The sequence below is a fragment of the Manis javanica genome, chromosome X, assembly GCF_040802235.1.
Source record: "Manis javanica isolate MJ-LG chromosome X, MJ_LKY, whole genome shotgun sequence".
NCBI classification, from domain to species: domain Eukaryota; kingdom Metazoa; phylum Chordata; class Mammalia; order Pholidota; family Manidae; genus Manis; species Manis javanica.
Window position 1 is genome coordinate 56,634,252 of NC_133174.1, and position 144,179 is coordinate 56,778,430.

The following is a 144,179-nucleotide window of genomic DNA, read 5'->3' on the forward strand; positions in this document are numbered from 1 at the left end:
GCTTTCTTTACAGGCAGCAAGGGAGTGTTCCATGGGGATTTACATTTTACTAATATCCCCTGCTCTATGAGCCTCTGGATATGGGGCCTAATTCCATCTCTGGCTTCTTTACTCATTGGATATTGTCTCACAGTTACTGGTGAGGCTGAGGCTTTCAATTCTATGACCACCGGGGGCTGGTTTACAGCAAGTCCCATACCTGCCGTCTCTGCCCAGGCCCCTGGAAACTGGTTGAGCCACCTCTGATTGACTCGGGAGGGTTCTGGTTCCTTAAAAAGGTGGTACTCGTCTTCTAACTTTATGGACAGAATGCTTAGGCCCAAGGGTTTCTTCTCTCTATCAGTCACTTGGGTATCTTCAGCCTGAAAGGATATTTGGGCCCCAACTTTAGTTAAAATGTCTCTTCCTAACAAGGGTGTAGGGCATTCCAGTATAACAAGGAATGAGTGGTTTACTTGTCCCATTCCTAAGTCCACTGTTCTTTGGGTAGTCCATGCATATTGGTTCTGACCCGTGGCCCCGAACACCCAAGACTTTTTACTAGAAAGGGGGCCTCTAGCTTGGGTCAGTACTGAATGTTGAGTACCAGTATCTACCAGAAACTCAACAGGTTGTCCCTCCACCTTCAGAGTTACCCTAGGCTCGGGGAGGGGCTCCGAGCCCCGTCTTCCCTAGTCCTCGTCTTCTAGCAGAGACAACACTTTCTTTGGAGGTCCCCGCGTGGTTTCTTTGGGCATTCTTTCACCCAATGCCCCTTTTCCTTGCAGTACGCACACTGATCTTTATCCAAAGGAGGTCGGTTGCCCAGGGACCCTGCCTTACTAGTTTTACCACTAGAGGGCGGTCGTCCCTTACTTTCTACTACTGCGGCCAAGATCTTTGTTAAATTTCTCTCATGCTTCCTATCTCTCTTTTCTTCTTTACTTTCCCTCTCCTTCTCTTTCCTTAACTCTTTCTCTTCTTCAGTCTCTCTCTTATGATAAACTTTCTCTGCTTCTTTCACTAAATCTCTCAGCGACAAATCCTGTAAGCCCTCCAATCTCTGAAGTTTTTTCTTAATGTCGGTGCCGATTGCCCGATAAAAGCAAGGGCCACTGAAGCACTATGCCCCTCAGAATTGGGATCAAAGGGGGTATACCGCATGAAGGCTTCTATCAGGCGCTCTAAGAATACTGCAGGTGCTTCAGTGGCTCCCTGGCTAACCTCTCTTACCTTGGCCAAATTGGTGGGGCGTCTTGCGGCCCCACGGAGACCTGCCACCAGAGCCCGACGATAGATGGTTAGTCGCTCCCTACCTTCTGGAGAATTAAAGTCCCAGTTGGGTCTAGTCAACGGGAACCCTCTCTCTATGTCATGAGGGAGTTGCGAAGGCCGTCCGTTGGTTCCAGGCACATTCTTCCGTACCTCCAGGAGAATCCTCTCTCTCTCTTCCGTGGTAAAGAGCACCTGCAAAAGCTGCTGACAGTCATCCCAGGTGGGCTGGTGGGAAAACATCAGAGACTCTACTAAACCAGTTAGTTTCTGTGGCTCCTCTGAAAAGGGCGGGTGGTTAGCTTTCCAATTATACAAATCAGCAGAGGAGAAGGGCCAATATTGCAGAGGTTGGAAAGGCGGTTCCCCTTCTTCTCCAAGGATGGGAACTCCATAAGACCGGAGAGGAAAGATACCCGGTGGGTCCAAGATGGCCCCTCGGCGGCGCCGGGTGCCCTGGGCAGGTCCCGGAGCCTGCCCTACTGCCTTGGCATCAGGGACTGAGGGTGCCGGAGCTGGGGGTGCTGGGGGTGCTGAGGGTGCTGGAGGTGCTGGGGGTGGGGGCACCGGGGGTGCCGTGGGGGCAGGAGGGTAAGGAGGGGGAGAGGGATCATCAATTATAAGCGAATCTTGAGTATCAGGGTAAACTTTGGTAGTTTCCTTTTCCTTTTTCTGAGGTTGAGTCTGGGCAGCTAAAACTCGAGGGCCCATTTTCTTTAGCACCCAGGGCTTTACCCAGGGTGGTGGGTTCTCCACCAACTCTTGCCAGACTACAATGTAGGGTTACTGATCCGGGTGTCCTTGAGACGAATCCTGGAAGACAACAGCTTTTACTGTTAATAAGGTGGGGAGATCAAAAGTCCCCTCCGAGGGCCACCCAACATTGTAGGTGGGCCATTCGGAGGCACAGAAAGTCTGCCATGGTCCCTTTTTCACTTCTACTGACAAATTATGTGCCCTCTCTCTAACTTCCGTCCAATGATCTAGCGTCAGGCTAAGGGGGGTCGTCACTGTCTGTCCCATTGTCAGTATAACAATAATTAGACACGTAAAAGACACAAAAAACAAAGACACACACAGATTAGACACACAGCGGCCGCTTTTGGTTCTTTTCAGAGCCTCGAACAGAAACCGAAAGGAATCAGAGGGTTGATATTCTCGGCGCCTAAAAATCAACCCTATCTCATCAGGTTCAGTTTGCCGGAAAAACAGACGGGAGGCTACCAGGCGTCCCTGGCCTCCCAACCTCCCTGAGGCATCCCCCAGGGTTGCAGCCTGCGGTGCTCTAGTACGTCTACCGACCGCAGTCACAGCCCCTTTACGGGATTGAGACGGCTGCCAGACAGCGGGTACCCTTCAGAACTCCGACCGGTCTCACTGAAACAGAAAACAGAACACACACAACTCAAGGCGCCACCAATCTTACCTCTTCCTCCAAGAGCGACTTCGGCAGTGAAGCGGGGTGGACGCCCGATCCCGGACGAGCCCCCAAATGTTGGATTCCCCTGAGGAAGGCGCCGCCCCAAATCACTCACCAAAGACGTTTCTTGATGCAACAAGCAAGAAGAATTTATTCAGAAGCCAACTAGTTGGGGTCCAAGTCAGCCCGTCGCAGCGGGTCTCAACGAGGACCCTGAGTACTTACAACTAAGTGGTTATATAGGATTTTCTGAGGCATTCAGCCCTATAGGATTGCCATGGTTACAGATTATTTTGTAATAACAAGATAACAATACTACAAAGCAAGATAACAATACTACAAAGGCAGTAATTTTTCAAACCTACGATTTCTGGGTTAGTGCCACGTCCTGGGGGTGTAGCAAGGTAGGGTCGGCTTTTATGCTTAACTGACCGAAAGGTTAGCGCTGCCAGCAGTCATGATTAATTAGCTTGTTTTTCCAGAGGAGTTACCTGGTTTCAGTTGTTCCCTCTGAGTCATATATCAGAATGGCTTTTTGGGCTTCAAGATGGCCACTCTTAGGCTAACTTATTTCTCAGGGAGGTTGGGGTCCTACAATGTCTCCCACCCAATCTTTGTTTGGGTTGGAGTTGGGTCACAGGTTACTTCAGGGTCAGTAGGCAGAACCAAGGTTGGTGGACCTGTTACCCAGGACACAAACAGGCATCACTCATTCTGAGTCCCTTGGCAGGTTGGTGGCAGGAGAAAGGCCAAATGGGGCTGAAGCCAACTCTGTAAAGGTATGGGGCTGTTTCTGGATCTGCAGCTGGACCATGATTGGAAAGTCTGCCACCTGGGCACAGGCCTGCCTTCTCAAAACAGGCCTCCTTGGTCTTGGGCTCCAATGGGGTTTGCAGTCTCCTACCTGGATCCTAAAGCTACCACAAAGGCATTTTTATTTTTGTCCATGTGTGGTTTTCAAATTATCGTTGCTGAACGAGGACCTTCTACTCTGACGTCTTGCTGACATCACTCTGCCTTTTGTGGTTATACTTGAACATTTCATATGATTCCATTTTCTCTCCTTTCTTAGCATATCAATTATACTTCTCTTTTTTACTTTTTTTAGTGGTTGCACTTGAGTTTGCAATGTATATTTAAAATTAATGCAAATTTATTTTCAAATCACACTATATCACTGCGTGAATAGTGCAAGTATCTTGTAATAACAAAATATTCCTAATTACTCTTTCATCCTTTATATAACTGCTGTCATTTATTTCACTTATATGCATATGTATGTAAGACATATATATGCACATATATATGTAAACATAATCAAATGCATTGCTGTTATTTTTATTTTGAATAAATTGTTATCTGCTAGATCAAATAATAGAAAAAATAGTTTTTATTTTACCTTTACTTATTCCTTCATTGATACTCTTCCTTTCTTTATGTATATCTGAGTTTCTGACTTTTATCATTTTATTTCTCTCTGAAGAACTTCTTTTAACATTTCTTGCAAGTGTACTGGCAACAAATTTGTCTGAGAAAGTCTTTATTTCCCCTTAACTTTTGAATTTCATGGGGTACAGAATACTAGGTTAGTGCTATTTTTGCCTCAGCACTTTCACTATTTCACTCCACTCTCTTCTTGCTTGCTTGGTACTATCTGAGGAGTAGTCAAATGTAATTCTTATCTTTGTTCTTCCATAGGTAGAGCTTTTTTGTCTCCAGCTTCTTTCAAGATTATTTTCATCTTTGATTTTCTGAAGTTTGAATCTGATATGTTTATGTGTAACTTTTTTTGTGTGCCTTTGTTGTACTTGGTGTTGTCTGAGCTTCCTAAATTTGTGGTTTGGTGTCTGACATTACTTTGAGGAAATTCTCAGCCATTATTGCTTCAAATATTGCTTCTATTCCTTTCTATCTTTCTTCTCCAGGTATACCCATTGTGAATATTACATCTTTTGTAGTTGTCCCACAGATCGTGGATATACTAGGGTTTTTTTTTTTAAATCGGTTTTCTCTTTGCTTTCAGTTTTGGAAGATTGCATTGTTACATACTCAAGCTCAGAGATTCTTTCCTCAGCCATGTCCAGTCTATTAGTGAGCCCATCAAGAGTAATGAAGATTTCTGTTACAATGTTTTTGATCTTTAGGATTCATTCTTATTTTTTTCATAGAATTTCCATCTCTCTGCTTACATTATCCATCTTCTCTAGAATACCATTCATGTACTTTTTCCATTAAAACCCTTAGCATATAAATCATAGTTAAAAAAATTCTTAGTCTGGTAATTCCAATGTTTGTAACATATTGTAATTTACCTCTGATGCTTGCTCAGTCTTTTCGAACTGTGTCTTTTGTCTTTTGGTGTATCTTGTAATTTTTTTGTTGAATGGTGAGCATGATGTACTGGGTAAAAGGAACTGTGGTAAATGGCCTTTAGTAAAGGCCTGATATTTAACTACTGCAGGCACTTTGTTCATTATCAACTCACCAGTGGTTCCCAAAAGTCAGTGGCATCAGGAGAGAGATTAAAGATGGCGGCATGAGAGGAGAGACAGAGGCTTCCTCCTAAAACTCGATACAATTAGAAAATTAAATTGGTGCACCTAATCCTGAGAGAGCAACAGGAAAGAGGATGGCATCAGACTGCACACACCTGGAGAAAAGAGCAGACCTCAGCAAACCGGGTAACATACCAGAGCTGTGGCTCCACGGGCCCCGAACCTCGCCCCCACTCCAGCTCACTGGCAGGAGGAAGACAAATGGAGAAGGGAGGGAGTGGAAGGCTTGGGACTGCTGAATACCTAGCTCCAGAGATCTGCTCTGGGAGCACAAACCTTCATTTCACGGTGCTTTCATGAGACACGCATGACTACTGGGTTGGAAAGTTAATACAGGCAGAGTTCCTGGGGAGACTGGGATTCCGGCTGCTTGTAGAAAGCAGGGATCCATATCTGGCTGCTCTGGGACAAAAACTTATACCTGTGTGCCCGGCCCACTGGCTCAGGCAGTGGAGACAGGCACAGGAGCCAGGAGGCGGGGAACTGCTCTTTCCTACCCCCAGTACCACTCCCCTGCGACCCCTGACATTGCTTCAGGGGCTCAGCAGCTCCACATTAGAGCTTCTGGACACTAGAGAGCACCATATACAAACATGAAATGCCAAAGGAACCTTGTCCAGAGTAAAATTGTTAATAGAACTCCTGAGAAAGATTTAAATGATATTGACCTCATGAGTCTTCCTGAAAGCGAGTTCAAAATAAAAATAATCGACATCCTAATGGAGTTATGGAAAGACATCCAAGAACTCAGGAATGAATTCAGGTCAGAGATCCAATCATTAAAGAACACAATGGAGGATATTAAAAGCAGATTGGATACAGTGGAGGAGACAGTAAATGAAATAGAAACTAGAGAAGAGGAATACAAAGAAGATGAGGCACAGAGAGAAAAAAGGATCTCTAAAAATGAAAGAATATTGAGAGAACTGTGTGACCAATGCAAGCGGAACAATATTCACATTATAGGGATAACAGAAGAAGAGAGAGCAAAAGGGATAGAAAGTGTCTTTGAGGAGGTAGTTGCTGAAAACTTCCCCAATCTGGGGAGGGAGATAGTCTCTCAGGCCATGGAGATTCACAACTCCCCCTATACAAAGGAACCAAGAAGACAACAGCAAGACACATAGTAATTAAAATGGGAAAGATCAAGGATAAGGACAGACTGTTAAAAGCAGCCAGAGGCAGAAATAAGATCACATACAAAGGAAAGCCCATCAGACTAACATCAGACTTCTCAGCAGAAACCTTACAGGCCAGAAGAGAGTGGCATGATGTATTTAACACCATGAAGCAGAAGGCCCTGGAACCAAGATTACTTTATCCGGTGCGATTATCATTTAAATTTGAAGGGGGGATTAAACAATTTCCAGATAAGCAAAAGCTCAGAGAGTTTACCTCCCACAAATGATCTCTGCAGTGTATTTTGGAGGGACTGCTATATATGGAAGTGGTCCTAGGGTTGGAAAGCTGTCACCAGAGGTAGTAAAATCACGGTAGGGAAGGTAGAGCAGCTGATTGCGAGGCAAATGCAAAATTGAATTGACTATCCCCAAAGTCAATCAAGGGATAGAGAAAAAGTACAGAATTTGATACCTAATATATAAAGAATGAAGGAGGAAGAAAAAGGAGGAGAAATAGAAAAGAACCTTTAGATTGTGTCTGTAACAGCATACTGAGTGAGTTTAGTTAGAATTTTAGATAGTAAGGAAAGTAACCTGAAAGCTTTGGTAACCATGAATCTAAAGCCTGAAATGGCAGTAAGTACATACCTATCGATAATCACCCTAAATGTAAATGGACTGAATGCACCAATCAAAAGACATAGAGTCACTGAATGGATAAAAAAACAAGACCCATCTAAATGATGCTTACAAGAGACTCACCTCAAACCCAAAGACAAGCACAGACTAAAAGTCAAGAGATGGAAAAAGATATTTCATGCAAACAATAAGGAAAAAAAAGCAGGTGTTGCAGTACTAGTATCAGACAAAATAGACTTCAAAACAAACAAAGTAACAAGAGATAAAGAAGGACATTACATAATGACAAAGGGCTCAGTCCAAAAGAAGATATAACCATTATAAATATATATGCACCCAATCAAGGAGCACCAGCACATGTGAAACAAATACTAACAGAACTAAAGGAGGAAATAGACTGCAATACCTTCATTTTAGGAGATTTCAACACACCATTCACTCCAAAGGACAGATCCACCAGAGAAAATAAGTAAGGACACAGAGGCACTGAACAACACACTAGAACAGATGGTCCTAATAAAATCTACAGAATTCTACACCCACAAGCAACAGGATACATATTCTTCTCAAGTGCACATGGAACATTCTCCAGAATAGACCACATACTAGACCACAAAAAGGGCCTCAGTAAATTCCAAAATATTGAAATCCTACCAACCAACTTTTCAGACCACAAAGGTATAAAACTAGAAATAAATTGTACCAAGAAAGCAAAAACGCACACAAACACATAGAGGCTTAACAACACGCTTCTAAATAGTTAATGGATAAACGACCAAATTAAAATGGGGATCCAGCAATATATGGAAATAAATGACAACAACAACACAAAGCCCCAACTTCTGTGGGACACAGCGAAAGCAGTCTTAAGAGGAAAGTATATAGCAATCCAGGCATATGTAAAGAAGGAAGAACAAACCTAAATGAATAGTCTAACGTCACAGATATCAAAATTGGAAAAAGAAGAACAAATGAGGCCTAAAGTCAGCAGAAGGAGGGACATAGTAAAGATCAGAGAAGAAATAAACAAAATTGAGAAGAATAAAACAATAGGAAAAATCAATGTAACCAAGAGCTGGTTCTTTGAGAAAATAAACAAAATACATAAGCCTCTAGCCAGACTTATTAAGAGGAAAAGAGAATCAACACACATCAACAGAATCAGAAATGAGAAAGGAAATATCACGATGGACCCAACAGAAATACAAAGAATTATTAGAGACTACTATGAAAACCTATATGCTAAGAAGCTGGAAAACCGAGAAGAAATGGACAACTTCCTTGAAAAATACAACCTTCCAAGACTGACCAAGGAAGAAACACAAAATCTAAACAAACCAATTACCAGCAAAGGAATTGAAGCGGTAATCAAAAAACTACCCAAGAAAAAACCCCTGGGCCAGATGGATTTACCTCGGAATTTTATCAGACATACAGAGAAGATATAATACCCATTCTCCTTAAAGTTTTCCAAAAAATAGAAGAGGAGGGAATACTCCCAAACTCATTCTATGAAATGAACATCACCCTAATACCAAAACCAGGCAAAGACCCCACCAAAAAAGAAAAGTACAGACCAATATCCCTGATGAACGTAGATGCAAAAATACTCAACAAAATATTAACAAACCTAATTCAAAAATATATCAAGAGGATCATACACCACAACCAAGTGGGATTGATCCCAGGGATACAAGGATGGTACAACATTTGTAAATCCATCAACATCATCCACCACATGAACAAAAAGAAAGACAAAAACCACATGATCATCTCCATAGATGCTGAAAAAGCATTCGACAAAATTCAACATCCATTCATGATAAAAACTCTCAGCAAAATGGGTTTAGGGGGCAAGTACCTCAACATAATAAAGGACATACATGATAAACCCACAGCCAACATCAGACTGAACAGCAAGAAGCTGAAAGCTTTTCCTTTAAGATTGGGAACAAGACAAGGATGCCCACTCTCCCCACTGTTATTTAACATAGTACTGGAGGTCCTAGTCATGGCAATTAGACAAAACAAATACAAGAAATCCAGATTAGTAAAGAAGAAGTTAAACTGTCACTATTTGCAGATGACATGATATTGTACATAAAAAACCCCAAAGACTCCACTCCAAAACTACTAGAACTGATATCGCAATACAGCAAAGTTGCAGGATACAAAGTTCACACACAGAAATCTATGACTTTCCTGTACACTAACAATGAGACAATAGAAAGAGAAATCAGGAAAACAATTCCACTCACAATTGCATCAAGAAGAATAAAATACCTAGGAATAAACCTAACCAAAGAAGCAAAAGACCTATACCCTGAAAACTACAAGACACTCTTAAGAGAAGTTAAAGAGGATACTAACAAATGGAAACTCATCCCTTGCTCTTGGCTAGGAAGAATTAATATCGTGAGAATGGCCATCCTGCCCAAAGCAATATAGAGATTTGATGCAATCCCTATCAAATTACCAACAACATTCTTCAACGAACTGGAACAAATAGCTCAAAAATTCATATGGAAACACCAAAGACCCCGAATAGCCAAAGCAATCCTGAGAAAGAAGAATAAAGTGGCAGGGATCTCACTCCCCAACTTCAAGCTCTATTACAAAGCCATAGTAATCAAAACAATTTGGTACTGGCACAAGAACAGAGCCACAGACCAGTGGAACAGAATAGAGACTCCAGACATTAACCCAAACATATATGGCCAATTAATATTTGATAAAGGAGCCATGGGCATACAATGGGAAAATGACAGTCTCTTCACCAGATGGTGCTGACAGAACTGGACAGCTACATGTAAGAGAATGAAACTGGATCACTGTCTAACCCCATACACAAAAGTAAATTCAAAATGGATCAAGGACCTGAATGTAAGTCATGAAACCATAAAACTCTTAGAAAAAAACATAGGCAAAAATTTCTTGGATATGAACATTAGTGACTTCTTCATGAATATATCTCCCTGGGCAAGGAAAACAAAAGCAAAAATGAACAAGTGGGACTATATCAAGCTGAAAATCTTCTGTAAAGCAAAGGACACCATCAATAGAACAAAAGGGTCCCCTACAGTATGGGAGAATATTTTCATAAATGACATATCCGATAAAGGCTTGACATACAAAGTATATAAAGAGCTCACACACCTCAACAAACAAAAAGCAAATAATCCAATTAAAAAATGGGCAGAGGCACTGAACAGACAGTTCTCCAAAGAAGAAATTCAGATGGCCAACAGACACATGAAAAGATGCTCCACATCGCTAGTTATCAGAGAAATGCAAATTAAAACCACAATGATATATCACCTCACACCAGTAAGGATGGTCACCATCCAGAAGACAAACAACAACAAATGTTGGTGAGGTTGTGGAGAAAGGGGAACCCTCCTACACTGCTGGTGGAAATGTAAATTAGTTCAACCATTGTGGAAAGCAATATGTAGGTTCCCTAAAAATTCTCAAAATAGACTTACCATTTGACCCAGGAATTCCACTTCTAGAAATTTACCCTAAGGATGCAGCACTCCAGTTTGAAAAAGACAGATGCACCCCTATGTTTATTGCAGCACTATTTACAATAGCCAAGAAATGGAAGCAACCTAAGTGTCCATCAGTAGATGAATGGATAAAGAAGATGTGGTACATATATGCAATGGAATATTATTCAGCCATAAGAAGAGAACAAATCCTACCATTCACAACAACATGGATGGAGCTAGAGGGTATTATGCTCAGTGAAATAAGCCAAGTGGAGAAAGACAAATACCAAATGATTTCACTCATCTATGGAGTATAAGAACAAAAGAAAAACTGAAGGAACAAAACAACAGCAGAATCACAGAACCCAAGAATGGAATAACAGTTACCAATGGGAAAGAGACTGGGGAGAATGGGAGGGTAGGGAGGGATAAGGGCGGGGAAGAAGAAAGGGGGTATTATGATTAGCATGTATAATGTGGGGGGTGGGGAAAGGGGAGGGCTTTGCTAAACAGAGAAGGCAAGTAGTGGTTCTATAACATCTTACTGTGCTGATGGGCAGTGACTCTAATGGGGTTCGTGGGGGGGACTTTGGGTAGGGGAGAGCCTAAAAAAAAGTCAGTGGCATCAGAACTATTTTGAAATAATTAATCTCAGACCCCAACCCCAGAATTTCTGATTTAGGAGATCTGAGTGAGATCTGAGGATTTGCTTGTCTGCTTTTGCATTTCTTTGTCTGGCTATTTTGTTTTTTGCATCTCAGCATTTCTGATGCACAGCAAGACTTAGAGACTGCTAGTCTAGATCTCTCAGAAAGAATTCCAAGATTCAGATTTCAAGTCTTCAATATGCATTTCTTAGGTGTGACCTGCAAGTGGTGCTGCTGTAGTATTTGAATATAACTCAGACCAGGAACTAAAACAAATACCAGTTTAGTGATGAAATCAATATAAATTTAGGGCCCTAGATCCAACAAGAATAAAAGACCTCATTGTTGTGCACTCTTGAGAGATTCAAGATGGCGGTGTGAGAGGTGAGACAGAGAACTCCTCCCAAAACCACAGATAGTGTGAAAATATAGTTAATACAACTAACCCTAAAACAGCAACAGGAAAGAATGCTGCACCAGACTGCACACAGACCTCACAAACAGAGCAGACCTCACGAAACATGGTAATGTCCCAAAGCCTTGATCCGGCAGGACCCGAGCCCTTCCCCCACCTCAGCTCACTGATGGGAGAAAGAGAAACAGAGCAGGAAGGGGGTGGAAGCTTGGGACAGCTGAACACCTGGCCCTGGAGGTCTACTTTGTGAGCAGAAACCTACATTGAGTCGTGCTCTGGAGGATGGGGAGCTGGTACAGGCAGAGTGCTTGAGAGACAGATTCTGGCTGTTTGTGGAGGACGGGATCCACACCCAGCCACTCTGGGACAAGGGAAAGTCAGGTGGTCTGACAGACTCCCTAGCAGCAACAGGGCTGCTGAAGGGGCAGGGTTTACACAGACCTTGCTGTGCCAGAGAAGGGACAGGGGGATAAGGTTGTCTGGGTGTGCTCTGCCCCCAAGATTGGGAACATTGGGGAACTTCAGGCTCCATCCCCCTGGCTGGCTACTCAGCTCTGAGACCCCCCCCCCCCACTGTGATACGCAGCCTGCCGAGCCTTCCTCCAGGCCTGACGGCACTGGCTCACAAACTGGCAGTCACTGCTCTGGCATCAGGCCAGCCAGAGGGAGGCCCCACCTACAAAAGCTAGAGACGCCAAGCACAGAGGCTTACACCTGTGTATTCAGCCCACTAGCTCTGACACAGGAGACAGGCAGGGCAGATGGGAATCAGGAAACAGATCTTTCCTTCCCCCAGGCACCAGCTCTGCTCCCCTATGATCCCCAACCTCACTCTAGGGGCTGAGCAGCTCCAGAGACTGGAGCTTCTGGGCAATAGAGGGCACCACACAGAAATATAAAATGTCAAAAGAACATGGTTTAGACCAAAATCTCACAAACCCCAGAAAATGGGCTGAATGAAATGGAACTCACCAATCTTCCTGAAACAGAGTTCAAAATAAAAATCATAAACATGGTTATGGAGATACAGAAAAATATTCAAAAACTCAGGAACAAATTAAAGATGGAGATTCAATCATTAAGAAATTCCATAACTGAAATGGAACATACAATGGAGGGATTTACAAGCAGATTAGATGTAGTAGAAGAGACTTTAAATGGAATAGAAATTAGAGAAGAAGAATACAAAGAAGCTGATGCACAGAGAGAAAAAAGAATCTCTAAGAATGAAATAATATCGAGAGAGCTGTGTAACCAATTCAAACGGAACAATATTCACATATAGGGGTATCAGAAGAAGAGCGAGAAAAAGGGATAGAAAGTGTCTTTGAGGAGGTAATTGCTGAAAACTTCTCCAATCTGGGGAAGGAGATAGTCTCTCAAGCCACCGAGATGCAGATCTCCCAACACAAGGGACCCAAGGAAGACAACATCAAGACATATAATAATTAAAATGGCAAAGATCACAGATAAAGACAGACTTTTAAAAGCAGCAAGAGAGAGAAAAAGATCACATACAAAAGAAAACCCATCAGGCTATCATCAGATTTCTCAACAGAAACCTTATAGGCCAGAAGGGAGTAGAATGATATATTTAATGCAATGATGCAGAAGGGCCTCAAAGCAAGAATACTCTACCCAACAAGGTTATCATTTAAATTTGAAGGAGAGATTAAACAATTTTAAGGTAATCAAAAGCTGAGAGAATTTACCACCCACAAACCACCTCCACACTGCATTTTGGAGGGACTCCTATAGATGGAAGTATTCCTAAGACTAAATAGATGTCACCCAAGGGATAGACAAAGAGTACAGAATATGATACATAACATACAAAGAATGGAAGAGGAACAAAAAGGAGGAAAAGGAAAAAAATAAGACTCTTTAGGTTGTGTTTCTTATAGCATATAAATTGAGTTAAATTAGACTGTTAGATAGCAAGTGAATTACCCTTGAACCTTTGGTAGCCACAAATCTAAAGCCTGCAATGGCAATAAATACATACCTATCGATAATCACCCTAAATGTAAATGATCTGAATGCATCAATCAAAAGTCGTGGAGTCATTAAATGGTTAAAAAAACAAGACCCATCTATGTGCTACATACAAGAGACTCACTTCAAAACCAAAGATGTACACAGACTGAAAGTAAAGGGATGGAAAAAGATATTTCACACAACTAACATGGAGAAAAAAGCAGGAGTTGCAGTAGTTGTATTAGACAAAATAGACTTCAAGACAAACAGTCACAAGAGACAAAGAAGGACATTACATAATGATAAAAGTGTCAATCCAACAATAGGAAATAACTATTATAAATATCTATGCACCCAACATAGGGTCACCTACAAATGTGAAAGAACTACTAACAGAAATAAGGGGAAAATAAAATGCAATGCATTCATTTTAGGGGACTTCAACAGACCCCTCACTCCAAAGGACAGACAGATCAACCAGACAGAAAATAAATAAAGAGACATAAGCACTGAACAATGCATTAGAACAGATGGACCTAACGGACATCTACAGAACACTCCATCCAAAAGCAACAGGATACACATTCTTCTCAAGTGCACATGGAACATTTTCAAGAATAGATCATATACTAAGCCACAGAAAGAGCTTCAGTAAATTCAAAAAGATTGAAATTGTACCAACCAGCCTCTCAGATCACAAAGGTACGAAACTAGAAATAAATTACAAAAAGAAAATGAAAAAGTCCACAAACAAATGGAGGCTTAATAACATGCTCCTAAATATTCAATGGATCAATGACCAAATAAAAACAGAGATCAAGCAATATATGGAGACAAATGACAACAATAATTCAACACTGCAAAAATCTGTGGGATGCATAGAAGGCCATGCTAAGAGGGAAATACATTGCAGTACAGGCCTACCTCAGGAAAGAAGAATAATCCCAAATATATAGTCTAAACTCACAATTAATGAAACTAGAAAAGGAAGAACAAATGAAGGCCAAAGTCAGTAGAAGGATGGACATAATATAGATTAAAGCAGAAATAAATAAAATTGAGAAGAATAAAACAATAGAAAGAATCAATGAAAGCAAGAGCTGGTTCTTTGAGAAAATAAACAACAGATAACCCCCTAACCAGACTTATCAAGAAAAAAAGAGAATCTATACACATAAACAGAATCAGAAATGAGAAATAAAAAATCATTACGGACACCACAGAAATACAAAGAATTATGAGAGAATACTATGAAAAATTATATGCTAACAAACTGGATAACCTGGAAGAAATGGACAACATTCTAGAAAAATATAACCTACCAAGGCTGACCCAGGAAGAAACAGAAAATCTGAATAGGCCAATTACCAGCAAAGAAATTGAAGTGGTAATCAAAAAACTACCTAAGAACAAAACTCCTGTACCAGGTGGTTTCACTGCTGAATTTTATCAAACATTTAGTGAAGATCTAATACCCATCCTCCTTAAAGATTTCCAAAAAGTAGAAGAGGAGGGCATACTCCCAAACTCATTTTATGAGGCCAGCATCACTCTAATACCAAAACCAGGCAAAGACACCACAGAACAAGAAAATTAGAGACCAATATCCCTGATGAACATGGATGCAAAAATACTCAACAAAATATTAGCAAACCGAATTCAAAAGTACATCAAAAAGATCATCCATCATGATCAAGTACAATTCATCCCAGGGATTCAAGGATGATACAACATTTGAAAATCCATCAACATCATCCACTACATCAAGAAAGAGAAGGACAAAAACCACATGATCATCTCCATAGATGCTGAAAAAGCATTTGACAAAATTCAACATACACTCATGATAAAGACTCTCAACAAAATGGGTATAGAGGGCAAGTACTTCAACATAATAAAGGCCATATATGACAAGCCCACAGCTAACATCATACTGAACAGCGAGAGGCTGAAAGCTTTTCCCCTAAGATCGGAAACAAGACAAGGATGCCCACCACTTTTATTCAACATAGTTCTAGAGGTCCTGGCCACAGCAATCAGACAACACAATGAAACAAAAGTCATCCATATTGGTAAGGAAGAAGTCAAACTGTCAGTGTTTGCAGATGACATGATATTCTATATAAAAAACCCTAAAGAATCCACTCCAAAACTACTAGAGCTAATATCTGAATTCAGCAAAGTTGCAGGATATAAAATTAATACACAGAAATCTGCTGCTTTCCTATACACTAACGATGAGCAGAAAGAGAAATCAGGAAAACAATTCCATTCACAATTGCATCAAAAAGAATAAAATACCTAGGAATAAACCTAACCAAGGAAGTGAAAGACTTGTACTCTAAAAACTACAAGACAGTCATGAGAGAAATTAAAGAAGATACCAATAAATGGAAACACATCCCATGCTCATGGATAGGAAGAATTAATACTGTCAAAATGGCCATCCTGCCTAAAGCAATATACAGATTCAATGCAACCCCATCAAAATACTGACAGCATTCTTCAAAGAACTAGAAGAAAGAGTTCTAAAATTCATATGGAATGACAAAAGACACTGAATAGCCAAAAATCCTGAGAAGGAAGAATAAAGCTGGGAGGATTATGCTCCCTGACTTCAAGCTCTACTACAAAGCCACAGTAATCAAGATGATTTGGTACTGGCATAAGAACAGACCCATAGACCAATAGAACAGCCTAGAGAGCCCAGATACAAACCCAAGCATATATGGTGAATTAATATACAATAAAGGAGCCATGGATATACAATCAGGAAATGACAGCCCCTTCAACAGCTGGTGTTGGCAAAACTGGACAGCTACATGTAAGAGAATGAAACTGGATTATTGTCTAAAGTCATACACAAAAGTAAACTCAAAATGGATCAAAGACCTGAATGTAAGTCATGAAACCATAAAACTCTTGGGAAAAAAATGTAGGCAAAAATCTGTAGGACATAAACATGAGCAACGTCTTCATGAACATATTTCCCTGGGAAAGGGAAACAAAAGCAAAAATGAACAAGTGCGACTATACCAAGCTGAAAAGCTTCTGTACAGCAAAGGACACCATCAAAAGAACAAAAAGACATACTACAGTATGGGAGAATATATTCATAAATGACATATCCAATAAGGGGTAGACATCCAAATTATATAAAGAGCTCATGTGCCTCAACAAACAAAAAGCAAATAATCCAATTAGAAAATGGGCAGACGAGCTAAACAGAAACTTCTCCAATGAAGAAATTCAGATGGCCAACATGCACATGAAAAGATGCTCCACATCGCTAGTCATCAGAGAAATGCAAATTAAAACCACAAGGAGATATCACCTCAAACCAGTAAGGATTGCCACCATCCAAAGACAAACAACAACAAATTTGGCAAGGTTGTGGAGAAAGGGGAACCCTCCTACACTGCTGGTGGGAATGTAAATTAGCTCAACCATTGTGGAAAGCAGTATGGAGGTTCCTCAAAAAGCTCAAAATAGAAATACCATTTGACCCAGAAATTCCACTCCTAGGAATTTACCCTAAGAATGCAGCAACCCAGTTTGTTTGCAGCTCTACTTACAATAGCTATGTTTATTGCAGCTCTACTTACAATAGCCAAGAAATGGAAGCAACCTAAGTGTCCATCAGTAGAGGAATGGATGAAGAAGATGTGGTACATATACACAATGGAATATTATTCATCCATAAGAAGAAAACAAATCCTACCATTTGCAACAACATGGATGGAGCTAGAAGGTATTATGTTCAGTGTAATAAGGCAGCTGGAGAAAGACAAGTATCAAATGATTTCACTCATCTGTGGAGTATAAGAACAAAGAAAAAACTGAAGGAACAAAACAGCAGCAGACTCAGAGAACCCAAGAATGGACTAACAGTTACCAAAGGGAAAGGAACTGGGGAAGATGGGTGGGAAGGGAGGGATAAGGGGGAAAAGGGGGGATTATAATTAGCACACATAATGTAGCAGGGGGTGGCACGGGGAAAGCAGTATAACACAGAGAAGACAATTAGTGACTCTATAGCATCTTACTACACTGATGGACAGTGACTGTAATAGGGTATGTGGTGGGAACTTGATAATAAGGGGAGTCTAGTAACCATAATATTGCTTATGTAATTGTACATTAATAATAGCAAAAAAAGACCTCATAGTTTAGATGACAGAACAATAAAATTAATCCATACCAATTATATTAATAATTCAGAACCCCAAGTGGTTCTAAAATGACATATTCAAATTAGGCTATATGTAGGTACCCAGCAGGTCCAGCCTTATAAATACCTGGGCTCTTCTCATAACGCCATTGTCTTTAACCACTAGTGACCTGCCATCAGCTGAAATCTTCTCTTTTAAACTTTTACAGAAAGAGCCATTTCCCAAGTGGAGGAATTTGAAGATTTAATAAACCTCTGCCATAAATTTTATATGTGGAGTCCTTGAGCGCTGGGCTTTTGAATCAGTGTGAATATGTTCACTTTTCAAGAATGGGTATCCTTACTATAAGGCCCCAAAATCAGTTGAAGATCTGAGACAGGACTAGAATTTCCACCACTCGTTCTGAAAATACTTTCCAAATAGACGACAATTTACCTGGCAAAGTGGGCTGTATGGCTACAAGCCTGGCCCAAAGATAATGCTGGCAGCACTTACAGGTGAACTTCAGAGGCTCAATTTCTCCAGGAAATAAGTTTGTAGGTCTCAAGATAGGTACATCTTAGGTCAAGCAGACACATAGCCAGGAAGTGATGGTTTATATTACTTATCTCTGAGCTTGAAGGATATATGTGAAATCGTAAGAAAATGCCTTTCAAGAAAGCAGAGATTCCCATGTGCGTGCTGCAATATTAATCCCCTCAGTCTTAAGTGGCTGGGCAGAATCTGAGGCAGCTGCAGCCTGGACCAGTCACCTTTGACTATGAGTAGTGTCCATTTACTCCACTGCACTATAAAAATGTTACCATTTTCTATGTGCACTTTTGCTTGAGGAAGATTGGGAAGTTCCCACAATAAATTCTGCCAGGACCTGGGCAGTCCTAAGCCAGGTCAATAGCTGGGCCTACTAGACCTAATTCCCCAAATACACCCAAAGACTACTAATGCATTGATTTTAACTGGGTACCACCCACTGTATTCACAGTTTCTCTGACAGCCAGTACATCTCCTGACTCAGTGTGAGGCTCAGATAAAATGAACTTTATTCCCAAGCCTACCTCATTTTCCTGTCACTAGCAGCTTCAATGTTTGCAGTTCTGGGTTGAGGCCATGCAACCCAGCTCTCTCTTGTGACCTGCTAACTAAGCTACTATCAACAAGGAATCTATCTCTCTCCAGCTTATACCCTCATGCCCTGGCTCCTCCTCATCTGCCTCAGATATGGTCTGCACTAGTCCCTGTAATCAGGTGACCAAGAGATAAAGTCAAGTGACCAGCAGTATTTTAAGTCTAGGATGTCTCAGATAAAAATCCCTCTTAGAAGCATGGCCTCAGAGTGAGATTGTTCATCTATGGAGACAGGTCAGTAGATTGAATGGTGGCTTACTCACCCTTACCCATAGTAGAGGCAGAAAAGAGTGTTGTTGGCCTTTTCTATGAGGACACAGATATAATGTGGCTAGAAATATCATGGAATATTTCCTGAGGGGGCTACCAGGCTATATGTAAAGAACAAACTATGTTTCCATTACAGCAGTTCCCCCTTATCCAGGGCAGATACATTTCAAGACCTCAGTGAATACCTGAAACCATAGCTAGTACTCAACCATATATATACACTATGTTTTTTCCTATACATACATACCTATGATAAAGTTTACTTTATCATCTGCTTCCAGACCACAGTTGACCTTGAGTAACTGAAATTGTGGAAAGTGAAACCACAGATAATGGGGGATTCCTGTACCTATCTTCCTCCCAACCCCACCCACTTAGGAGGTTAGGAGATATGTGAGAAATGTCACTAATACAGAATTTCCATGAAAGTTTAAAGCAACTCAGACAAAACCTGCTGTTGGAAGCACAAGGACATTAGCCTGAGCCCTGGGATCATTAGGACTATGAGCACAAGGTGAGTAGCTCTTCCCTGGCCTCTGTCATTTGGCTCTTGGGGAAAATGTATCTTCTTTCCATCATTCCAAATCTTCAGTAGAGTGTGGTATGTCCATTCTGCCTTTTGTGGTGAACTGGGTTGAATAAAGAGACAGGACTTCAAGGGAATATTCTGTGACTTATTCTCCCATTCTGAGGTCTGTACAGAGGTATCAACATCAAAACAAGCAGAACTGTAGTTCAGGACTATAGATGGTGACTCAAAAGGGGTTAGTAGCAGGGATAAGCATTTGGAACAGAAAGCAGTATTCAGGGTACAATTCAGTGGTGGACATGAGACCAACCTTTCCTCCCCTAAAATATACCAGAGGACATGACTCTTGAGAAGAAAACTTTTTAAAAAGTTAATTACCTAATTAATTAATTTTGATTTTTAAAAATTGAAGTGTACTTGATATACAATTTGGTTTCAAGAATACAACATAGTGATTCAACAGTTATATACATTGTTAAATCCTCACCCTAACTAGTTACTCTCTGTCAATATAGAAAGATATTACAGAACTATTAACTATATTCTCTATGCTGTGATTTCATCTCCATGAATAATTTATAATTGGGAATTTGTGCCTCTTGCTTCCCTTCCCCTATTTCACTATGGAAGGGGTGGTTCCCCCCATGGTAACCCCAGTCACTTGTCAGTGTCTATGAGTATTGCTGTTTTGTTTGTTTTTAGATTCCACATATATGTGAAATCATATGGTATTTGTCTTTCTCCACTTGGCTTATTTCATTTAGCATATCTTCTAGGTCGGTCCATGTTGTTGTAAATGGCAAGATTTCTTTGTTTTTTTATGGCTGAATAATATTCCATTGTATATAGGTACCCCATCTTTATCCATTAATATATTGATGGGCATTTTGCCTCCATATCTTGGCTATTATAAATAATGTGGCAATAAACATAGGGGTGCATGTATTTTTTCAAATCAGAGATTTTTTTCTTTGGGGAAATTTCTAAAAGTGGAATTACTGGGTTGTATGGTACTTCTATAGTTAGTTGTTTGAGGAACCTCCATACTGCTTTCCCTAGTGGCTGCACCAATTTACATTCCCACCAATAGTGTAGGAGGGTTCCCTTTTTTTCACATCCTCATCAACACTTGTTATGTCTTGTCTTTTGGATAATGGCCACTCTGACTGGTGTGAGGTGCTAGCTCACTTTTTATTTGAATTTTCCTGATGATTAGTGATGTGGAGCACCTTTCTATGTGCCTGTTGGCCATCTATGTCTTCTCTGGAAAAATGTCTATTAAGATCCTTTGCCCATTTTTTAATTGGGTTATTTGGCTTTATTGGTGTTGAGTTGTATATAATATTCTTTATATATTTTGGATATTAGCCCCTTATTAGATATATGATTTATGAATATATTATCCCATGCTGTAAGTTGCCTTTTTATTTTGTTGATGATTTCTTTGCTGTACAGAAGCTTACTAATTCGATGTAGTCCCACTTGTTTGTTTTTATTTTGTTTTGATTGCCTGCAGAGCCATATCCAGATAAAATTGTTGATGCTCATATTCAAGAGATTTTTGCCTATGTTTTCTTCTAAAAATTTTATGATTTCATGTCTTACATTTGTATCAGGTCTTTAATCCATTTTGAGTTTACTTTTCTGTGTGGTGTTAGGGAGTAATCCAGTTTCATTCTCTTGCATGTATCTGTCCAGTTTTCCCAACACCATTTATTGAGAAACGAGAACTTTGATACTCGAGAAACAAGCAACCATTATAATCGTACTTTTGGAAAATACTTAATGGTATGTGAGCTGCTCACAATGTAATAACATAAAAGGAGACAAACTTGTCTATACACTATGTATACCATTTTGAAGTTATATATCTATATCTACAGTATACTTACTAATAGATAGATGAGGAAACACAAACTACACTAAAAGCTAACAGTTGTTATCTTGAGGTAGTAGTGCATTAAATGATTTTCATTTAAATATCTACATGGTTCTTATTTTGTAATAATAGCTTTATTGATTTATTGTAATAATAGGAATTCATATACCATACAATTCACCCATTTAAAGCATACAATTAAGTGGCTCTTAGTATAGTCACAAGGTTGTGCAACTATCACCACAATCAATTTTAGAACATGTTTATCACCTCCAAAAGAAACCCCATGCCCATTAGCACTCACTCCCCATGCTACCATTAATAAGCTTTCTGTCTCATTTCTATGGATTTTCCTTTTCTGGACAGTTCCTATAAATGGGTCATAAAATATACGGCCTTTTGTGACTTGCTTCTTTCACTTAGCATAAAGTTTCAAGGTTTATGCACATTGTGGCATATGTCAGTACTTCATTTCTGTTTATGGCCAAATAATATTCCGTTTTATGTATGTACAACTTTTTAAAAATCCATTCATCTGTTGATGGACATTGGACTATTTCTACTCTTTGGCTGCTATGAATAATGCTGTTATAGATATTGGTACACAAGTCTCTTTTTGGACATATATTTTCATTTCTCTTCAGGAGATACCTAGGAGTGGAATTGTTGGGTTATGTGATAACTTTCTTTAACTTATTGAGAAACTGCCAGACTATTACATTTCTTTTTTCCAAACTTTCTATTATGAATATCTACTGCTTGTAGGAACACAAAAATAAGAACTTCACAATAAAAAACCACAAAAGCTTCTGTAAACATCATATACACTTAGCTTGCTACCTTCTTCTTCACATCTTTCCTTTTATCTGTCCCTAGTTTCTGTCCCACTGGTATTGTATCTAAGTGAAAGCCACTATGCCTGGAGCAAAGGAGATAGTGGCTAAAGGCCTTCAGGTGAGAGTATACTTGCTGAGCTCAAAGGAGAACAGCAAGTAGGCCAGTGTGGCTGTGAGACAGGGACCATGGGTGTAGTCAGTAGGGTGAAGGCCTCTGGAAAAAGCAAGGCAGGATATTTTCAGTCAGAGCAATGTAACTACAATCAAGGGAACCCCCTACCAAAACTCTATGTTAAACATTAAGCTCTAGAGTCATTCTTCAGTGAGATCAGTTGATATTCCCCAGAAAAAGGAAAGTAGCCCATGTCTTTATTATGCTAATCATTTGTAATCATGTGTAAGATTCACTTTAGCATGCTAAAAGGGACTTAATGCTGCATCAAGGAGAAATATCCTAAGACCACTTTTAACAAGTCCACACCCTAAGCCCTTTATCGTTTCTCAAAAATCCTCAACTGCTATAAATCCCCTAGATAATGCACCACCCCGGGCTTTCTTGCCTCTCCTGACATGAGCCAGGAGCTCTGTCCTCTCACTGTATCTCTAAATAAAAGCCTCTCCCTTGCTTTCCTACCTTGAGTGTTTGCTAAGTTCATTCTTTGATTCCACAAACAAGAACCCCAGCATCAGCTGGAGTAAAGAGCAGATGTGTGAGAATGGTAGATGTGTTCAGGGAGGAAACAGTGTCAGTCAGTGAAGGGACTCTGTGGGTAAAATTGTAATATTTCCAGAATATCTCACCTAGCTTTAGTGCATCTGCATATGAACAGGCGCTCAAGGATGGAGAGAAGTATGGCTTTAGTGCATGTGCATCATTCCTCAGGGGTGGAGAGAAACTCATCTCCATTATCAATGGGTAATTACCTAGGAAAGGAGGGCTTATCTGTACCCAGGAGGTGAGGGGAGGGCCAGTTTTGCTGCTGCTGGTGCAGGAAAGAGAGAAGGCCCCGGACTGCAGTTTGTAAGCAATAGATGGATTTTAAACTTTATTTCTCCCTTTGACTGATTTTGGTTTTTAGAGGTATTTTGCCCCAGAATTTCCTTTCCCCAGACTTAAAGACTCTCTAACAAGGCAGTATTTGGGAAGACATCTGGAAGTAAGCATTCCAGAAAAAGGGAACAGCCAGTACAAAGGTCCTGAGGTGCAAACATGCTTGTCTTGAGGTACAGACATCCTTGTCTTGTTTGAAGAACAGCCACAGAAGTTGGTATGGCTAGAGGAGAGTAAGTGAAAGTGAGAGTGATAAATGCAGAAGACAGAGAGCCATTGGAGAAACAGACATTATAGAGTCTTGAAGGCCATTGAGAGGGTACTTCCTTCTAGAGAAATACAGAGCAACAGGAGAGTTTTAAGGAGAGGAGGGACATGATCTAACTCATGTTTTAAGAGAATCTCTCTGGCTGCTGGATGATGGGAAGCTGCAGAGGTTAACAAGGGATCTCTAACTGTTAGGCAGGAAAATAGATATGATCAGGGTGGAAAGAGAATAAAGGTCAGTAAATCCCATTAGAAAGGACTCAAGAGTTAAAACTAGAAAGCCAGAAAAGACTCAGTTAGAGTTAATCAGTTAAAGCTCAAAAGGTCAGGAGCAACTTGGCCTTGATTGTTTGAATTTCCCCAGATAAAGTATCTGAGCACAGCCCACATCTTCACTGTGTCAATTGTATCATGCCATTGTAAGATTTACTTTAGCCTGCTAAAAGGCCCAGCTATGAACAGCATAATAAAGACAGAAAGATTCCATCTTAAAGCTAAAATTGCATTTTAAAATCCAAGAAGTTAAGAAGTAAAATTCTTAACATACTCTTCAGCAAACAGATAACTCAGCCCACCTTAGAGGCAGGGCAGGCAGTTTTGATTGATATGCTCCCAGACCAGGTATCTGCTATCCTGGGAGGGAACCAGAGCAGTAAATTTCTTGTGTTAAGCTAATTTTGCAGAATTACCTAGAGGACTGATAAGAAACTTAATGTCTCATCAAAGATAAACATCTCGAGACCACTTAACAAGTCCACACCCCTAGCCCTTTGTCACACTCCTGAAAAATCCTTAAAAGGGGGAACCCCCAACCTTTCAGTGCACTCCTCTCTCTGAGGTCTCCCACACTTTGTATGTGTGTAACTTGGACTTTTTCCCAATCTTTCGGCATGTCTCTCTCTCTGAAGGAGCCCACACTCCCGTCTGAGTGTGCACCTTCTCTCTTTAAATAAAACTTAAACCTTTCAAGGCACCTGTACTCCCTGAGGTAGCCTGCACTTTTTCTCTCTTTAACTAACTTTAAGTAAAATTTTTAATTTGCTTCATTACTGTGTCTCTGCCCTTGAATTCTTTGTTGCGGTGGTGACAAGAACCGAGGAAAAATACACAATGCCCCCTGCCCAACATATTTAGTGCCATGCCTTGGATGGATTTCCATCCCTGTTAGGCCGAACCAACCTCTCCCCCTAACATAACCACTTGTTAGGGTCCTGGACTCCCAGGCCTCTCCAGAGAACAAACCGCATGGGCATGGAAATGTAAATCCAAGCAAAGTCTTTATTCAGCCAGCTAGCTGGGGCCGACAGCACCTCCCCTGACACGCAGGTAGAGTCCGAGCTGCCGACCCCCAAGCAGCTTTAGGTATAGATTATATAGGATTTTCACAGCCGTTGCACCGAAGCCCATACATTACCACAACCAATGAATTTAAGACACATCCCATACTTTAGCCAATAAAATTGAAACGGGGACACCCCGCTTGCCTGACCTTTGCACAAGCGTTCCTTAATGACTTATCATGAGTTTCATCCCCAGGGGGTCGCCCACTCCTAGCTATCTAGCTTAGGGCAAGGTTTAGGAATGTTAGCCTCCAGTATTTTCTATGGAAACTGGGTGGCTCTGGCTCTAGGGTGTTTCCTGCATTCCTTTACACACTCTGACCTTCTGATTTTATGAACCGACTCCAAGAAATCCTAGGCTTCACAAAGGCTCATATCCAGGGTATATACAGATACATCAGCCAGAGGGATTTTTTTACTAACTTTAACCAGATTACAGTATCCCCTGCTTAACAGCCACTAGTGAATTCCTAACAGTCAGTAAACACCAGTGTCCTTGCCTGGTGACTTCTTTATCCTCATCACCTCCCACTCTCCCCCTTCCTCCCTTTGCTCCAGCCACATTGGGCTGCTTTCCTAGTTGCCCTTCTCCCCAACTTACTAGGCTTATTCCTGCCTCAAGGCCTTTACTTGTTCCTTCTATTGGTATACTCTTCAAGCTCTTCTGATGACTTGCTCCTTCTGTTGGATTCCCCTGAGGAAGGCGCCGCCCCAAATCACTCACCAAAGACGTTTCTTGATGCAACAAGCAAGAGGAATTTATTCAGAAGCCAACTAGCTGGGGTCCAAGTCAGCCCGACGCAGCGGGTCTCAACGAGGACCCTGAGCACTTACAACTAAGTGGTTATATAGGATTTTCTGAGGCATTCAGCCCTAGAGGATTACCATGGTTACAGATTAGAACACAATTCTACAAAGGCAATAATTTTTCAAACCTATGATTTCTGGGTTGGCGCCACGTCCTGGGGGTGTAGCAAGATAAGATCATTCTTTTTCTGCTAGGGTGATTTAGCAAAGTAGGGTCGGTATTTATGATTAACTAACCGAGAGGTTAGTGGTGCCAACAGTCATGATTGATTAACTTGTTTTTCCAGAGGAGTTACCTGGTTTCAGTTGTTCCCTCTGAGTCATATATCAGAATGGCTTTTTAGGCTTCAAGATGGCCACTCTTAGGCTAACTTATTTCTCAGGGAGGTTGGGGTCCTACATTTCCCCACTTCTTTTTCTGAACATTCTAATCATGGAATGTTGGTTTCTTCTTGTTGTGTGAGGGTATGATACTGTTGTCTCAGCATTAGCACCTGCACAGCACTTACTCTCTCTCTAATGAAGGTTATTACTCGATTTAAAATGCAGGGACTTAAGGTGAGGAGCAATATCAAAATAAGCAGGGGTCCTGCCAAAGTGGATATTAGAGTTGTAAGCCATGGGGATCTAGAAAACCAGGATTCAAACAGGCTCTGGTTAGCTTCTCGTTCTCGCTTTCGCTGATCTAATCTTTCTCTTAATTTAGACATTGAGTTTCTTACTACTCCAGTGTGGTCTGCATAGAAGCAGCACTCTTCTTTTAGAGCTGCACACAATCCACCTTCTTTTAGAAATAGTAAATCTAACCCTCGTCTATTTTGCAGCACTACTTCAGAGAGAGAGGTTAGGGACTCTTCAAGTTTAGAAATAGACTGTTTTATAGTTCTCAAATCTTCATCGATAGCTATTCTTAGTCCTTCGTAATGTTGGTTCCCTTGTATAATTGCAGCTGCCCTTGTTCCTACTCCAGCTGCGACTCCTACTCCTAGTAATACAGCTAGAGTGAGTGAGACTGGCTCTCTTTTATACCTTAGTTTAGGTTCTAATGCTGCCACGAATGATAAGTCATCATGATACATTAATCTGGGTACTAACTGGACCATTATACAAAATTCGTGAGAGAAATTGAAGACAGAGGTGGAAACACATGGAGTTAGTCCAGTATTACAGGCCCACCATCCTTCGGGTGGTGGGACTAAATACCTGTTTTCTCTTGTGGGGATCATAGGGATGGTCTCATAACATAAATTCTTATGTGTGGCAGGAACTGTACCTAGACATTTTCCTTTTCCAGATACTTCAGTCAGTGTTAGCTTTTTATGACTGCCCCAACTACAAATTTCGTGGCTGGTTGTATTCTTAAAATCAGCTGACAATCCCAGCCCTTCATAATAAGGTGGTCCAGAAGAAAAACATAACCAACAGGATTCAGTAGTTTTAGGGTCGGTGGCATTTAGGACTCTGAAAGCTCCCTCAACGAGATTGAGGAGGCGCTGTCCGTTGCTAGGAAAGGAGGTCAGTGGGCTAGGAGCAAAGACGGGGACAGCTGAAGTAATGGCAGGGTTTGTTGGTGGAGCTAGGGTTCTCTTCGGGGCTGGGGTTGGGAGGCGAGGTTGATCTGGTAAGACAACATTTGGTCCTACTGGAATGGCCGGGAGGGTCTCTACTTTGAGTCTAAGAGTGAATATAACTCCATTATCATGTCTCTCCTGATAGAGTCTTAATCCCCACGTGAGCACCCTTTCCCAATTCGCCCTTTTTCCGGCTTCAGTAAAGGAAATTTCAATAGGATTACAGGCAGGGCTGGTCATACATTGAATCTGAGTACTATTTCTTTTAACTCTTATGAGGCTTGGAGGGGAGCTCCCGGCATTTCTGTCTATCCAATGACATGTCCCTGTTTGCTCACAGCCCCAATTTTTGCAAAAGAAATCCTCTTCCCCACCACATTGGGAAGCTTGCGCACTACTAGTTGGGGCGGGGCATACGTAAAAACAGGTGTTCTGAAGTTCTTTGACAGTTCCAGACCCCCCATGTCCAGTATTGAGGGGGTTAGACATACAGGAAAGCAGAACATGTTTAAAGAGAGTGCACAAATCTACCGTCAAAGTGGGCCACCAAGTTCTTACAGGATGCTGGCCTTGCCACTGAACTATCATCTGGCTATCAGGGGCCGGAGTAACAATTTGCCACGTTAATAACCTGGGTTCATGAGGGTCAGGGTTCTGGTGGGTTGGGGGTGGCAGAAACATCAGAATTACTAACAGCATAATTCTTTTTATACAAGCGAAGCTAAAGGGGGTTATCAGTCCGAGTTACTCGCCAGTTCGGGTCCGACGGGGGTGCCTTCTTTAGATGTGAAGCGTGTATCTAGGAAGAGACACCGTCTACTTTTACAGCTGTGGGAGTTGTCAGGAGGACGATGAAAGGTCCCTTCCACCGCGGCTCGAGGTTTCTTGTCCGGTGCCTTCTCACGTAGACAGGATCTCCTACCTGGAACTGGTGAGGCACTGAGAGGTCCTCTGGCTGATAGGCTTCCTTGATGGAGGCCCACACCTCTTTCTGCACAGCCTCCAAGGCTCGTAACCTTTCAAGCAAAAACTTATTAGTTGCACACTCAGGGAATGTATGAAGATGTGCTGACTGAAGCGGGGCCGGGGCCCCAAACATTATTTCAAAAGGCGTTAGTCCAAAGCGGCCGGGAGTGTTCCTGACTCTAAACAGGGCGAAGGGAAGGAGGACCAACCAATCACATAAGCCAGTCTCTATGGACAATTTAGTCAAGGTCTCTTTTAGAGTTCTGTTCATCCTTTCTACCTGTCCTGAGCTCTGGGGCCTGTATGCACAATGCAATTTCCACTCCGTCCCCAGGATCTTGGCCAATCCCTGACTTACCTGGGCAACAAAGGCAGGGCCGTTGTCGGAGCCGATTACCTTTAGGATTCCAAATCTGGGAAATATCTCTTCAAGGATCTTTTTGGACACCGTCTGAGCTGTCTCAGTTTTTGTGGGGAACGCTTCTGTCCATCCTAAAAATGTGTCTAGGAAAACTAGAAGGTACTTATATCTATATTTAGCAGGCTTAATTTCAGTGAAGTCAACTTCCCAATAAGCTCCTGAGCGATCTACTCGAAGTCTTTTTCCAGATATTGCTTGATTTTTGCTTACGTTTACTAATTGACAGGGAACACAATTTTTTACAACCTTGTCAGCCAATTTTCCTAATCTAATAACATGATAAGGGGAGTCTCGAACTAAGGTTTTTAGATTTTTTGCTCCCAGATGTGTCAATTGATGTAATTGTCTTAAGTATTCCTCTGCCTCTCTCTGGGGCAGGACAACTTTCCCTTCTTCAGACTCGTATACCTCTTTGGGCGAGAAATTTTTGAACCCTAATTTGTTTATACAAACGAGATCTTCAGGTGTATACTGGAAGCTCTTAATGTGGGTGGCTTCCAGACACACTTGGAGGGGCAAAATGTTCATTCCCTGAGCCACTTGCTTTGCGGCTTGGTCTGCCCTCCGGTTTCCTTGAGCTATTGGAGAGTCATCTTTCTGATGTCCAGGGCAATGTATTATTGCTACTTCTTTAGGCCTATGGATGGCTTCTAGCAAATCTAAAATCTCTTGTTTGTTTTTAACATCTTTCCCGGCAGAAGTTAACAGCTCTCTCTGTCTATAAATAGCCCCGTGTATATGAGCAGTGGCAAAGGCGTATCTGCTGTCAGTGTAGACGTTAAGTCTCTTACCTTCTGCCATCCTTAGGGCCTGAGTCAGGGCAATGAGTTCTGCTCGCTGTGCAGAGGTGCCCGTTGGGAGTCCACTGGCCCATACAATCCGGACATCATTTACTACTGCAGCTCCAGCCATTCTCTTACCATCCATGATGTAACTGCTCCCGTCCATATACCAAGTCAAAAGTCCTGGTCCTCCTAAGGGCTGATCTTGCAAGTCCTGGCGGGTGCCTGTCTCCTCAGCCAGGATTTCCTGGCAGGTATGAAGCACTTCCTTCCCCAAATCGGGGAGCAGAGTGGCCGGGTTTAGAATGGCTGGGGGGGCAAACTCTACTCGATCACGATTCAGGAATAAGGTTTGGTAGTGAGTCATTCTGGCATTCGACATCCATCTCTCGGGTGGTTGCCGAATTACACTCTCCAACGCATGTGGAGCAACTACAGTAAGTTTCTGTCCCAGTGTCAGTTTGTCAGAATCTTTAACTAGGAGGGCCACTGCCGCCACTACTCTCAAACAGGCAGGCCATCCACTACTTACTGGGTCTAATTTTTTTGACAAATAGGTGACAGGTCTCTTCCAAGGTCCCCATTGCTGGGTCAACACTCCCCGAGCCACTCCACTCCGCTCATCCACAAAAAGGACGAACGGCTTAGTCACGTCTGGCAGGGCCAGAGCGGGTGCCGACAGGAGGGCCTTCTTGATCTCATCAAAGGCCTGTTGCTGTTCAGGTCTCCAAACAAACGGGGCTGCCCCTTTGGTTAGGGGGTACAGGGGGGCGGCTAAGGTGGCATATCTGGGTATCCGTAATGTGCAGAACCCTGCTGTTCCCAGAAATTCACAGACTTGGCGCGGAGTAGTAGGGACCGGGATCTGCGTCACAGTCTGCTTCCGGGCTTCAGTAAGCCACCTTTTCCCTTCTCTCAGGGAATACCCTAAATAAGTCACTTGTTGTTGGCAGATCTGTGCCTTTTTGGCAGATGCTCTATACCCCAGCCTAGCAAGTTCAGTCAAAAGGGCTTCAGTGGCCGCTTGGCAGACTTCCTGTGTAGGGGCGGCTATCAGTAAGTCATCAACATATTGTAACAAGGTTACCTGTGGGTTGGAGGCTCGGTAAAAGGCCAACTCCTGGTGTAAAGCCTCATCGAAGAGGGTAGGTGAATTCTTGAATCCTTGTGGCAAGCGAGTCCAGGTCAATTGTCCAGTAGTTCCTGTGGAGGGGTCTTTCCACTCAAAAGCAAACAGCGGTTGGCTACTCTGGTGCAGGCGCAAACAAAAGAAGGCATCTTTTAAATCTAAGATTGTATACCAAGTGTTTTCTGGGGCCAGAGAGCTTAGCAGGTTGTAAGGATTCGGCACAGTGGGATGAATGTCCTGTGTTCTCTTATTAACTTTTCTTAAATCTTGCACTGGTTGATAATCTCCTGTTCCCGCTTTCTTTACAGGCAGCAAGGGAGTGTTCCATGGGGATTTACATTTTACTAATATCCCCTGCTCTATGAGCCTCTGGATATGGGGCCTAATTCCATCTCTGGCTTCTTTACTCATTGGATATTGTCTCACAGTTACTGGTGAGGCTGAGGCTTTCAATTCTATGACCACCGGGGGCTGATTTACAGCAAGTCCCATACCTGCCGTCTCTGCCCAGGCCCCTGGAAACTGGTTGAGCCACCTCTGATTAACTCGGGAGGGTTCTGGTTCCTTAAAAAGGCGGTACTCGTCTTCTAACTTTATGGACAGAATGCTTAGGCCCAAGGGTTTCTTCTCTCTATCAGTCACTTGGGTATCTTCAGCCTGAAAGGATATTTGGGCCCCAACTTTGGTCAAGATGTCTCTTCCTAACAAGGGTGTAGGGCATTCCGGTATAACAAGGAATGAGTGGTTTACTTGTCCCACTCCTAAGTCCACTGTTCTTTGGGTAGTCCATGCATATTGTTTCTGACCCGTGGCCCCGAACACCCAAGACTTTTTACTAGAAAGGGGGCCTCTAGCTTGGGTCAGTACTGAATGTTGAGCACCAGTATCTACCAGAAACTCAACGGGCTGCCCCTCCACCTTCAGAGTTACCCTAGGCTCGGGAAGGGGCTCCGAGCCCCATCTTCCCTAGTCCTCATCTTCTAGCAGAGACAACACCTTCTTTGGAGGTACCCTCGGTGGTTTCTTAGGGCATTCTTTCACCCAATGCCCCTTTTCCTTGCAGTACACACACTGATCTTTATCCAAAGGAGGTCGGTTGCCCAGGGACCCTGCCTTACTAGTTCTACCACTAGAGGGCGGTCGTCCCTTACTTTCTACTACTGCGGCTAAGATCTTTGTTAAATTTCTCTCATGCTTCCTATCTCTTTTTTCTTCTTTACTTTCCCTCTCCTTCTCTTTCCTTAACTCCTTCTCTTCCTCAGTCTCTCTCTTATGATAAACTTTCTCTGCTTCTTTCACTAAATCCCTCAGTGACAAATCTTGTAAGCCCTCCAATCTCTGAAGTTTTTTCCTAATGTCGGGTGCCAATTGCCCGATAAAAGCAAGGGCCACTGAAGCACTATGCCCCTCAGAATTGGGATCAAAGGGAGTATACCGCCTGAAGGCTTCTATCAGGCGCTCTAAGAATACTGCGGGTGCTTCAGTGGCTCCCTGGCTGACCTCTCTTACCTTGGCCAAATTGGTGGGGCGTCTTGTGGCCCCACGGAGACCTGCCACCAGAGCCTGATGATAGATGGTTAGTCGCTCCCTACCTTCTGGAGAATTAAAGTCCCAGTTGGGTCTAGTCAACGTGAACCCCCTCTCTATGTCATGAGGGAGTTGCGAAGGCCGTCCGTCGGTTCCAGGCACATTCCTCCGTGCCTCCAGGAGAATCCTCTCTCTCTCTTCCGTGGTGAAGAGCACCTGCAAAAGCTGCTGACAGTCATCCCAGGTGGGCTGGTGGGAAAACATCAGAGACTCTACCAGACCAGTTAGTTTCTGCGGCTCCTCTGAAAAGGGCGGGTGGTTAGCTTTCCAATTATACAAATCAGCAGAGGAGAAGGGCCAATATTGCAGAGGTTGGAAAGGCGGTTCCCCTTCTTCCCCAAGGATGGGAACTCCATAAGACCGGAGAGGAAAGATACCCGGTGGGTCCAAGATGGCCCCTCGGCGGCGCCGGGTGCCCTGGGCAGGTCCCAGAGCTGGCCCCGCTGCCTCAGCATCAGGGACTGAGGGTGCCGGGGCCGGCGGTGCTGGGAGTGCCGGGGCCGGGGGCACCAGGGGTGCCGTAGGGGCAGGAGGGTAAGGAGGGGGAGAGGGATCATCAACTATAAGCAAATCTTGAGTATCAGGGTAAACTTTGGTAGTTTCCTTTTCCTTTTTCTGAGGTTGAGTCTGGGCAGCTAAAACTCGAGGGCCCATTTTCTTTTGCACCCAGGGCTTTACCCAGGGTGGTGGGTTCTCCACCAACTCTTGCCAGACTACAATGTAGGGTTGCTGATCCGGGTGTCCTTGAGACGAATCCTGGAAGACAACAGCTTTTACTGATAATAAGGTGGGGAGATCAAAAGTCCCCTCCGAGGGCCACCCAACATTGTAGGTGGGCCATTCGGAGGTACAGAAAGTCTGCCATGGTCCCTTTTTCACTTCTACTGACAAGTTATGTGCCCTCGCTCTGACTTCCGTCCAATGATCTAACGTCAGGCTAAGGGGGGTCGTCACTGTCTGTCCCATTGTCAGTATAACAACAATTAGACACGTAAAAGACACAAAAAACAAAGGCACACACAAATTAGACACACAGCGGCCGCTTTTAGTTCTCCTCAGAGTCTCAAACAGAAACCGAAAGGAATCGGAGGGTTGATATTCTCGGCGCCCAAAAATCAACCCTATCGCATCAGGTTCAGTTTACCAGAAAAACAGATGGGAGGCTACCAGGCGTCCCTGGCCCCCCAACCTCCCTGAGGTGTCCCTCAGGGTTGCAGCCTGCGGTGCTCTAGTACGTCTACCGACCGCAGTCTCGGCCCCTTTACGGGATCGAGACGGCTGCCAGACAACGGGTACCCTTCAGAATTCTGACCGGTCTCACTGAAACAGAAAACAGAACACAAACAACAACTCAAGGCGCCACCAATCTTACCTCTTCCTCCAAGAGCGACTTCAGGAGTGAAGCGGGGTGGACGTAAGATCCCGGACGAGCCCCCGAATGTTGGATTCCCCTGAGGAAGGCGCCGCCCCAAATCACTCACCAAAGACGTTTCTTGATGCAACAAGCAAGAGGAATTTATTCAGAAGCCAACTAGCTGGGGTCCAAGTCAGCCCGACGCAGCGGGTCTCAACGAGGACCCTGAGCACTTACAACTAAGTGGTTATATAGGATTTTCTGAGGCATTCAGCCCTAGAGGATTACCATGGTTACAGATTAGAACACAATTCTACAAAGGCAATAATTTTTCAAACCTATGATTTCTGGGTTGGCGCCACGTCCTGGGGGTGTAGCAAGATAAGATCATTCTTTTTCTGCTAGGGTGATTTAGCAAAGTAGGGTCGGTATTTATGATTAACTAACCGAGAGGTTAGTGGTGCCAACAGTCATGATTGATTAACTTGTTTTTCCAGAGGAGTTACCTGGTTTCAGTTGTTCCCTCTGAGTCATATATCAGAATGGCTTTTTAGGCTTCAAGATGGCCACTCTTAGGCTAACTTATTTCTCAGGGAGGTTGGGGTCCTACACTTCTTATCATTCAGATCTCAGCGAAAATGTCACCTTCCCAGAGCAGCCTTTACTGACTTCTCACTACAAAGTAGCCCTGGGGGCCCTCCTTCCCACAGCATCCAAACTTCTTCTTTCTCAGAACTTATCTATTGTTGTGATTATCTTGACTATTTACTTATTGTCTAAGTTCATCACTAGAATGTGAGCTTCATGAGGACAAGGACTTTATTCAATGTTGTACTCCAAGAATCTAGGGCAATGTTGGTACATTGTAAGCACTTAATAAATGCTTGTTGAACAGTTGAATGAAAGAAAATCAAGCCTGTCCCCTCTTGATGTCTTTACCACTGTAGAGACAAGTTAGATATTTTTTTAAATTAGAAATTACAAAGAGCACAGGAAGCTAAAAATAAAACAAAGAAAGAAAATGGAAAAAGTACAGCAGAGCTTTGCAATAAAGTGCAGGTCACTGAGTTAGTGAGACTGCATCTACATGAAACCCACAGCTGACATTATATTTAATGGTGAAAGACTACAATTTTCCTGCTAAGACGAAGAACAAGACACAGATGTTCAATCTTGCCACTTCTATTTAACATTGTATTGGAAGTTCTAGGGCAATGAGGCAAGAAAATGGAATAAAAGACATACAGACTGGAAAGAAAGAAGTAAATTTACCTCTATTTGCAAAAGGCATGATCTTGTCACATAGAAAATCCTAAAGAATCCACTAAAAAGATATCAGAACCAATAAACAAGTTCAGCAAGGTTTCAGGCAACTTCCAGGACAACACGGGCTGGTAGATGGGGTTTTCTGCCCCTCCCATAGCTGATGGAGCAGCTCACACACTTCTTCAGGTACCATTTTCATGGAATGAATCAGTCCAGACACACACAGACTCGTTCTGCTTTCCTGCAAGCCCTTTCCCTACCATCCCCATTGCCTCTTTGTAAAAATGGTGAAGGATTATATTCTCCTTTGTGAAGTTTTAGCTGTACCAGTCAAGCAGTCAGAGTATAGTTACCTCAGGATATGGAACTGGGACTCTGTAATGCATCTTTTCCTAAGCTTTTGTATTCTTTCTTCCTCTCTCCCTCCCTCTCTCTGGTTTTGTTTATAATTTGGTTTCTTAGAAAATTTCCTTTTGAGAAATTTCTACGTTGTCTCATTTGAACCAAGGGAAATAGGATTTATCTACATCTCAGTGACTGTAGGGCAAGCTTGGGAGCTCAGAGGTCCTTTAAGACTAGGTGTGGGGTTGGATGTAGCCAGAGCAGCTGGAGATTAAAGGAAGGGTTGGAGCTGTACAAATTTGCTTTCTTGGATGATGGCTTAAGACACTGGAATGATAGGCTTTTGGCTAAGAACCCAATGCATCTCACTAGAGAACAATGTGGTTGTTTGGAGACTTTCCAATCTGATCAAGATGACTTTAACTAGAAATGGGGTGTATGTGACAAATGCCCATATCAGACTCTATAGTATAGTCAGACACTATAAACAACAGCAGACATATCAGCAACACAAGAATAATAGTGAGAGAGAGAGACCCAAAAATTTGAAGGAGAAAGTGACTGGGAATGACACTTCCAGTCTCAACTGTTAGTATGCAAGTGTGAAAGGTGAGAGCAGGAAACAAAGTGAATTTGGATTTTTTAGCACAAATAAGTGAAAGGAAAATCAAAGACATTACTAAGACTTAGAGGAAAGGATTGACAACTGAAATATACTCATGGCACTTCTAAAAACACAAATCTTATTGAAGAATTTGAGTTACCCACCAGTAGGAAGGTGGCCCTACGCCCACCTGCAGTAACTTAGTGGCATCCTGAGTATCAGATTAAAAACAGAGAATCAGGAGACAGAGAGCTACGGGAAATGAACATCAATGCCAAAAATTGTGGAAATTCATAATCTGCTCATTGAATGCCCTGCACTCGTGATAGGCAGTGAACAAGTCAGAAAAGATGCCTGCTGTTATAGAGCTAATATTGAGGGTAAACAAACAAACATCTGAACAAGTAAATTAATAAGGTAACAAGATAGTGAAAAGGTCACAGAGAAAGTAAAACTGTTAGACAATGAAAGGGAGGGTGGAACTATGATAGCTTGAGTTGTCTTGGAGAGCTTATCTGTTGAGGTGATTTTTGAACTGAGGTAAGAACAAAGAGGGGAATGAACCATGCAAACATCTGAAGGAAGAGCATGTAAGCAGAAGAAATAGCAAAGGCAAAAGACTTGTAGCAGGAACAAGCCTGACCTGTTGGAGAAAATGGAGGAGGGCCATTATCTCAGTTATAGTTCTCCTAGACACAGACCCTGTGTAAGTCCAGTGATAGGAAATCCTGGGGCAAAATACCTCTAAAAACCAAAATCAGTCAAAGGGAGAAATTGAAAGGGTATCTCGCTGCGACCCTCCTTACCCCAGAACAACTCAGGAGACACGGGCCCATGCAAGAGATTTTATCATCTGAAAGAGAAAATGGCTGCCCCCAGAGAGAGGGAGCAGCAGCTTGTGGGTGAGGAAGTGCATTTTTAAGGAGTAGGGGTAGGATGTGTTCTGCATTGGTGATTGGATCTTAAGGGGTGGGGGTCTTAGCCCACCATGTCAGGATTTGCCTTCATTCTTATATTTTTCTTTTCTTAATTGGTCCTCTGGGGAACTGGGTGTAGAATCTCATTCTCTAGCTACTTCCTGCTGGATGGGGGCACAGATTCTGGGATTAGCGAGGCCATTGTTGTAGAGTTGGGGAAGGGTGGGCATCCTGAGATGATTCATTATGTCATCTAGCTGGTTTCGTTATTCTTTGTGAGAAGGCCTTGATAGCCCTGGAGGAATAAACTGGTTGACAGTATGGTTAGAAATTTTATTTTCAAAATCTGATTTTGAATGAATTTTTGGAATAGGTTAATGAAGCAGGGAAGAAAAATGAGAGGAAGAATAATAAAGGTAATAGGGGTTAGGAGGGGCAGGAGCCACTTGAAGGGGTAAGGCAACGGATTGTTAGAGTTTTCTAGGAGTTTGAAGGCTTGCTCACAGAGGTGTTTTGTGCCATCCCGGATGAGACCAGATTTGTTGTTGTAGAAGCAGCATTGCTCTTGGAGTAGCACACATATGCCACCTTATGCAGCTGTAAGGAGGTCCTGTTTGGGTTGTAGAGTAATTTACTGGAGGATTTGTAGCCTGTGGAATTGAAGGTGTAAGTGGTCCCATTGGGATGGAGGAGAATCGTGAAGAATGCATTTTTGAGGTTAAGGATGGAGAAGTAAGTAGAAGAGGTGGGGATAGTGGATAATAAAGTATAGGGGTTAGGGACTACTGAATGGATTGGAATAACAGCTGCACTGATAATTCTTAAATGTTGAACTAGCCTATAAGAGCCATTAGGTTTTTTGATAGCCAGTATCAGGGTGTTATAAGGGGAATTGGCTGGCCGTAGTAGCAGTTTGTATAAAAGTTCCTGGATTAATTGGCTGCAGGCCCAGTAAACTCTTGAGGGGCAGTGGGTACTGAGGTTGAGAGGGAAAAGAGGTGGGGTGTTTAAGTCTGATAATTACTAGGGGCCAGGTGGTGATAGAGGGGGTGAGGATATCCCAGACTACAGGGTTGACCAGATGGGGTGGCAGAGGAAAAGGAGAGGGAGGTGGGTTTGCAGCAGGTTGGAGGATGAGTAAAAGTGGGATTGAAGGTGAGTCAGGATTGAGGTGTGGTCCAGGAGCAAAAGTAATGGAAGCTCCAACCTTGTGTAATAGGTCTCTTCCCATAAGGGGGATGGGACCATGGGGAATCACCAAAAAGGAGTGAGAGAGAGCAATGCCTCTAAAGATGCAGTGAAGCATGGGAGTTTGTAAAGGTTGATAAGGTGTGCCCTCTACCCCTACTATAGAGGACTGTGAGAGGGAGGTCGGTCCCCAAAACTCCTTCAGAACTGAGTAGGTGGTCCTGGTGTCCAAAAGGAAAGAGATGGGCCTGCCCGCTACCACAAAGGTCACGCTGGGCTCCTGTACAGTGATGGTAGTGGTCGGGTGGAGGAGTCCCAGGCCCCCTCAATCATCAGTTGCCAGACCCAGAAGGTCTATGTGTGGAGTATTAGAGCTGGATGACCTGGCACCTCTCAGTGTGCGAGGATAGTCAACAGCCCAGTGTCCCTCCTGATGGCACTTAGGTCATGGACTGGGGGGCTTCTGGGGATTTGGGCAGGCTCTAGCCCAATGACACATTTGACCACATTTGAGGCATGGACCAGGAGGTCCTCCTGGCTGCTTCTTAGGAAGTGAGGATACCTGAGCACCAGTGGCTGGGGTAGGTTGAAAGGTCTTAGCCAGCATTTGATATTTTTGTATACAGGCCTTTTCATCTCTTCCATTATATACTTTGAAGGCCACTGCCAGGACTTCTGCCTGAGGAGTTAAGGGTCCCTTCTCTAGACGTCTAAGTTTAGCTTTAATGTCAGGGAAATTGGGTGAAGAAGTAGATCATTAATAATTGTCTCCCATCTGGGGTCTCAGGGTCTAGGTTTGTATATTGTAAAAGAGCTTTGGTGAGGTGGTCTAGGAACATAGAGGGATTCTCATTTTTATCCTGAATAACCTCTTGAAGTTTTTCATAGTTAATGGCTTTATTAGCTGACTTCCTGAGACCCGCCATGAGGTAGGCGATGAATTGATCTCGACTGATGACTCTCCCTGCCGTATTATAGTCCCAGTTAGGGTCTCGGTCGGGAACCGCTTCAGCACCAATTGGATGAGTTGGAGTAGTTTTTGAACCTCATCGGCATGAGTTCTAGCCTGTTCCCAGACTTGCCTACACTCCTCGGGCAAAAGTGTGTTGGATAGGATCACATGAATATCATGAAAGGTAAAATCATATGCCTGAATTAGGTACTGGAACTCTTTTATGCAAGTAGCTGGGTTGGAGGTGAAAGAGGCTGATCTTTTCTCAATTTGAGATAGGTCAGAGAGAGAGAAAGGGACCCGGACCCGGATGATGCCCTCTGTACTGGCTACTTTCCCTAGTGGGGCTAGGATCTAGGTTTGAGAGCGAGTGACTGGAGGGCTTGGCATGGGGCTGGGTGAGAGAAGGGGAACTGGTTGTGGAGGAGGAGGAGCTGCTGTGGCTCCTACAGTGGCACTAGGGGAGCTGGGAGGGTTGGGATTTTGATCTTGCAGAGAAGGAGGTTGGGGTGGGAGAGGAACTGGTGGTTGAGGGGGAGCTGTAGGGGTTTGAGATGGGTATGGAGGAGATTCATCAGTAGGGTCAAAGAGGACGTGGTGGGAATTGGTGGGTGGTGGGATGAAGTTTTTTAGAGTGAGGAGATGTTTAGGATTGCAAGGGAGACAGAGAGCAGGCTTGGTTCAGAGGTAGGAGAAAGCCTGGATATATGGGATCTCTTTCCATTTGCCTGTGCACTCGCAGAAGTTGTAAAAGTCATGGAGAATTTCAGGATCTAAAAAGTCATTGGGAGGCCATTTAGACTGATTGTCCAAGGAATATTGTGGCCAGATCTCATTACAGTAGCGAATAAGTTTAAAAGTTTTGAGGTCTGGAGTGAGGTGGAAGGGTTTTAGATTATTGAGTAAGCACCCTAGTGGTGAATCTGCAGGAATGGAGGGGCCAGATCCCAGGGTGAGAATGAGACTGTTCAGAAGTCACTGAGGCATCCCAGAGCGATTGAGAAAGTTGAGGAGAAGACCAGACACAGTTAGGGGGTCATCACTACCTCTAATGGAGCAGTCGAGGCAAAAACACCGAGGAGGCTCAGTACCTGGTACCAGGAGTTTATGAGTAGATAAAGGGAGACCAGGCCTTAGTGAATGAGGAGTTTCACCATGGGGAGGCAGAGAAGGGTAGACTATGGTGATCAACCATGACTCTGAAAGTTGTGGTTGGGGGTACCCCTGTCCTGGAGGAGCCCTTGGGGTGCTGGACACTCAACGGTCACTTCCCAGGTTCCAAAGGGACATTTAAGTTGACCATGAAGGGGAGACTCACCAAATTGAAGGCCAGTGTTGGGCAAGAAGACAAGCAATCGGGGAAATGGACAGTGAGCCCGTGGAGGAGGATCGGGCAGTGAGGGTTCCCAAAGCAGCTCAGATTCCTGGAGGAAGAGCAAAGTCAATGGGAGAACCTCATCTGAAGTCATGGGGCCAATGAAAGGGCATCTTGCCACAACCCTCCTTACCCCAGAATGACTCAGGAGACATGGGCCCACACAAGATATTTTATTAACTGAAAGAGAAAATGACTGTCCCCAGAGAGAGGGAGCAGCAGCAGGTGGGTGAGGAAGCACGTTTTTAATGAGTAGGGGTAGAATGTGTTCTGCATTGGTGATTGGATCTTAAGGGGTGGGAGTCTTAGTGTGCCAGAATTTGCCTTCAGAAATAAAGTTTAAAACCCGTTTATTGGTTACAAACTGCAGTCCAGGGCCATCTCACTCCTCTGCTCTGGAGGAAGCCAGCAAGCAAGCCAGCCAGCCCCCTCCCCTTAACCTCTGAGGTTCAGACACAACCTCGGTTGCCCAGGTAATTACCCATTGATATGGAGATGAACTTCTCTCCACCCATGAGGATATGCAAATGCACTAAAGCCAGGCGAGATATTCTGGAAATGTTACAATTTTACCCACACCCTGAAACAAGGATTTGAATGCAGGCAATTTACTGGGAGATGTGGGGAATACCAGTGGGAAAATGACACAGGGAGAAAAAGGCAGCCAGTTAAAGGATATGCTAGTAAGTCAGCTACAGTGAGTAACAGTCCTAATACTTCAGCTACACTCTTGGAGATTGGTGAAACAGTTGCCTCAAAATTACCCCACTCAAGGTGTGAGAGAGTTGAAGTATTTATACTCCAACTTCTGAAGCCATTGATTGATGCCTGTTCTCCATGGAGCAGAGTGATCTTCCAAGCCTCTAGAAAAACTAGCTGGGCACAAAGATGTAGAAATTGTCCATAGGAAAATGAGAGTGCACTGAAATACAGATCTGAGGGATATGAGAAGGCACTGACAGCTTCTGCTATAGCTAGTAAGCCTGAGGCAGACTCAGGAAAAGGACCAACTATAAGACCAGATCACCTAGGGCTTTAAGGTTCATTGCAGACTAGTAGCTGGGAAAAGTGTTCAATTTGGCCTGCACAATGTCTTGTCTTTTTTATGTTTGTTTTATTTTGTATTTGTTTTTAATTCCCAATAATTAAAAAATTAGAAGATCTCACATCTAGACCTAGATTTCTCATTCTCTTGAAAAAATATCAAAAGATATAATCATAGTGGGTCCTCATTTGGCAAGGTGACAATCAGTTGGAACTGCATAGCAGATGCCCCATTTATGAAAGGCTTATGTGCTGTCCAGTTAACCAGTCCTCTTTGAGTTTTGGATCAATGGCTTAGGACACTGTAGGCCACATGGAGCTAGGGTTTCATTCTAGGAGCATGGGCAGGTTTTAAGCAGGAGATCGATAAAATCAGTTTACTCTGTGTGCAGAAAGAATAAAGGCTGGAGCAGGTAGACAAGTAAGGAGGCTATGGGAGTAGTCTGGGAAAGAGATGATGGGATCTTGGATATGGGTTGCAGTAAAAATGGAAAACAGTGAAGGAATTAAATATATAATTTGGAGTGAATTTGACAGGATGTGCCAATGTAAGGGGTGAGGGAAAAGGAGACATGTAGGGTTACACCCTGAAAGGAAAGGAGCGACACACAGCAGCAATTCACCGGAGAATTCCCCTTTATTAGGGAAACGTGCTGGGTTATATAGGAAGGGGCATGGGGTGATTGTGGTGTTACTTCTACGGGGCTGGTGGCTATTGGCAAGGTGCTGGGATTGGGAGGGGGGCGAGAGGTGATTGGGCTTCAGGTGGCGCCGGCGGGAACTGAGGACCCCGAAGAGAAGCCGGAAGTTTGCCATCTTACTGGTGGGGGCCCTTCATTCCCCCCTTTCTCCTCTATGGGGTTGTGGACATTGCTTTCTTTCTGACTGCTTCCTGCTGAACGGGGGTGGAGAAGGGAGTGAGGGCTTGAGGATTGGGAGGAAAGGGTTGATGGGACTCCCCACAGTAAGGATGAGTAGATGTGGACTTCTTCAGGTTGGAAATCAATGAAGGTTCCCTGTAACCATAGGTCAAGGACCTGTTGATTCCAATGGTGCCAAGAGGATATGGGTGTCAGGAGCCAGGCGTCTGCGGCCATTGTTTCCAGGAACAGTTTCCAGTGGAGAGAGGGGTCCATCTCAGCGTGGTGAGGAGGTCACGTGAGGGTGAGGGATCTTCTGTAGCCAGAAGCTGGTAGTTCCTGAGTAAAAGCTGATTGAAAGCTTGATTAGAGATTTTTCTGACTTGGGATTTGATGAACTTTATTATACAGGGTAAGAACAGACAGGCAAGAAGAATGATTATTATGGGGCCTGCAATGGGCCAGACCCAGGTAAAGAGGGGGTTTGTTAGTATTGAAGAGAATGGGTTGGAATTGGAAGCAGAGTGGAGGCTGGAGGCAAGGTCGGTGAGTTTGGTAATATCAGTTTCTACAATGCCGGATTCGTTGATGTAATAGCAGCACTCTTCCCAGAGGAAGACGCAGGTGCCGCCCTTCTTGGCTGTAAACAGATCTAAGGCCCACCGGTTTTGAAGGATGACCTTAGCTAGCGAAGTGACCTGTCTTTGGAGAGAGGCTAGGGAATCAGCAGTGGATGTCAGGGCTCCCTCAAGTTTGGAGTTGTGATCTCTAACTGCCCATAGAAAGTGACCCAAGGCTCCTCCCGAAAACCCTGCCCCAATGGCTGAGGTGGTCAAAGAGATACCAACCATGATGGGAAGGAAAGCAGCCCTTTTTGTGTGCGAGGGCAAGGGAGGTTGGAGCTCAAGAAATTCTGCCATGCTGTAAAGTGTAAGCTGTGGGATTAGGGTGACGAGAATGCAGGGTGTATCAGAGTTGGGAGGCAGTGAGTTGAAAAGACTGCCATTACACCAAAAGAAGTGTCCCAGTTGCGTAAAAGTCTTAGAGCCGGAGGTAGGGGTGTAGATAGAGAGGCAGTGAAGTATGCTGGAGGGGGGTGGAGTTGGGCCTACACAGTGGTGGATGGTGAGATTATCTGCATATTCTGGTTCCCATAAGGGTATGTCTGCCAGGGGGCGGAGGGGTTGTCCTGCTGCATGGAAGGAGTAGTTGGAAATATTAAGGGGCACGGCGGCTGCAGTGGGCACTGAAATGATGTGCACAAGAAACAATTGGCGGTGTTGAGGGTGTGGTTGAGAAAGATGGTGGTGTCTTGAATGAGCTGTAACCAAGAGTAGGAGGAATAAGAAGATGAAGAGGTGCCGTCAAGAGTTTGGATAATGACTTTTTCGGAATGTCTGATATCTGATGCAACTTGAGAGATCTGGGAGTGAGAGGGAACATACTCTCGAGAGATATGAAGGGTACCGTGGGGGGTCGAAGACCCCCCATAGTACACTGAGGCTGTGACTCTGGTGGCCCATCGAGAGTCCCAGGGATCTGGGATTGATAAGGAGAATGAGCCATTGGGATATTTCATGAAACGGTTGGAGGAGTAATACTGTGGGTACTGGAAGTTACCCATGTAGTGAATGGTGCAAGACCAGTAGGGACATCCCCCGTAGGTGTCTGGCCATCACCTGCAATAGGCTTGTCTTTGGTCATAGAGGAAGCAGAGGTAGGGAGAATAAAGGTAGCTGTTAGTGAACACTTCAGTGGAGGGAGGAAAGTGGAGGTATAAAGGCTCAGAGCAGCCTTTCAGAGGGTAGTCTGATGTGGCAATGAGGGCAGTAACTTTTGTTTGATGCTGTGTGTAAGTCTGTCTGACTTTGAATTGCCATACAAAGGAGGCTGGGGTGGAGGGTAAGACAATAGGAATGAGGAAAAAAAGCGAGAGAGCGGTAAAGGAAGAAAAAGTCATGATTCGGGTATGGATGGCAAAGGGGGTGAACGGGAGATGCAGAGTTTCAAGGGGTCAGAGGGATGAGGCGTGGTAGAGTAGACAGCGTCTTGGGCTGTATCCGAAGGACTCGGGATTGTGACTGATGGGTCTTGGGTGTCCAGAGAAGGTGGGTCCTGGGTATTTAGTTTCAACCCGGAGATATGAATCCAAGGGGTGACAGAGTTATCAGGCAGTGAGAGCTTGGTGGCCGAGGGGGTGCAGAGAATAACTGGGTGCGGACCTTCCCATTTCGGGGTGAGAGAGGGCCGATCCTCTGGTGCCTTATAAAACACTAGTTGGCCGGGCTATAAGACAGTAGGATTTTGGGAGGCGGATGGATCAGGAAGGAGCCAATCCTGATATTTCCACAATTCAGTGCGGAAAAGAGAGAGTAGTGGAAGGGCCATATTGGGAGGAATTGGTCCTTTGTGGGAAGGGAGCCCCAGGGGTAGAATCGGGCGGCCGTACATGATCTCAAAGGGTGACAAGAAGGAAGGTTTCTTTGGAAGGGCCCAAATGTGGAGTAGAGCTAAGGGAAGTAAGCGAACCCAGTCAAGGTGTAGTTCTAGAGATAGTTTGGTCAGGATGTCCTTTAGAGTCCTATTGGCTCTTTCTACTTTTCCTGAAGCTTGTGGTTGATAAGGACAATGTAAATGCCAGGGGAGCGAGAGCGACTTGTAGAGGTTCTGGATAATTTGGGCAGTGAACTCAGGGCTGTTATCTGATTGGAGGGAAGTGGACATCCCGAATCTAGGAAAGATCTGGGTGAGGAGGATAGAGGCAACCGCGGATGCTCATTTGTTAGTGGTGGGGAAAGCTTCGACCCATCCTGAAAATGTATCTACTAACACGAGTAGGTATCTGGTATGCCATACAGGGGGCATGTTAGTGAAGTCTATTTGCCAATCTGTGGCGGGGACATTACCCCTTGCTTGATGAGCTGGGAAGGGTCGGGCCTTGAGGGGGGTATTAGGGTTAGTGCGTTGGCAGATGGTGCACCAGCAGGTGATTTGGTTAAGTAGGGTTTTGTCTTCAGGAGAGAGAGAAAAAAAAGATTGTAAAAAATGGATCAAGGATTGGGGGCTGGGATGGAACAGATCGTGTAAGAGGCGGAAGAGAGACTCTTTGTCCTGGGAACAGAGGGTGTCTTGTGTTAAGGCTAAAACCGCAAGGGCAGATGGATTGTTGTCTGGTGTGTCTTCTGATAGGGCAACTGACCGGGCTACTCTGTCGGCTTTGTTGTTACCTCTTGCAATGGGGGAGTCATCCTTTTGATGTGATTTGCAGTGGACTATGCCTAGTCGGTGTGGGAGTTGTGAAGCCTCTAGAAGTTTAGTAATTAAGGCTGAATTAGTGATGGAATTTCCTTTTGTTGTGAGGAGGCCTCGTTCTTTCCATACTGCCACGTGAGACAAGAGAATGTGGAATGCGTACTTGGAGTCAGTGTACAATGTGAGAGACGTGTCCCGGGCCAGAGTGCAAGCTCTGGTGGCTGCAATGAGTTCGGCCTGTTGATTGGTTGTACCGGGGGGTAGGGCTCGTGCCTCAATGACATCTTCGAGGGAGACTACTGTGTATCCTGCGTAGTGGGTGCCCTCATGTTTAAAGGAGGACCCATCAGTAAACCAGATGAGGTCGGAGTGTGAGAGAGCTCCTTCAGAGATCGTGGAGTGGCACGGAAGGAAGTTGTGAAGGGCTTCTAGGCAAACATGCGAGGGAGTATGAGGAGAGTAGGGTAGAGGAAGAAGAGTGGCCGGATTCAGGGGCTGGCAGGGGAGGAAAGAAATGTCTGGATTTTGGAGGAAAGAGGACAGTAAGGTCAGGAGTCTGGAGGGAGGGAGAGTCTGTAAACTTTTGTAGGTTAAGAGATCTTTTAGGTGATGTGGGGACAGAATAGTAAGGGGCGCCCCGAATGTTAGTTTATGAACTTCTTTCTGCAAGAGCTGTCCAGCGGCTAATGCCCGTAGGCAGGGGGCCCATCCCTGAACTGTGGGGTCTAATTGCTTGGAGAGATAAGCTACTGGGGCAAATGATGGGCCATAATATTGGCCTAGGACTCCTAGAGCTTGACTGGACCTCTCATGAATGTATAATGAGAAGGGTTTCGACAAATCAGGGAGGTGGAGAGGTGTAGCTTCCACAAGGGCTTGACGAAGCTTAATGAAGAAGTGTCAGAGTGAGGATGATAATGGTTCTTCAGGGGGGCCCTTGCTGAGGTCATATAGGAGTCTTGCCAACAGGGAGAAGTTAGGGATCCACGCTCTAAAATACCCAGCGAGGCCTAGAAAGGAAAGGATTTCTGTCTTGGTTTTGGGAATGGGCAGGTCAGAGAGGAGTCATTTTCTGTCTAAGGTAATGGACTTTCTTTGTTGAGACAGAAGGAATCCAAGGTAAGTGACAGAAGGGGAAGAGATTTGAGCTTTGACGGGAGATACCCGGTAACCTCTGGAAGCTAGGAGGTTAAGTAGAGAGGCAGTGTCAAGTTGAGACTGTTCCCACGAGGGACTGTAGAGTAGAAGATCGTCTACATATTGTAATAAAGTGGACTCAGAGTGATCATGATGAAACTGCTTGAGGTCCTGAGCTAGGACTTGTCCAAAAATATGGGGACTATCTCGGAAGCCTTGTGGCAAAACTGTCCAAGTAAGTTGTTCAGAATGTCTCGTGCATGGGTCCGTCCAGGTGAAGGCGAAAAAATCTTGGGAGGCGGGGTCCAGAGGGATAGAAAAAAATGCGTCCTTGAGATCTAGGACCGAGAAGTGGGATGCCGAGGCAGGGATCTGTGATAAAAGGGTGTATGGATTTGGAACTAAGGGATGGATAGGGACAACGCCATGTTGATGAGGCGAAGGTCTTGGACAAGGTGGAAAGATCCGTTGGTTTTTTTAACAGCTAATATGGGGGTATTAAATGGGGAGTGAGTGGGTCTGAGGTAATTTTTGTTCAAGAGATCTTGAATGATGGGTTGGAGGCCTATGAGGGCTGAAGTGGTTAGGGGGTATTGGGCCTGACAGATATACTGAGAGGGGTCATGTAATTTGATAGAGGCAGGGGGACATAGGGCCATGGAGGGGCTTGTAATGTCCCAAACTTTGGGATTTACAGGGTGTATGAGGGTGGAACCGGAGCTTTCATTGGGTAGAAGGGGGTTGTTGGCTATGAGGGCCATCAGAAAGGGAGTACTGGGGGCTGTGGGAGTGGATATAGTTATGGAAACGTGGAGGAGAGAAAGGATGTCCTGTCCTAGTAAAGGGATGGGACACAGGGGCATAACCAGGAATGAGTGGGAGAAAGGTATGGGATTGTCTTGGACTGTACATAAAAGGGAGGGGGGTTTAATGGGAAAATCTGTTTACCTCCTACCCCAACTATAGGAGTAATGGCTGGCATGGTAGGGTCCCAGTATTCTCGCAAGACTGAGAAGGTGGCTCCTGTATCTAGGAGGAAGGAGATGGGGCGACTGTCTACTGTTAAAGTAACCCTGGGCTCCTGTTTGGTGATGGAAATGGTTGGGCAAGAAGCCCCCGGGCCCTGTCAATCTTCTTCTGCCAGCCCCACTACGGTGGGCTTAGGATGGGGGTTGTTCATCCAGCCCCCCCTTTGGGTGGTTGGGAAATCAGACCTCCAGTGGCCCATTTTATGGCATCTGGGGCATGGGGTGATAGGAGATCTGGGGGAGGGGCACGCCCTTGACCAATGTCCCTCTTTTCCACACTTGAAACAAGCTCCTGGGGGGGGCTTGTTTGTAGAGGGGCGCCCAGGTTGTGGTTTTATCAGCTGGGACAACATTTGGAAATTGGCCTGATCAGCCTTTTGTTTACGGCATTCTTTCTCCTCCTCCCGGTTATGGAAGACTTTAAAGGCCACTGTTAGGATCTCAGTCTGCGGGGTAGCAGGGCCCTGTTCTAACTTTTTGAGTTTAGCTTTAATGTCGGGGTAGCTTTGAGCTAGGAATTATGTCATAAGGACATGTCTTCTGTCAGGTGTTTCTGGGTCCAGGCTGGTATACTGTAACAGGGCTTGAGTGAGTCTGTCTAAGAACTTGGAGGGGGTTTCATCTCTCTTTTGAATTATGTCTTGGAGCTTTTGAAAATTGACTACTTTATGAGCTGACTTTTTCAGACCTGCTATTAAGCAGGAGGCAAAAATATCTTGAGAGTGGAGACCCACGGCGGTGTTATAATCCCAGTGTGGGTCTTGTTCGGGGACAGCAGTGGGGCCAGGGGGATAGGTGGGGTCAGTCCTGTGGGTTTCGGTAGCATGCATTTTGGGCAAAGTCCCAAACTCATCTACACTCTTCAGGGAGGAGAGTATTGGCCAGGAGCATGAAAATGTCATGTGTGAGGCTGTAAGACTGGAGGGTCCATTGAAACTCCCTGATGTATGTCGTGGGATCAGTGGAAAAGGAACCTAGACGTTTCTCTAGTTGGGCTAAATCTCCTAAGGAGAAAGAGACGTGAACACGCATGATGCCTTCAGATCCTGCTACCTCCCAGAGGGAGGCGATAATTTTGGGAGGCCTTCGGGAGAGAGTCTGAAGGGGACTGAAGGGTTCTGGTTCAGTCTGTGGGGGGAAAACAGGTGATGGGGGCAAAGACGAGATAATTTTGGGAGGCTCTCCGGATCGAGTCTGAGGGGGCAAAGACTGAGGAGGCTCCTGGACCTTAGTTAGAGGGGGGCTGAAAGGCTCAGGCTTGATCTGTGGGAGGGGGGGAGGTGAGGGTGACCGAGGAGGAGGGGGGGAGATGGGGGAGGAGATGGTGGTGGAGGGAGGGGAGGAGGGGGAAGGGAGAGGACGGGAGGCTTCTGTGGGGGTGGAGGCAGCAGCGGTGGTGGAGGGTAGAGGGGTTGTAGGAGGGGGAGGGGCCGAAGGGGAAAGCCTGTATGGCAGAGGCTTGTTGGCCGGGTCAAAGGTAATTGAAGAGGGACTGGGAGTGTGGGGAGGGGAGGGAGACAGCTTGCAGGCTAGGAGAACTTGGGGCGGGGAGCAGGTGGTGCAGAGGCTGGGATTTTGAGCTAGGGGACGAAAAGCTTCGATATAGGGAATCTCCTTCCTTTTTTTCAGGCGCTGGCAGTAGTTAAAAAGATCGCGAGTGATGTTAGGATCAAGAGTTCCCCCTGTGGGTCATTGGTTGTTATTGTCTAGGGGGTATGTCGGTCAATCTTGGGAGCAATATTTACGGAGAAGTTTTGGTTTTTTATCAAGCGTCAGGGAGAGGGTAGCTAGATGCTTAAGCAGGCATTCAAGAGGTGAACTTTCAGGGAGGGATGAGGAGGCTCCCATGGCTAAAGGACAGAGAAGGAGACAAACAGGGGAAGACGAATGGAGATCCTTGGACTGGAAGCAGACTGCAAGGAGACAAAGGGCGTCCCCGATGATCCTTGGTGGTCTGTGGAAACTCGTACACCAGTCTGAGTTTCTTAGGAAGTGTGGGTCATCACCCAGACTTCCCTAAGAAGGCAGAGTGCAGGAGTCACGAGGCACCTAGTACTAGGAATTTTCGGCAGACAGAACAGATTTCCGGGAATGGAACAGAAGGAGGAGGGGGGGGAAAGGGAGCATTCTCATCCGCAAAGGAGTCACCTCATTTATGGCTGTTGGAGGGGGGCCTGAGGGTCCGCCGCAGCTGTGAAGGCCTGAGGCAGGGAGAGTTCCCTCCTCATCCCCGAGCGTCAGGGCCTTGCCAGACGATCACAGTCAATGGCACTGCGATAGCTCGGGGGAGAGTGGTCCACCCCGGGGAAATTTTGCTTAAAAAGTTTCCACACTGATGGAAGGGATGGTGAATGTGTTTATGACTGTCAGAGGAGGGGCCTGAGGGTCCGCTGCAGCCGTGAAGGCCTGAGGCAGGGATTTATGGCTGTTGGAGAAGGGGCCTGAGGGTCCACCACAGCCGTGAAGGCCTGAGATGGGGAGAGTTCCCTCCTCGTCCCCGAGCATCAGGGCCTTGCCGGACGATCACGGTCAATGGCACTGCGATAGCTCGGGGAAGAGTGGCCCACTCCGGGGGGAAAACTTACCTAAAGGCCAGAGAGGAGTGGTGAGTGTGATGAGCCAGCACCGGAAAAAGAGGACGAGGGCAAGCTGCTGCTGGTGTTGGGGGGGAAGATGGGGCCCAGTTGGGGTGTCCCGTCTCCCAGGTTTCAGCACCAATGAAAGGTAAGGAGCGACACACAGCAGCAATTCACCGGAGAATTCCCCTTTATTAGGGAAAGGTGCTGGGTTATATAGGAAGGGGTATGGGGTGATTGTGGTGTTACCTCTATGGGGCTGGTGGCTATTGGCAAGGTGCTGGGATTGGGAGGGGGGTGAGAGGTGATTGGGCTTCAGGTGGCGCTGGCAGGAACCGAGGACCCCGAAGGGAAGCCAGAAGTTCACCATCTTACTGTTGGGGGCCCTTCACACCCAGATTTCTGGCTTTAGTATTTAAGTGTGTAGTACTACAGTTCACTGAGATGAGGAAGAATGGGGGAGGAACTGGTTTGAGGGTAAAAATAAAAAGTTCTATTTTGAACATAGTATATTTGAATGCCTACTAGACATCCAAGTGAAGGTGTGAAACAGGATAGATTCAATATCTCTTAGATATGAGGGGTGAGGTCAGGGGAGAAGACAGGAATTTGGTAGTTATCAGAATATAGGAATGGGACTACACCTTTCATTTCTGGCAATATTGTGTGTGAGATCCTGACAATAACTTCTTCCTACAATTAAACTAGAAATACTGGATAAAAGATAACAAATACCCTTTTAAAGACATTGCTGAACTCAAAAGGAATCAAGCAAAATCCCCAAGAGCCAAATCAAAGAGCAGAGCTTAAAAGAAGAGCCCTGGACTGATGCTACTTTATGAATGCCCTGGAGGCAACTATGGATTACTAACCAAGTAGAGGTTGAAGGGTTTGTTTATTCTGGACCTTTCTTTTCTTGGTTGTAGGAGAGGTATACCTCCAAGCATCACATTTATCATAAAAAAAGCCATATGCAGTTTTGTGTTTTGTATTTACTTTCAATGTCATCTATGATTTAAGCTATTACATGATTAACTAAGTTTAAAGTAAAACACCAGCAAAATACAAAACAACAAATGATTTAATGCTAAAATACCAATGTCCTTTCACCCTCACCTTTCATCCTATTCCCAGTCACTATCTCCCAAAGGTAACTCTATCCTAACTTCTAACTTCATAGATGAATTTTATTTGTTTTGGAACATTGTAGAATGGAATCATATTGTATGTGAGCTTTCCTGTTTGACCCCTTTCACCCAATACTGTGTTTGTGAGATTCATCCATCCCTGTTTGGTGTGTAGCAATAATTCCTTTATTCTCATTGCTGCATAGTATGAATATACCACAATTTATCCATTGTGGTTTTAATAAACATTTGGATTACTTACAGTTCGGGGCTATCACAAATAGTGCTGCTATAAATATTGTCTTTTGTCTTATATATGTCTACTGATGGACATATATTTGTCATTTTTATTGGGTATATATCTAGAAGTGTAATTGCTAAGTGATAAGATATGCATACATTGAGCTTTAGCAGATACTGCTAGTTTTCCAAAGTGTTGTACACATTGTGCATATTTGGCCTCCCACTAGAAGTGTATGAGTTATAATTGCTCTACTTAATTTTATAACTGTCAGCACTTTGTTTTATTATTATTTTACATTGTTGCCATTCTAGTAGCATGGTAGTAAGCCAGGGAAGCCAAGGAGACAAAGATTCTGCTGAGGCTTCAGGAATATAGAGGAATCACAAGGTGCTTGGGTGCTTGAGATTGAAACAATGTAACAATGTATTCCCCCCCCCCACCAGGACTCAGTGGTATGGAACAGCTTGTTGATCATAGTCATGGAAGCCCATTAGTTTATAATATGGTATCCGGATAACCTTTACAGAGACAGATTAAAATATAACTAATATCCTGAATACACCTACAGTGACCTAATAGCTCCCACTACAACGGTTCCTGGGTGCTGTCTCCCCCACAACCTTGTAGTGAATGTATAAAAGGCATGGCCCTGCTCCACTCAGGGCTCAGCCTTTGGGTAGGAATCTGCTGAGCCAGTGCCGGCACTAATAAATGCTGCTTCTTGCCAAACATCTAGGTGTCCGACTCCCTGTTCATAGTTTCCACTGTTCCTGCAACAGTAAGTATGAATAAGTAGCACATTGTGGTTTTAATTCTCACTTCCTTGATGACTAATAAAGTTGAGCACATTTTCATATGTCTACTCACGATTTGGATATTTCCTTTTTTTAGGTTATCTTCTTACTGATTTTAAAGAGTTTATGTATATAGTCTGGATACAAGTCTTTTGTTGGATATTTGTATTTGTATTACATATACACTTGTTAATGGCATATTTTGATAAACAGAGGTTCTTTATTTTAATATAATCCAATGTAAGAACATTTTCCTATATGGTTAGCACTCTTACGTCCTGACCATAAAATTTTGCTTATCTTAAAGGTCATGCAGAGAGTCTCTATTTTTTCCCTAAAAGTCCTATTGTTTTGCCTTTAATGATAAGATCTCTGGTCATGTTGCTTGCATTTTAATGGACATGTAGTCATAGCAGATAAGGCTGTGGGCCTTTGTAAGAAGGTGGAGTAAGAATTAAGACCATGATACACGCAAATGAGAACTCCCAAAAGACCAAACCCTTAGCAAAGCATAGACTAGAAAAAATTCCATTTGATAATTAAATGAGAAAACAAGTAAACAACTGTTTTGGTTTTACCATTCGTGTGTATATATTAGTGGATGAGGTCTCTTTTCAGAATTCAAAAGCACAAAGAGTTATGGCTCAAATTTACACTATCTGTGTGTCTGTGTGTCCAGGAAACCACAACCAAAAAATTAACAAGAATGTTCTCAGGTTCTCAGGTTGGAAGTGCTTTGAGGTGCCCAGCAGAAGAAGCAAAGATAAATCATGTCTGAAGGATGGAACTTCAACCCAGGCCATAGAGAACTCCAACAACAAAAAAAAAAACCCTCACCAGGACATACACAAATCTCTCTCGGTCTGCTTTCTCATCAAAGTGGGGGGACTGCGCTTGTTGAATACGTTGATAGCTAAATAAATAGTACTTGTGCCAAGAACTGCAAAGTAAATGAAATATGTTCTTGAAAAAAAAGGCCTTACAAAACTGAGCTCACAACTCAAAGAAACAAAATGCATGAGGAAATATAACACCATTAGTGAGACTTGGCAGAAATAACAAACAGTAGGATTATACCCCTATGAAATTCATATAATGGAATTTATCAGATACAGAATATATAAGTATACCTCATATGGTTAACAAAATAAAAATAAAAATGAAAAAAAGCAACACACTATTTTAAAAAATGACCAGACTTTTAAAATAAAAAATAATGAGATAATTGTAGATTATCCTCACCAAGATTTTGGTGTAATAGCTATTATTTTTGTTTTGTCATATAGTCATTCTGATAGGTGTATAGTAATATCTTATTATGGCTTTCACTTGAATGTCTCTGATGACTAATGATGCACATCTTTTCATGTGCTTATTTACTACTCATGTAAATTCTTTGGTGAAATTTCTCTTCATGTCTTTTGACTATTTTCTAATTAGATTGCTTGTTTTTGTTTTTATTTGAGTATTGAGAGTTCTTTATATATTCTATATATAGGTCCTTTGTTTGGTATATGTTTTGCAAGCATTTCCTCCCAGTCTAAAGCTTTTCTTTTTATCCTCTTAGGAAGAGCTTTAGTGGAGCAGAAGTTTTTAATTTTGATGGGTTACAATTTATCAATTTTCCTGCTATAGTTCAAACTTTAGAACTTTTTTTCTTGCCCTAGAGCTGGAAGATTGTATATTATTTTTTTTCTAAAAGTTTCACTGATCTGTTTTACATTTAAGATTTAAGTCCATGATCTATTTCACATTCACCTTTGTATTAGTTGTGAGGGTTTAAGTCAAGGTTTTTTTTGTTGGTATGTTTGTTTTCCCTATGAGTATCCAATTGTTTAGCACTGTTCATTGAAAAGATTCTCCTTCTCCAGTTAATTTGTTTTGTACCTTTGTCAAAATTAGTTGGACATATTGGTGGAGATCTATTTATTTCTGGTTTCCCTCCTCTGCTCAGTGATCCATGTGTCTACTCCAATGCCAATACCAGACTGCTTTGATTACTACAGCTATAGAGTAAGCCTTAACATTGGTTAGAATAATTCCTCACACTTTGTTCTTCTTCTTAAAGATTGTTTTAACAATTCTAGGTCCTGAGGCAGGGCCAAGATGGTGGCATGAGTAGAGCAGCAGAAATCTCCTCCCAATAGCACATATGTTTTTGAAAATACAACAAATACAACTCTTCCTAAAAGAGAGACCAGAAGACACAAGACAACAGCCAGACTACATCCACACCTGTGAGAACCGAGCACCTCGTGAAGGGGTTAAGATACAAGCTGCGGCCTGACGGGACCCAAGCGCCCCTCACCCCAGCTCCCAGAGGGAGGAGAGGAGTCACAGTGGGGAGGGAAAGGGAGCCCAGGACTGCTAAATAGCCAGCCCTAGCCATTCACACCAGAGTGCAGACACACAGTGCATGGGATGCTGGAAACTAGGGAAACAGGACAGTAAGACCTGTGAGTGGGTCCCTGCAGCCCGTGCCCCTGGGACAAAGAAAAGCGAGTGCTTTTTGAAAGTCTTAAAGGGACAGGGACTGCACCGCTGGTTGGAAGTGTCCCGGGACACTTAGCCCAGCAGCTGGGAATCCTGGGGAACTCTGGGCACCCTAACCCCCTGGGCAGCAGGGAAGCTTGGAGTCCCCTCAAGGAGATAAACAGCCTCCCGGCCATTTCTCCTCCAACACGGCTCTGCCATATCGGAGCAGTAACCTGAGGCAGGCGACGCCCACTGCATCACGGAGATAAACTCCATAGCAGCCGGGCAAGAATCAGAAGCCCTGTCTGTGCAAAGCTGCCCAGCACACCCTGCTAGAGGTCCCTGTTCTCCCAGGAGAGGAAGGCCACAAACCAACAAGAAGGGACATTCTCCCTGCCATCACTTGTGCCAGCTCCGCAAAGTATCTCTATCACCATGAAAAGAAAGAAGAATTTGATACAGACCAAAATCACAATCCCTGAGAAGGAGATAGACCTAATCAGTCTTCCTGAAAAGGAATTCAAAATAAAAATCATAAACATGCTGACGGAGCTGCAGAGCTAAGGGATGACATCCGGAGGGAGCTTGCAGAAGTAAAACAATCTCTGGATTTATAAGCAGAATGGATAAGATGCAAGAGGCCATTGATGGAAAAGAAACCAGAGAACAGGAACACATAGAAGATGATGCAGAGAGAGATAAAAGGATCTCCAGGAATGAAACAATATTAAGAGAACTGTGTGACCAATCCAAAGGAAACAATATCCACATTATACAGGTACCAGAAGAAGAAGAGAGAGAAAAAGGGATAGAAAGTCTCTTTGAAGAAATAATTGCTGAGAACTTCCCCACAATGGGGGAGGAAATAGTTGCTCAGACTACGGAAGCACACAGAACACCCAACAGAAGGAACCCAAAGAGGACAACACCAAGACACATAATGATTAAAATGGCAAAGATCAAGGACAAGGACAGAGTACTAAAGGCAGACAGAGAAAGAAAAAAGGTCACCTACAAAGGAAGACCCATCAGGCTATCATCAGACTCCCCAACAGAAACCTTACAGGCCAGAAAAGAATGGCATGATATATTTAATGCAATGTAACAGAAGGGCCTTGAACCAAGGATACTGTACCCAGCATGATTATCATTTAAATATGAATGAGGGATTAAACAATTCCCAGACAAGCAAAAGTTGAGGGAATTTGCCTCCCACAAACCACCTCTACAGGGTATCTTAGAGGGACAGCTCTAGATGGGAGCACTCCTAAAAAGAGCACAGAACAAAACACCCAACATATGAAGAATGGAGGAGGAGGAATAAGAAGGGAGAGAAATAATCATCAGACTGTGTTTATAATAGCTCAATAAGTGAGTTAAGTTACATAGTAAGGTAGTAAAGAAGCTAACCTTGAACCTTTCATAACCACAAAGTTAAAGCCTGCAATGGCAATAAGTACACATATTTCAATGATCACCCTAAATGTAAATGGACTGAATGCACCAGTCAAAAGATACAGACTAATAGAATGGATAAAAAAACAACACCCATCTATATGCTGCTTACAAGAGACTCACCTCAAACCCAAAAACATGCACAGATTAAAAGTCAAGGGATGGAAAAAGATATTTCATGAAAACAACAGGGAGAAAAAAGCAGGTGTGGCAATACTAGTATCAGACAAAATAGACTTCAAAACAAAGAAAGTAACAAGAGATAAAGAAGGACATTACATAATGATAAAGGGCTCAGTCCAACAAGAGGATATAACCATTATAAACATATATGCACCCAATATAGGAGCACCAGCATATGTGAAACAAATACTAACAGAATTAAAGGAGTAAATAGAATGCAAGGCATTCATTTTGGGAGACTTCAACACACCATTCACTCCAAAGGACAGATCCACCAGACAGAAAATAAGTAAGGACACAGAGGCACTGAACAACACACTACAACAGATGGACTTAAGACACATCTATAGAACTCTACATCCACAAGCAACAGGATACACATTCTTCTCAAGTGCACATGGAACATTCTCCAGAATAGACCACATACTAGGCCACAAAAAGACCCTCAGTAAATTCCAAAAGATAGAAATCCTACCAAACCAACTTTTCAGACCACAAAGGTATAAAACTAGAAATAAATTGTACAAAGAAAGCAAAAAGGCTCACAAGCACATGGAGGCTTAACAACATGCTCCTAAATAATCAATGGATCAATGACCAAATTAAAATGGAGATCCAGCAATATATGGAAACAAATGACAACAACAACACAAAGCCCCAACTTCTGTAGGACACAGCAAAAGTAGTCTTAAGAGGAAAGTATATAGCAATCCAGGCATATTTAAGGAAGGAAGAACAATCCCAAATGAATACTCTAATGTCAATTATCAAAATTGGAAAAAGAAGAATAAATGAGGCCTAAGGTCAGCATACAGAGGGACATAATAAAGATCACAGAAGAAATCAATAAAATTGAGAAGAATAAAACAATAGAAAAAATCAATAGAAGCAAGAGCTGGTTCATCGAGAAAATAAACAAAATAGATAAGCCTCTAGCCAGACTTATTAAGAGAAAAAGAGAGTCAACACAAATCAAAAGAATCAGAAACGAGAAAGGAAATATCACGAGGGACCCCACAGAAATACAAAGAATTATTAGAGAATACTATGAAAACCTATATGCTAACAAGCTGGAAAACCTATGAGAAATAGACAACTTCCTAGAAAAATACAACCTTCCAAGACTGACCCAGAAAGAACAGAAAATCTAAACAGACCAGTTACCGGCAACGAACCTGAATCAGTAATGAAAAAACTACCTAAGAACAAAATCCCTGGGCCAAATGTTTTTACCTCAGAATTTTATCAGACATACAGAGAAGACATAATACCCATTCTCCTTAAAGTTTTCCAAAAAATAGAAGAGGAGGGAATACTCCCAAACTCATTCTATGAAGCCAACATCACCCTAATACCAAAACCAGGCAAAGACCCCACCAAAAAAGAAAACTACAGACCAACACCCCTGATGAACGTAGATGCAAAAGTACTCAACAAAATATTAGCAAACTGAATTCAAAAGTACATCAAAAAGATCATACACCATGACCGAGGGGATTCATCCCAGGGATGCAAGGATGGCACAACATTCGAAAATCCATCAACATCATCTACCACATCAACAAAAAGAAGGACAAAAACCACATGATCATCTCCATAGATGCTGAAAAAGCTTTCAACAAAATTCAACATCCATTCATGATAAAATCTCTCAACAAAATGGGCATAGAGGGCAAGTACCTCAACATTATTAAGGCCATATATGATAAACCCACAGCTAACATCATACTGAACAGCGAGAAGCTGACAGCTTTTCCTCTGAGATCAGGAACAAGACAGGGATGCCCACTCTCCCCACTGTTATTCAACATAGTACTGGAGGTCCTAGCCACAGCAATAAGACAAAGCAAAGAAATACAAGGAATCCAGATTGGTAAAGAAGAAGTCAAATTGTCACTATATGCAGATGACATGATATTGTACATAAAAAACCCTAAAGACTCCACTCCAAAACCGCTAGAACTAATATCGGAATTCAGCAAAGTTGCAGGATACAAAATTAACACACATAAATCTGTGGTTTTTCTATACATTAACAATGATCTAATGAAAACCGAAATCAGGAAAACAATTCCATTCACAATAGCATCAAAAAGAATAAAATACCTAGGAATAAACCTAACCAAAGAAGCGAAAGACCTATACCCTGAAAACTACAAGGCATCCTTAAGAGAAATTAAAGAGGACACTAACAAATGGAAACTCATCCCATGATCCTGGCTAGAAAGAATTAATACCGTCAAAATGGCCATCCTGCCCAAAGCAATATACAGATTCGATGCAATCCCTATCAAATTACTAACAGCATTTTTCAATTAAGTAGAACAAATAGTTGTAAAATTCATGTGGAACCACCAAAGATCCCGAATAGCCAAAGCAATCCTGAGAAGGAAGAATAAAGTGTGGTGGGGGATCTCTCTCCCCAACTTCAAGCTCTACTACAACGCCACAGTAATCATGACAATTCGGTACTGGCACAAGAACAAAGCCACAGACCAGTGGAACAGAATAGAGACTCCAAACATTAACCCAAACATATATGGCCAATTAATATATGATAAAGGAGCCATGGACATACAATGGGGAAATGACAATCTCTTCAACAGATGGTGTTGGCAAAACTGGACAGCTACATGGAAGAGAATGAAACTGGATCACTGTCTAACCCCATACACAAAAGTAAATTTGAAGTGGATCAAAGACCTGAATGTAAGTCATGAATCCATAAAACTCTTAGAAAAAAACATAGGCAAAAATCTCATGAACATAAACATGAGTGACTTCTTCATGAACATATCTCCCTGGGCAAGGGAAACAAAAGCAAAAATGAACAGGTGGGACTATATCAAGCTAAGAAGCTTCTGTACAGCAAAGAACACCATCAATAGAACAAAAAGGTATCCTACAGTATGGGAGAATATATTCATAAATGACAGATCTGATAAAGGCTTGACATCCAAAATACAGAAAGAGCTCACACACCTCAACAAACAAAAAGCAACTAATCCAATTAAGAAATGGGCAGAGGAGCTGAATAGGCAATTCTCTAAAGAAGAAATTCAGATGGCCAACAGATACATGAAAAGATGTTCCACATCTCTTGTCATCAGAGAAATGCAAATTAAAACCACAATGAGATATCACCTCACACCAATAAGGATCACCATCATCCAAGAGACAAACAACAGCAAATGCTGGCGAGGTTGTGGAGAAAGGGGAACCCTCCTGCACTGCTGGTGGGAATGTAAATTAGTTCAACCATTGTGGAAAGCAGTATGGAGGTTCCTCAAAATGCTCAAAATAGTAATACCATTTGACCCAGAAATTCCGCTTCTAGGAATTTACCCTAAGAATGCAGCACTCCAGTTTGAAAGAGACAGATGCACCCCTATGTTTATCGCTGCACTATTTACAATAACCAAGATATGGAAGCAACCTAAATGTCCATCAGTAGATGAATGGATAAAGAAGATGTGGTACATATACACAATGGACTATTACTCAGCCATAAGAAAAAAACAGATCCTACCATACACAACAACATGGATGGAGCTAGAGGGTATTATGCTCAGTGAAATAAGCCAGGCGGAGAGAGCCAAGTGCCAAATGATTTCACTCATATGTGGAGTATAAGAACAAAGGAAAACTGAAGAAACGAAACAGCAGCATATTCACAGAACCTAAGAATGGACTAATAGTTACCAAAGGGTAAGGGACTGGGGAGGATGGGTGGGAAGGGAGGGCAAGGGTGGGGAAAAAGAAAGGGGGCATTACCATTAGCATGTATAGTGTGGGGGGGCTCAGGGAGGGCTGTGCAACATGGAGAAGACAAGTAGTGATTTTACAGCATCTTACTATGCTGATGGACAGTGACTGTGAAGGGGTATGTGGGGGGACTTGGTGAAGGGGGTAGCCTAGTAAACATAATGTTCTTCATGTAATTGTAGATTAATGATACTAAAATTTAAAAAATAATTCTAGGTCCTGTACTTACTATAAAATTTTATAAATTCATAAAAATATTATGACTTTTATAGTTTTATATAGAAAATTTTATAATAAGCTTGTCTATATCTATAAAAATCCTGCTGTTATTTTGATTGCAAACATGTTAAATCTATATATCAGCTTGGGGAAAATTGACACCTTTACTTCTGGTGAATATTATAATCTATGCATGTAGTATGCTAAAAAAATTTCCTCCTAACACTACTTTACCTGTATCCCACATATTTTGTTATGTTGAATTTCCATTTTCATTCAATTCTGTGTATTCTAATATCCCTTTGAGATTTCTTCTTTGGTCATGGATTACTTACACTGTATTGTTTAATTTCTATGAGTTTAAAGATTTTACTGTTGTCTTTCTGTTATTGGTTTCTGGTTTGATTCCATTATGGCCAGAGAACATGTTTTGTATGATTTAATTTCTTTGAAATTTTTGAGATATGTTTAATGGTCCAAGATATGGTGTATGTAGGTGAATATTCCACAGGCATTTGAAAGAAATGTCTATTTTGCTGTTTTTGAGTGGAGTGCTTCAATATATGTCAATCAGATCCTACTGATTGATGGTATTATTTAGTTCTTCTATATCTTTACAGGTTTTCTGCATAATAGGTCTATCAGTTGCTGGTAGGGTGGTGATTAAGTCTCCAACTATAATTGTTAATTTTTCTATTTCTCCTTTCAGGTCTGTTTTTACTTCGTGTCTTTTGAGACTCTGTTGTTTACTGGGTTAAAATATGGAATCACTGTCTTTTTGGTACATTGATCCTTTGATGATTTTGTAATATACTTCTTTATTCCTTTGCTATGAGGTCTACTTTATAAATACAGCTACTCCTTTTTCTATGTGTTTATGTATATATTTCACATTCAACACTTAATGAATTTATGTAAGTTTCTTGTAAAAAGTAAAGTCAGGTCAAGTTTGCTTTTTAATTCACTCTGATAATCTCTGCCTTTTAACTGATATAGTTAGACCATTAACATTTAAGGTAGTTCCTGGTATGTTAGGGTTTAAATGTGATATTTTATTGTTTTTGATTTCCTCTGTCTCTCTTGCTTCTTGTGTGTTACTTGAGCATTTGTTCTGTTTTTCAGTTTATCAATTTCTGTAGTTATTAATGCCTATAATAATTATAATATACACATACAACTTATTACAGATGCTGTGATATGAACAAAAGTTGTGATGTTAACTTTTTACCACTTTGCTGTTTTAAAATATACTGGGATTTTGTTTTATTCAGGTATGGTGAAGTCAACACATCATGGGATGATTAACAATATAGTTGTTACTCACAGTTCCCAAGAGGAAGGGGCATGCCATGCTAGGCAGGGTCACATGCGGAAGTGCCTGGGTCAGTCAGGAGGCAGCAAATGCAAGGGGAAAGCATTGGTAAAAACTTTATTGTGGTTTTAAGAGGTAGAAATGGGTAAGGCAGGGTAAGCTGATGAGCAGGCTTCATATTGGGTAGTCTGAATCATTTTGGTGGGCTTTAGGGCTGGTTCCTAGTTGTCAAGTACCTGACTCTGAGGCGATTAAGGCAGAGGAATATTGCCTCCTTGAGTGTAAAAGCCAGGTTGAGAGGTGGTTTGGAGTATGGGCTCTGGACTGATTAGTTTCCATATGAAAGGTACACTCTCAGAAGAGTCTATTTCTAAGAATTGGCTATCCCCGGGAGGGATAGTCTCTCCCTGTCAGTGAAGTCCCAGATGCCAGAATATCAGGAGTACAGAAAACACATAAAGAATATGTATGTGTTCACATTCAACACTTAATAAATTTATGTAAGTTTCTTGTAAAAAGAAATATATGTCAATAAAACAGCAGAGAATACATAGAGAATAGAGAGTCCTTAAATAAACCCATGCATATATGGTCAATTGATTTACAACAAAGAATCTGAGACTGTACAATAGGGAAAAGACAGTCTTTTTAATAAATGGCGTTGGGAAAACTGGACAGTCATATGTAAAAGAATGAGACTGGATCACTGTCTCACACCATACAGAGATTAACTCAAAATGGATTTAGAGTAGAACATAAGAACTGAAACCATAAAATTCATTGAAGAAAACAGGTGGTAAACTCCTTGACAGTGGTCTTGGTGATGATTTTTTGGATTTGACACCAAACGCAAAGGCAGCAAAAGTAAAAATAAACAAGCAGGACTTCATAGAACTAAAAAGCTTCTGCACAACAAAGGAAACAAAATGAAAAAGCAATCTACTAAATGGGGGAAAATATTTATAAATCATATTATCTGATAAAAGGTTAATATCTAAAATATATAAAGAACTCATACAACTCAATAGAAAAGTAATCTGATTAAAAAATGGGCAGAGGATCTGAGTGGACATATTTCCAAAGAAGACACACAAATGGCCAACAGGTACATGAAAAAGTGCTCAACATCACTGATCAAGAAAATGTACATCAAAATGACAATGAGGTATCACCTTACATGTATGTATTTCTCTCTTATTCCTGAAAGATAGTTTCACCAGATACAAAATTCATAGCTGACATACTTTTCTTTCAGGTTTTGAAAAATGTACCTTTTCCTTCTGGTCTTCATAGTTTCTGATAAGAAATCTGATGTAATTTGAACTGGTGTTCCCACATAGATAACATGTCCTTTTTCTTTCTCCTTTCAGGCTTTTTTCTTTGCTATATGATATATCTTGGTATGGGCTTTTTTGTGTTATCCCTTTTGGGTTTACTCAGATCCTTGAAAGTTTTTAGCCCTTATTTGTTCAAACTCTCTTTCACTACCCCTCTTTTCTCTCTCTTTCTGGGACTTTGCTGATACCAATGTTTGATTTTTGTTATTATCCCACAGGAACATGCGTGAGTCTGCTTATTTGTTCAGTCTAATATCATTCTATTGTTCAGATTGGGTGAAATCTATGGTCCTGTCCTCAAGTTCACTGATTCTATCTTCTGTCATTTCCACCCTACTACTGGAAAGCCCACCTACCAAATACTTAATTTCTTTTCTTCTTTTAAAAAAAGAAGTAAGACTTTATTTCTTTGTTTCACAAATAAAGCTGTCAAATACTTAGTTTCAATTATTATATGTTTTAGTTCTGTAGTATCCACTTCTATTTCTCTGCTGAGCAATTCTATGTTTTCATATGATTCAAGATAATTTTTAACTGCTTGTTAAAGCCTTTTTGAGATTACTGTTTTAAAATCCTTCTCAGATAATTCCAACATTTGATTCATCTCAGTTTTGGCATGTATTGTCTTTTCTCATTAAAGTTGTAATTTTCCTGGTTCTTGTTATAATGGGTGATTTTTTTGTTGTATTCTAGGCATTTTGTTTATTGCTTTAGGAGACTCTGGGTCTATTTAAATCTTTTATTTTAGCAGGAAGTCATCATGCTTAGGTTTATCACACAGGTTCTTGTCTACTTTTATGGACTCTGATTCTAATGACAATTTAATTTTAGTGCTTTTAAGGTGCAATTTTTTTTTGAGAGGGCATCTCTCATATTTATTGATCAAATGGTTGTTAACAACAATAAAATTCTGTATAGGGGAGTCAATGCTCAATGCACAATCATTAATCCACCCCCAGCCTAATTCTCATCAGTCTCCAATCTTCTGAAGCATAACGAACAAGTTCTTACATGGTGAACAAATTCTTACACAGTGAATAAGTTCTTACATGGTGAACAGTACAAGGGCAGTCATCACAAAAACTTTCAGTTTTGATCACTCATTATGAACTATAAACAATCAGGTCATATATGAATATTTGTTTGATTTTTATAATTGATTTATATGTGAATCCCACATTTCTCCCTTTATTATTATTTTTTTTTTAAATAAAATGCTGAAGTGGTAGGTAGATGCAAGATAAAGGTAGAAAACATAGTGTTGCAAGAGAGCAAATGTACATGATCAGGTGTGTGCCTGTAGAATATGTTTTAATCCAAGCTAGACAAGGGCAATAATACATCCACGGATGCAGAAGATTTCTCTTAAAACGGGGAGGGGGGGGTGAGGTTCTAAGCCTCACCTCTGTTGATCCCCAATTTCTCACCTGATGGCCCCCCTGTGACTGTACCTGTCTTAGGTTGTTCCTCCCTTGAGGAATCTTACCCATCTCTGGCTAACCAGTCATCTTCCGGGGCCATACAGGGAAATGTAAAGTTGATGAGAGAGAAGCCATATTGTTTGAAAAGCTTAGCTTTTTAATTCTTTGCAGATTTATGCCCTGTGGCTTCTATGCCCAGCATGTCTTGAGGTATCTTTACCACTTGGAAGAGTTATGATACTTGGTGAATTCGATATGAGGCACGAATTCTATTTAAGGGTTGTAATTAGGAAGGAAAAAGAAAAGCTATAGAGGTAGCAGATGGTAGAAAACATGGGAAGATTGATTATTTCTTTGACATATCTTCTTGTAGAGTAACTTAAGCATGTATAGGTTTTAAACTAATAATTAAATTGCACACACACATTAACATAATAGGAATACAGTTACATAACCAAAGCAGATCTATAATTACCAGCTATCTCCAGTGAAGCCAAGAAAACCAGTTAGGCACCCTAGGCATTTGTGAAAATTTGTCTGTGATATAATGGTTATTGTCCTACTGTACTTGAACAGTCTGAGAGAAATCAGACAAATTAAAACAACCCATTCCTGGAACTGTTCACATCCCATATGTTCTTTTAACAGTAGATAGTCTGTAGTTGTAAGATTTTAGAGTGCTACAACTTGCACTTCTCCTAATTCTTGGTTGAGTTCCAATGGTATAGATCCAGTCAAATTTGTTGTTTTACTGTATGCACAGGCCAGCTTAGATATCTCCTTCTTCATTCCAATGGCAAGTCCAGGAACTGGTGGGATGAATGCAGCTACAACTGCAGCATTGCCTGGATCTTTGTTGAGGTTTTTTGATGATCACCTTCTGGTATGTCTCTTCCAGAGAGTGCTGATGTTGGAAGCTCTTCTTCTTTTCGTATCTTAGTTCATTTTCTGGGTAGCCAAATTAGGCTTTGATCCTCTGTATAAACACAAACAGACCCTTTGCCCACACTTTGATATGCCCTTTATACCATTGTGTAGAACTCATTGGAGGTCACCACACAGGAAATGATTTTTTTTAAGAGAAAGGAATATTATCAGAAAAGTGTACATCCATAGCCGATCATCTGACATTAAGGTGCAATTTTTATCTGCTTAGTTTATTCGGTACTGCTGGGGCTCCCTCTGGTTTCTGCTGGTGAAGTTAAGTGGGCATAAGTTTCCCCAGGCCATCCCACAATGATCAAGAGCACTTCTTGGGCCATTCCACTTGTGGTAGGATCCCCCTTTCCTATGTCATCCAGCTACCTGGTTTTTCTTGTTATAGAAGTATAGGCCTGATGGAGAAGGAGCATGCTTCTTTTGGCCCCTTATTTTCAGTGGATCTTTCAAATGATATCTCCTGTTGATGCTGCCTGTGTCACCTGGGGTTGTCATGGGAATTCCCATTCCATATGGGGAAAGAGCAAGTCTGTCTTGGCCACCTTTTGTTGGCTAGGTAGATCAGTAGACATTGGGCCTGGGTAGCCTTCTTCTTTTGGGTTGGATCATAAAATGTTCTGTGACATCTTCCTCTAATCTTGGGGTCTCTAACCAGTTCACTCTCCTACATTTACCTTTCAGAATTCTTTTTTGATTGTCTCTTGCATTGTTTCCTGGGTCTATATTATTGCATCTATATCATCTTGTCCAGGAGAAACAAATGTAGGCCATCTTAAAACTCCATTTTCTTTTCATTATTTCTATTTTTAAAGGGTTTTTTTTCAATATTTTGTTGAGATTCTCTGTTTATTCAATAGTACAGCCATCTTTTCCCTTTACTATTTATAAAAAAGTTCTTTAAAGTCCTTCTTTACCAGTTTCAAAATATGGCTTATCTCAGATTGGTTTATATTAACTTCTGTTTTTCATGACTTTGGGTAACATTTTCTTGTTTTCTCACATGCCTACTAATCTTTATTTAATCTTTGACCTTCTGGGTTATAAAGTGTAGAGACTGTAGATTTGCTTTATCCTCTGAAGAGTGTTGATTTTTGTTCTTGTAGGCAAATAAATCACTGCCTAATAACATTGAAATTGTGAGGGTGTGGTTTCATACTTTTTAAAGGGTGGATTTGTTTCAGTTTTGCCCTTAATCTTAGGTAAGTCCCTTCATCGTTGGACATACTCTATACTCCAAAGTCAAGGGCTTTCAAGGAGTTCAATGGAAAGGTGGGGATATTTACCAAGAGATAGCTAACCCCTTTTACACAGCAGTTCTCAAACTCTAAACTCTACTTTTCCCACAGTGGGCAACAGCTGAAATCTCTGGTCAGGATTTTTAGCTTTCTAGCTGTTGCTTTCTGCCAGGTCCTTGGAGTATCCCCATGCATTTGAAGTTTAAGACCAACCAAGGATTTTAAGGGTTCCCTCCACAATTCCCTTTTTACCAGACTTCGCTCTACAATTTTCAGTTTCTCTGACAAGTCTAAACTCTGTCTTCTGACACTTTAAGCAAAAATAATATGAATTTCTGCTTAAATTCAAGCCATCCTGTAACATAAGAACTGGGACTTGCTCTCAGGGGAAAAGACACACAATTTTGTATCTCAACCAGTGAGATTCCCTTCTTGTTAAAGATCAAATCTCTTTCTGTTTCTGCCTGGTTGTATTTAATCAATTTCCAATGCATTCAAATAGTTCATGGTTTTTCAAATATTAGTTTAAAAATATTTTGTCTAGAGATTATAATTGTTGTCTATGGGAAGGTTAGTCTGATAACCTATCCTGCCATTACAGGAATCAGAAAACTCCCTCACATTCTTTTTTAACTCAGAGCCTCATTATCTTTGATCTAGGCTACTGTAATAGATTCCATACAGGTTTCCATGCCTCCAGTTTCTCTAGTAATCCATGCTATGCACCACTGCCAGAGTGATTTTTGAACATACAAATCTGATCCTGTATCTTCTGATTACAACATATAAAGAATAAAATCAAAATTGCTTAGCACGACCAGGTTCCTGCCTATCTCTGCAGCTTCATATTTGGTGAGCTGTTCATCCCCCTTGACATCTATCTTCTAACCATACTGGATTACTTGCAGTTTTTCTATTATGCCTTACTATCTTGTTTTGGGCACTGTGTACCCTACCCTCTCCATGATCTTAAAAACAAAAACATTTTTGAAAAAAATATACTATGATAATGATAATAAAAAACATTTACTGAGTGCATTATACGTGCCAGAAGCTGCACCAGGAGTTTTTAAAGTATTTTCTCAGTTTGTGCAACAGTTTTTGAGGTAAGCATTTTATTTTTGTAATCCTTATTGTTACAAATGATAAAACTGGCTCAAAGATGGTAAATGGTAGAGCAGGGTTATTCTAGAATCAGAGTATGCTCTACTACTCCCACTCAAGCAAAGTGTACTTACAGGACTTGAAAATGAAAGAACTAAGACCACCCTTGAGAGTTAAACTATTGAATTAATGTATGATGAATATGAACAGGTATGCTATGACATCTTAATAAAATAGAATGGCTCCTTTGTCAGCTAGACTTGACTGTAACCTGATGAAGTCATTAGCATATCTAAAGAAATAATGTGTCAAACAGAAGGGCAGCTGGTCAACTATGAAAGTGTACACAAGATAGAGCCACAGATAAATATAAACAGCTTCCTCCAGACATATTCCAAAGTATATAGTATCTTAGCCTAAGGACCTAGCTCTGATGACTAGCATACTTATTGTGGAGAGTGCGATTTCCAGGTTTCTTAGACAAATGTTTTTCAAATATTTAAATCACACAACTTGCTCACTTCTATTTCATGGTGATTAGACAAACTTCTCATTATAATTTTGACTTCTACTTCTTGCTTACAGGTAAGAAAATGCCCAAGTAAGGTTTACATGTATGTCTTGCAACCATGAGGGGAAACACCCTAAGAGAACATGCTGAGTATATTATCATGTCTAGGATGGCAGAGAAAAAAATAGACATATCTTGGATCCTCCATGATGTTACAGAGCCACTGTATTAAGCAGACTGGAGTCTTCCCTGTCACTAGAGTCTTTATTGTGGGTAAGAAAATACATGTTCTTTATTGTTTACTTCGGTTGATTTGTCATTTTCTGTTACATGCTCCCCAAAGCAACCAAACTTATAGAGTAAGGCAGATGCCAAAGTCTTTAATGAATGTGGGCAGGGGAGGAACACTAGGATGTTGGCAGATGTCAACAGTGAGGGGGGGAAGGTGATACTGTTGATGTCATGAGCCTCATGAGCAGGGATTTTTATACAAGGATTGAGAATAATGGCCTGTAAGGAAAAATGGAGAGCAAGAGGGATACCTACCCCCCATTTCTGATGTGTGTAGTATGAAAGAAAAACTGTCCATAAAAGAAGTGTCATGCCAAGGGGCCATATACATTGTAGTTATGGCAGGAGATTGATGGAATGTTTCTAGAAGAAGGTGATCACAGGGTATGAGTTACAGAGGGTACAATGAAAGGGTTTAGGGTGGATGAAAAACAGGGAGTAGTTCAAGATCTGGTTAGTTAAGAGGAAGTATGGAGTATGACAGGGTGAGCATCCTCATGATAATAAATGGGGTGAGCATTACCTGATTGCTGTTTCACTTCATGCTCTTCTCCTGCAAATCATATTATCCAATTGCCCTTGCCAACTGGCTTTGGCTAATGGGAAACACTGGTCAAAGATTGGAATACAACTTTTCTCTTCTTTCCTCTCTCTCTCTCTCTCTCTCTCTCTCTCTCTCTCTCTCTCTCTCTCTCCCTCTCTTTCTTTTCCTTCCTTCCTTTCCTTCCTTCTTTCCTTCCTTCCTTCCTTCTCTCTCTCTTTATCTCTCTCTCCCTCTCTTTCTCTCTTTCCTTTTTTCTCTCTCCCTTCACCCTCTCTCTATTTCTCTCTCTTTTTTCTTTCTTTCTTTCTAAGGTTTCACATGAAAAACACTGTGATTACTACATTCAACCATATTATCAAGTACCCTCAGAACCCATTGCAGTTACTCTCCATCAGTGGAGTAAGATGCCACAGATTCACTATTTGTCTTCTTTGTGCTGTACTGCCTTCCCCGTGATGCCACCCACACCATGTGTGCCAATCATAATACCCCTCAATCCCCTTTTCCCTCCCTCCCTACCCACCCACCGCTAACCCTCCCCTTTGGTAACTGCTAGTCCCTTCTTGGAGTCTGTGAGTCTGTTGCTGTTTGGTTCCTTCAGTTTTGCTTTGCTGTTTTACTCCAAAAGTGAGGGAAATCATTTGGTACTTGTCTTTCTCCACCTGGCTTAGTTCACTGAGCATAATACCCTCTAGCTCCATCCATGTTGTTGCAAATGGTAGGATTTGTTTTCTTCTTATGGCTGAATAGTATTCCATTGTGTATTTGTACCACTTCTTCTTTATCCATTCATCTACTGATGGACAGTTAGGTTGCTTCCATATCTTGGCTATTGTAAATAGTGCAGCAATAAACATAGGGGTGCATATGTCTTTTTTAATCAGGGATCTTGCTTTCTTCAAGTAAATTCCTAGGAGTGGAATTCCTGGCTCAAATGGTATTTCTATTTTTAGCTTTTTGAGGAACCTTCATACTTCTTCCCACAATGGTTGAACTAATTTACATTCCCACCAGCAGTGAAGGAGGATTCCCCTTTCTCCACATCTTTGCCAACATTTGTTGTTGTTTGCATTTTGGATGATGGCCATCCTAACTGGTGTGAGGCGATATCTCATTATGGTTTTAATTTGCATTTCTCTGATGATTAGTGAGTGGAGCATCTTTTCATGTGCCTGTTGGCCGTCTGTTTCTTCTTTGCAGAAGAGTCTGTTCAGATCCTCTGCCCATTTTTTAATTGAATTATTTCCTTTCTGTTTGTTGAGGCACATGAGCACTTTATATATTTTGAATGTCAACCCCTTATTGGATATGTCATTTATGAATATATTCTCCCATAATATAGGATGCCTTTTTGTTCTACTGATGCTGTCCTTTGCTGTACAGAAGCTTTTTAGTTTGATTTAGTCCCATTTGTTCATTTTTGCTTTTGTTTCCCTTGCCGGGGGAGATATGTTCATGAAGAAGTTGCTCATGTTTATATTCAAGAGAGATTTGCCTATGTTTTCTTCTAAGTGTTTTATGGTTTCATGACTTACATTCAGGTCTTTGATCCATGACGTTTACTTTTGTGTATGGAGTTAGACAATGATCCAGTTTCATTATCTTACATGTAGCCATCCAGTTTTGCCAACACCAGTTGTTGAAAGGTCTGTCATTGCCCCATTGTTTATCCATGGCTCCTTTATCATGTATTAATTGACCATATATGTGTAGGTTTATATCTGGGCTCTCCATTCTGTCCATTGATCTATGGGTTTGTTCTTATGCCAGTACCAAATTGTCTTGATTACTGTGGCTTTGTAGTAGAACTTGAAGTCAGGGAGCATAATCCCCCCAGCTTTATTCTTCCTTCTCAGAATTGCTTTGGCTATTCAGCGTTTTATGTGGTTCCATGTGAATTTTAGAACTATTTTCTCTAGTTCACTGAAGAATGATGTTGGTATTTTGACAGGGACTGCACTGAATCTATACATTGTTGTAGGCAGGATGGCCATTTTGACAATATTAATTCTATCCATGACCATGGGATGTATTTCCATATATTGGTTTCTTCTTTAATTTCTCTCATGAGTGTCTTGTAGTTTTCAGAGTATAGGTCTTTCACCTTCCTTGTTACGTTTATTCCTAGGTATTTTATTTGTTTTGATGCAGTTGTGAATGGAATTGTTTTCCTGATTTCTCTTTTTGCTAGTTCATCATTAGTACATAGGAATGCAACAGATTTCTGCATATTGATTTTGTATCCTGCAACTTTGCTAAATTCAGTTGTTAGATCTAGTAGTTTTGGGGTGGATTCTTTAGGGTTTTTTATATACAACATCATGTCACCTGCAAACACTACAGTTTGACTTATTCCTTACCAATCTGGATGCCTTTTATTTCTTTGTGTTGTCTGATTGCTGGGGCTAGGACATCGACTACTATGTTGAATAAAAGTGATGAGAGTGGGCATCATTTTCTTGTTCCCGATCTTAGAGGAAAAGCTTTCAGCTCTTCACTGTTAAGTATTGTGTTGGTTGTGGGTTTGCCATATATTGCCTTTATTATGTTGAGGTACTTGCCCTCTATAACCATTTTGATGGGAGGTTTTATTATGAGTGGATGGGGAATTTTGTTGAATGCTTTTTCAGCATCTATGGAGATGATCATGTGATTTTTGTCCCTTTTGTTGATGTGTATGATGTTGATGAATTTTCAAGTATTGTAACATCCTTGCATTCCTGGAACAAATCCTACTTGTTCATGATGGATGATCTTTTTGATGCATTTTTAAAATTTTGTTTGCTAATATTTTGTTGAGTATTTTTGTAGCTATGTTCATCAGGGATATAGTTTTCTTTTTTTCTGGTGTCTTTACATGGTTTTGGTATTAGAGTGATGTTGGCCTCATAGAATGAGTTTGGAAGTATTCTCACCTCTTCTACCTTTTAGAAAACTTAGGGAGACTGGGTATTAGGTCTTCACTCAATGTTTGATAAAATTCAGCGGTGAAGCCATCTCATTCAGTAGTTTTGTTCTTAGATAGTTTTGATTACCAATTCAATTTCATTGTTGGTAATTTGTCTGTTCAGATTTCCTGTTTCTTCCTGGGTGAGTCCTGGAAGGTTTTATTTTTCTAGAAAGTTGTCCATTTCTTCTTGGTTATCCAATTTGTTAGCATATGATTTTTCATAGTCTCTCTAATAATTCTTTGTATTTTTGTGGTGTCTGTAGTGACTTTTCTTTTCTCATTTTTGATTCTGTTTATGTGTGTAGACTCTTTTTTTCTTGGTAAGTCTGGCTAAGGGCTTATCTATTTTGTTTGTGTTCTTGAAGAACCAGATCCTGGTTTTTTTATTCTTCCTGTTGTTTGACTCTTCTTGATTTTATTTATTTTTGCTCTGGTGTTTATTTTGTCCCTCCTTCTACTGACTTTGGGCTACATTTGTTCTTCTTTTTCTGGTTTTATTAATGGTGAGTTTATAAAACTCACCATTGACTGATCATATGGGATTGTTCTTCTTTCCTGAGGTAGGCCTGTATTGCAATATACTTCCCTCTTAGCATGGCCTTGGCTGCATCCCACAGATTTTGTGGTGTTGAGTTATTATTGTCATTTGTCTCCATATATTGCTTAATCTCTGTTTTTATTTGGTCATTGATCCATTGATTATTTAGGAGCATGTTGTTAAGCCTTCACGTGTTTGTGGGCTTTTTTGTTTTCTTTGCATAATTTATTCTGAGTTTCATACCTTTGTGGTCTGAGAAGCTGGTTCATACAATTTCAATCCTTCTGAATTCAAAGGCTCATTTTGGGACCTAGTATATAACCTATTCTTGAAAATGTTCCATGTGCACTTGAGAAAAATGTGTATCCTGCTGCCTTTGGGTGAAGTGCTCTGTAGATGTCTGTTAGGTCCATCTGTTCTAATGTGTTGTTCAGTGCCTTTGTCTCCTTACTTATTTTCTGTCTGGTTGATGTGTCCTTTGGAGTGAGTGGTGTGCTGAAGTCTCCTAAAATGAATGCATTGCTTTCTATTTCCCCTTCAATTCTGTTAGTATTTGTTTCACATATGTAGGTGCTCCTATGTTGGGTGCATATAGATATTAAAAATGGTTATATCCTCTTGTTGGACTGACCCCTTTGTCATTATGTAATGTCCTTCATTGTCTGTTATTACTTTCTTTGTTTTAATGTCTATTTTCTCTGATGCAAGTACTGCAACTCTGGCTTTTTTCTCCCTATTAGTTGCATGAAATACCTCTTTCCATCCCTTCACTTTTAGTCTGCGTATGTCTTTGGGTTTGAAGCGAATCTTTTGTATGCAGCAAAAAGATGGATATTGTTTTTTTATTCATTCAGTGACTCTATGTGTTTTGTTTGGTGCATTCCCCCCCATGTACATTTAGGGTGATTTTTGATAGGTATATATTTATTGCCGTTGCAGGCTTTAGATTTGTGGTTACCCAAGTTTCAAGGTAACTTCCTTACTATCTAACAGTCTAATTTAACTCACTTAGTATGCTATTACAAACACAATCTAAAGGTTCTTTTTTTCCTCCTTTTTCTTTCTCCTGCATTCTTTATAAATTAGGTATCATATTCTGCACTCTTTATCTATCCCTTAACTGACTTTGGGGGTGGTTGATTTAATTTTGCATCTGCTTAGTAATTAAATGGTCTACTTTTTTTTACTATGGTTTTACTTCTTCTGGTGATAGTTATTTAACCTTAGGAACACTTCCATCTATAGTAGTCCCTCTAAAATACACTGTATAGATGGTTTGTGGGAGGTAAATTCTCTCAACTTTTGCTTCTCTGGAAAATCTTTAATCCCTCCTTCACATTTAAATGATTATCTTGCTGGGTAGACTATTCTTGGTTTGAGGCCCTTCTGTTTCATTACATTAAATATATCATGCCACTCTCTTCTGGCCTGTAAGGTTTCTGTTGAGAAATCTGATCATAATTTGATGGGTTTTCCTTTGTATGTGATCTTTTTTCTCTCTCTAGCTGCTTTTAAAAGTCTGTCCTTGTCCTTGATCTTTGCCATTTTAATTATTATACACCTTGGTGTTGTCTCCCTTGGGTCCCTTGTGTTGGGAGATCTGTGCACTCCATGGCCTGAGAGTCTATCTCCTTCCCCAGATTTGGGAAGTTTTCAGCAATTACCTCCTCAAAGACACTTTCTATCCTTTGTCTTTCTCTCTTCTTCTTCTGGTACCCCTGTAATGTGAATATTGTTCCATTTGGAGTCATCACACAGTTCTCTCAGTATTCTTTCATTCACAGAGATCCTTTTTCTCTCTGTGCCTCAGCTTCTTTGTATTCCTGTTCTCTAATTTCTATTTCATTTACTGTCTCCTCTACTTCATCTAATCTGCATTTAAATCCCTCCAATGTATGTTTCATTTTGGATACTGTATTTTTCAAAGTTTCTGTCTCTTTCTTGATGTTCTCCCTGAGTTCTTGAATATTTTTCTGTAGCTCCATGAGCATGTTTATGATTTTTATTTTGATATCTTTTTCAGGAATATTGGTGAGTTGAGTTTCACTTGGCCCTCTTTCTGGTATTGTGGAATGTTTGTTTGTACCACATTATTTTGACATTTCATATTTGTAAAAATAAGTTGGTTAGGTGGTGCCCTGTAATGCCCAGAAGCTCTACTCTCTGGAGCTGCTTAGCCCCTAGAGCAATGATGGGGGTCACAGGCGAGTGGCATTGGTGCCTGCCAGGGATGGAAGAGCTCTTTCCTGCTTCCTAACTGCAGTGCCTGCTTCCACTGCCAGGGCTAGTGGGCCAAGTATGCAGGGAGGAGCCTCTATGCTATACAGTTGTAGCTGCTGTAGGCAGTGCCACCCTCTGGCTGGCCTGGTGCTATGGCAGGAGCAGCAGGTTTGCAAGCCAGTGCCAGCTGGGAGGAAGGAGATGCAGGCTGTGTATCACAGTGGAGGGCCTCAGTCTGTGTTCCATGCCAGGGCCATGGAGCACCTAAAGCTCTTGAAAGTGTCCTCCAACCTGCTGGGCTGAGTGTACTGGTATAATTTTTTCCACCTGTTCTTTCTCCTGAGCAGCAAGCTCTGTGAAATCCTTGCCCCTTTAGCAGCCCTCTCACTGTTGGGAAGTCTCTTAGGGTGCCTACCTTTCTTTTACCCCAGAGTGACTGGTTGCGGGTACCTGTTCTCTACATGTGGCTGGAATCTCTGTCTCTCCAAGGATTCCACCTGTCTTAGCTTTCCAACCCCACTAATCTCCAGAGCACCATGTAATGTAGGTTTGTGCTCCCAGAGCAGATCTCCAGGGTTGGATGTTCAGCAGTCCGAGGCCTCCACCCCCTCCCTGCTCTAGTTCTCTTCCTCCTGCTGGTGAGCTAGGATGGGGGAAGGGCTTGTGTCCTACTGGTTCATGGCTTTGGTACTTTACCCTTTTCCTTGAAGTCTTCTCTTTTTCCCAGGTGTAGGCATTCTGCTGCAGCCTTCTTTCCTGTTGCTTTTTCAGGATTATTTGTATTTGCTATATTTTCATATTATATGTGGTTTTGGGAGGCAGTTTCCATCTCACCTCTCATGCTGCCATCTTTAAGCCAATCTCTTGACTCACCAGAGTATTTTTCATTCATTCTCCTTCAGTGGGCACTTTCTGGCACTGGCTGCATCTTCCTCCATACTTCCAGTTCCCCACTGGATATGTCTATCACAATCCCAGATACCAATAGCTGGACCTTGCTTTCCCTCATCCCTTGTGTTTCTCCAGTGCTAGGGAAGGTAGAGGCTCTCTGCTATGACTAATTTATATCACTTTGTATTTTCTGTTTGACTTCTCAGCTCTTTCATAACCTGTGTTACCAATTCCCTATATTAAATTTCCTGTTTTAAATATCTAGAGTAGTTCATTTTCTTCTCTAAACCAAAGCTTACACTGGCTTGAATGTGACTGATGCTGCACCCTTTTAAAAAATCATGTTAGACTTTGAATGTAGTATTTGGGTCATCAACTCTTCCCACATGGGTTAGTCCTGGCTTCTTTGCTTTTACCTTTTTTTTTTTTTTTTTTTTTTTTTTTTTTTTTTTCACTTTTTTTCTCTTTTTATTAAGGTATCATTGATATACCATCTTATGAAGGTTTCACATGAGCAACATTGTTGTTTCAACATTCACCCATATTATCAAGTCCCCCCCATACATCCCATTGTAATCACTATCAGCGTAGTAAGATGCTATAGAGTCATTACTTGTTTTCTCCATGCTATACTGCCTTCCCCTTCACTCTTTTTTAAACAGCACTATTGAAATATAATTCACATATCATACAAACATCCATTTAAAATGTAAATTCAACCATTTTTCAAAGTATATTCAAAGAATTGTGCAATCATAAGCTGAGTCCATTTTAAAACATGTCAAACCTTTGCAAAGATCATTCAATGAACAAATACCTAAGATAGCACATTTAACTGACTAAGTTAATAGATTCAAACCATATAAAGTAACTGTGGAGGATACAAAGAAGAATTTAAAAGAAAAACAAAGGTCTCTATCCCTGAGGACTATGAGCTCCTCAAGAGCTAAAACTGTGTCATTTAGATCTGTGTCCAGAACAAGGGTAATGATAAGAATGCTTAATTAAAATTTATTAATAATAATACAAAGCAAATAAATGTGTTACCAAAAATACATATTACCAGATATGCACAGATGTGCCCTCTCAGAACAGCATGATAGATGGTGATAGATAAGTCATCTCTTGGTCTGCTGATATAGTGCTTATCATAAAAAATTAAAACAACATAAAAAGGTAAAAGGAGAAAATTATAGCTTCCACTACACAGAAATAATTATATGTCTAGATAGACATATATAAAATAGAATTTTCTGTACATACTCTTCTAAAACTTGCTTTTATTTTTTTTTTTTTTTTTTTTTTTTTTTTTTTTTGAGAGGGCATCTCTCATATTTATTGATCAAATGGTTGTTAACAACAATAAAATTCAGTATAGGGGGGTCAATGCTCAATGTACAATCATTAATCCATCTCAAGCCTAATTCTCGTCAGTCTCCAATCTTCTGAAGCATAACGAACAAGTTCTTACATGGTGAACGAATTCTTACAGAGTGAATAAATTCTTACATGGTGAACAGTACAAGGGCAGTCATCACAGAAACTTTCGGTTTTGATCATGCAATATGACCTATAAACCATCAGGTCAAATATGAATATTCATTTGATTTTTGTACTTGATTTATATGTTGATCCCACATTTCTCCTATTATTATTATTATTTTTATTTTTAATAAAATGCTGAAGTGGTAGGTAGATGCAAGATAAAGGTAGAAAACATAGTTTAGTGCTGTAAGAAGGCAAATGTAGATGATCAGATGATCAGGTGTGTGCCTATGGACTAAGTATTAATCCAGGCTAGACAAGGGCAGCAAGACATCCACGGATGCAGAAGATTTCTCTCAAAGCAGGGGGGGTGAGGTTCTGAGCCTCACCTCTGTTGACCCCCAAATTCTCACCTGATGGCCCCCCTGCGACTGTGCCTGTCTTAGGTTGTTCCTCCCTTGAGGAATCTTACCCGTCTCTGGCTAACCAGTCATCTTCCGGGGCCATACAGGGAAATGTAAAGTTGGTAAGTGAGAGAGAAGCCATATTGTTTGCAAAGGTTAGCTTTTTACTTCTTTGCAGATTTATGCCCTGTGGCTTCTATGCCCAGCACTTGTCTCGAGGTATCTTTACCACCTGGAGGAATTATGATACTCGGTAAATTCGATATGAGGCACGAATTCTATTTAAAGTTTGTAATTAGGAAGGAAGAAGAAAAGCTATAGATGTAGCATATGAAGGAAACTTGGGAGGATTGATTATTTCTTTGACATATCTTCTTGTATAGTACCTTAAGTATGTATAGGTTTTAAACTACTAACTAATTTGCACACACATATTGACATAATAGGAATACGGTGACATAAACAAAGCAAATCTATAATTACCAGCCATCTCCAGTGAAGCCAAGAAAACCATTTAGGCACCCTAGGCATTTGTGAAAATTTATCTATGATATGATGGATATTTTCCAACTGTACTTGAACCATCAGACAAATTAAAGCAGCCCATTTCTGGGATCTGTTCACATCCCATATGTTCTTTTAACCATAGATAGTCTATAGTCATGAGATTTTGGGGTGCTACAACTTGCACCCCTCCCAACTCCTGGTTGAGTTCCAACAGTACAGATCCAGTCAAATTCGTTGTCTCACTGTATGCACATGCCAGCCTAGACATCTCCCTCCTCCTTCTTATGGCAAGTCCAGGAGACGGTGGGCTGGATGCAGCCACAACCGCAGCATCGTCCGGATCCCTGTGGAGGCTTTTTGATGATCATCCCCCGGCACGAGTCCTCCAGAGAGTGCTGATGCCGGAAGCTCCTCCTCATATCGTATCTTAGTTCATTTTCTGGGTATCCAAGCTAGGCCTTGATCTTCTGCGTAGAGACAAACAGACCCTTTGCCCACACTTTGACATGCCCTCTATACCACTGTGCAGAACTCATTGGAGGTCAGCACACAGTAACTGCTTTTTTTTTTTTTTTTTTAATTAAGAGAAAGGAATATTATCAGAAAAGAGTACCTCCATAGCTGATCATCTGACACCCTTTAAGTGATCAACATTAAGGATATTTAAAGCATGCGTTGATCTTTGATTTACCAATAGTTTTATCCTGTTAAGGAGTAATCCCCCTTTTCTTTCTTTCTTTCTTTTTTTTTTTTTTTTTTTTAAATTTTTAATCTACACTTACCTGAAGAATACTATGTTTACTATGCTCTCCCCTATATCAGGTCCCCCCTAACAACCACATTACGGTTACTGTCCATCAGCTTAGCAAAATGTTGTAGAGTCACTACTTGTCCTCTCTGTGTTGTGCAGCCCATCCTCCCCTTTCTCCCTCCCGCCCATGCATGCTAATCTTAATACCCCCCTTCTTCTTCCCCCCCCTTATCCCTCCCTGCCCACCCATCCTCCCCAGTTCCTTTCCCTTTGGTACCTGTTAGTCCATTTTTGGGTTCTGTAATTCTGCTGCTGTTTTGTTCCTTCAGTTTTTCCTTTGTTCCTATACTCCTCAGATGAGTGAAATCATTTGGTATTTCTCTTTCTCCGCTTGGCTTATTTCACTGAGCATAATACTCTCCAGCTCCATCCATGTTGCTGCAAATGGTTGGATTTTTCCACTTCTTATGGCTGAGTAGTATTCCATTGTGTATATGTACCACATCTTCTTTATCCATTCATCTACAGATGGACATTTAGGTTGCTTCCAATTCTTGGCTATTGTAAATAGTGCTGCGATAAACATAGGAGTGCATCTGTCTTTCTCAAACTTGATTGCTGCGTTCTTAGGGTAAATTCCTAGGAGTGGAATTCCTGGGTCAAATGGTAGGTCTGTTTTGAGCATTTTGATGCACCTCCATACTGCTTTCCACAATGGTTGAACTAATTTACATTCCCACCAGCAGTGTAGGAGGGTTCCCCTTTCTCCACAGCCTCGCCAACATTTGTTGTTGTTTGTCTTTTGGATGGCAGCTATCCTTACTGGTGTGAGGTGATACCTCATTGTAGTTTTAATTTGCATTTCTCTGATAATTAGCGATGTGGAGCATCTTTTCATGTGTCTCTTGGCCATCTGTATTTCTTTTTTGGAGAACTTTCTGTTCAGTTCCTCTGCCCATTTTTTAATTGGGTTATTTGTTTTTTGTTTGTTGAGGCGTGTGAGCTCTTTATATATTCTGGACGTCAAGCCTTTATCAGATCTGTCATTTTCAAATATATTCTCCCATACTGTAGGGTTCCTTTTTGTTCTATTGATGGTGTCTTTCGCTGTACAGAAGCTTTTCAGCTTAATGTAGTCCCACTTGCTCATTTTTGCTGTTGTTTTCCTTGCCCGGGGAGATATGTTCAAGAAGAGATCACTCATGTTTATGTCTAAGAGGTTTTTGCCTATGTTTTTTTCCAAGAGTTTAATGGTTTCGTGACTTACATTCAGGTCTTTGATCCATTTTGAGTTTACCTTTGTATATGGGGTTAGACAATGGTCCAGTTTCATTCTCCTACATGTAGCTGTCCAGTTTTGCCAGCACCATCTGTTGAAGAGACTGTCATTTTGCCATTGTATGTCCATGGCTCCTTTATCAAATATTAATTGACCATATATGTTTGGGTTAATTTCTGGGGTCTCTAATCTGTTCCACTGGTCTGTGGCTCTGTTCTTGTGCCAGTACCAAATTGTCTTGATTACTATGGCTTTGTAGTAGAGCTTGAAGTTGGGGAGTGAGATCCCCCCTACTTTATTCTTCTTTTTCAGGATTGCTTTGGCTATTCGGGGTCTTTGGTGTTTCCATATGAATTTTTGAATTATTTGTTCCAATTCATTGAAGAATGTTGCTGGTAATTTGAGAGGGATTGCATCAAATTTGTATATTGCTTTCGGCAGGATGGCCATTTTGACGATATTAATTCTTCCTAGCCATGAGCATGGGATGAGTTTCCATTTATTAGTGTCCCCTTTAATTTCTCTTAAGAGTGACTTGTAGTTTTCAGAGTATAAGTCTTTCACTTCCTTGGTTAGGTTTATTCCTAGGTATTTTATTCTTTTTGATGCAATGGTGAATGGAATTGTTTTCCTGATTTCTCTTTCTATTGATTCGTTGTTAGTGTATAGGAAAGCTACAGATTTCTGTGTGTTGATTTTGTATCCTGCAACTTTGCTGTATTCCGATATCAGTTCTAGTAGTTTTGGAGTGGAGTCTTTAGGGTTTTTTATGTACAGTATCATATCATCTGCAAATAGTGACAGTTTAACTTCTTCTTTACCAATCTGGATTCCTTGTATTTCTTTGTTTTGTCTGATTGCCGTGGCTAGGACCTCCAGTACTATGTTAAATAACAGTGGGGAGAGTGGGCATCCCTGTCTGGTTCCCGATCTCAGTGGAAATGCTTTCAGCTTCTCGCTGTTCAGTATAATGCTGGCTGTGGGTTTATCATATATGGCCTTTATTATGTTGAGGTACTTGCCCTCTATTCCCATTTTGCTGAGAGTTTTTATCATGAATGGATGTTGAATTTTGTCAAATGCTTTTTCAGCATCTATGGAGATGATCATGTGGTTTTTGTCTTTCTTTTTGTTGATGTGGTGGATGATGTTGATGGATTTTCGAATGTTGTACCATCCTTGCATCCCTGGGATGAACCCCACTTGGTCATGGTGTATGATCCTTTTGATATACTGTTGAATTCTGTTTGCTAATATTTTATTGAGTATTTTTGCATCTACGTTCATCAGGGATATTGGTCTGTAATTTTCTTTTTTGGTGGGGTCTTTGCCTGGTTTTGGTATTAGGGTGATGTTGGCTTCATAGAATGAGTTTGGGAGTATTCCCTCTTCTTCTATTTTGTGGAACACTTTAAGGAGAATGGGTATTATGTCTTCTCTGTGTGTCTGATAAAATTCCGAGGTAAATCCGTCCGGCCCCGGGGTTTTGTTCTTGGGTAGTTTTTTGATTACTGTTTCAATTTCTTTGCTTGTAATTGGTTTGTTTAACTTTTGTGTTTCTTCCTTGGTCAGTCTTGGGAGGTTGTATTTTTCTAGGAAGTTGTCCATTTCTTCTAGGTTTTCCAGCTTGTTGGCATATAGGTTTTCATAGTAGTCTTTAATAATTCTTTGTATTTCTGTGGAGTCTGTCGTGATTTTTCCATTCTCATTTCTGATTATGTTGATTTGTGTTGACTCTCTTTTTCTCTTAATAAGTTGGGCTAGAGGCTTATCTATTTTGTTTATTTTCTCAAAGAACCAGCTCTTGGTTTCGTTGATTTTTGCTATTGTTTTATTCTTCTCAATTTTGTTTATTTCTTCTCTGATCTTTATTATGTCCCTCCTTCTGCTGACTTTAGGCCTCATTTGTTCTTCTTTTTCCAGTTTTAATAATTGTGATGTTAGACTATTCATTTGGGATTGTTCTTCCTTCTTCAAGTGTGCCTGGATTGCTATATACTTTCCTCTTAAGACTGCTTTCGCTGCATCCCACAGAAGTTGGGGCTTAGTGTTGTTGTTGTCATTTGTTTCTATATATTCCTTGATCTCTATTTTGATTTGTTCATTGATCCATTGATTATTTAGTAGCATGTTGTTAAGCCTCCATGTGTTTGTGAGCCTTTTTGTTTTCTTTGTAGAATTTATTTCTACTTTCATACCTTTGTGGTCTGAAAAATTGGTTGGTAGAATTTCAATATTGTGGAATTTACTGAGGCTCTTTTTGTGAGCTAGTATGTGGTCTATTCTGGAGAATGTTCCATGTGCACTTGAGAAGAATGTATATCCTGTTGCTTTTGGATGTAAAGTTCTATAGATGTCTATTAGGTCCATCTGTTCTAGTGTGTTGTTCAGTGCCTGTGTGTCTTTACTTATTTTCTGCCCGGTGGATCTATCCTTTGGGGTGAGTGGTGTGTTGAAGTCTCCTACAATGAATGCATTGCAGTCTATTTCCCTCTTTAGTTCTGTTAGTATTTGCTTCACATATGCTGGTGCTCCTGTATTGGGTGCATATATATTTAGAATGGTTATATCCTCTTGTTGGACTAAGCCCTTTATCATTATGTAGTGGCCTTCTTTATCTCTTGTTACTTTCTTTGTTTTGAAGTCTATTTTGTCTGATATTAGTACTGCAACCCCTGCTTTCTTCTCACTGTTGTTTGCCTGAAATATGTTTTTCCATCCCTTGACTTTTAGTCTATGCTTATCTTTGGGTTTAAGGTGAGTTTCTTGTAAGCAGCATATAGATGGGTCTTGCTTTTTTATCCATTCTATTACTCTATGTCTTTTGATTGGTGCATTAAGTCCATTTACATTTAGGGTGACTATTGAAAGATATGTACTTATTGCCATTGCAGGCTTTAGATTCGTGGTTACCAAAGGTTCAAGGTTAGCTTCTTTAGTATCTTACTGCCTAACTTAGCTCGCTTATTGAGCTGTTGTATACACTGTCTGGAGAGTCTTTTCTTCTCTCCCTTCTTATTCCTCCTCCTCCCTTCTTCATATGTTGTGTGTTTTGTTCTGTGCTCTTTTTAGGGGTGCTCCCATCTAGAGCAGTCCCTGTAGGATGCCCTGTAGAGGTGGTTTGTGGGAAGCAAATTCCCTCAGCTTTTGCTTATCTGGGAATTGTTTGATCCCACCATCATATTTAAATGATAGTCGTGCTGGATACAGTATCCTTGGTTCAAGGCCCTTCTGTTTCATTGCATTAAGTATATCATGCCATTCTCTTCTGGCCTGTAGGGTTTCTGTTGAGAAGTCTGATGTTAGCCTGATTGGTTTTCCTTTATAGGTGACCTTTTTCTCTCTAGCTGCCTTTAAAACTCTTTCCTTGTCCTTGATCCTTGCCATTTTAATTATTATGTGTCTTGGTGTTGTCCTCCTTGGATCCTTTCTGTTGGGGGTTCTGTATAATTCCATGGTCTGTTCGATTATTTCCTCCCCCAGTTTGGGGAAGTTTTCAGCAATTATTTCTTCAAAGACACTTTCTATCCCTTTTCCTCTTTCTTCCTCTTCTGGTATCCCTATAATACGAATGTTTTTCCTTTTGTATTGGTCACATATTTCTCTTAGTGTTGTTTCATTCCTGGAGATCCTTTTATCTCTCTCTATGTCAGCTTCTATACGTTCCTGTTCTCTGGCTTCTATTCCTTCAATGGCCTCTTGCATCTTATCCATTCTGCTTATAAATCCTTCCAGGGATTGTTTCACTTCTGTGATCTCTTTCCTGACATCTGTGATCTCCTTCCGGACTTCATCCCACTGCTCTTGCATTTTTCTCTGCATCTCATCCCACTGCTCTTGCATTTTTCTCTGCATCTCATCCCATTGCTCTTGCATTTTTTTCTGCATCTCTGTCAGCATGTTCATGATTTTTATTTTGAATTCTTTTTCAGGAGGACTAGTTAGGTCTGTCTCCTTCTCAGGTGTTGTCTCTGTGATCTTTGTCTGCCTGTAGTTTTGCCTTTTCATGGTGATAGAGATAGTCTGCAGAGCTGGTACAAGTGACCGCTGGAAGAGCTTCCCTTCTTGTTGGTTTGTAGCCTTTTCCTGGGAGAATAGCGACCTCTAGTGGCTTGTGCTGGGCAGCTGTGCGCAGACAGGGCTTCTGCTTCCTGCCCAGTTGCTTTGGGGTTTATCTCCACTGTTGCTGTGGGCTTGGCCTGGCTGGGGCTGTTCTTCCAAAATGGTGGAGCCCCGTTAGAGGGGGAGCAGCCAGGAGACTATTTATCTCCGTAAGGGGCCTCTGTGCTCCCTGCTGCCCAGGGGGTTAGAGTGCCCAGAGATCCCCAGATTCCCTGCTTCTGGTCTAAGTGACCTGTCCTGCCCCTTTAAGATTTCCAAAAAGCACTCTCCAAACCAAAACAACAACAGCAACAATGAGAGAGGAAACAGAAAGGAAAAAAAAAAGAAAAAACACGCGTTTTTTTTTTTTTTTTTTTTCCTCAGGTGCCGGTCCCAGGCACCCGCGCACTGGTCCTGCTGCCCTGTCTCCCTAGCACCAGGGTCCCTGTCCTTTCAAGGCTTCCAAAAAGCACCCACCCACCGGTCCCGCAGGGAAGGAACGCTCAATATTCTTCGTCCTCAGGCACTGGTCCCACGCACCCGCTCACCAGTCCTGCCGCCCTGCCTCCCTAGCACCGGGGTCCCTGTCCCTTCAAGGCTTCCAAAAAGCACTTGGCAAAAAGAGAGAAAAAAAAAGGGGAAAAACGCGCGATTTCTTCCGTCCTCAGGTGCTGGTCTCAGGCACCCACCCACCGGTCCCACAGGGAAAAATGCGGGATATTCTTTGTCCTCAGGTGCCGGTCCCAGGCACCCGCTCACCAGTCCCGCCGCCCTGCCTCCCTAGCACCGGGGTCCCTGTCCCTTTTAGGCTTCCAAAAAGCACTCGCAGAAAAGAGAAAAAAAAAAGGGGAAAAACGCGCGATTTCCTCTGTCCTCAAGTGCCGGTCTCAGGCACCCGCCCACCGGTCCCGCAGGGAAAAACGGGGGATATTCTTTGTCCTCAGGCGCCGGTCCCAGCCACCCGATCACCAGTCCCGCCACCGTGCCTCCCTAGCACTGGGGTCCCCGTCCCTTCAAGGCTTCCAAAAAGCGCTTGCCAAAAAGAGAAAAAAAAAAAAAAGGGGAAAAACGCGCGACCTCCTCCGTCCTCAGGCACTGGTCTCAGGCACCCGCCCCCAGGTCTCGCAGGGAGAAACGCGGGATATTCTTTGTCCTCCGGCGCCGTTCCCAGGCACCTCCTCACCGGTCCCGCCACCCTGCCTCCCCAGCAACGGGGGCCCGTCCCTCTAAGGCTTCCAAAAAGCGCTCTCCAAAAAAAAAAAACTGCTCCAGTTTCTCTCCACCCGCCGGGAGCCGGGGGGAGGGGCGCTCGGGTCCTGCCGGGCTGGGGCTTGTATCTTACCCCCTTCACAAGGCACTGGGTTCTTGCAGGTGTGGATGTGGTCTGGATGTTGTCCCGTGTCCTGTGGTCTCTATTTTAGGAAGATTTTTCTTTGTTATATTTTCATAGCTCTATGTGTTTTTGGGAGGAGATTTCCACTGCTCTACTCACGCCGCCATCTTGGCTCCCTCCCTGCTTTTACCTTTTTAAGGAATATGTCCCAAGGACCAGAATATTTTCCTAGTACAAGTTAATGCTCATCATGTTGTTTGAACTACCTGTTTAGATCCCTATTGAGATACCAGGATAATCCAGGATAATCTTTCTATAGCATGGCAGCTCCTTTTCTGGAGGTCTGTTAAAGGGGCCATAAGGAGATTAAATAACTGGAAATGTTCTTAATGTAAGAGAAAGCATCAGCTTCTTTGAGATTTGGTGGGGGATATTCATATCACATGCTACTGCCCAACACATTTGAACTGTTACATCTGTCTTTATGTCCCTCAATACATACCACCAGAAAGCAGGCCTCATCCCACTACTCAAGGCCTTAGTTTTGAACTACTTTCCTTATCCCATTCTTGATCTGTTTCCTATCATCCTGATTGATGATCTTAACACTGGTCTCCTTCATGATTTATAATTGGCCACAATCTTGATTCCTCTGGATTCAACATTTTTATTTCCCCTTGGCCACAATCTTCCTCTAGCTATGCTGTCTTTTGCTACTTTCAGTAATTCCTTATACCACACACATTTTTGGTACAGCCTGTTCAAGCTACTTGATCACCTTTTCTCAGAGTTCTATGGCTAGTGCCCCACTAGACTTTTTCAAGCTCTATAAGTTTGATCATAACTGGATGGGGGGGGGTGGCTAAGTCACCTGTGGAAAGAGGGAATTGAGCCTTGAATATAATGGTCATGTGTTTTTTTCTGACCCAGAATCTCTTTGGCGTATCATTCCTGCTGAATCCTCAGTTCATGTAATTTGGATGTGGAAAACCAACCCATTTACCACACGCAAAGGGTTGGGTAAATGACCTAGGCTTGGCTAATTGGAGTTATTCCTTGTCGATAGTAATAGTCTAGATTGGGTTAATAAAAGTCTGGCCAGTGAAATTTCTCCTTGGTATTTTTGCTGGAACTTTTGGGAAAGATGCAGTCATACAAAGACATTAATGGGTAATGTAAACCTAGAAGTGACAGAAGCTGGCTTTATCATCACAGATCCAAGGAAAAAATCAGCAAAGAAAAAAGCACAGCCAAGAGATATACACAGACACTTAGTGATATCATCTGAGGCCTGGGTCCAGCTATATTTTTATCCAGTTGTAGTCATATGCTTCCCCTTTTGTCTTATACCGATTTTGGTTTGGCTTTTATCACTTACAACCAAGAGAATCCTAAGTGTGGCAGTCAAACTCTTACTTGTCAAATGTCACCTTAGGGACACATTAAGGTAAATATGCCAGAAAAATTTAGATATGTTCATGCTAGGTGAAGTCTTGGAATTCACAAAGATGTGATTAAAGCAGACAATAACTTTCTGACCCTCTCGGCCCTCCATACCACAGTTCATACATTTCTGGAAGAACAAAGGTAAATTACAGAGGCTAAACCTATTTGGGTTACCTGTATCTGATCTGCAAGTCATTCCTTTTTCTTCTTCTGGATTCTCTGGAGAAGCACAATCCTTCATCCATGATGAAGATTTGGGCTTCCTGAAAGTAGCCCAGGGCTTAAGATCACATATGGCACCATTAAGGATAAAGGCCACAAAGAGTGCACAAAAATTGAGTGAGGAGAAAAGGTAGTATTAGTTCAGAGTCTCTTAGTTCATATTTGGTTTTGAGGAGGCACTATGGAAAACTATAAGGAACATGGGTTTTGGAATCATTAAGGGCCTACTTTTCCAGTTCTATTTCTGCCACTTTTTAGTTAGGGCCCTGAAAAACTATTTTATTTCTCTGAGCATCAGTCACTCCAACTGTAAAATGAGGAATATACCCATCAAGGTTACTCTCTGTGAGGAGTAAACAGGATATTAACACCTATGGCTAAGGTACAGTAACTTTCTAACAAATATCACTGTTATTCTTGCCCCCTAACATCCATTTCCAACACTATAGCCAGAATGCTAAATTTAAACATTATTGAGTAATATTTTAGATATAATAAATGATCTGATTCAACAGTAAAATTTAATGGTAGAATTTGCCAAGTTTTGGCAGATATATGCACCCATGAAACCACCACTATAATCAAGATACAGAACATTTTTGTCATCCCTAAATGATTCCTCATGCACCTTTTTTAAATTAATTAAAGCATCATTGAGATGCAATCTTAAGTTGGTTTCAGATATACAATGCAGTGGTTCAACAGTTACTCATATTATTAAATCTTCAACCCCTCTAGTCTGGTCACTATTTTTTTTTTATTTTGTTATCATTAATCTACAATTACATGAAGAACATTATGTTTACTAGGCTCTCCCCTACCCCAAGTCCCCCCCCACAAACCCCATTAAAGTCACTGTCCATCAGCATAGTAAGATGTTGTAGAATCACTACTTGTCTTCTCTGTGTTGCAAAGCCCTTCCCTTTCCCCCACCCCCCACATTATACATGCTAATCATAATACCCCCGTTCTTCTTGCCTGCCCTTATACCTCCCTACCCTCCCATTCTCCCCAGTCTCATTCCCTTTGGTAACTTTTAGTCCATTCTTGGGTTCTGTGACTTTGCTACTGTTTTGTTCCTTCAGTTTTTCTTTTGTTCTTATACTCCACAGATGAGTGAAATCATTTGGTATTTGTCTTTCTCCGCTTGGCTTATTTCAATGAGCATAATACCCTCTAGCTCCATCCATGTTGTTGCAAATGGTAGGATTTGTTTTCTTCTTATAGCTGAATAATACTTCATTGTGTATATGTACCACATCTTCTTTATCCATTCATCTACTGATGGACACTTAGGTTGCTTCCATTTCTTGGCTATTGTAAATAATGCTGTGATAAACATAGGGGTGCATCTGTCTTTTTCAAACTGGAGTGCTGCATCCTTAGGGTAAATTCCTAGAAGTGGAATTCCTGGGTCAAATGGTATGTATACTTTGAGCATTTTGAGAAACCTCCATATTGCTTTCCACAATGGTTGAACTAATTTACATTCCCACCAGCAGTGTAGGAGGGTTCCCCTTTCTCTACAACCTCGCCAACATTTGTTGTTTGTCTTTTGGATGGTAGCCATCCTTACTGGTGTGAGGTGATATCTCATTGTGGTTTTAATTTGCATTTCTCTGATAACTAGCGATGTGGAGCATCTTTTCATGTGTCTGTTAGCCATCTGAATTTCTTCTTTGGAGAACTGTCTGTTCAGCTCCTCTGCCCACTTTTTAATTGGATTATTTGTTCTTTGTTTGTTGAGGTGCATGAGCTCTTAATATATTTTGGATGTCAAGCCTTTATCGGATCTGTCGTTTACGAATATATTCTCCCACACTGTAGGGTACCTTTTTGTTCTATGGATGGTGTCCTTTGCTTTACAGAAGATTTTCAGCTTGATATAGTCCCACTTGTTCATTTTTGCTTTTGTTTTCCTTGCCCGGGGAGATATATTCATGAAGAAGTCACTCATGTTTATGTCCGAGAGATTTTTGCCTATGTATTTTTCTAAGAGTTTTGGTTTCATGACTTACATTCAGGTCTTTGATTCATTTTGAATTTACTTTTGTGTATGGGGTTAGACAGTGATCCAGTTTCATTCTCTTACATGTAGCTGTCCAGTTTTGCCAGCACCATCTGTTGAAGAGATTGTCATTTTCCCATTGTATGTCCATGGCTCCTTTATCGAATATTAATTGACCATATATGTTTGGGTTAATTTCTGGGGTCTCTAATCTGTTCCACTTGTCTGTGGCTCTGCTCTTGTGCCAGTACCGAATTGTCTTGATTAGTATGGCTTTGTAGTAGAGCTTGAAGTTGGGGAGTGAGATCCCCCCACTTTATTCTTCTTTCTCAGGATTGCTTTGGCTATTCGGGGTCTTTGGTGTTTCCATATGAATTTTTGAACTATTTGTTCCAGTTCATTGAAGAATGTTATTGGTAATTTGATAGGGATTGCATAAAATCTGTATATTACTTTGGGAAGGATGGCCATTTAGACAATATTAATTCTTCCTACCCAAGAGCATGGGATGAGTTTCCATTTGTTAGTGTCCTCTTTAATTTCTCTTAAGAGTGTCTTATAGTTTTCAGGGTATAGGTCTTTCACTTCCTTGGTTAGGTTTATTCCTAGGTATTTTATTCTTTTTGATGCAACTGTGAATGGAATTGTTTTCCTGATTTCTCTTTCTATTGGTTCATTGTTAGAGTATAGGAAAGCCACAGATTACTGTGTGTTAATTTTGTATCCTGCAACTTTACTGTATTCCGATACCAGTTCTAGTAGTTTTGGACTGGAGTCTTTAGGGTTTTTTATGTATAATATCATGTCATCTGCAAATAGTGACAATTTAACTTCTTCTTTACCAATCTAGATTACTTGTATTTCTTTGTTTTGTCTAATTGCCGTGGCTAGGACCTCCAGTACTATGTTAAATAACAGTGGGGAGAGTGGGCATCCCTGTCTTGTTCCCGATCTCAAAGGAAAAGCTTTCAGCTTCTCGCTGTTCAGTATGATGTTGGCTGTGGGTTTATCATATATAGCCTTTATTATGTTGAGGTACTTGCCCTCTATACCCATTTTGCTGAGAGTTTTTATCATGAATGGATGTTGAATTTTGTCAAATGCTTTTTCAGCATCTATGGAGATGATCATGTGCTTTTTGTCTTTATTTTTGTTGATGTGGTGGATGATGTTGATGGATTTACAAATGTTGTACCATCCTTGCATCCCTGGGATCAATCCCACTTGGTCGTGGTGTATGATCCTCTTGATATATTTTTGAATTAGGTTTGCTAATATTTTGTTGAGTATTTTTGCATCTACATTCATCAGGGATATTGGTCTGTAATTTCCTTTTTTGGTGGGTTCTTTGCCTGGTTTTCGAATTAGGGTGATGTTAGTTTCATAGAATGAGTTTGGGAGTATTCCCTCCTCTTCTATTTTTTGGAAAACTTTAAGGAGAATGGGTATTATATCTTCTCTGTATGTCTGATAAAATTCCGAGGTAAATCCATCTGGCCCAGGGGTTTTTTCTTGGGTAGTTTTTTGATTACCGCTTCAATTCCTTTGCTGGTAATTGGTTTGTTTAGATTTTGTGTTTCTTCCTTGGTCAGTCTTGGAAGGTTGTATTTTTCTAGGAAGTTGTCCATTTCTTCTCGGTTTTCCAGCTTCTTAGCATATAGGTTTTCATAGTAGTCTCTAATAATTCTTTGTATTTCTGTTGGGTCAATCGTGATGTTTCCTTTCTCATTTCTGTTTCTGTTGATGTGTGTTGATTCTCTTTTTCTCTTAATAAGTCTGGCTAGAGGCTTATCTATTTTGTTTACTTTCTCAAAGAAACAGCTCTTAGTTTCATTGATTTTTTCTATTGTTTTATTCTTCTCAATTTTGTTTATTTCTTCTCTGATCTTTATTATGTCCCTCCTTCTGCTGACTTTAGGCCTCATTTGTTCTTCTTTTTCCAATTTTGATAATTGTGACATTAGACTATTCATTTGGGTTTGTTCTTCCTTCTTTAAATATGCCTGGATTGCTGTATACTTTCCTCTTAAGACTGCTTTCGCTGTGTCCCACAGAAGTCGGGGCTTTGTGTTGTTGTTGTCATTTGTTTACATATATTGCTGGATCTCTATTTTAATTCGGTCGTTGATCCATTGACTATTTAGAAGCGTGTTGTTAAGCCTCCATGTGTTTGTGTGCGTTTTTGCTTTCTTGGTACAATTTATTTCTAGTTTTATACCTTTGTGGTCTGAAAAGTTGGTTGGTAGGATTTCAATCTTTTGGAATTTACTGAGACTTTTTTTGTGGCCTAGTATGTGGTCTATTCTGGAGAATGTTCCATGTGCACTTGAGAAGAATGTGTATCCTGTTGCCTTTGGGTGTAGAATTCTGTAGATTTTATTAGGTCCATCTGTTCTAGTGTGTTGTTCAGTGCCTCTGTGTCCTTACTTATTTTCTGTCTGGTGGATCTGTCCTTTGGAGTAAATGGTGTGTTGAAGTCTCCTAAAATGAATGTATTGCAGTCTATTTCCTCCTTTCGTTCTGTTAGTATTTGTTTCACATATGCTGGTGCTCCTGTGTTGGGTGCATATATATTTATAATGGTTATATCCTCTTGTTGGACTGAGACCTTTATCATTATGTAATGTTCTTCTTTATCTCTTGTTACTTTCTTTGTTTTGAAGTCTATTTTGTCTGATATTAATACTGCAACCCCTGCTTTTTTCTCCCTATTGTTTGCATGAAATATCTTTTTCCATCCCTTGACTTTTAGTCTGTGCATGTCTTTGGGTTTGAGGTGAGTCTCTTGTAAGCAGCATATAGATGGGTGTTGTTTTTTTATCCATTCAGTGACTCTATGTCTTTTGATTGGTGAATTCAGTCCATTTATATTTAGGGCGATTATCGATATTTATGTACTTATTGCCTTTTCAGGCTTTAGAATCGTGGTTGCCAGAGGTTCCAGATTACTTTCCTTACTATCTAAGAGTCTAGCTTAACTCACTTGGTATGCTGTTACAAACACAATCTAAAGGTTCTTTTCTATTTCTCCTCCTTTTTCTTCCTCCTTCATTCTTTATATATTAGGTATCAAATTCTGTACTTTTTCTCTATCCCTTGATTGACTTTGGGGATAGTCAATTTAATTTTGTATTTGCCTCGCAATCACCTGCTTCACCCTCCCCACCGTGATTTTACTACCTCTGGTGACAGCAATCCAATCCTAAAAACACTTCCATCTATAGCAGCACCTCAAAAATAGACTGCAAAGATGGTTTGTGGGAGGTAAACTCTCTCAGCTTTTGCTTATCTGGAAATTGTTCAATCCTTCCTTCAAATTTAAATGATAATCTTGCCAGATAAAGTAATCTTGGTTCCAGGCCCTTCTGCTTCATGGCATTTAGTACATCATGCCACTCCCTTCTGGCCTGTAAAGTTTCTGCTGAGAAGTCTGATGTTAGTCTGATGGGCTTTCCTTAGTATGTGATCTTTTTTCTGCCTCTGGCTGCTTTTAACAGTCTGTCCTTATCCTTGGTCTTTCCCATTTTAATTAGTATGTGTCTTGCTGTTGTCTTCTTGAGTCTCTTGTGTTGGGGGATCTGTGGATCTCCATGGCCTGACAGACTATGTCCTTCCCCAGATCGGGGAAGTTTTCAGCAACTACCTCCTCAAAGACACTTTCTATCCCTTTTGCTCTCTTCTTCTTCTGGTATCCCTATAATGCGAATATTGTTCTGCTTGGGTGGATCACACAGTTCTCTCAATATTCTTTCATTTTTAGAGATCCTTTTTTCTCTCTGTGCCTCATCTCCTTTGTATTCCTTTTCTCTAGTTTCTATTTCATTTACTGTCTCCTCCACCGTATCCAACCTGCTTTTAATACCCTCCATCGTGTTCTTTAACGATTGGATCTCTGACCTGAATTCATTCCTGAGTTCTTGGATGTCTTTCTGTACCTCCATTAGGATGTTGATGATTTTTTATTTTGAACTCCCTTTCAGGAAGAGTCACGAGGTCCATATCATTTAAATCTTTCTCGGGAGTTGTATTAACAATTTTACTCTGGACAAGGTTCCTTTGGTGTTTCATGTTTGTATATGGCGCCCTCTAGTGTCCAGAAGCTCTAATGTGGAGCTGCTGAGCCCCTGAAGCAATGTCGGGGGTCGCAGGGGATTTATACTGGTGCCTGGGGGTAGGAAAGAGCAGTTCCCCGCCTCCTGGCTCCTGTGCCTGTCTCCACTGCCTGAGCCAGTGGGCCGGGCACACAGGTATAAGTTTTTGTCCCAGAGCAGCCAGATATGGATCCCTGCTTTCCACAAGCAGCCGGAATCCCAGTCTCCCCAGGAACTCTGCCTGTATTAACTTTCCAACCCAGTAGTCATGCGTGTCTCATGAAAGCACCGTGAAATGAAGGTTTGTGCTCCCAGAGCAGATCTCTGGAGCTAGGTATTCAGCAGTCCCAAGCCTTCCACTCCCTCCCTGCTCCATTTGTCTTTCTACCGCCAGTAAGCTGGGGTGGGGGAGGGGCTCAGTTCCCATGGAGCCACAGCTCTGTATCATTACCCCGTTAGCTATGGTCTGCTCTTTTCTCCAGGTGTGTGCAGTCTGATGCCATCCTCTTTCCTGTTGCTCTCTCAGGATTAGTTGTGCCAATTAAATTTTCTAATTGTATCCAGTTTTAGGAGGAAACCTCTGTCTCTCCTCTCACGCCGCCATCTTTAATCCCATCTCTCTGGTCACTATTTATCAAGGTAGTAAGATGTTACAGAAACATTACCTTTATTCTCCATGCTGTACTACCATTCCCATGACCAACATATGGTTATTGAGAATTATTGTGTCCTGTTATCCCTTTGCCCCATCCCCACCTGCCCCAACCCCATCCCTTTGGTAACTACTAGCCCCTTCTTGGTGTCTATGTATCTACTGCAATTTTGTTCCCTCTATTTTACTTCGAGGTTTTTTTTGGTATCATTAATCTACAATTACATGAGGAACATTATGTTTACTAGACTCCCCCCTTCACCAAGTCCCCCCCACATACCCCATTAGTCACTGTCCATCAGCATAGTAAGATGATGTAAAATCACTACTTGTCTTCTCAGTGTTACACAGCCCTCCCCATGCTCCCCACACATTATACATGCTAATCATAAGGCCCCCTTTTTTCCTCCCCCCCTTCTCCCTCCCTTCCCACCCATCCTCCCCAGTCCCTTTCCCTTTGGTAACTGTTAATCCATTCTTGGGTTCTGTGATTCTGCTGCTGTTTTTTTCCTTCATTTTTTCCTTTGTTCTTATATTCCACATATAAGTGAAATCATTTGGTACTTCTCTTTCTCTGCCTGGCTTATTTCACTGAGCAAAATACCCTCTAGGAACATCCATGTTCTTGCCAATGGGAAGATTTCTTTTCCTTTTATGGCTGAATAATATTCCATTGTGTATATGTACCACCTCTTCTTTATCCATTCATCTATTGATGGATACTTAGGTTGCTTCTATTTCTAAGCTATTGCAAATAGTGTAGCAATAAACATAGGGGTGAATATGTCTTTTCAAACCAGGGATTTTGTTTTCTTCAAGTAAATTCCCAGGAGTGGAATTCCTGGGTCAAATGGCATTTCTATTTTTAGTTTTCTGAGGAAGCTCCATATTGTTTTCTACAATGGTTGCACCAATTTATATTCCCCCCAACAGATTAGAAGGGTTCCAATTTCTCTGCATCATCACCAGTATTTCTTATTTCTTGTCTTTTGGGTAGTGGTCATCCTAACTGATATGAGGTGATATCTCGTTGTGGTTTTAACTTGCATTTCCCTGATGATAAACCATGTTGAGCATCTTTCTTGTGCCTGTTGGCCATTTGCATTTCTTCTTTGGAGAAGTGTCTGTTCAGGTTGTCCACCCATTTCTTAATTGGGCTATTTGTTTTTTGAGTGTTCAGGCATTTGTGTTCTTTATATCTTTTGGATGTTAACCCCTTATGAGATGAGTTGTTTATGAATAAATTCTCCCATACTGTAGGATGCCTTTTTGTTCTGTTGATGGTGTCCTTTGCTGTAAAGAAGCTTTTTACTTTGATGTAGTCTTATGTGTTCATTTTTGCTTTTGTTTCCCTTACCTGTGGAGATGTGTTCAGGAAAAAAGTTGCTTTGTATATATTCAAGAGAGTTTTGTCTATATTTTCTTCTAAGGGTTTTATGATATCATTGGTATCTTGATAGGGATTGCACTGAATCTGTCGATTGCTTTACACAGGATGGCCATTTTGACAATATTAATTTTTCCTATCCATGACTTAGATTCAGGTCTTTGATCCATTTTAAGTTTATTGTTGTGTATGGAGTTAGACAGTAATACAGTTTCATTATCTTACATGTAGTTGCCCAGTTTTGCCTACACCAGTTGTTACAGAGGCTGTCTTTTCCCCATTGTATATCCATGGCTTCTTTATCATGTATTAATTGACCATATGTGTGTAGGTTTATATCCAGGCTCTCTATTCTGTTACACTGATATATGGGTTTGTTCTTGTGCCAGTACCAAATTGTCTTGATTACCGTGGCTTTGTAGTAGAGCTTGAAGTCAGGAAGTGTAATCCCCCCAGCTTTATACTTCCTTCTCAGGGTTGCTTTGGCTATTCAGGATCTTTTGTGGTTCCATTTGAATTTTATTTTATTTTATTTTTTTTTTTTGAGAGGGCATCTCTCATATTTATTGATCAAATGGTTGTTAACAACAATAAAATTCAGTATAGGGGGGTCAACGCTCAATGTACAATCATTAATCCATCTCAAGCCTAATTCTCGTCAGTCTCCAATCTTCTGAAGCATAACGAACAAGTTCTTACATGGTGAATGAATTCTTACATAGTGAATAAATTCTTACATGGTGAACAGTACAAGGGCATTCATCACAGAAACTTTCGGTTTTGATCATGCAATATGACCTATAAACAATCAGGTCAAATATGAATATTCGTTTGATTTTTGTACTTGATTTATATGTTGATCCCACATTTCTCCTATTACTATTATTGTTTTTATTTTTAATAAAATGCTGAAGTGGTAGGTAGATGCAAGATAAAGGTAGAAAACATAGTTTAGTGCTGTAAGAAGGCAAATGTAGATGATCAGATGATCAGGTGTGTGCCTATGGACTAAGTATTAATCCAGGCTAGACAAGGGCAGCAAGACATCCACGGATGCAGAAGATTTCTCTCAAAGCAGGGGGGATGAGGTTCTGAGCCTCACCTCTGTTGATCCCCAAAATCTCACCTGATGGCCCCCCTGCGACTGTGCCTGTCTTAGGTTGTCCCTCCCTTGAGGAATCTTACCCGTCTCTGGCTAACCAGTCATCTTCCGGGGCCATACAGGGAAATGTAAAGTTGGTAAGTGAGAGAGAAGCCATATTGTTTGCAAAGGTTAGCTTTTTACTTCTTTGCAGATTTATGCCCTGTGGCTTCTATGCCCAGCACTTGTCTTGAGGTATCTTTACCACCTGGAGGAATTATGATACTCGGTAAATTCGATATGAGGCACGAATTCTATTTAAGGTTGTAATTAGGAAGGAAGAAGAAAAGCTATAGATGTAGCATATGAAGGAAACATGGGAGGATTGATTATTTCTTTGACATATCTTCTTGTATAGTACCTTAAGTATGTATAGGTTTTAAACTACTAACTAATTTGCACACACATATTAACATAATAGGAATACAGTGACATAAACAAAGCAAATCTATAATTACCATCCATCTCCAGTGAAGCCAAGAAAACCATTTAGGCACCCTAGGCATTTGTGAAAATTTATCTATGATATGATGGATATTGTCCAACTGTACTTGAACCATCAGACAAATTAAAGCAGCCCATTTCTGGGATCTGTTCACATCCCATATGTTCTTTTAACCATAGATAGTCTATAGTCATGAGATTTTGGAGTGCTACAACTTGCACCCCTCCCAACTCCTGGTTGAGTTCCAACAGTACAGATTCAGTCAAATTCGTTGTCTCACTGTATGCACATGCCAGCCTAGACATCTCCCTCCTCATTCTTATGGCAAGTCCAGGAGACGGTGGGCTGGATGCAGCCACAACCGCAGCATCGTCCGGATCCCTGTGGAGGCTTTTTGATGATCATCCCCCGGCAAAAGTCCTCCAGAGAGTGCTGATGCCGGAAGCTCCTCCTCATATCGCATCTTAGTTCATTTTCTGGGTATCCAAGCTAGGACTTGATCTTCTGCATAGAAACAAACAGACCCTTTGCCCACACTTTGACATGCCCTCTATACCACTGTGCAGAACTCATTGGAGGTCAGCACACAGTAACTGCTTTTTTTTTTTTTAATTAAGAGAAAGGAATATTATCAGAAAAGAGTACCTCCATAGCTGATCATCTGACACCCTTTAAGTGATCAACATTAAGGATATTTAAAGCATGCGTTGATCTTTGATTTACCAATAGTTTTATCCTGTTAAGGAGTAATCCCCCTTTTCTTTCTTTCTTTCTTTTTTTTTTTTTTAATTTTTAATCTACACTTACATGAAGAATACTATGTTTACTATGCTCTCCCCTATATCAGGTCCCCCCTAACAACCACATTACAGTTACTGTCCATCAGCTTAGCAAAATGTTGTAGAATCACTACTTGTCCTCTCTGTGTTGTGCAGCCCACCCTCCCCTTTCTCCCTCCCTCCCATGCATGCTAATCTTAATACCCCCCTTCTTCTTCCCCGCCCCTTATCCCTCCCTGCCCACACAACCTCCCCAGTTCCTTTCCCTTTGGTACCTGTTAGTCCATTTTTGGGTTCTGTAATTCCGCTGCTGTTTTGTTCCTTCAGTTTTTCCTTTGTTCTTATACTCCTCAGATGAGTGAAATCATTTGGTATTTCTCTTTCTCCGCTTGGCTTATTTCACTGAGCATAATACTCTCCAGCTCCATACATTTTGCTGCAAATGGTTGGATTTTTCCACTTCTTATGGCTGAGTAGTATTCCATTGTGTATATGTACCACATCTTCTTTATCCATTCATCTACCGATGGACATTTAGGTTGCTTCCAATTCTTGGCTATTGTAAATAGTGCTGCGATAAACATAGGAGTGCATCTATCTATCTCAAACTTGATTGCTGCATTCTTAGGGTAAATTCCTAGGAGTGGAATTCCTGGGTCAAATGGTAGGTCTGTTTTGAGCATTTTGATGCACCTCCATACTACTTTACACAATGGTTGAACTAATTTACATTCCCACCAGCAGTGTAGGAGGGTTCCCCTTTCTCCACAGCCTCGCCAACATTTGTTGTTGTTTGTCTTTTGGATGGCAGCTATCCTTACTGGTGTGAGGTGATACCTCATTGTAGTTTTAATTTTCATTTCTCTGATAATTAGCCATGTGGAGCATCTTTTCATGTGTCTGTTGGCCATCTGTATTTCTTTTTTAGAGAACTGTCTGTTCAGTTCCTCTGCCCATTTTTTAATTGGGTTATTTGTTTTTTGTTTGCTGAGGCGTGTGAGCTCTTTATATATTCTGGACGTCAAGCCTTTATTGGATCTGTCATTTTCAAATATATTCTCCCATACTGTAGGGTTCCTTTTTGTTCTATTGATGGTGTCTTTCGCTGTACAGAAGCTTTTCAGCTTAATGTAGTCCCATTTGCTCATTTTTGCTGTTGTTTTCCTTGCCCGGGGAGATATGTTCAAGAAGAGATCACTCATGTTTATGTCTAAAAGGTTTTTGCCTATGTTTTTTTCCAAGAGTTTAATGGTTTCATGACTTACATTCAGGTCTTTGATCCATTTTGAGTTTACCTTTGTATATGGGGTTAGACAATGGTCCAGTTTCATTCTCCTACATGTAGCTGTCCAGTTTTGCCAGCACCATCTGTTGAAGAGACTGTCATTTTGCCATTGTATGTCCATGGCTCCTTTATCAAATATTAATTGACCATATATGTTTTGGTTAATTTCTGGGGTCTCTAATCTGTTCCACTGGTCTGTGGCTCTGTTCTTGTGCCAGTACCAAATTGTCTTGATTACTATGGCTTTGTAGTAGAGCTTGAAGTTGGGGAGTGAGATCACCCCTACTTTATTCTTCTTTTTTAGGATTGCTTTGGCTATTCGGGGTCTTTGGTGTTTCCATATGAATTTTTGAATTATTTGTTCCAATTCATTGAAGAATGTTGCTGGTAATTTGAGAGGGATTGCATCAAATCTGTATATTGCTTTGGGCAGGATGGCCATTTTGACGATATTAATTCTTCCTAGCCATGAGCATGGGATGAGTTTCCATTTATTAGTGTCCCCTTTAAATTCTCTTAAGAGTGACTTGTAGTTTTCAGAGTATAAGTCTTTCACTTCTTTGATTATGTTTATTCCTAGGTATTTTATTCTTTTTGATGCAATGGTGAATGGAATTGTTTTCCTGATTTCTCTTTCTATTGATTCGTTGTTAGTGTATAGGAAAGCTACAGATTTCTGTGTGTTAATTTTGTATCCTGCAACTTTGCTGTATTCCGATATCAGTTCTAGTAGTTTTGGAGTGGAGTCTTTAGGGTTTTTTATGTACAGTATCATATCATCTGCAAATAGTGACAGTTTAACGTCTTCTTTACCAATCTGGATTCCTTGTATTTCTTTGTTTTGTCTGATTGCCGTGGCTAGGACCTCCAGTACTATGTTAAATAACAGTGGGGAGAGTGGGCATCCCTGTCTGGTTCCCGATCTCAGTGGAAATGCTTTCAGCTTCTCGCTGTTCAGTATAATGCTGGCTGTGGGTTTATCATATATGGCCTTTATTATGTTGAGGTACTTGCCCTCTATTCCCATTTTGCTGAGAGTTTTTATCATGAATGGATGTTGAATTTTGTCAAATGCTTTTTCAGCATCTATGGAGATGATCATGTGGTTTTTGTCTTTCTTTTTGTTGATGTGGTGGATGATGTTGATGGATTTTCGAATGTTGTACCATCCTTGCATCCCTGGGATGAACCCCACTTGGTCATGGTGTATGATCCTTTTGATATACTGTTGAATTCTGTTTGCTAATATTTTATTGAGTATTTTTGCATCTACGTTCATCAGGGATATTGGTCTGTAATTTTCTTTTTTGGTGGGGTCTTTGCCTGGTTTTGGTATTAGGGTGATGTTGGCCTCATAGAATGAGTTTGGGAGTATTCCCTCTTCTTCTATTTTGTGGAACACTTTAAGGAGAATGGGTATTATGTCTTCTCTGTGTGTCTGATAAAATTCCGAGGTAAATCCGTCCGGCCCCGGGGTTTTGTTCTTGGGTACTTTTTTGATTACTGTTTCAATTTCTTTGCTTGTAATTGGTTTGTTTAACTTTTGTGTTTCTTCCTTGGTCAGTCTTGGGAGGTTGTATTTTTCTAGGAAGTTGTCCATTTCTTCTAGGTTTTCCAGCTTGTTGGCATATAGGTTTTCATAGTAGTCTTTAATAATTCTTTGTATTTCTGTGGAGTCTGTCGTGATTTTTCCATTCTCATTTCTGATTATGTTGATTTGTGTTGACTCTCTTTTTCTCTTAATAAGTTGGGCTAGAGGCTTATCTATTTTGTTTATTTTCTCAAAGAACCAGCTCTTGGTTTCGTTGATTTTTGCTATTGTTTTATTCTTCTCAATTTTGTTTATTTCTTCTCTGATCTTTATTATGTCCCTCCTTCTGCTGACTTTAGGCCTCATTTGTTCTTCTTTATCCAGTTTTAATAATTGTGATGTTAGACTATTCATTTGGGATTGTTCTTCCTTCTTCAAGTGTGCCTGGATTGCTATATACTTTCCTCTTAAGACTGCTTTCACTGCATCCCACAGAAGTTGGGGCTTAGTGTTGTTGTTGTCATTTGTTTCTATATATTCCTTGATCTCTATTTTGATTTGTACATTGATCCATTGATTATTTAGTAGCATGTTGTTAAGCCTCCATGTGTTTGTGAGCCTTTTTGTTTTCTTTGTAGAATTTATTTCTACTTTGATACCTTTGTGGTCTGAAAAATTGGTTGGTAGAATTTCAATATTTTGGAATTTACTGAGGCTCTTTTTGTGAGCTAGTATGTGGTCTATTCTGGAGAATGTTCCATGTGCACTTGAGAAGAATGTATATCCTGTTGCTTTTGGATGTAGAGTTCTATAGATGTCTATTAGGTCCATCTGTTCTAGTGTGTTGTTCAGTGCCTGTGTGTCTTTACTTATTTTCTGCCTGGTGGATCTATCCTTTGGGGTGAGTGGTGTGTTGAAGTCTCCTACAATGAATGCATTGCAGTCTATTTCCATCTTTAGTTCTGTTAGTATTTGCTTCACGTATGCTGTTGCTCCTGTATTGGGTGCATATATATTTAGAATGGTTATATCCTCTTGTTGGACTGAGCCCTTTATCATTATGTAGTATCCTTCTTTATCTCTTGTTACTTTCTTTGTTTTGAAGTCTATTTTGTCTGATATTAGTACTGCAACCCCTGCTTTCTTCTCACTGTTGTTTGCCTGAAATATGTTTTTCCATCCCTTGACTTTTAGTCTATGCTTATCTTTGGGTTTAAGGTGAGTTTCTTGTAAGCAGCATATAGATGGGTCTTGCTTTTTTATCCATTCTATTAGTCTATGTCTTTTGATTGGTGCATTAAGTCCATTTACATTTAGGGTGACTATTGAGAGATATGTACTTATTGCCATTTCAGGCTTTAGATTCGTGGTTACCAAAGGTTCAAGGTTAGCTTCTTTAGTATCTTACTGCCTAACTTAGCTCGCTTATTGAGCTGTTATATACACTGTCTGGAGATTCTTTTCTTCTCTCCCTTCTTATTCCTCCTCCTCCATTCTTCATATGTTTTGTGTTTTGTTCTATGCTCTTTTTAGGGGTGCTCCCATCTAGAGCAGTCCTTGTAGGGTGCCCTGTATAGGTGGTTTGTGGGAAGCAAATTCCCTCAGCTTTTGCTTGTCTGGTAATTGTTTAATCCCACAATCATATTTAAATGATAGTCGTGCTGGATACAGTATCCTTGGTTCAAGGCCCTTCTGTTTCATTGCATTAAGTATATCATGCCATTCTCTTCTGGCCTGTAGGGTTTCTGTCAAGAAGTCTGATGTTAGCCTGATTGGTTTTCCTTTATAGGTGACCTTTTTCTCTCTAGCTGCCTTTAAAACTCTTTCCTTGTCCTTGATCCTTGCCATTTTAATTACTATGTGTCTTGCTGTTGTCCTCCTTGGATCCTTTCTGTTGGGGGTTCTGTGTAATTCCATGGTCTGTTCGATTATTTCCTCCCCCAGTTTGGGGAAGTTTTCAGCAATTATTTCTTCAAAGACACTTTCTATCCCTTTTCCTCTTTCTTCTTCTTCTGGTACCCCTATAATACGAATATTATTCCTTTTGGCTTGGTCACATATTTCTCTTAGTGTTGTTTCATTCCTGGAGATCCTTTTATCTCTCTCTATGTCAGCTTCTATACGTTCCTGTTCTCTGGCTTCTATTCCTTCAATGGCCTCTTGCATCTTATCCATTCTGCTTATAAATCCTTCCAGGGATTGTTTCACTTCTGTGATCTCCTTCCTGACATCTGTGATCTCCTTCCGGACTTCATCCCACTGCTCTTGCATTTTTCTCTGCATCTCATCCCAGTGCTCTTGCACTTTTCTCTGCATCTCTGTCAGCATGTTCATGATTTTTATTTTGAATTCTTTTTCAGGAGGACTAGTTAGGTCTGTCTCCTTCTCAGGTGTTGTCTCTGTGATCTTTGTCTGCCTGTAGTTTTGCCTTTTCATGGTGATAGAGATAGTTTGCAGAGCTGGTACAAGTGACCGCTGGAAGAGCTTCCCTTCTTGTTGGTTTGTAGCCTTTTCCTGGGAGAATAGCGACCTCTAGTGGCTTGTGCTGGGCAGCTGTGTGCAGACAGGGCTTCTGCTTCCTGCCCATTTGCTTTGGGGTTTATCTCCGCTGTTGCTGTGGGCTTGGCCTGGCTTGGGCTGTTCCTCCAAAATGGTGGAGTCCCGTTGGAGGGGGAGCGGCCGGGAGGCTATTTATCTCCGTAAGGGGCCTCTGTGCTCCCTGCTGCCCAGGGGGTTAGAGTGCCCAGAGATCCCCAGATTCCCTGCCTCTGGTCTAAGTGACCTGTCCTGCCCCTTTAAGACTTCCAAAAAGCACTCTCCAAACCAAAACAACAACAGCAACAATGAGAGAGGGAACAGAAAGAAAAAAAAAAAGGAAAAAACACGCGATTTTTTTTTTTTTTTTTTGTCCTCAGGTGCCTGTCCCAGGCACCCTCTCACTGGTCCTGTGGCCCTGTCTCCCTAGCACCAGCGTCCCTGTCCTTTCAAGGCTTCCAAAAAGCACCCACCCACCGGTCCTGCAGGGAAGGAACGCTCGATATTCTTTGTCCTTAGGCGCTGGTCCCAGGCACCCGCTCACCAGTCCCACCGCCCTGCCTCCCTAGCACCGGGGTCCCTGTCCCTTTAAGGCTTCCAAAAAGCACTCGCCAAAAAGAGAGAGAAAAAGGGGAAAACTGCGCGATTTCCTCCGTCCTCAGGTGCCGGTCTCAGCACCCACCCACCGGTCCCACAGGGAAAAATGCGGGATATTCTTTGTCCTCAGGTGCCGGTCCCAGGCACCCGCTCACCAGTCCCGCCGCCCTGCCTCCCTAGCACCGGGGTCCCTGTCCCTTTTAGGCTTCCAAAAAGCACTCGCAGAAAAGAGAAAAAAAAAGGGGAAAAACGCGCGATTTCCTCTGTCCTCAAGTGCCAGTCTCAGGCACCCACCCACCGGTCCTGCAGGGAAAAACGTGGGATATTCTTTGTCCTCAGGCGCCGGTCCCAGGCACCCGCTCACCAGTCCTGCCACCCTGCCTCCCTAGCACCGGGGTCCCTGTCCCTTTAAGGCTTCCAAAAAGCACTCGCCAAAAAAAAAAAACCGCTCCGGTTTCTTTCCACCTGCCGGGAGCTGGGGGGAGGGGCGCTTGGGTCCCACCGGGCCGGGGCTTGTATCTTACCCCCTTCGCAAGGCGCTGGGTTCTTGCAGGTGTGGATGTGGTCTGGATGTTGTCCTGTGTCCTGTGGTCTCTATTTTAGGAAGATTTTTCTTTGTTATATTTTCATAGCTCTATGTATTTTTGGGAGGAGATTTCCACTGCTCTACTCACGCCGCCATCCTCCATATGAATTTTAGAACTATTTGTTCTAATTCATTGAAGAATGCCTTTGGTATCTTGATAGGGATTGCACTGAATCTGTAGATTGCTTTATGCAGGATGGCTATTTTGACAATATTAATTTTTCCTATCCATGAGCATGGGATGTATTTCCATATATTGGTGTCTTTTTAAATTTCTCTCGTGTGTATCTTATAATTTTCAGGGTACAGGTCTTTCACCTTCTTGGTTAGGTTTATTCCTAGGTGTTTTATTCTTTTTGATGCAGTTGTGAATGGAATTGTATACCTGATTTCACTTTCTGATAGTTCATCATTAGTATATAGGAATGCAACATATTTCTGAGTATTGATTTTGTGTCCTGCAACTTTGTTGAATTCAGTTATTAGATCTAGTAGTTTTCGGGTAGATTCTTTAGGAGTTTTTGTCGACAATGTCAAGTCATCTGCAAACACTGACAGTTTAACTTCTTCCTTACCAATCTGGATGTCTTTAAATTCTTTGTTGTATGATTGCCATGGTCAGGACCTCCAGTACTATGTTGAATAAACGTGGTGAGAGTGGGCATCCTTTTCTTGTTCCTGATCTTAGAGGAAAAGCTTTCAGCTTTGAACCCTTAAGTGTGATGTTGACTATGGGTTTGTCATATATGGCCTTTATTATGTTTATTATGTTGAGGTACTTGCCCTCTATACCCAATTTGTTGAGAGTTTTTATCATGAATGGACGTTGAATTTTGTTGAATGCTTTTTCAGCATCTATGGAGATGATCATGTGATTTTTGTCCTTTTTTTTGATGTGTATGATGTTGATGGATTTTCAAATATTGTACCATCCTTGCATCCCTGGAGTAAATCCTACTTGATCATGATGGATGATCTTTTTGATGCATTTTTAAATTTTGTTTTGCTAATATTTTGTTGAGTATTTTTGCATCTATGTTCATCAAGGATATTGGTCTGTAATTTTCTTTTTTGTGGTGTCTTTGCCTGGTTTTTGTATTAGAGTGGTTCTGGTCTCATAAAATGAGTTTGGAAGTATTCCCTCCTATTTTACTTTTTTGAATACTTTAAGAAGGACGGGTATTAGTTCTTCTTTAAATGTTTGATAAAATTCATTTGTGAAGCCATCTGGACCTGCAGTTTTGTTTTTAGGTAGTTTTTTTATTACCAATTCAATTTGATTGCTCTTTTTCTTCTTCTTCCTCTTCATTTTATGTATTAGATAGCATTATCTGTATTTTTTTGTATACATTAACTGATTTTGTGTGTGGTTGATTTTGCTTCTATTGTTTTGTTTCTATTTTGTACTTGCTTGGTAATTAATTGGTCCACTACCTCTACTGTGGATTTGCTTTCACTGGTAAAAGCTATTTAGCCTTAGGAACATTTTCATCTACAGCAGTGCCTTTAACATATTCTGTAGGGCTGACTTAGTGGTGGTGAATTCTTTCTACTTTTGTTTACCTTAAAATTATTTAGTCCCTGCTTCAAATTGAAATGATAGTCTTGCCAGATAGAGGATTCTTGGCTGTAGGTCCTTCTGTTTCATTACATTAAGTATATCATGCCACTCCCTTCTGGCCTGTAAAGTTTCTGCTGAGAAGTCTGCTGATATCCTGTTGTGATTTCCTTTATAAGTAATCTTTTTTCTTTCTCTTTGTCCTTGTTTCTCTCTCTTTGTCTTTTCAAAACCCTCTCCTTGTCCTTGATCTTTGCCATTTTAATTATTATATGCCTTGGTGTTGTCTTCCTGGGGTTCCTTTTCTTAGGGGCTCTCTGTTCTTCCATGACATGAGTGTCTATTTCCTTCCCCAGATTGGGGGAGTTTTCAAGAACTATTTCCTCAAAGAGACTCTGTCCCTTCGTCTCTCTCTTCTCCTCTGGTACCCCTATTATGTGAAGATGTTCCATTTGGATTAATCACACAGCTTTCTTATTCTTTCATTCTTAGAGATTCTTTTTCTCTGTCTTTCAGCCTCATTGTTTTCCTATTCCTTAATTTCCATGTCATTTAAAGCTTCTTCAACCTGTGATAATCTGCTTTTAAATCCCTCCATTTTATGTTTTATTTCAGATACTGTATTCTTTAGCTCTGAGTGGCTCTTTTGCAGGTCTTCTATCTTCTTGTTGATCTTGAATATTTCTCTGTTGATCTGTGAGCATGTTTATGACTTATACTTTGAAGTCCTTTTCAAGAAGATTGGTGATTTCTGTTTCTTTCAGTCCTCTTCCTGGAGTTTTGTCTTCTAGTTTAGTTTGGAGCACATTCCTCTGCCTCCTCATTTTGTCAGGGTTTCTATGTTTCTTCCTATGGAGTAATAGCTTTATGAAGGAGGTGCTCTCTATTGCACAGAAGCTCGAGACTCTTTACATTGCAGTGCAGGAACCCCAGCTGTTAGCATGCAGTGGGTGGGGATGCCTATCTGTCTGGCTTGTAGTTGTCTGATTCTAGGCAGACAGTTTGCTTCAGCCACACCTTTCTGATCAGCACAGAAGTTTCTGCTGGAGTTGCTATGGGCAAGGCCACCTTCCTTCATGGCCTGCAGGAAGGAAGGAGCTCCTGGGGCTGGCTCCCACATGCACCTAACTGGCTGGACTGAAACACAACTGGGAAAGCTGGGATGGTCTCCCTCTGCTGGCCCAACAGGAAAGTCTGACACCACTGCCAGGCCCAGTGAGCTGTCTGCTGGCTGTGCACACAGGGAGGAGATTCAGGACTGCATTGCCAGTGAGAGGGATGGAGCATCTGAGGTTCCCAAGAGTTCCCAAACTGTGGTGCTGAGGACAGGCTTGGGAGGTATCATCCACTTGTCCTTTCTCCTGAAAAGAGAGCTCTGTCCAACACTCACCCATCTGGAACCCCTCCCACTGCTGTAAAATCCTTAAAACTGCCCACTTTTGTTTTGTCTCAGGGGGTCTGGTAGATTGTGCCTATTCTCCACAAGTGGCTGAGACCTCAGCCTCCCCAAGTGTTCTGCCTGTCTTTGTTGTCTAGCCCCATTAGTCACCAGAGTACCATGTAATGTCAGCTCATGCTCCCAGAGCAGAGCTCCAGGACCAGGTGTTCACCAATATTGGGCTCCTTTTCCCTTCCTGATCCATTCCTCTTTCTCCCTCCTGTGGGCTGGGTTGGAGGGAGGGCTTAAGTCCACCAGATCTTGGTTTTGCCACTTTACCCTTTTTTTGAGGTAATGTATAGATGTAGGTAATTTCCCAGATGTAGGTAATCATTTCTATAGTCTTCAGGTTGTTTTCAGGTTTAGTTGTATTTGCTGTCTTTCATGTTTTACATGTTTTAGAGAGGAGGTCTCCACCTTGCCTTCCTATTCTGGACCATCTTTTTTGCCTGGAATCCTCCTCATGCCCCTTTTTAGTTCATCCCTCATTCCACCCCAGCCCTGCAGCCAGAGTGACTTTTAAAATATGTAACACAGATCATGCTACTCTTCTATTTCACACCCTACAATGACTTCTCATTCCTCAACAAGTTAAATCTATATTCCTTTCTGTGTCCTTTTCAAGGTTCTTTGTGTTATGAATCCTGCTGTCAGATATAATATGGTCCCCCTATCACTTACTACACTGTAGCCACACTGGCCTCCCTGTGTTCATGGAATTTGTTGGGTCCTTTTTTATCTCTAAGCCTTTGCTGTTGTTTCCTCTATTTAATATCCTTTCCTCACATATGATCTCCTCACTAGTTTGTCATCTTTCAGGTTTCAGCTTAAATGCCACTCCCTCAAAGAAACCATCATGACTATCCATGCAAAATGGAGTCCTCTAATTACTCTTTCTTTCTCAATACACTTTTTTTCACAGCCCTCATCACATTTATTTGCTTATATGTAATATCCATCTCATTCAGTTGACTGTAGTCTCCATGATACAGAAATCATGTCTTTTTCTCCCCATTGTGTCTTCAGTGACTACCACATAGTAGGCACTCAATACGTATTTATTAAATGATTTGATGATGCATAGAAATACCTAGAAGAGTTCCTGGCATATAACATGTACAATAAATATTTGTGCCAACCCCCCATCTCAACTTCTCAACATGATAAAAAATCATTTGTGAAAAACTCAGTAATATCATACTCAACTGTGAAGGAATGTAAGCTTTTCCCAAAAGATCAGAAACAGAACAAGAATGCCTGCTTTCATCACTTCTATCCAACATAGTATTAGAAACTTACATCCAGAGCAATTAGACAGGAAAAATAAATAAAAGGCATCCAAATTTGAAAGGATTTGTAAAATTTTCTGTTTGTAGATGATGTGATCTTATGTGTACAAACCCTAAAGATGCCACATGCGCACACACACACACACACACACACACACACACACATTGTTAAGGTTAGTAAATGAATTCATCAATGTTGTAGGATACAAACTCAACACACAAAAATCAACTATATTTTTTACACTGGCAATGAACAATCCATAAAAATAAATTAAGAAACAATTCCATTTACAATAGTATTAATAAAATACTTGGGAATAAATTTAACTAAGGAGACAAAAGACTTATACAATGAAAACTACAAAACATTGCTGAAAGAAATTAAAGAATACATAAATAAATGGAAAGATATCCTGTGTTCATGGATCAGAAGTCTTTTTAATGTTGTTGAGATGACAATAATATCCAAAGCTATCTACAGATTCAATACAATCTTTGTCAAAATCTCAATATTTTCTTGCAAAAATAGAACAACTGATCCTGAAATTCACATAGGATATAAGGGACCCTAAATAGCCAATATGCTCTTGAAAAATGGAAGGAAAAATTGGAGGAATCACACCTCTTGACCTTAAAACTTACTACTAAGCTACAGTGATCAGAACAGTGGTGTTGGCACAAGGACAGGCATATAGACAAGTAGAACAGAAAACCCAGAAATAAAACCATTTCATGTTTTGACTCAGGTATCAAGATCATTTAATAGAGAAAACACAGTCTTTTCAATAAATTATGTGGACAAAACTTGATATCCACAAGCAAAAGAACAAAGTTAAACCCTTACTTTACACTATATACAAAAATTAACTCCAAATGGACCAAAGACTTAAAACTATAAAACTCTTAGAAGACATAGGGGTAATCTTCATGACATTGGATTTGGTAATGATTTCTTTGGTTAGGTATGACCTCAATAACACAGGCAACAAAAGAAAAAATGGATAAATCATACTTTTTCAAATTTAAAAACATTCATGCATCAAAGGACACAATAAAGAAGCTGAAAAGACAACCCACAAAATGAAGGAAAATATTTCCAAATCATAGTTTTGATAAGGGGTTAATTTCTAGAATATATGAAGAACTACAACTCAACAACAGCTACTGATCCTATGGACATTGAAAGGATAATAAAAGTAATATGAACATTTCCATGTCCACAACTTGATAAGTTAGATGAAATGGACCAATCCTTGAGAAACACAAACTACAAAATATACACAAGGAGAAATAAACAATCTGAATAGACAAGTACCTATCAGATAAATTGAATCAATAATTGAGCCTAACAACCCAATTTGAATATGGGCAATGGACTTGGTAGATATTTCACTAAAGAATATATACAAATAACCAAGAATCACATGAAAAGATTTTCAAACCCACAAATCATTAGGAAAATACAAATCAAAACCACAATGAAATACCACTTCACACCAGTTAAGATGGGTATTATGGAACACTGAGATATAACAAATATTGGCAAGGATGTGGAGAAATTGCAACCCTTATGCATTACTGATGGAAAAGCAAAACAGTGTAGCATAGCAGCTGTGGAAAAAAGTTTGGCCATTCTTAAACATGTAATTACCATATGATCCAGGAATACCACTCCTGGGTATATCCAAAAGAATTGAGAGCAAAGAATCAAACAAATACTTGTACACCAATGTTTATAGCCACATTATTCACAATAGCACAAGCATGCAAATAACAGGTGTCCAACAACAAATAGATAAAATGTGGTAAATACATACAATGGAATATTATTCAGCCTTAAAAATGAATGAGGCATTTTCTGGAGACAAGTTGGCAGCATGAGTAGAGCAGCAGAAATCTCCTCCCAAAACCACACATATTTTTGAAAATACAACAAAGACAACTCTTCCTAAAAGGGAGACCAGAAGACACAGGACAACATCCAGACCACATCCACACCTGCAAAAACCCAGCACCTCACGAAGGGGGTAAGATACAAGCCACGGCCCAGCGGGACCTGAGCGCACCACAACCCATCTCTGGGCGGGAGGAGAGGAGTCAGAGTGGGGAGGGAGAGGGAGCCCAGGACTGCTAAATAGCCAGCCCTAGCCATTCACACCAGAGCGCAGACACAGTGCATGCGTGGGGTGCTGGATACTAGGGAAACAGGACAGTAAGACCTGTGAGCAGGTCCCCACAGCTGGTGCCCCGGGGACAAAGAAAAGTGAGTGCTTTTGGAAGTCTTAAAGGGACAGGGACCCCACTGCCGATGGAAGCATTCCTGGGACACTTGGTCCAGCAGCAGGGAATTCTGGGCACCCTAAACCCCTGGATAGCAGGGCAGGTCAGAGGCACCTCATGGAGATAAACAGCCTCCTGGACATTCCCACTCCAACGCAGCTCCGTCATATCGGAGCAGCAGCCCGAGGCAGGCCATGTCCACAGCAACAGTGGAGATAAACTCTATAGTGGCCAGGCAAGAATCAGAAGCCCCATCTGCATGCAGCTGCCCAGCACAAAGCACTAGAGGTCACTGTTCTCCTAGGAGAGGAAGGCCACAAACCAACAAGAAGGGAAGTTCTTCCAGCCATCACTTGTGCCAGCTCTCGAAACTATCTCTAGCACCATAAAAAGGCAAAATTTGAGGCAGACAAAGATTACAGAGACAACACCTGAGAAGGATACAGACCTAACCAGTCTTCCTGAAAAAGAATTCAAAATAAAAATCATAAACATGCTGACGGAGATGCAGAGAAATATATGAGAGCTAAGGGGTGAAGACCGGAGGGAGATTACAGACGTCCAGAGGGAGATGACAGACATCCAGAAGGAGATTACAGAAGTGAAACAATCTCTGGAAGGATTTATAAGCAGAATGGATAAGATGCAAGAGGCCATTGATGGAATAGAAACCAGAGAACAGGAATGCATAGAAGCTGACACAGAGAGAGAGATAAAAGGATCTCCAGGAATGAAACAATATTAAGAGAACTGTGTGACCAATCCAAAAGGACCAATATCCGTATTATAGGGGTACCAGAAGAAGAAGAGAGAGAAAAAGGGACAGAAAGTGTCTTTGAAGAAATAATTTCTGAAAACTTCCCCAAACTGGGGGAGGAAATAATCGAACAAGCCATGGAAATACACAGAACTCCCAACAGAAAGGACCCAAGGAGGACAACACCAAGACACATAAAAATTTAAATGGCAAAGATCAAGGACAAGGACAGAGTTTTAAAGGCAGCTAGAGAGAAAAAGGTCACCTATAAAGGAAAACCCATCAGGCTATCATCAGACTTCTCAACAGAAACCTTACAGGCCAGAAGAGAATGGCATGATATATTTAATGCAATGAAACAGAAGGGCCTTGAACCAAGGATACTATATCCAGCATGATTATCATTTAAATATGAAGGAGGGATTAAACAATTCCCAGACAAGCAAAAGTTGAGGGAATTTGCCTCCCACAAACCACCTCTAAAGTGTATTCTAGAGGGACTATTCTAGACAGGAGCACTCCTAAGACTAAACAGATGTCACCAGAGAAAATAAAATCACAGCAAAGAAACTAGACCAACCAAATACTAACTAAAGGCAAAAAATAAAATCCAACTACCCACTAAAAGCAGTTAAAGGAAACACAAAAGACCACAGAATAAAACAACCAACATATAAAGAATGGAGGAAGAGGAATAAGAAGGGAGAGAAGAAAAGAATCCCCAGACAGTGTATATAACAGCTCAATAAGCGAGCTAAGTTAGGCAGTAAGATACTAAAGAAGCTAACACTGATCCTTTGGTAACCACGAATCTAAAGCCTGCCATGGCAATAAGTACATATCTTTCAATAGTTACCCTAAATGTAAATAGACTGAATGCACTAATCAAAAGACACAGAGTAATAGAATGGATAAAAAAGCAAGATGCATCTATATGCTGCTTATGAGAAACTCACCTCAAACCCAAAGACATGCACAGACTAAAAGTCAAGGGATGAAAAAATATATTTCATGCAAACAACAGAGAAGAAAGCAGGGGTTGCAGTACTAGTATCAGACAAAATAGACTTCAAAACAAAGAACGTAACAAGAGATAAAGAAGGACATTACATAGTGATAAAAGGCTCAGTCCAACAAGAGGATATAATCATTATAAATATATATGCACCCAACACAGGAGCACCAGCATATGTGAAACAAATACTAACAGAACTCAAGGGGGAAACAGAATGCAATGCATTCATTTTGGGAGACTTCAACACGCCACTCACCCCCAAAGGATAGATCCACTGGAAAGAAAATAAGTAAGGACATGGAGGCACTGAACAACACACTAGAACAGATGGACCTAATAGACATCTACAGAACTCTACATCCAAAAGCAACAGGATATACATTCTTCTCAAGTGCACATGGAACATTCTCCAGAATAGACCACATACTAGGTCACAAAAAGAGCCTCATTAAATTCCAAAAGATTGAAATTCTACCAACCAATTTTTCAGACCACAAACGTATAAAACTAGAAATAAATTCTACAAAGAAAACAAAAAGGCTCACAAACACATGGACGCTTAACAACATGCTCCTAAATAATCAATGGATCAACAAACAAATTAAAATAGAGATCAAGGAATATATGGAAACAAATGACAACAAGAACACAAAGTCCCAGCTTCTGTGGGATGCAATGAAAGCAGTCTTAAGAGGAAAGTATATAGCGATCCAGGCACACTTAAAGAAGGGAGAACAATCCCAAATGAATAGTCTAACATCACAATTATTGAAATTGGAAAAAGAAGAACAAATGAGGCCTAAAGTGAGCAAAAGGAGGGACATAATAAAGATCAGAGAAGAAATAAACAAAATTGAGAAGAATAAAACAATAGAAAAAATCAATGAAACCAAGAGCTGGTTCTTTGAGAAATAAACGAAATAGATAAGCCTCTAGCCAAACTTATTAAGAGAAAAAGAGAATCAACACACATCAACAGAATCAGAAATGAGAATGGAAAAATGATGACAGACTCCACAGAAATACAAAGATTTATTAAAGACTACTATGAAAACCTACATGGTAACAAGCTGGAAAACCTAGAAGAAATGGACAACTTCCTAGAAAAATACAACCTTCCAAGACTCACCAAGGAAGAAACACAAAAGTTAAACAAAGCAATTACGAGCAAAGAAATTAAAACGGTAATCAAAAAATTACCCAAGAACAAAACCCTCGGGCCAGACGGATTTACCTCAGAATTTTACCAGACATACAGAGAAGACATAATACCCATTCTCCTTAAAGTTTTCCAAAAAATAGAAGAGGAGGGAATACTCCCAAACTCATTCTATGAAGCCAACATCACCCTAATACCAAAACCAGGCAAAGACCCCACCAAAAAAGAAAAGTACAGACCAATATCCCTGATGAATGTAGATGCAAAAATACTAAATAAAATATTAGCAAACCGAATTCAAAAATATATCCAAAGGATCAGACACCATGAATAAGTGGGATTCATCCCAGGGATGCAAGGATGGTACAACATTCGAAAATCCATCAACATCATCCACCACATCAACAAAAAGAAGGACAAAAACCACATGATCATCTCCATAGATGCTGAAAAAGCATTTGAAAAAATTCAACATCCATTCATGATAAAAACTCTCAAGAAAATGGGCATAGAGGGCAAATACCTCAACATTATAAATGCCACATATGATAAACCCACAGCTAACATCATACTGAACAGTGAGAAGCTGAAAGCTTTTCCTCTGAGATTGGGAACAAGACAGGATGCCCACTCTCCCCACTGTTATTCAACATAGTACTGGAGGTCCTAGCCATGGCAATCAGACAAAACAAAGAAATACAAGGAATCCAGATTGGTAAAGAAGTTAAACTGTCACTATTTACAGATGACATGATATTGTACATAAAAAACCCTAAAGACTCCACTCCAAAATGACTAGAACTGATATCAGAATACAGCAAAGTTGCAGGATACAAAATTAATGCACAGAAATCTGGGGCTTTCCTCTACACTAACAATGAACCAATAGAAAGAGAAATCAGGAAAACAATTCCATTCACAATTGCAACAAAAAGAATAAAATACCTAGGAATAAACCTAACCAGGGAACCTATACCCTGAAAACTATAAGACACCCTTAAGAGAAATTAAAGAGGACACTAACAAAAGGAAATTTATCCCATGCTCTTGGCTAGGAAGAATTAATATCGTCAAAATGGCCATCTTGCCCGAAGCAGTATACAGATTCGATGCAATCCCCATCAAATTACCAACAACATTCTTCAATGAACTGGAACAAATAGTTCAAAAATTCATATGGAAACACCAAAGACCCCGAATAGCCAAAGCAATCCTGAGAAAGAAGAATAAAGTGGGGGGATCTCGCTCCCCATCTTCAAGCTCTACTACAAAGCCACAATAATCAAGACAATTTGGTTCTGCCACAAGAACAGAGCCACAGACCAGTGGAACAGAATAGAGACTCCAGACATTTAGCCAAACATATATGGTCAATACATATATGATAAAGGAGCCATGGACATATAATGGGGAAAGGACAGCCTCTTCAACAGTTGATGTTGGCAAAACTGGACAGCTACATGTAAGAGAATGAAACTGGATTACTGTCTAACCCCATACACAAAAGTAAACTCCAAATGGATCAAAGACCTGAATGTAAGTCATGAAACCATAAAACTCTTAGAAAAAACACAATGGAATATTACTCAGCTATAAGTAAAAATAGATCCTACCATTTGCAACAACATGGATGGAGCTTGAGGGTATTATGCTCAGTGAAAAAGCCAGGTGGAGAAAGGCAAATACTGAATGATTTCACTCATATGTGGAGTATAAGAACAAAGAAAAACTGAAGGAACAAAACAGCAGCAGAATCACAGAACCCAAGAATGGACTAACAGTTAGCAAAGGGAAAAAGACTGGGGAGGATGGGTGGGAAAGGAGGTATAAGGGCGGGGAAAAAGAAAGGGGGTATTACAATTAGCATGTATAATGTAGGGGATCATGGGGAGGGCTGTGCAACACAGATAACAAAAGTAGTGATTCTACAACATCTTTCTACACTGATGGACAGTGACTGTAATGGTGTTTGTGGGGGGGACTTTGTGAAGGGGGGACCCTTGTATACATAATGTTCTTCATGTAGTTGTAGATTAATGATAACAAAATAAATAAATAATAAATAAATAAATAAATAATATGAACATTTCTATGTCTACAACTTGGTGAGATGAAATGGACCAGTTCCTTCCATGACACAAACCACAAACATCACAGAAGGAGAAATGAATAATCTCAATAGATGAATATCTATTACAGAAATTCTATCAATAATTAATAACAGTGGAAGTGCAATACCCAGGGCATTCTTGTTGGGCCTTAAAAATCCAGGAGAAAGGGTGTAAATCTTTTCTAGGCCATACCCATATCCACTGAATTTCTCCAAGATGAACAGCTTCTGGTATGTTGGAAAAAATAATGATATATTAAAAATAAAAATGTATTAAAAATCTATGCCTCCACAAAAACCTGCATAAATATTCATAGCAGCATTATTAATAATTCATCGAAACCCAGAAGCAACCAAGATGTCCTTCAATAGTTGAATGAATAGATAAACTGTGGTATATTTATACAATAAAATATTCAGTGCTGAAAAAGAATGAGCAATCAATCCACAAAATATGGAGTATCCTAAAAATGCCTATTGCTTAGTAAAAGTAGCTAGTCTGAAAGAGCTTCATACTGGATAATACTGATTATATGACATTCTGGAAAAGGCAAAAACATAGATGCAATGTTCAGTGGTTGCCAGGGACTCAGAGAGTGGGGGAATGAAGCACAGGCTATTTTAGGGCAGAAAATATCTGTATGATAGTGTAATGGTATATACATGGCATTATACACTTGTCAAAACACATAGAACTTTACAACACAGAGTGAACCTTAATGTACATACACAGTTAAAAAACAGTCATTTGGAAGGCCAGGGGTGGGGGTGTCCCAGGAAGGAATGCAGACTGTAACAAAAGTGTATTACAAATACATCAGACAACATCACTGGAGGGAGTGGGGGCAATAGGTCCTTACCAAAGTAACTTTGGAAATGAGTGATGTCTATAAGACTAGAGGCACAAGGAATTGTACATAAACTTTGTAATCTAGTTGATAAAGTTTGTTTACCATGAGGGTATAGGTTAACAATTCTGATAGGACTTTACATGTATGCTGAAATTAAACAAATAGGTGGCAGATGTGGGAGCCAGGTTTCTCACTGTTGGCATGGGAATTTTCAGATAAGCAAGGGGAGGAAGCTAAAATGATCCATGTGGTAATGGATACAAGTTGGAAACATCAGTATCAATTCATGTTTAAATTAATATAGAAACAGATGGTTGCATATGGAAATGCTTATAGATATGTGTATATACAAGGGTTAATATACATGCACATTTATTTCTTTGCTCTGTCAGTGAAGAGGGCCTAGAAGCAAAAAGACTACAGGAGCAAAGAACACATCTAGCATCCAGATCTTGGTTTCTAATACCATTCTACAATAAAAGGACTGAGAGCTCCTTGGAGAAATAGCTGATTATAGACTAGGGCAGGAAATATACAAGATAAGCCTGGCATCTTACAGTGCCAGAAAGTAAGGAAGTGCATTAAAAAAACATGCACATTGATGGGGATATATCAAAGGAGCACAGGAGCAACTAAAAGAGCTCCTGATGGTCAAAGCTAGAACAATTTCAAAAACAGAATAAAGTAGTATTGAATTATAACCCAAAGTATATGAATATCCATAAGTCCACACTGATATAAATCAGTTGATTAATAAGTTAATAGATGCGGGGAGGAGAAGAAACAAATCTCCTGTGCAGAAACATTCCAAATAATTTATGTAGATAATCTGTCCTCAAGGAGGGGGAGCATTAATGCTTCAGTCCTTATATGTGGGCTACATATAGTAACATCTTTCCAAAGAGTACAGTATGGAAAGGGAAGCAAAGAGTAAATTTACAGTGAAAACCCCTGATAAACACCACCTCAGCAAGGTCAACATCAACAGCTATAAACCATGTTGATAGTATGTATCCTTGATATGATGTGATGAAGATGGTACTCAAACTGCACTCTTTCTTCCAATAATCCATAACTTGAGCCTTATCTTATTTCCTGTCTAATAAAAACATCGGACATATTGCAACAGTAGAGCATCCCACAAAATACCTGCTCAGTACTCAAAAATTGTCAAGGAAAGTCTAAGAAACTACCACAGCCAAGAGAAGCCTAAGAGGACGTGACAACTACCTGTAATGTGGTCTCATACTGAATGATCCTGGAATAGAAAAAGGACATTAGGTAAAATTAAGGAAATCTGACGAAACTATGGGCTTTGGTTACTAACAATATATCAGTTTTGGCTGATTAATTATTTTAAAAGTATCATACTAATTTTCACAAATGCCTAGGGTACCTAACTGGTTTTCTTGGTTTCACTGGATATGGCTGGTAATTGTAGGTCTGCTTTTGTTATGTATCTGTATTCCTATGCTGTTAATGTGTGTATGCAATTTAATTAGTAGTTTGTTAAAACCTATACATGCTTATGTTACTCTACAAGAAGATATGTCAAAGAAATAATCAATCTTCCCATGTTTTCTTCCAACTGCTACTTCTATAGCTTTTCTTCTTCCTTCCTAATTATAACCCTTTAGTAGAATTCGTGCCTCATATCGAAATTACCGAGTATCATAATTCTTCCAAGTGGTAAAGATACCTCAAGACAAATGCTGGGCATAGAAGCCACAGGGCATAAATCTGCAAAGAAGTAAAAAGCTAACCTTTTCAAAGAATATTGCTTCTCTCTCACTTACCAACTTTACATTTCCCTGTATGGCCCCGGAAGACGACTGGTTAGCCAGAGACAGGTAAGATTCCTCAAGGGAGGAACGACCTAAGACAGGCACAGTCGCAGGGGGGCCATCAGGTGAGAAGTTGGGGATCAACAGAGGTGAGGCTCAGAATCTCACCCCCCCTGCTTTGAGAGAAATCTTCTGCATCCGTGGATGTTTTCTTGCCCTTGTCTAGCTTGGATTAATACTTAGTCTATAGGCACACACCTGATCATCTACATTTGCCCTCTTACAGCACTAAATTATGTTTTCTGCCTTTATCTTGCATTCTACCTACCACTTTAGCATTTTATTTAAAAAAATAATAATAATAAGGGAGAAATGTGGAATTCACATATAAATCAATTATAAAAATAAAACGAATAATCATATCTGACTTGATTGTTTATAGTTCATGATGCGTGATCAACACCGAAAGTTTCTGTGATATGACTGCCCTTGCACTGTTCACCATGTAAGAACTTACTCACTATGTAAGAACTTGTTTGTTATGCTTCAGAAGATTGGAGACTATTAAGAATTAGGCTTGGGGTTGATTAATGATTGTGCATTGAGTCCCCTATACAGAATTTTATTGTTGTTAACAACCATTTGATCAATAAATATGAGAGATGCCCTCTCAAAAAAAAAAAGTATATACTAATGTAATATGTAAATAAGGGAAACTGGATATAGGGTATATGGGAAATCTCTGTAATAGCTTCTCAATATTTCTGTAAATTTAAAACTGTTGCAAAAAATGTCTATTTAAAAATATTTGATAAAACAAAAGGTGACCAAGTCCAACTTATTGTACTTCCTATTTGCATTTATTTAATGAAAGGTGATGTTAAACAGCTTTTCATAGGTTTACTGTATATTTTTCTTTCATGATTTTCCTGCTTATGTCCTTTGTCCATTTTTCTACTGGGATATTTATCTTTTCATTAATAGATTGTTAGATGAGGGAAATTAAACTTTTTCTGTCATATGTGCTTTTTTCCAATTTGTCATTTGTCTCTCAATCTTGTTTATGACATCTTCTGCTGTACAGAAATTTTTCATTTTTATGTAATCAAATCTGTCAATCTTCCCTTTATGGTTTGTGCATTTCATATCATGCTTGGAGAGGCCTTCTGCCACATTGAGATTATAAAAATGTTTACTCATATTTCTTTCTACTGGCTTTATGGTATCATTTTTCTCATTTATATTATTATACCAAAAATTTGTATAGATAAAAAGTAAGGTATCAATCCAGCTCTATTTGTTTTTTAAGTAATCAGCTAGTTGTCCCAATAGTGCTTATTTAATATTTCTTTTTGCTAGTCAATTGTAATGACTCTCTTATAGCACAGCAAATTCCATATTTGGGTTTATTCCTGGCTTTCCTATTTTGATTCTACTGACACAGCTCTCTATTCCTAGGATAGTGCTACAGTATTTTAATTTTTGTAGCTTTGTATTAACTTTGATATCTTGTAGGGCACATCCTCTCCTATTAGTTTTATTTTCAGAATTTCCTTGCTGTTCCTTAATATTTATTCTTCCAGATAAATTTTAGAACAATTTTGTAAAATTCTGGAAACTAAAACAACCGCACAAACTTTTGGAATTTTCTCTGGGAATGTCTTTATAGTTAATTAGGAAAGAACAGGCAGCTTTTTACAATTTTGAGCCTTCCTTTTCAAAAACAAGGTATATTATCAGAGTCTTCTTTTATTTTCCTCAGTGGAGTTTTATACTTTCTTCTTATGAGTCTTGCACTTTTTTTGTTAAGTTTATATTCCTAGGTATTTGTGTTTTTCTTTAAATAAGCCTTGAATTTTTGTAAACTTTGTATTTCTATGTGTTCTACACTTGCTATTGCTATTGGCAATTGAATATTTTCTCACCATTATATTTTCTAATCCTTATTATTGATATATATGAATCTATTGAGATGAGTTTGCATAAATATGTATACATGCTTTAATACATACACACACACACACACACACACACACATCATTGAAACAGTCCTCCAAGCGTTGGGGGCTGCTTTATCCTTAGAGGATCCAAGCTCGTGTTACTTTCTCCCCTGAGCATATTTCTCCAGCTCAAGGCAATTATCCCTAGTAGGAAGGAAGTAGTAATCAAGAGTATAAGTGTAGTGGTTAAGAGAAAGCTCTCTGGGGCCAGACTTCCTGGGATCCAGTTCAGGCTCCACCACTTCTTATGTGACATTGGACAAGTAACTTGATACCTCTATGCCACAGTTTCCCCATGTGTAAAATGACAATGATAATAATAGCACGTACTTCATAGAATTGTTCACATTAGAAGAATTAATATAGCGAAAGCATTCAAAGCAGCAACCTGGAATTAAATACTACCTATTACTAAAATTACCTTAAACATCTCCTTTCTCAATTCTCTACAATTCACACCATACAATATCACTGTTTTCCTTTTTTTTAATTTATCATATATAAGATTTTTATAAACAATTGGTGTGCATTGTATATATGCAGTGTGCATTGTTAACAGTTTATATTGAGTCAATAAATTTTATTGAAAATGTAACTTGGCTAAATAGCACATTATTTGCCACATGAAAATATAAACAAATGGATTTACAATAACTTTTTGCTGTTTTGTATTCTTTTTTTAGGGGGTATCTTTATTTATTTATTTATTCATTTTATTATCATTAATCTACAATTAAATGAAGAACATTATGGTTACTAGATTCCCCCCTTCACCAAGCCCCCCCCCACAAACCCCATTACAGTCACTGACCATCAGCGTAGTAAGATGCTGTAGACTCACTACTTGTCTTCTATGTGTTGTACAGCCCTCCTTATGCCCCCCCATATTATACATGCTAATTGTAAGGCCCTCTTTCTTTTTCCCTGCCCTTATCACTCCCTTCTCACCCCTCCTGCCCAGTTCCTTTCCCTTTGGTAACCGTTAGTCCATTCTTGGGTTCTGTGATTTTGCTGCTGTTTTGTTCCTTCAGTTTTTCTTTGTTCTTATACTCCACATATGAGTGAAATCATTTGGTACTTGTCTTTCTCTGCCTGGCTTATTTCACTGAGCATAATACCCTCTAGCTCCATTCATGTTGTTGCAAATGGTAGGATCTGTTTTTTTCTTATAGCTGAGTAATATTCCATTGTGTATATGTACCACATCTTCTTTATCCATTCATCTACTGATGGACATTTTGTTTTGTATTCTGAAAGTGTTCATACACCCACCCTTTTAAGCCAAATGCATCTGGAAAAAAGGTATCAGAACATGTAGTTTAGATTTTACATATAATCTCAACATTTTGTTACTACAAACACAATATTGAGGAAAACAGGGAGAGGGATGGATAAAATCTATCTAATAAAATATTCAATGGTAAAAGAGGACTAATGGAATTACATGATTCCTTTTCCCATTTTTACATCCTAAACAATCATCCTATCAAGACAAATAATTAAAATGTGTTAATCATACAACATAGCTTATAAATCACAGCAATCTAAAATGCCTAAGGCAAAAAAGTGATACTCAGCTCATGTCAGAAGAAGTATGATGTCTTCCCAGGCAGCCAGACAACCAGAACCACTAGCAGGGAGCGGGGTTGGGATGGAGGGGTGTTCAGTGTGGGGGGTAAGGGGGAGACATGCCCTCCCTCAGAAACCAGAGGTGTGGAAGTAATGTTACAAGTCCATCCTGGTAAATTCTATGACCAGAAAGCTTTGTTCACTTTTTTCAAATGTTTCCAATAGATTTCTTTAGTTTTCAAAGCTGTTTTTAAGGGATATATATTTCTTTTTTTTAATTGAAGTATAGTTGATATACAAACAAATCAGAAATAGATGCATAAACACAGAGAACAGACTGGTGGTTGCCATAAGGGATGGGGTGGGAAAATGGGCAAAAATAGGTGAAAGGGATACAGAGGCACAAACTTCCAATTATAAAATAAATTAGCCACAGGGACCAGAAAGCTCTGAGGCCCTGTTATTCTGGTTGCAGCTAATGGCAACAATCCATCATAGACATTTGGCTGAACTCTCTATATAATATACACACTCATGCAGAGGCCAAGTGGTCAACTCAGAGGGCTTCAAATTCTTGTTCCATTTATCTTTTGTCCCCTGGCAGGTCCTTCCTTCCTTCCTTTCTTTCTTCCTTCCTTCCTTCCTTCCTTCCTTCCTTCCTTCCTTCCTTCCTTCCTTCCTTCCTTCCTTCCTTTTTTCCCTCTTCAACAAATATTTATTGAGCATTTACTATGTCAGGTGCTATATCAGTCACTGGGGATAAATCAGTGATCCAGAAAGAAATGGTCTGTCTTCCTGCAGATTACATTTGAGTAGAAGGCAAACAAGTAAACGAATACACAAGATGACTTCAGATAAGTGGTAAGTGCTAAGAAGAATATTAAGGAAAGGAATGTGATTAAGTGTGACTGAGGATTTACTTTACATAGGATGGTCAAAGAAGACCTATCTTATGGAGGTGATATTTGAGTTGAAATATTACAAAAATATCGAAGTTTATTCCAGCAAGTACAAAGTCTTTGTGTTGGTAATGAAAAGAGTATGTTAAAGAAACAGAAAGACCAGTGTGGCTGATTCCCACCACAATATTATTGCAGAAGTTCATTTCTGTGGTAAATAAGAATTCTAAATGTAATCCATAGGAATTTTTGGTAGTTTACATGCTTATATCACATGATATCCTAGTGCCTTGATTCTAAGGCTGACCCAAATGTCCTGAATGACTACTATGCTTCACACAGAATCCCTGGCCTCAATAATGAAAGCTTACATTGCTGTCACTTCCCTGAGTGTCATTACATGGTCAGTGCCATGGGATATTCCTGGTTGCCAACAACACCCTGAAGGAACCACCTCTGCTGACAAATATTGCTCATCAAGATGGGGTTGCTGAACATTTAGGGAGCCTGGTCTGGCTCTCCTCCTACTCTATCTGCATGGCCAATCCTAATTGGCCCCTTCTCAACTAGAGAAGTTATTACTGGCCCCATTCCAGATGTCTGACATCATTACCCACGCCTCCCCACTGCCTTAGCATTATCTACAGTAGCATGTTCCACAGGGCTAGTTGGCCTTCTGCTGAGCTCACGGCTCCCTGCTGCTGCAGTAATACTCACTTCACCACTACAAACTGCGAAGACATATTATAGCTTTGCTTGTTTACTTTCTGTCTTTCCCCACTAGAATGTGAAGTCCATGAGAGAAGGGGCTTGTCTCTTATATTCACTGCTATATTTCTAGTGCCTACCACATAGTTGATGTTTCATAATTATTTCTTGAATGAATGAATGAATTCTAATTATGGCTTCTTTCTTAGGGTTGGTTTCTTGAGTCTATTTCTGGATGCTGTGTTCTGTTCCACTGGCCTATTTATCTACTGTGTAGACTCTCTTAATCACTATAGCTCTATAGTAAGTACTGGTATGAGGCAGAATGTAGCTCCCAACTTGTTTTTCAGAATTATCTAGTGTGGAGCTTAAGAGTAGGGAATCTGGAGACAAATTTCCTTTGAGTTCTGGTTCTGGGGCTAGCTGGCTGTGTGACCCTGGAAAAATTACTGAACCTTTCTGTGCATCAGTTTTCTCACATATGAAATAAATACAATAGCAGTACCTACCTTATAGGATTATTGTGAGGATTAAATGAGTTAATAGATGCAACGCATAGAACACTGCCTGGAATATAGTAATTGTTCAATAAATATCAGCTGCTATTCTTAGCCCTTTGCTCTTTAATATAACTTTTATAACCACCTTTTTAAGTTCCACCAGAAAACCTGGTTTGGATTGTGACTGGAAATGTATTGAATTTATATATTAAGTTGGGGGATTACTGACATATTTACAATATTGCATCTTTTTACCCATGAACATGGCACTTCTCTAGTCATTTAGTTCTCTTTAATGACTTTCAGCAAAGTTTGCGTTAGATTTTTGGAATGTTCATATGAGAGATTGTTCTGTACTGTTTTTCTTTCTTTAAATGGTCTTGTTAATTTTGTTACCAAGCTTATAAAACCTCACAGAATGAATTGGGGAGAAGTTTTTCTTATTTTTCTGTTCCTTAGGTGAGTTTTGTCTGAGATTGGATTTATCTCTTTCTTGAATGTTGATAGAATTGACCTATGAAGTCATCTGGGTTGTGGGATTTGGAATGACAGGTGTGGTAGAGTTTTACCTTTTGTTCCATTTCTTTTAATTTTATAAGTTTATTCAGATTTTCTGTTTCTTCTGGAGTCATTTTTGTTAAGTAATATTTGCCCAGGATATTGTTCACTTAGATTAAGATTTCATATTATTGGCATAAAATAGTTTCAGTAATAACATTATTTTTAATCTCTTCTTTTTTCAATAAGAACCATATTTTGTTTTTTTAGCTCATCCCTTTATTAATTGAGTAGTGTCATCAAAGTTTTATCTATTTTAAAAGAACCAATCTTTTCAAATATCAGTTGTTAGTTAAACCCTTTATATTATAGCTTCATTTTCTATTTTATTAATTCCTGCTCTTATTTTTGTTATTTCCTTCCTTCTACTTTCTTTTGGTTTATTTCATTGTTCCCTTTCTAACTTCTTAAGTTAGGCACTTAATGTATAAAAGCTCATTCTTTCCTATTTCCTAATAAAGGTATTTAAGGCTATGTATTTGTCTCTAAATAAAATCTTCCTTTGCTGCATCCCACAGATTTTTATGTGAGGTAGTTTTATTAACACTCCTTTATAAACATTTTCTAATTTACATTATGGCTCCCTCTTTGACCCATGAGTTAATCAAACATATGTTCTCAAACTTTTCTATATTTTTAAGGGTTTGTTTTTTACTGTTGAAATCTAATTTAATTGCACTATGACCAGAGAATGTGTGGAGAATATATTGTAGGTGTGCCTTTCATAACAACATATAACTGCATTTTGAGAAAATCAGTTATCAAATTTAAATTTCAGTAGTTTACTTGGTGGATTTCATACCATTACATTTATTTTGATCACTGACATATTTTTTATTTATTCATACCATTAATTCAATGTTTTATATTTACTCTTATTTTTTTATGCTTATTTTCCATTTTGGTCCTCTGCAATTAATGTAGGTTTTATTATTAAATTTTTTCCTCTACTGGTTTTTATGTTGCATACTTTATTTCTATTCTTTTAGTAATTACACTTAAATTTTTAGCATTCATACTTAAAAGAACCAGGTCTAAAATTAATCAGTATCTCTACCTTCCTTCTGAATGACACAGGGACTATCTAATGCTTTAATGTTGATCACCCCCTCACATGACTTATTACTGTTGTCAAGTATTTTAATTCCACCCTTTTATAAACTCCCTAACTCAGTCACTATATTGTTTCACATAGGTAATTATTCTTTCTTTCATCTCATTTTCCTTTCTGGAAATTCATTTTAGAAGATCCTTTTGTGAGGATCTGATTTTACATGTCTTAAAAAGTTTTTATTTAGCTCTTATTTTTCAATATTAGCTTTTCAAGGGTGGATAGTCTAGATTGAGAGAGATTTTTCCTTGGCACTTTGAAAGTATTATTTCTCTATCTTCTGATATGATTGTTGCTTTTGAGAAGTCTGCTATCAGTTTAATAGTCATTCCTTTGGAGGTAAAATATCATTTCTGTCTGGTTCCTTTTCAGACATTATCTTTTTACCACAATGTGTCTATACACAGCTTTCTTTGTATTTGTCCTACTTTGAATTTGTTATAATTTCCAAATTTAAGGATTCATGTCTTTCATTGATAAAGGAAAATTATCAGTCATTATTCTTTGAATTTTGCTTCTCTCTCATTTTCTGCATTCTCCCTCTCTAAAAATGCAATTAGGTTGTGTTAGATTTTCTCATTCTATCTCCCTTATCTTCTAATTTCTCATTTATAGTTCCTATCGATTTTTCTCTTTCTGAGCAATTTTTCTCAGATCACTGACAATCTCTTTATTTCTGTCTAATTTTCTATTTACTCTGTCCATTGAATTTAAAAAATTGATGATTACACTTTTTATTCTGGAAAATATATTTTGTTCTCTTAAAAATTTACCTACACTTCTATACCAGACATGATGGTGTAGACTCATTCACTGAGTCTCTCCTTGGTGCAATTATAAATCTTAGAAACAACACAAAAGACAATCAAAGAGAACTCTGAAACATGGAAAGGAAACAGTGGACTGTTTAGAGACCAAAGGACTTGAGGAAAGGCACATTAGCAGGGCATCTAACAAACCCCAACACAAGTTGACTCGGGCCTATCAGTAACTGACCCCCAACCTAGCTACACCAGGTGGCTCAGGTTCATTTCTCCCACAGATGAAACAAGAATCCCAAGGACAAACCCAGGAGAGCTTGGCAGCATTGGCAAGGGGATCAATGGGGATCACCGCTGACAATAATTGGCTAGAGCAAGCCTCTCCTTTCATACTGGGTCCAAGACTCTCCTCCCCAACAGAGAGATAATAGGTAGCCAGACAGCATCACCAAGAGGTATCCCACCACAAAAAGTGACCAAGACCTGGAAACTTTTTTGTTACCATGGGCCTGAGACTCCTCTCTTTAAACTAGAGACATGAAGCATGGCAGCTCAGGGTCACCAACAAGGAAAATCCCATCACAACAAGCTATCTGGGCACTAAAGCACTCCAAGTCTCTCACATACAGGTGAGATCCTGCCATAAGAAGTGTCTGGCCAGAAAGCAATTTCCTTCCCTCACAGAGCCAGACACTTCCCTCCATAATAGGTAGCACAGGCAGCAACCAGTGGCAAAAAGGATCCCACCACAAGTGGCTTGGACCAGGAAGCACTCTTCATTTCTGTGGGTGGAGAATTCCTTTCCCCATCTAGAAGCACCAGGCAGCCCAATCTGGAAAAATGCTTCTGCTCACTTAGAGACCAATGAGAACACAAGCAGCACCAGATAAACCAAGCATATGAAAAGAGAATAAATAGCAAAGGATATGAAAATTAAATACCCTTTGAATCAGAGCCTACAAAAGTAGGCTAGGACCTGTGTGTTATACCTAAACAGGATGACTACCTGCTAAAATAAAAAATATTGAATAAGACTCAGAGTCCCTTAATAGCCAAAATGTCCAAGATACAATAAAAAAAATCATGCTTATCTTCATAAGAAGAAATGGAGCCAGGAAAATATCACAGCATGAATGAGGAAAAACGATTAATCAACACCAATACTGAGATGAATCAGATCTCAGAACTATCTGTCAAGGATCATGAAATAGCCATCATAAAAATGTTTTAAGCAGTTAAAAATTCACTGGAAATAAACAGAAAACAGAAAATAAGTGGAAGTTATAAAAAAGAAACAAACAGAAATTATAGAACTGGAAAATATAGTAAAGAAATTAAAAACTTGCCATGTAGGCCAAAGAATTGAGTGGAGATGACAGAAGATAGAATCACTAGACTTGAGGCCTGGTCAGTAAAATTTACTATATCTGTACAACAGAGGAAAAAGGTTGGAAAAAATGGTGAAGAATAGAGTAAATAAAGAACCAAAGGTCTTAAGCTGACTGTATCTTAAATACATATTCTTATTATAATATGTAAGTTAACCCAGCAATAAATAATCCATGACAATGAAAAAAAATGAAAAGACTCTCAGATGGCTGAGGGACAATAAAAAAATCCAACATTCTTTTCATCAGAGTTCCAAAATGAGAAGAGAATGAGTAGGAATGAAAGAGTGTTTGAAGAAGTAATGTCTGTAATCTTCCAAAAATTGTTGAAATGTGAAAACTTAAAGATGCAAGAAGCTGAGTGAATCCCACAAAAGATAAACCCAAAGAAATCCAAACCAAAGTACAACATATATAAACACCAAATGTGTAGCCCATAAAAGGAAATTTTGACAAATTGAACTTCATCAAAATGAAACTTTTGCTCTGCATCAGACTCTTTTAAGAGGATAAGAAAACAAACTAATACTTGGAAAATTATTTGCAAACTATATATGTGACAAAGGATTCATATCTAGAATATGTAAAGAACTCTCAAAGCTTAATAGTAAAAGAGGAAACAATCCAATTAGAACATGAGCAAAAAACATGAACAGACATTTTACTAAAGATTATATATAAATAGCAAATAAGCACATCAAAAGATGTTCAACATTATCAGTCATTAGGGAAATGCTAGTTAAAACCACAATGAGATATCATTACACATCTATCAGAAATGCTAAAATAAAAAATAGTGACAAAACCAAATGCTGGCAAGGATGCAAAGAAACTGCATCACTCCAACACTGCTACTGAGATTGTAAAATGGTAAAACTACTCCAGACAGCAGAGTGGCAGTTTCTTTAAAAAAACTAATCATTCAATGACCATATGATCCAACAATTGCACTCTTGGGTATTTACCCAAGATAAATGAAAGCTTATGTTTATAAAAAAAAACCTGAACACAAATGTTCATAGTGTCTTTATTCATAGTCTCCAAAAACTAGAAACAACCTGGACATTCTTCATCAGGTGAATGGTTAAACAAATGGTGGTACATCCACACCATGAAATACTACTCAACAATGAGAAGGATTAAGCTACTGATAAACACCACTACTTGGATGAATCTCCAGGGAATTTTTTATGTGAAAAAAGCTAACCCTGAAAAGTTACATACTGTATGATTCTATTTATATTGCATTTTTGAAATGACATTATAGAGATGGAAAATAGATTAATGGTTTCCAGGAATTAGGAAGAGGCATGAAGGCAGGAAAGAGGCGGATGTGGTTATAAAAAGGCAACATGAGTGATTTCTGTGGTGATGAAACTCTTCCATGTCTTAACCATGGTAGTAGATACATGAACCTATTCATGTGATAAAACTGCATAGAATTAAACACATACTCACACAGCCAGACACCCACACATGAATAGAATTAAAATGGGAAATCTGAAAAAATTTTGGGGGTTATAGCAATGCTAATATCTTGGATATGAGGTTGTACTATAGGTTAGCAGCTGTCACCCTTGGGGAAACTAGGTAGATGGTAAATGGTATCTCTCTGTATTTCTTACAACTGTATGTAAATCTATAATTACCATAAAATAAGCTTAATTTTAAAAGAACCATAATGAATGTAGTATATCCACACAATGGAATGTTATTCAGTAATAAAAAAGATTGAAGGAAATTGACTTTCAAAATGGCAGTAGTCAGAATGCTGCAAGCCCTCTGCCCAGGGAAACAACAATCTTTGCTGCTGAAAAATATTTTTTAAAAACCATCTAAAGTCTCCATAAATTGTTCTAAGGGTCTACACTAAATGGAGAAACATCTATTCAAAAAAAAAGTGTGACAGTGAGAGTCTGTGCTGTTAATGCCATGATATACTCACTTATCAACACCCCAGTTTCTACACCAGTTATGTGCAGCTAAGAAGTCAAGCCTCCTTATTTATCTGGCTTAGAGTCTGGTACTATGGTTTCATCTTTGGAGGGGCAGGCCACCAGCATCTCTCACCCCTCCAAGCTTCACATTGCAGAAGATCTATTTTGGACCAGTCTTCCTTCCCCAACCCATCCTCTACTGATAGAACAAAGCCTCTACTCCAGGCACGACAGGCTGACTGAGAAAGCTGGGCTCCAAGTGCCCTTGTCCCAGCTTGTTTGCAGAGTAAAGAGGCAAGTTGAAAATGTGCTCCTGTCCCAGCTGTGAACTCATAGAGCAGTAGTGTCACTCTCAAAGAATCAGGCCACTGTCCCCAATCCCAACTTTTGTATAATTGCACAGAGTTTCTGTCCAGGGGAGAGACAGACCATAAGAACAGAGAGCTCCTTATCTCTGAGGCAGCTGACATTATCTGGAACAAAGTGTGGGGAAGATCATGTCTGAAAGTATTGAAAACAATGGAGATCTTGGTGGTAAGCAACTAAAAGGAGGATAGTAGCTCCAGAATACTTAAAGCAACAAGCAAAATGGTATACCACCTAGAAGTTTAGGAGGGATACATCAGAAATAAAACAGCTAAGAAGAATATACATGGGATCTGAGCAGCCACAAAGATTGGTAACACTCTGCTCCTACAAAGGGACTCTAATCAGATCAGACCCTGGAGTAATTTGTGCCCCCAGGACATCATCAAAAACAACAGAGCAATCATCTAGCAATATATAACAACTGGGTAGGATACCAAAAAGAGGCAGACCAGCCCAGGCATTCAAGGAAACAGTTCACATGCCCAAGACTGTGCCTCTGTGGAGTGGCATAGCATGTAGCATACTATGGTGGAAACAGATATCACTGAAACAGTCTAGCCAAGTCCCTAAACAATAAACAAGAAAACAAGCAAACAACAATAAAAAGAAGTCCCAGAGGAATGGGGGTATCAGTATTCAGGGTTGTTACAATATATCACATAAAGTATCCAGTTTTACAAAAATATTACAACATGTGCAAACAACAGGAAAGTGTGACCCACAAATAGGAAATTATGCAGGCAAAACAAACTGCCTATAGGGAGGCCCAAATGTCACTTAGCAGACAGACAACAAAACAGATTATAGAAATGTTCAAATAACTAAACTACGATTTAAAAAGTAAAGTAAGCTGTGATGACAATTATCGTAAAATAGAAAAAGAGCAATAAAGAGATAGGGATTACTTTTTAAAATAACAAAATGGGAATTCTGAAGTTAAAATATACAACTGGAATAAAAATGTCACTAGAGGGGTCCAAGAGTAATTGGGGCTGGTAGAAAAAGAATCTGTGAACTTGATAAATCAACAGATATTATACAATCTGGAAAATAGGAAAAAAAGAAGAAATAAAAATTAACAGAGCCTCAAATAATTGTGGGACACTATTACATATACCAACACACATGTAATGGGAGTACCAGAAGGAGAAGACAGACAAAAAACAGCAGAAAAATGCTCAAAGAGATATTGATTGAAAACATCCCAAATTTAATGACAAACATTAACCTACACATTCAAGAAGCTTGATGTGAAGTCCAAGTAGAACAAAGACAAAGAGATCCACACCCAGACACATCAGGGTCAAAATGATGAATGACAATGACAAGGAGAAAAATCTTGAAAACTGCAAGGAAAACAAATCATTACATGCAATGGGTCCCAGTAAGATTAGCCACTGACTTATAGCCAATAACAATGAAGACCAGAAGGCAGTGAGAGGACATATTCAAAGTGTTGAAAGAAAAAGTTATCCACCAAAAAATTCATGTCCAGCAAAACTATTTTTCAAAACTGAAGGAAAAATTAAGACATTCCCCATTTGGCGGTTACTCTAAATATAAACAGGAAGTTACTGTATGAGACAGCAATTCCACTCCTAGGTATATTACCTGAGAGAAATGAAAACATATATACACACAAAAAGTTATACATAAATAGTAATAGCAGCATTATTCATATTAGCCAAAAGGTAGAAACAACCCCAATATCCATCAACTGATAAAAGGATAAACAAAATGTTGTATATCCATACAATGGCATACTACTTGGCCATAAAAAGGAATGAAGTATTGATACATAGATGAACCTTGAAGACATTATTCTAAATGAAAGACGTTGGTCACACTAAAAATACATATTGTATGAATCCATTTGTTGTTAACTATCCATAATAAGCAAATCTATAGAGACAGACATTAAGTAGATTAATAGTTGTTCAAGGCTGTGAGCAGGGGCAGGGTGGGTAATGGCTAAGGGGTGCAGGGTTTCTTTTTGAGCTAATGAAAATGTTCCAAAATCAATTGTGGTGATGGTTACACAACTGTGTGACTGAACTAAAAACCAGGAATTATACACTTATGGGTAAATGTAGTGGTATGTATATTTTATTTCAATAAAGTGTTTAATGAAAAAGGGGGGTAAAGTGTTTGATATACACAGCAACATGTAGAATATAAAAACATATGACCAGAAGAGTATATACTGTGTTGTTCCATTTATATGAGATTCTAGAGCAAAAAACCATAGTAACAGAAAATGTATCCATGGTTGCTTAAGGATTAACTGAAAGAGCAAATGAGAGAACTTTCAAGTGTGATGGAAATCTTATATCTTGATTTAGAGTAGTAGAAATATGGTATATACATTCATGAAAAACTCATTAAATTGTACACTTAGGATATGTGCATCTCACTGTATGTAAATTTTATTTCAATTAAGAGAGAAGATATAGGAGACAGGAGAAAGGAAGGAAGAGGAAGGATGGAGAGAAAGGGATAGGGGAGGGAACAAATATAGGAGTTATTTATAAAGTAGATTTGGCCTCTGGTAGGATATAAAGGATCAGGAACAGGAAAGGATCTAAAACAACAAAAGGTGGCAGAGTGATATTCTGTAAGAATCCTGACTTTAAAGCCAGATAGATATATAAGAGAATTGCACTTCTAGCTGTGGGACCCTGTGGCAATCAACTCTCATCTCAGAGCCTTGGTTTAATCATCTGCAAAAAATAATGATGATCTGGATTAAAGATGGTGGCGTGAGAGGTGAGACAGAGGCTTCCTCCTAAAACCACATATAATACGAAAATATAATTAATAAAACTAATCCTGAAAAAGCACAAAGAAGGAGGACTGCACCAGACTGCATACACCTGGAGAAAAGAGCAGACCTCACCGAACGGGGTAATGTACCAAAGCTGTAGCCTGGTGGAACCTTGGCCCTTCCCCCACCCCAACTCACCAGCTGGAGCAAGAGAAACAGAGCTGGGAAGGAGTAGAGGCCTGGGACTGCTGAATACCTAACTCTGGAGATCTTCCCTGGGAGCACAAACCTACATACATTTCATGGTGCTTTCATGATACTCTCATGATTGGGGGATTGGAAAGCTAGGACAGGCAGAATTCCTGGAGAAAATGAGATTCCGGCCACTTGTAGAAAGCAGGGATCCATATCCAGCTGCTCTGGGACAAAGGAAGGGCAGGTGGTCTGAGAGACTTCCTAACAAGGAAGCCCTTAGCAGGAGGGCTGCTAAAGAGGCAAGGATTGCACAGAGCTTACTTCTCAGGAGAAAGGACAGGTAGACAAAATTGTCTGGGTGCACTCTGCCCAGCAGGTTGGGAGCTTTCATGATTACCAGGTGCTCTAGCTCCCTGGCTGGCTACACAGCTCCAGGGACCCCCTCTGTGACAGGCAGCCTACTGCACCTTTCTCCCATCCAGCCCCACCTGGCTTGCAATCCAGCAAACCCTACTCTGGTGTAAAGCCAGCCAGAGGGAAGATCTGTCTATAGCAACTGCAAATGTGAGGCATAGAGGCATATGCCTGTGTGCTCAGCCCACTGGTTCAGGCAGTGGAGACAGGCATAGCAGCTGGGAAGCAGGAAACAGCTCTTTCCTCCCACCCCCCAGGCACCAATACCACTCCCCTGTGACCCCTGACTTCTTCAGGGGCTGAGCAGCTCCAGAGAGTAGAGCTTCTGGACACTACAGGGCACCATATACAAATATGAAATGCCAAAGGAACCTGGATCAGAGTAAAATTAACATAACTCCTGAGAAAGATGACATGGACATCATGACTCTTCCTGAAAGGGAGTTCAAAATAAAAATCATTAACATGCTAATGGAGGTATGGAAATATATTCAAGAACTCAGAAATGAATTCCAGTCAAAGATCCAATCATTGAAGAGCACAATGGAGGGAATTAAAAGCAGATTGGATATGATGGAGGAAACGATAAATGAAATAGAAACTAGAGAATAGGAATACAAAGAAGCTGAGGCATGGAGAGAAAAAAGGATCTCTAAGAATGAAAGAACATTAAGAGAACTGTGTGAACAATCCAAACGGAACAATATTTGCATAATAGGGGTACCAGAAGAAGAAGAAGAGAGAGAAAGGGATAGAAAGTGTCTTTGAGGAGGTAATTGCTGAAAACTTCCCCAATCTGGGGAAGGAGATAGTCTCTCAAGCCATGGACATCCACAGATCTCACAACACAAGGGACCCAAGGAGGACAACACCAAGACATATAGTAATTAAAATGGCAAAGTCAAGGATAAGCACAGACTATTAAAAGCAGCCAGAGAGAGAAATAAGATCACATACAAAGGAAAGCCCATAAGGCTAACATCAGACTTCTGAGAAGAAACCTTACAGGCCAGAAGGGAGTGGCATGATATATTTAATGCCATGAAGCAGAAGGGCCTTGAACCAAGATTACTTTATCCAGCAAGATTATCAGTTAAATTTGAAGGAGGGATTAAACAATTTACAGATAAGCAAAAACTGAGAGAATTTACCTCCCAAAAACTATCTCTACAGTCTATTTTGGAGGGACTGCTATAGATGGAAGTGTTCCTAAGGTTTAATAGCTGTCACCAGAGGATATAAAACCACAGTAAAGAAAGTAGAACAGCTAATTACTAAGCAAATGCAAACTTAAATAAACTATCCCCAAAGTCAATAAAGTGATGGACAAACAGTACAGAATATGATACCTAATATATAAAGACTGGAGGAGGGAAAAAGAAAAGAACCTTTAGACTGTGTTTGTAGTATTATATTAAGTGAGTTAAGTTGGACTCTTAGATAGTAAGGAAGTTAACCTTGAGCCTTTGGTAACCATGAATCTAAAGTCTGCAATGGCAATAAGTACATACCTATCGATAATCACCCTAAATGTAAATGGACTGAATGCACCAATGGAAAGACATAGAGTCACTGAATGGATTAAAAAAACAAGACCCATCAATATGCTGCCTACAAGAAACTCACTTTAAATTCAAAGACATACACAGACTAAAAGTGAAGGGATGGAAAAATATATTTCATGCAACTAATAGAGAGGAAAAATCAGGAGTTGCAGTACTTGTATCAGACAAAATAGACTTCAAAACAAAAACATCACAAGAGACAAAGAAGGACATTACATAATGATAAAGGGGTCAGTCCAACAAGAAGATATAACCATTATAAATATCTATGCTCCAAACACAGGAGCACCTACATATGTGAAACAAATACTAACTGAATTAAAAGGGGAAATAGAATACAATGCATTCATTCTAGGAGACTTTAACACTCCACTCACTCCAAAGGACAAATCAACCAGACAGAAAATAAGTAAGGAGACAGAAGCCCTGAACAACACATTAGAACAGATGGACCTAACAGACATTTACAGAACTCTACACCCAAAAGCAGCAGAATACACATTCTTCTCAAGTGCACATGGAACATTTTCAAGAATAGATCATATACTAGGCCACAAAAAGAGCCTCAGTAAATTCAAAAAGATTGAATTGTACCAACCAGTTTCTCAGACCACAAAGGTATGAAACTCAAAATAAATTATGCAAAGAAAATGAAAAATACCACAAACACATGGAGGCTTCACAACATGCTCCTAAATAACCAATGAATCAATGACCAAATAAAAACAGAGATCAAGTAATATAAGGAGACAAGTGACAAAAATAATTCAACACCACACAATCTGTGGGATGCAGCCAAGGCCATGAGAAGAGGAAAATATATTGCAATACAGGCCTACCTCAAGAAAGAAGAACAATCCCATATAAGCAGTCTAAACTCACAATTAATGAAATGAGAAAAAGAAGAACAAATGAGGCCCAAAGTCAGTAGAAGGAGGGACATAATAAAGATTAGAGCAGAAATAAATAAAATCGAGGAGAATAAAACAGTAGAAAGAATCAATGAAAGCAAGAGCTGGTCATTGAGAAAATAAAAAAAATAGATAAACCCCTAGCCAGACTTATCAAGAAGAAAAGAGAGTCTGCACACATTAACAGAATCAGAAATGAGAAAGGAAAAGTTACTATGGACACCACAGAAATACAAAGAATTATTAGAGAATACTATGAAAAATTATATGCTAACAAATTGGATAACCTAGAAGAAATGGACAATGTTCTAGAAAAAACCACCTTCCAAGGCTGACCAAGTAAAAAACAGAAAATCTGAAAAGAACAATTACCAGTAACGAAACTGAACTGGTAATCAAAAAACTACCTAAGAACAAAACACCTGGACCAGATGGCTTCACCGCTGAATTTTATCAAACATTTAGTGAATACCTAATACCCATTTTTCTTAAAGTTTTCTTATTCTATGAGGCCAGCATCACTCTAATACCAAAACCAAGCAAAGATACCACAAAAAAGAAAATTACAGACCAATATCCCCGATGAACATAGATGTAAAAATACTCAACAAAATATTAGCAAACCAAATTAAAAAATATATCAAAAAGATCATCCATCATGATCAAGTAGGATTTATTCCAGGGATGCAAGGACAGTACAACATTGAAAAATCCATCAACATCATCCACCACATCAACAAAAACAAGGACAAAAACCACATGATCATCTCCACAGATGCTGAAAAAGCACTTGACAAAATTCAACATCCATTCATGACAAAAACTCTCAACAAAATGGGTATAGAGGGCAAGTACTTCAACATTATAAAGGCCATATATAACAAATCCACAGCCAACATTATACTTAACAGCAAGAAGCTGAAAGCTTTTCATTTAAGATCAGGAACAAGACAAGGATGCCCATTTCTCCCACTTCTATTCAACATACTACTGGGGGTCCTAGCCACGGCAATCAGACCACACAAAGAAATAAAATGCATCCCAATTGGTAAAGAAGTTGAATTGTCCCTATTTGCAGATGACATGATATTGTACATAAAAAAACCCTAAAGAATCCACTCCAAAGCTACAAGATCTAATATCTGAATTCAGCAAAGTTGTGGGATACAAAATTAATACACAGAAATCTGTGGCATTCCTATACACTAACAATGAACTTGCAGAGAAAGAAATCAGGAAAACAATTCCATTTACAATTGCATCAAAAAGAATAAAATACCTAGGAATAAACCTAACCAAGGAAGTGAAAGACCTATACTCTGAAAACTACAAGACACTCATGAGAGAAATTGAAGAAGATACCAATAAATGGAAACACATCCCATGCTCATGGATAGGAAGAATTAATATTATCAAAATGGCCATCCTGCCTAAAGCAATCTATAGATTCAATGCAATTCCTATCAAAACACCAATAGCATTCTTCAACGAAATAGACAAAATTGTCCTAAACTGCATATGGAAGCATGAAAGACCCCAAATAGCCAAAGCAATCCTGAGAATGAAGAATAAATCAGGGGGAATTATGCTCCCCAACTTCAAGCTCTACTACAAAGCTACAGTAATCAAGACAATTTGGTATTGGCACAAGAACAGACCCATAGACCAATGGAACAGACTAGAGAACCCTGATATAAACACAACCATATATGGTCAATTAATATATGATAAAGGAGCTATGGACATACAATGGGGAAATGACAGCCTCTTCAACAGCTGATCTTGGCAAAACTGGATGGCTGCAACCAAGAGAATGAAACTGGATTATTGTTTAACCCCATACACAAAAGTAAACTCGAAATGGATTAAAGACATGAATCTAAGTCATGAATTGATAAAACTCTTAGAAGACAGCATAAGCAAACATCTCCTGAATAAGCATCAGCAACTTCTTCCTGAATGCATCTCATCGAGAAAGGGAAACAAAAGCAAAAATGAACTCATGGGACTACATCAAACTAAAAAGTTTCTCTATGGCAAAGGGCACCATCAACAGAACAAAAAGGCATCCTACAGTATGGGAGAATATATTTGTAAATGACATATCTGACAAGGGGTTAACATCCAAAATATATAAAGACCTTACACACCTCAACACCCAAAAAGCAAATAACCCTATTAACAAATGGGCAGAGGATATGAAGAGACAGTTCTCCAAAGAAGAAATTCAGATGGCCAACAGACACATGAAAAGATGCTCCACATCACTAATCATCAGGGAAATGCAAATTAAAACCACAATGAGTTATCACCTCACACCAGTAAGGACAGCCAGTATCGAAAAAAACCAAGAACAACAAATATTGGCGAGGATGCAGAGAAAAGGGGAACCCTCTTACACTGCTGGTGGGAATGTAAGCTAGTTCAACCATTGTGGAAAGCAATATGGAGGTTCCTCAAAAACCTAAGAATAGAAATACCATTTAACCAGGGAATCCCACTCCTTCGAATTTACCCAAAGAATATAACTTCTCAGATTCAAAAAGACATATGCACCCCTATGTTTATCACAGCACTTTTTACAATAGCCAGGATATGGAAGCAACCTAAGTGTCTATCAGTAGATGAATGGATAAAGAAGAGGTGGTACATGTACACAATGGAATACTATTCAGCCATAAGAAAGAAACAAATCCTACCATTTGCAACAACATGGATGGAGCTGGAGGACATTATGCTCTGTGAAATAAGCTAGGCAGAGAAACACAAATGCCAAATGATTTCCCTCATTGTGGAGTATAACAATGAAGCAAAACTGAAGGAACAAAATGGCAGCAAACTCAGAGACTCCAAGAAGGAACTAGTGGTTACCAAAGGGGAGTGGTGTGGGAGGGCAGGTGGGGATGTTTGGAGAAGGGCACTGAAGTGTATTATGTTTCGTACACATGGTGTGGAGGATCACGGGGAGAACAGTGTAGCATAGAGAAGGCTAATAGTGAATCTGTGGCATCTTGCTGCACTGATGGACGGTGACTGCATTGGAGTATGGGTGGGGACTTGATAATATGGGTAAATGTAGTAACCACATTGTTTTTTCATGTGAAACCTTCAAAGAGTGTATATCAATCATACCTTAATAAAAAATTCAACGAAACAAAAAAAACAGTAAAAATAATGATAATCCCTCTTTCACAAGGTTTTATGAGGATTAATGAAATAATACATGTAAAGTATCTCAAGCACTTTTTTGTTATGACTCCAGATTTCTAGTTTCTACCCTAGATAGGTCAAGGTTTGCCTCTGGGATGGTATAGGTGTCTTGAACACAGGAAGGAGTTATACAGGAATACACAAATAAAAGGGCCAGAATTGAGAATGAGCAGCAGCTTTCCAGCATGTTGAGGGATGGACTTGGAGCCCGGGATGAAAGCTGCTAGATCTACTTCTAGAAGCTCTCTCCCTACCCAGTTCTCAAGCTGGAAGGTGGGATGCTGGTGGTATCTTCGCTCTGCCACCTCATACACATACACCCCCCACACACACACCCAAACCTGTCCTCTTATGTCTGCTTGGTGGTCAGGCTTGGGCTTGAACCCATTTTCTGGCTCTGTAGTTAGAGTAGTACTCTTTCTGAGAGCAATGGGATATTTCCCTGAAGTCTGTGGAAAAGCCTACATCTTTTGCATCAGATTAAGAGCCTGCTTCCTCTTACGTCCATGCTCTAATGCCCAAAGGTGTGCAAAGCCAAGAGGTGAAAGGTGGGCCAGCTGGGCTCTGAGCTACTTCTCACCTGCCAGAGTTACCTGGTAAAGTGTAGTAGAAGCTCAGTCATGGTTCCTGGGTTAACTCTGAGGCATCATGCTCTTCGAGTTTGATATGGGTGCTTGGATATATTAGGGGGCTTCAGATTGGGGATTTTGAGGCTGAACAGACTCTGAAAGAAATCATCCCATTCTAGTATCTTGAATGCCCTTTCTTTCCGTTCACTTCCCACATCCCTAGAAGAACTCTAAGGTGGGCAGTTGGGATACAGGCCAAAGTCGGCAGCAGCACCTCACCAGTATCAGGCCTTGACCAAGTTGTGTCCTGCCCCTGTTCCAAGAGATAGCCATGCTACTGGCAGCATGGCAGAGAGGGTCATGGGTGACTATAAGGAGCTGAGGAAATTAGCCAGTAATTTGTAGGGCTGAAATTAGAAGTCTTTTTTCAAGTCACCTCAAGTGAGGAAAAGTAACCTCAGTTACCATGAGGGGGCAGCAGAAGCCAGTTTACAAAACCCTTAGCCTAGATTTAGAGCTCCTGATTGAGAATCTGTTTGCATCTGTGCAAGGAATCATATCCCAAGTCAGTTCAATCTTAGGCAGTATCATCTCCCTTCAGGCCAGTAAAGACCTGATCCAGTGTAGGGGATGGGGTCAGTCCAAAGAGCAACCAGAGAATTCAGAGAAGAAAAAACCCTCCAGGACAATGGGACAACCTTGGTGACCCAAAAGTTCACACATAGAAAAGTACAAAACACGGTAAGGAGGGCAGTTATTTGCATATAATTTAGTTCAGTCCTTACTATATCTGCACAGAAATCCCTCCCTCCTTAACTGTCTTTCACATAGAAACATTCTTCCCCCACTTTTGATATTCTAGGCTGAGCTCTCCCAGGCTAGAACTACTGCCTCAACTTGTCCTCCAGATCACTCTACCAATGGTTTTTTTCCATGTCCACCATGCTGGCCTCTCTGGTCTAGGAGAGCCACATTCTTACTTTTATGGCTTATACATTTAAGTTATCCAGATGTCATAAGAATGCAATTTCAGGGACTCTAGGAGGTTTTTCACCCTTCCCCACTGGGTATATACCAAAAGGGTTAGTAATCCATGATTTCCTGGGGAAGAGGATGAGTCTGTTAACCAGTGCTAGCATGACTAGTTACTAAATTCAGAAGACACTGGCCATCCACATCCTGCAAATGAGCTGAATGAAAGCCAGAAGCACTGCTAAAAGACAGGTCTTTACTGGGAGAGCCCAAAAGCAAGCTCAGACTTGAGAACAGAGAGAGCCTGTTCACTAACATATCAGAGCCCAAGATGGCATCCACTGATGAGGCCACATAGCTGATACAATAAACAGGCCCTGATATGAGTTTAGATCAACCCAAGAAGGTTCTGAGCTTCCCTGAGTGATACCCTGGGGAAGCCTCATGTGCTCTTCCTCCTAAACTCCCAGACTATGTGTCAGATTCAGACCAACTCCAAGAGATCTACTGGCTTCCTCCCTAAAAGCATATTCAGCCTACTTTCCTTTCCTCTCTAAAACTGCCATTGACACTCATCCTATTGTGTGGGTCACAGCTCTCCTTTGGGCTGGCTAAGAGTGAGATAAAGTCTTCCTGGCACTCCCCCAAAGATAAATCTAAAGACAACCCTCAGTTAAAGAGTGACACTGACCACCACCAAGGCAAACAGAACAGATGTAGAAAAGCAACATACTGTACATATTAAGTCTGGTGAATTATTACAGTGGAATGAACATAATAAAATGGTGAAGGCTCCATCTTCCAAAATCCCTAAATAGAGATGAAGATTAAAGATGTTGAGCTTTATCTCCTGACTCCCTTCTGAGAAGGCCACTGGAAGCTCTATGAGGCATTTTCCCTACTTATTCTGAGGGTGGGAATCACTTCCCCCAGCACTATCCCCTCCACATTTCTCCCAATTCATACTTGAGAAGCAAGGGCATGTAGGACCCCTCTCTCTGTATAGGCAATCTGTATTTCTGAGGGCGTTTGCCCTTGAGGGTGAAGATGAGCACCTAGATCACAGGCCTCTGATATACACAGAAATTGTCCTCTCTGGGAATTTCCCCCTAGTCAAGAACTAGATTTAATAACCTGCTGGTGAATGTGTCTCAAGCCATGGAACAGAATAGAGAGATACCCCAAGTGAAGAAAGGAGATACTTACCTTGTCCTACAAAGAGCTGTTCAGGGTGGACTAATATATGCTGAGGGCCATATATGAAGCACTTTAGAGCCATCATGCCATTTTTATTTACACGACAACCTTATAAAGTAGCTATTTTTCCCATTTTACTGATAAGGAAACTGACAGGTTCTGATTGATTGTGCTTAGAAATTCTGGGCTAGGATGTAAACCCAGGCCTGCCCAACTCCAAAGTCTGTGGTGTTTCCACTACCAATGTACTGCTTCCTGAAGAGGGTAGGGCCCATAAAATATAGCCCATAAAGGAAGCTGAAATAGGCAACTTCTAGATCACTGTACCATCCCCCAAACCTCAGGATGGAAACCACAGACCCTCCAGGGGATAGGACAAGTGAAGAGTCAATGTACATTCATGCCAGGGTGTGGGCTTCTTACCCAAAAGCAGTGCAAAAGCAGGTTGTGGGAGGAAGTAAGGGAAAAGCCTGAATCTAAGCAACCCAGGGCTTCCTTCAGTCAATCCCAGGTCATGCATGGCCCAGTATCCAAGGTAATTCAAACCAAACTCTAATGCTCAGCCCAGCTCCGCTGCTTTAAGACTTCCACTTGGTTCCTTTCTACATCCAGCTCTGCTGATGGCAGAGAACAAAGTAGAATATGACTTGGTATTGAGCTGTGGGGGATAGAGGCCCTTCCTTGCCCCCTGTACCTACCTTTCCCCCATCTTCCCTAGGCAGCTCCCTGTGGCAACCTGAGGCAGGAAGCTGCAGAGAGGGGCTTTCTGGCCTTCACAAGTAATCTGTACCAGATCCCAGATCAGGAGCCTTTTGGCCATGGCCTTGCCCAGCCTAAGGGGTTGGCTACAGAGAACAGTGCCTGAGGGGTCTCCTCTGCCCACTGCCAGATGGAAAATCTACCTCTGTCTCTACAGTTAGTTCTCTTGTTGATGTATGAGAAAGTAACCAGTGAATAAAGAAACTGTTACCCTTGTTAGGACAAACCCATTGCACTGAAAAGAGAATCTCCATGGGGGAAGAAGGTGTGGTTGTATCCTAACTCTGGCCTACTGAATCTCTTTTCCTCTTAGGGTCCCAGGTCTCACTTAACACTGTCACTCCTTTGGCAAAATGGAACACAGAGTCTCTCAGATTGTAGCAAAAAGACCTTGGGAAGGAAGGGCATGCAGGAGGGGATTTCTCACTTCCAAAACCCCCATAGTGAGCCCCATGGTAGGTTCCTGCCCCTTTTTCCTTGTTCCTGCTGCCACATACTGAGCACCAGGCATGTGTGACCCTCTTTTAAACACTCTGACTGAAGAGGACCACAAAGCCATCACTGGTCTTGGGCATTCCCTGGGCATTGTAGAGGCAGCAAGAAGCATCTTCAGAAAGAACTTCCTTTGTGAAGTGGTCTAGGGGAAGCACAGGGTAATGCCAGAAACCCAAACACATCCCTGAGCCAACCATGGCTAACTCTTCTCGGGACTCAAACAGTCTGTCTGTAATACATCCAGGCTCCAAAGTGGCAGAGGCCTGTCTCCTTCCCTCTCTGTCCCTGGCCTGTGTTCACAGGGTGGGCACCTCTTACATCCAACCTCAGTGAGCAAGTGTTTGAGGGCTAGGTTTCCTACCCAGCCAATACTACAGAAACCTGTCCCACACTTCTTAAAGCCTCCTATTTAACCCTGGTTCCATCTCTGGTGAATGCATTTCTTCCTCAGGTGATCTGTAGGACTCCGCTGTGATTGATACCATTTATGATCCCACAGTACAGGTGAGAGCCAATCTCCATATTGAGAAGCATGGCTTTGACCTGCATAGGCCCCACACTCTGACAACACTTCAGCTGTACAAGACCATTAACATACAAATTCTAAGAGCAACCCACATACAGTATAACAGATGACACCTCACTGCTCTGTACTGTGAACTGTGGAGACTTGCACTCAGCCCAAAATAACAATCTTTATTAAAAATGCTTTGGATACAGCTGAGGCAGTGTAATTCCATCCTTGTTATGAGAAGCATGAGGAAATAACTTTAAATTTAAGCAGGAACAATAAAAATTGGAAGCAAATTTGCCATGAAATGATG